The 144,179-nt window shown below is 37.5% G+C and overlaps 8 protein-coding genes across 9 annotated transcripts in view; 6 read left to right on the forward strand and 2 right to left on the reverse strand.

Annotated features, from left to right (window-relative positions):
- The first annotated feature begins 5,040 nt into the window (after positions 1-5,040).
- Positions 5,041-6,907, forward strand: LOC311305147 (alpha-1,6-mannosyl-glycoprotein 2-beta-N-acetylglucosaminyltransferase). Its single transcript, XM_084432687.1, has 2 exons — positions 5,041-5,109; positions 5,241-6,907. Exon 2 carries the CDS (start codon positions 5,350-5,352, stop codon positions 6,592-6,594), a length of 1,245 nt encoding a protein of 414 aa, XP_084288813.1. The 5' UTR covers positions 5,041-5,109; positions 5,241-5,349; the 3' UTR covers positions 6,595-6,907.
- A 4,538-nt stretch (positions 6,908-11,445) lies between these two features.
- Positions 11,446-34,099, forward strand: rnf8 (ring finger protein 8, E3 ubiquitin protein ligase). Of its 2 annotated transcripts, none has more exons than XM_084432679.1 (8): positions 11,446-11,730; positions 12,058-12,186; positions 13,602-14,297; positions 24,601-24,663; positions 24,755-24,844; positions 25,156-25,263; positions 26,933-27,137; positions 33,772-34,099. In XM_084432679.1, exons 1-8 carry the CDS (start codon positions 11,602-11,604, stop codon positions 33,954-33,956), a joined length of 1,605 nt encoding a protein of 534 aa, XP_084288805.1. In that variant the 5' UTR covers positions 11,446-11,601; the 3' UTR covers positions 33,957-34,099. The 2 variants fall into 2 exon arrangements, with proteins under 2 accessions (XP_084288805.1, XP_084288806.1); XM_084432680.1 differs by having other exon boundaries at positions 11,480-11,730; positions 26,933-27,144.
- A 12,945-nt stretch (positions 34,100-47,044) lies between these two features.
- Positions 47,045-55,328, forward strand: drc5 (dynein regulatory complex subunit 5; the record flags this gene model as incomplete). Its single annotated transcript, XM_084432686.1, has 4 exons — positions 47,045-47,141; positions 48,378-48,946; positions 51,257-51,706; positions 55,042-55,328. The coding sequence occupies 4 exons, from the start codon at positions 47,045-47,047 to the stop codon at positions 55,201-55,203; spliced, it is 1,278 nt and encodes a 425-aa protein (XP_084288812.1). The 3' UTR covers positions 55,204-55,328.
- Positions 55,329-60,795: 5,467 nt separating this feature from the next.
- Positions 60,796-70,017, reverse strand: tmem151ba (transmembrane protein 151Ba). Its single transcript, XM_084432683.1, has 2 exons — positions 69,809-70,017; positions 60,796-62,350 (listed from the first exon to the last, which is right to left on the reverse strand). The coding sequence occupies exons 1-2, from the start codon at positions 69,890-69,892 to the stop codon at positions 60,878-60,880; spliced, it is 1,557 nt and encodes a 518-aa protein (XP_084288809.1). The 5' UTR covers positions 69,893-70,017; the 3' UTR covers positions 60,796-60,877.
- Positions 70,018-73,012: 2,995 nt separating this feature from the next.
- On the forward strand, positions 73,013-84,853 carry nfkbie (nuclear factor of kappa light polypeptide gene enhancer in B-cells inhibitor, epsilon). Its single transcript, XM_084432693.1, has 6 exons — positions 73,013-73,590; positions 76,881-76,983; positions 80,033-80,243; positions 82,375-82,463; positions 82,557-82,805; positions 84,361-84,853. Exons 1-6 carry the CDS (start codon positions 73,292-73,294, stop codon positions 84,433-84,435), a joined length of 1,026 nt encoding a protein of 341 aa, XP_084288819.1. The 5' UTR covers positions 73,013-73,291; the 3' UTR covers positions 84,436-84,853.
- Positions 84,854-86,587: 1,734 nt separating this feature from the next.
- Positions 86,588-97,774, forward strand: slc35b2 (solute carrier family 35 member B2). Its single transcript, XM_084431764.1, has 5 exons — positions 86,588-86,842; positions 90,511-90,701; positions 91,472-91,632; positions 93,403-93,681; positions 96,989-97,774. Exons 1-5 carry the CDS (start codon positions 86,823-86,825, stop codon positions 97,643-97,645), a joined length of 1,308 nt encoding a protein of 435 aa, XP_084287890.1. The 5' UTR covers positions 86,588-86,822; the 3' UTR covers positions 97,646-97,774.
- An 18,956-nt stretch (positions 97,775-116,730) lies between these two features.
- Positions 116,731-124,317, reverse strand: hsp90ab1 (heat shock protein 90, alpha (cytosolic), class B member 1). Its single transcript, XM_084432429.1, has 12 exons — positions 124,063-124,317; positions 123,053-123,196; positions 122,547-122,753; positions 122,293-122,452; positions 121,574-121,707; positions 121,173-121,484; positions 120,921-121,086; positions 119,901-120,091; positions 119,513-119,660; positions 118,420-118,688; positions 117,510-117,843; positions 116,731-117,237 (listed from the first exon to the last, which is right to left on the reverse strand). The coding sequence occupies exons 2-12, from the start codon at positions 123,194-123,196 to the stop codon at positions 117,122-117,124; spliced, it is 2,181 nt and encodes a 726-aa protein (XP_084288555.1). The 5' UTR covers positions 124,063-124,317; the 3' UTR covers positions 116,731-117,121.
- Positions 124,318-125,780: 1,463 nt separating this feature from the next.
- rbm25b (RNA binding motif protein 25b) overlaps positions 125,781-144,179 on the forward strand; it is a 29,029-nt gene continuing 10,630 nt past the window's right edge. Inside the window, exons 1-9 of the mRNA XM_084431765.1 lie at positions 125,781-125,883; positions 127,085-127,208; positions 128,977-129,026; positions 130,255-130,425; positions 131,470-131,527; positions 136,577-136,743; positions 138,941-139,126; positions 139,860-139,943; positions 143,348-143,616. Of these exons, the coding sequence (XP_084287891.1) occupies positions 127,103-127,208; positions 128,977-129,026; positions 130,255-130,425; positions 131,470-131,527; positions 136,577-136,743; positions 138,941-139,126; positions 139,860-139,943; positions 143,348-143,616 (1,091 nt within the window). The 5' untranslated portion in view covers positions 125,781-125,883; positions 127,085-127,102. The remainder of the gene's footprint in view (positions 125,884-127,084; positions 127,209-128,976; positions 129,027-130,254; positions 130,426-131,469; positions 131,528-136,576; positions 136,744-138,940; positions 139,127-139,859; positions 139,944-143,347; positions 143,617-144,179) is intronic.

Below are 144,179 nucleotides of genomic sequence, written 5' to 3' on the forward strand. Positions count from 1 at the left end.
AAATATTGAGCTAATATGGACTAGATAGTCCAAAAGAGAGAAAAACTAAACAAAACAGGTGAACACTGAGGAGATAAGATAAGTCTGAGGAACACTGAGCTGGTTTGAGAAACACAGGAAAACACTCTTTGGATGTCAGGCCTTTAATCAAACCAGAATCAATCCAACTTTTGAAAGTTTATAGATGTTCAGTGTTGATTTCAACACTCATAATATCAGTGATCAAATAAATGTCAATGATCTAGTAAAATCCAAATACTGTGCTTTACTGCACAATGTTTTCATCACTTACCAACACATGAATAGGCGCTTCATAGGGGTTTCCCATCATATGCATTCAGTTTTAATTAGGCCTAATTAATTTTTATCAATCAAGTAGCTTGAAAACAAACAAAAATTTAAATAACATGAAAGTATTATGCAAACATTCTAGGTTTCTCCTTATAGAACCTTTTTGGCATGAAGTGTTCTTTAGAATTGAGTCAAGAACAATAGAATTCTATTTAAAACCCCATTTAACCTTTTTTTTTTTTCTAAGAGTGAGTTTTAGCAGCTGATGCATAACATTCACAAACCTTTTGACGTGGCTGTATTGCACAACCAGCTGATGAGTGTGCCGATGCTTTACAATTGATTAGTTCTGCATTGTGTTTCCTCAGAAAGAAAAAAAGCACAAGCTGTTTCATTGTGCAGAAACTCACAAAAATGTAGAAGTTTTAAAGGGTTTCGTGTCATTCTGACCTTTTGTAAACGTTTTAAAAGAAGGCACTGCTAAAGATCACATCTATGTGAAACTCTTTCCAAAACAAAGTTCCCTTTAAACTAATAAAATCTCATGGCTGAAAGAAGCTTTTGCTTCGACTGTTTGAAAGCATGTGCCTCTCTCTGACCGCTATCATCTGATGTGTGTTTGACCTGCGCTAAACCCTCGCAACTAAATTAAACTCAGGCCGGTTTACACCATAACAGTGTGACCTTTGATTTAAGACCATGAACATCCTGGAATCTCGGTTTTATTAAGTTCAATCTTCGAGTGTTTTTAAATACCGCAGTTCCACCCGATAATTAAAAAACCTCAGTTTATTGGTTTAATGTGCAAAACCACTTCATATCAATTATCCTGTTATATAGTTATACGCCTACATATCTTTTACTGGGTAATTGCGAATATTAATTTCCCTTTATCATCCTTATGCAATGTATTTCATTTGATTGTTTTTGTCTCTGTTACATATACACTGAAAGGTCAAGCAAATGCATGCAACAAACATCAATTAATATATTGATTCCTCTAATTAATAGTGGCACCAAACAGAATTGCACAAAGATGTTTGTTGAGAAAAACTCTTATTTATTTGAAATATGACGGTTCTTTGCTTGATGTTTTAGAGGACTTTGCCAATAGGGGGAGTCAGTCTGAGTTTTTTAACCCTTAATGGGATAGTTCGCCCAAAAATGATATTTAGGGTAGAGTGGGGGAAAACGCCCCCCTTAAGGAAAATGTGACATTACAGTGAAACAAAACATAAATGTGACTAGAATTGCCATCCCGGTTTTGAGTGACTATGGCAGGAGTTCTTCACCAAATATTAAAATTGCTCAGCCTTCATAATTAATTAGTATTTTCACTGAAAATATTTTTGTACAAAGGGGGCGTTTTGCCCCAGCGGTGGGGAAAAAGCCCCCTTTCTTACCAACCAGTTTGCTTCATTGATCAACAGCAAAATTAACAATAGTTTTTAATCTCTAAAAGTAAAAGGCAAGTAATGTATCAACATGTATATATATATTAATATTTATTTCAGCAATGTCCAAAATAGCCAAATTTAACTACCTTCCATCAGTGAGCTAACTTTGCTAGCAAGCTAGCTAGTTAATGCTCACTTGAGGTAATTTTTTCATGTTTTGTTCAAATATTTAGATTTTACCACCTAGTTATACTGCATTAAGTGTAAAACAAAGGATTTGATAGACAGAAATATTTTATTATAGTAATTATGATAGAGAAACTATGCCCCCAGGGGGGGCGTTTTACCCCTCAGCGTAGGGGGCGTTTTTTAAAAAATGTTTAATTTTTTAAATATAATTATATTCCTTATAAATAATATATGATCTCAAACTACAGACTTCACTATTCATCTATCATACATCACTGCGATATCCTGCAGAACAATATTCTCTTAAACACTTATTTACTAATATCTGAAAATTATAGCATTTACCATGTAATCCTCTTCTCTTCAAATATGTCGCTGGTGTCAGCTTCTCCATAGAGATTTGTATATCCCCGTTATCAACGTAGTGCATAGCAACAGTAAAAATGTATCTTGACTACTTTTACTGGTTATTTTGGGAAAAACAGGTGGGGGGGCGTTTTACCCCAGGGGGGCGTTTTCCCCCACTCTACCCTAATCCATGATTTACTCACCCTCAAGCCATTCGAGATGCATATGTCAATCTTTTTTCAGACGAACACATTTTCAGTTATTTTAGAAAATGTCTTAGATCTTTCAGTGGTTATAATGTGAAGCTATGGGGTCCAGCTGCTCCAAGACCGAAAATGTGCATGCATCCTTCACAAAAGTAATCCATCCGGCTCCAGGGGGATAAACGAAGGCCTTCTGAGGGTAATCCGTGCGGTTTTGTCGTAAAAATATACATATTTAAAACTTTATAAACGAAAATAACTGGCTTCCGGTGGCGGTCGGCGCGCGTTCATGGAGATGGAAGCGTCGTGACGTAGAACGAGCGTGACAGCGCAGCCAGAGAGCATGTGGACTTTTCCTTCATTTTTTAAAAGTGTTACCTTCATCTCAGGGGCATGAAACTCTGTGACTTTTCCTAAACATGCACAAAAAACTGGGCTTGATTTGGTTGTTCTAAAGGTGTGTAAATTTTTTTTTACCGTTTAAGGTGTTTGGGGTCAAAATGACCCCACATTGAAAATGAATGGGAAAATGAAAAAAATTACTTTTTTAAATTTTGTTTGTCAAAAAAAATAAAAGTAAATCCATAATAAATCTGAATTTTTTTACAAATAAACCAAGGTCTGGTCCTAGAGCATAAAAAAAAGTAGAACGAACTTTCTATCTCATACACACACACACACACACACAGACACACACACACAAACACACACATATGTGACTGCAACAGAGAGCATTTTTACAGAAATTGGCAAATAAAATAAACAAAACTGGCATAAATCTAAAAAATTGTACATTTAAATAAAGGTCTGGTCCTAGAGCATAAACCCAAAGTGGAACGAACTTTCTATCTCATACACACACACACACACACACACACACACACACACGTATGTCACTGCAACAGAGAGCATTTTTATAGGAATTGGCAAATAAAATCAACTAAACTGGCATAAATCTGAAAAATGTCACATATGCAACATGGAACAAGCTTAACACCTTAAACACCTTAAGTGTTATCCTTTTTTAACAGCGATTAAGGGTTAAAGGTATATGTAATGGATTTTAAACAGTTCAGTTTGTTAGTTGCAAGGAAATTACACACTTAATCTGTATGTAAAGTATATTATTCAAATGCATTTTCAACTGTTATTATAATTTATCACCATGAATGTTATTTTTCAAAACTCAACACCTGATTGGTGCTAAACTGACCTGTTGGCAATTCTTGCTCGGTGACAGCGTGAATCACTGGTACACGTAGTCATTATGTCTTAGCAAAGCTATTGAGTTACATGCGTTCTGTTTTTTTCTGAAAGATAAATGACGTAAGAAACGGGTTTAACACATAATATGATGCTCTTCTTTTGCCATCTAGAGGTGATTTGAATAACCAACAAAAGAGCTGCAAGCTGGTTCCACAAGTTTAACACAACTAGAAATCCTGGTTTCTGTATGTCTGGACATAAAAGGGGTTTTGTGTTTTTATTCTCTTATTCTCATGTAAAGGTTGAAGAACATCCCAAGGATTTTGTATATTTCATAATCACTTATAGCCTATATATGTGTCTAAAGTTATCACTTCAATGGTGTATTCAATATTGTGTGTATTGTTAGTTTATTAATGCTAATAAATCGGTGTAAAATATAAATATGAAATTGTATGTATATAAAAACATATACACTGCCGTTCAAAAGTTTGGGGTCAGTAAGATTTTTTATGTTTTTAAAAGAAGTCTCTTCTGCTCACCAAGGCTGCATTTATTTGATTAAAAATACAAACAAAAACAGTAATATTGTGAAATATTATTCCAATTTAAAACAGCTGTTTTCTATGTGAATATATAGTAAAGTGTAATTTATTCCTGTGATCAAAGCTGTATTTTCAGCATCATTACTCCAGTCTTCAGTGTCACATGATCCTTCAGAAATCACTCTAATATGAGGATTTGATGCTCAAGTAACATTTATGATTATTATCAATGTTGAAAACAGTTATTTACATTTTTATTTCATGATGCTATCATGAATAGAAAGTTCAAAAGAACAGCATTTATCTGAAATCTAAAGCTCTTGTAACATTAAACACTAAAGTTCAAAAGTTTGGGGTCAGTAAGAATTTTATTTTTATTTTGGGGGGAAATAAATAAAATAAATCAATACTTTTATTCATCAAGGATGAGTTAAACTGATCAAAAGTGACAGTAAAGACATTTATAATGTTAGAAAATATTCTATTTTAAATAAATATATAGCCTACATATATATAAATACATACACACTCACACACACACACAGATATAATACTCATGAACAATTGCATAATATATAAATGAAAGTTCATTAAACGTAAAACATTCAAAATAATAAGTCTGTTTTTATTTAGGCGATATATATTTTTTCTCAATTATAATATAACAATCATCAATTGGTTAGGAATATAAACGTTAAAGAATGCATACAATATAACCAGATATTATTTATGTATTTAAAATAATAATGTAGCCTAAATCATGTCTTAAGTTTGTCCTAAGCGGAGTTGCGGTGTGTGAGAGAGTGAGGAGGAGCGATCACGTGTTCCTGTTGACTGTAAGTACACGTCAGCGCTAAAGACCTCCTCACTCTTTCTCACATCACTTTCTCTTCCTGTTTGCAACTTTGTTGCACATGACACTTTATCTGGGTGAGTAGCTCGCGCTTCACAAACATCGACATTCGCGACACATTATCGTGACCGCGCACTTCGCTTTATGAATCGCGTGTTTGTCTCGCGCGTTCAGATGATAAAACTCATTGATGAACTTCTCTTGACAGAACCATGTTCGTGTTTCACCTGTGAAAATGCCCGGATCATGCCCACAACAGACGTGTAACAGCAGTACATGACCCAGAGTTTGCTTTCCATGCTGCTTTGACATTGAAAATGAGATTACGGTTGTTGAAGAAGAACTTTATTGTGTTCCTCGTCATTTTAATTGTCTTTATAATGCTGTTTTATTCCATTAAACGGACTAAAGAGGAAACAAACGTGGAGGTGACTGAAAAAGACGGCACTCCGGCTACTGTACTATTGGTGAAATTTGAGTATGGCAACATCCAGGATATGAGGAAGTCCATCTATGACAGCAACTACAGGCAGTTTATTCACAACGGAGACAAGTTTCCATCCGAGCCGGAGATGGTGGTCGTCGTTCAAGTCCACAATCGTCCGGCGTACCTCAAAATGCTCATACAATCCCTGGAAAAAGTCGATGGCATACAAAACACGCTTCTGATATTCAGCCACGACTATTTCTCAGAGGAAATCTCTGATGTGGTCCAGGGAATCACTTTCTGTAGGGTCCTCCAGATCTATTTCCCATACAGCACTCAGCTGTATCCGAACGAATTCCCAGGACAAGATCCGAGAGATTGTCCGAGAGACATTTCGAAGGAGGACGCCATTAAAAAGGGATGTTTGAACGCGGAGCACCCGGATTCGTACGGACACTACAGGGAAGCGTCCATCACTCAGACCAAACACCACTGGTGGTGGAAACTGCATTTCGTGTTCGAAAGAGTGCGGGTTCTCCTGGGATACAACGGATACGTCGTGTTCATCGAGGAAGACAACTACCTTCTCCCTGATTTCCACACGTACTTCAAATCCATGACCGAGCTTAGGAAAACCAGCTGCGGGGACTGCGACGTCCTCGCGTTGGGAAACCACAACGATTTATCCGGATTTCACGAGTTTTCCAGCAAAACCGAGACGACAGCATGGCTGTCCACCAAGCACAACATAGGAATGGGAATCTCCAGAGAGCTCTACTATAAACTGATGGGATGCAACAACGCGTTCTGCACCTATGATGATTATAACTGGGACTGGACCCTCCAGAACTTGTCTGGTACGTGCATCTCTAAACCCCTCAAGGTCCTGATGGCCCGTGGGAGCCGGGTTCTTCACACGGGCGACTGCGGCCTGCATCAGAAAGAGGATTGTCGGCCCGAAAGGGCTCAGGAGAGGGTGGATTCGGCACTTAAAGAGGCACATTCGGCACTTTTCCCTCCTGCACTCACGCTGACGGACCACGGGCCGGTGGAGCATCATCCTCACCAGAAGAACGGAGGCTGGGGGGACGTTCGCGATCACACGCTGTGCATCAACTACGCAGCTCGACTCTGAGCTGGACGCTTCACTGTGTGCCATTCAGAATATCAGGGTTACATGTTGCAGGTTAAAGAGTTTGCTTTCACCAAAAATGTGAGCTATCGTGGTATGTGTGTGTGTATGCAAAAGGAAAAATCTCTGAAAGAAACCGGTCGACTTTTCACCCCAAAATCAATTGCTTCTGAATGGTTTACTTTTTTTTTTTTTTTTTTTTTTTTCTTACTGGTTTTTATTTATTTTTGTTGTATAGGATTTACAATTTTCACCCAGAAATTGCTAGTAAATTTCTCAAATAATTACAAGGATACATTTAGTTAAGCATCAATGTCTTAAGAAAAAAGAATGAAATAGTATGTTTTTTCACAGTGTATCAACTTAAAAAAATATATTATAATTATTAATATATAAATATTTGCAAAAGAAAAAATGTGGATGCATCTCACGAAAAAAAAAAAAAACAGGTTGACTTTTCACACCAAAATCAATTGCTCCTGAATGTTTTACTCTTGTGGTTTTTGTTATTCCCATACTGACATCTTATTTTTATTTTTTTTGTATAGGATTTACAATTTTCACTCAGAAATTGCAGTAACACTTCACAATAAGGTTTCATTAGTTAACATCTACATTAATTAACATGAACTAAGAATACTTCTACAGCATTTATTAATCTTAGTTAATGTTAATTTCAACATTTACTAATGCATTATTCAAATCAAAGGTTGTATTTGTTAACATTAGTTAATGCGCTGTGAACAAACATTGTGTTTTGATTAACTAGGATTAACAAAGATTAAATAAATACTGTAACAAATATATTGCTCATTGTTAGTTCATGTTAACAAATGAGACCTTACTGTAAAGTTTTACTGAAATTGCTAGTAAATTTCACACATAATTACAAAGAAACACTGAATTAAACATGATATTTTTAAGTAAAAAGATGTATTTACAACTTTAAAAATGTAAATTAGCACACATTAAAGGAAGTACGACAAGAACTACCATGATGTATAAACACTTCACAATGTATCATTGGTGTTTTGCATTATAATAATAACGGGGAAATGTGCTTAACTGTGTTGAAGATAATGTCACAACACTACAATATATGGTACTGCAAAAACTGACTGCATGTTCGTGCATATTGGATAATAATATAAAACGTGTCTCTTATTGATTCATTTGACTTTGTGGTGAAAAGTGAGCTGGATGTGTTTCATGAGGCCACGACTTTAAATATTACAATATTACTGACGCTATTAAAAGTTGTCATGAGGTTTAAGTTGCAAAAACATGCATGCATATTGTACATTGCAATTGCATGCATTTTAATTATTATTTTTCCATCACAAATCATAAACCTTCCAGCGAACATCTGTTTTGTTGTTCGAATGTAACAATCCTTTTGTCTTCCGTTACTGGAGTTTCTCTTGGATTATATTTTTTAACATTGGGACATATTTTGGTGGTATTTTTAGTTTGTGATTCAGTGATGCATTGAAATGTGCCTTAAAAACATTCTTTAATTTGCATAATGTCGTTTGCATAATTTGCTTTTGTGGTTTCCTCCTGTATTCCCCCGTCCTTTCTAATCTGGGTTAGTTTTTCTTCACAGCTGTACTTTGTTGCCTTGCATTGTGTTTAATATCTTGTGTAAATGTACATAGATGGCAGAAATGCTGCTCAGTGTTTTTCAAAGTTTAAGGCCCGGTTTCACAGACGAGGCTTAGATGAAGCCAGGATTAGGCCTTAGTTTAAATAGCTTTTATGAAGAAGAAAAACGAGTGCAAGTCTCAGTGCAAGTTGCTTTCAGTGCAAGACTATCTCAAGCCTCGTCTGTGAAACCGGCCATAAATCTGCTATTTTCATCTAAAACTCAGTAATGCAGTTAAACAGGTTTGGCTCCTGCAAGAGTATTTATTTTTCTCAGCATTTAAAGGGACAGTTCACCCAAAAAGGTTTCTCAAGTTGTTCCAAACCTGTCTGAGTTTCTTTCTTCTGCTGAACACAGTAAGAAGATATTTTTAAGAATGTTTGTAACCAAACAGTTTTGGACCCCATTGACTTCCATAGTAAGGACAAACAAAATACTATGGAAGTCAATTGGTGCCCCACCAATGTTTGGTAACTTACAAACGTATATCATAAATGATGACAGAATCTTCATTTTTGGGTGAACTTTTGGGGTCAAAGCAGCACAAACTTTCCTGGGACGGTAAAGTTACAAAAGTTGTGAAATGTTGACATGTATCCAAAGATCTTCACCTTTGTACATCGCTTGGAGAGTTTCCAAGGTTCAAAGGTGTTTTGCTCTTCTCAGCTGACCTTCTCTGTGTGTTTCCTCTGTTTCCTTTCTGTGATTTCCGTTATACGTTTGGGAGAGGAAAAGCTGACATGCTCAAAAGAGTTGCCAAATGTTTGTCAGTGGAAGTGGATCTGAAATGCATTGTGATTGAGCGTGTACTGAAGTGTGTATCGCTTGCTCTGTTTTTCTTTTGTACGGGTAAGATAATGATGTTTGTAAGTCTTTTGTTTTCCTAAAACAAATCAAAATGCTATCTCTAAAAGCCATATTCATTTTTGATCTTTTTAGCTTTGAGCCAAAGATGCATCGATCATGAGCAGTCGGCCAGGAGTTTAAACACCCAATCACATCTGTGTAATTCTGTTTTCTCTGATGTAATAAATTTATGAATAAGGGTTTCTTCTTTTGATGACTTTCTGTTTCCCAAACAAAAATGTAAAACCTTAGTTTGTATATAATATATTTTGTGTATAATTTATATATATATACACACACACACATACACATACACACATACATACATACACTCTAAAGACTGCTGGGTTGTGTTAACCCAATTTTGGGTCAAATATGGTCTCACCCAATGTTGGGTTAAAAATTCAATTTAAAAACGGACAAACCCAGCCGTTGGTTTACATTTTTAATGTAACCAATGCAATTTGTCCATTTTTAAATTGCATTTTTTAACCCAACGTTGGGTGAGACCATATTTGACCCAAAATTGGGTTAACACAACCCAGCAGTTTTTAGAGTGTACATATATGTATGTATATATATATATATATGTGTGTATGTATGTGTATGTATGTATATGTGTGTGTGTATGTATATGTATATATATATATATATATATATATATATATATATATATATATGCAGTACAGGAAAATAATTCATATACACTCTAAAAAATGCTGGGTTGTTTTAACCCAATGTTGGGTCAAATATGGACTAACCCAACGTTGGGTTAAAAAATGCAGTTTAAAAATGGACAAATTGTATTTTGGACATATCAAAAATGGACAAATTGCATTGGTTACATTAAAAATGTAACCCAACGGCTGGGTTTGTCCATTTTTAAATTGCATTTTTAACCCAACGTTGGGTTAGTCCATATTTGACCCAACATTGGGTTAAAACAACCCAGCATTTTTTAGAGTGTATGAATTGTATCAATATTTTATCAGACTTTCAGGTGATGTTGTTTCTGAGGAAGGAGTTTGTTTGTGAGTCGTTTATATATTTCTTCAAAGTGAATCAAATGAGAACAATACTTTTTCCATTTGAAATGAAAGATTTATACTTCATCAGGATGTGTTTTCCCTGTTCGTCGAACATAAGCTCAGTGAACATCTGCACAAGCTGGATGTCAGATAAGATAACCTGCGTTTGTTTACTTTCAGAGACCTTTAGAGAGCCACACTCAGCTCGCAAAGAACCATTTTACTTCACATGCAAATAAGATCTTAACCTTAAGGGTATAGTATGATAATCAAAAGTAATATTTTAGTGAGTATTATCAGTCCTTGGTCAAGAAACATTAAGTTCAGAAATTAATCACTGAGATCAACGTGTGTATGCAAACCGGCCTGAATATTATATTGCAACGCAGTAGTTCTAGTACTAGAGTAGTTATTTCACTAGGCGTTGCTACTGTCGATATAGCCTACCAAATATAAATATAGATATATTCAAATATATAAAAATAAAAATATATTCAAATGTTATTTTACATAATACATTTCTGTAGGCCCCACCTGAAAACTACTGTCAGACCTACATAAAAAACCTGAAAAGCACTGTTAATTTCATTTGTGTCTTTGTTATATTGTATTTATTTGTGCTTTTTGCTTGTAACTTTATTATTTGTTCTTATTTTATTGCTGACTATGTACTTGTCTTTGATTATGTTTTAAATGTATATTAGTTAGGCTAGTAGTTTTAGCTGTGGAACTGAAAATGGAATAGAGAATTGTGAATTTTCACTGCTATCTAAAATGTTGTTTCTAAAACAGTTTCATGGCCGGTACACAATATTTATGCATATACTGTGTATACAAACGCTTGTATAATACAATATGAAGCAGTTATTAAATTATGTTCTTTCTAAATTGTCAGGTATGATAGAACTAAATAAGTAAGATATTTAAGCTTTTTATCGTATAATTTCACATATATAGCCATTTGATTTAATTGATTTTTGTGCTTCCCAGAAGTCTGCGTTTTCAAGACCGCTAGTCGTTGTCACGTGATATCTGACACTTTCCTCAGCGCTTATCTGAATGACCCAATCACAGGCGTTTGTGCTTACTCGATGAGGGGTTTTAATTATAATTATATCGAAATGACTGCCCTCGTTTCCATTTCTACGGCGAGTACTAATCTATAAAATGTATACCTTTAAAAGATTCTACTTTTAGTGTACAAATGTTTCTATTAAGACAAAAACGTCCTCTGAGCCGCCAACTGCCCCCTGTCGGAGAACTACTAACCGTCACTAGTCAAACACATTTGTAACTCAGCGAATTATCTTCAATCCCTAAACCCTGCAGCCAATCAGAGTGTCCGCTTGGCGTCACGTGACTCGCTCAGAAGCGTGGAGTGGAAGCGCTGTGGTCTTGTGAGAAACTCTTGCAGCTTCATGGCGGTATGTGGCGGGCAACAACAACACACAATAAAAACAACATAATTTCAATTTAATTAATGGCGCAGGAATGATGGAAAAGACTGAAGAACCTCCTTCCTTAAACACCGAGGAAGAGAGTTCTGAAAAAGACAAAATATGGTGTTTACAGCGCGTGGGGAGAGACTGTGACTGGCTGCATCTATCCGAGGACTCTGAGGTGCATGTTCACAGAACAAACAGCATTAATATATATGTATTTATTTATATTCAGATACTCAGTTTCACATGGCGATTTCTAAGGCTAAATTAAGCCTTACTAGCTGTGAGTTAGCCGGATACTATCCAAATAAAAACAACACTGAACAGTGAACACCATTGATGATGGAGTCAAAACAACATTTTACAAGTGTGAATTATGTCCAGTTTAACTCAAACTGTAGGCAATTTATGAAACAAAGCTGCTAGTCATAGGTTAATGGCTCTAATATGATTTCATGATGTACATGTATGCTTGCTTATTGCTCTCCTGTGTGTTTTTGCTCAGGTTACTGTTGGTCGTGGTCTGAATGTGACCCATCAGATTCTGTCAGCCAGCTGTCCACTGATGATATCCAGAAATCACTGTGTCTTCAAGCACAACGATGACGGACGGTGGACAGTGACGGACAATAAGGTGTAGTATGAGTCTGACTGTCCATTCTAGCATTTGATGGGCCTTATGGGCTCTGAAACAACACTGAAAGAAAAATACATTACCTACATTTATACTACGGGGCTGTTGAATGCTTGAGTCTGATTGGTTGACGAATGTTCTAAGGTGTGTAATTATTTTCAGGGAAACTCACAATTAAAGTAGTTCCAGGCAGATTTTTGACCACTTTACAGTTCCATATCACTTCGCCAAACGATTTCAGTGATGTCAAATGTCCTTACAGCCGACAACAGCAGAAGAACCAGAACCCACAACAACACTGACCAGGAAAATAAATATAGTAAACAATAGGATAAAAATGACACATTATTTCCAATAAAGTTTTATGTACAGAAAGCACATACTCTCTCTCTCTCTCTCCTGCTCAAACACACACACACTCAGTCAGTACGGACACACACTCACACAACTTAAAAGCTACATGGCATTTCTCACTAGTGAGGTAATAACGGCGCTGTTTTTGAAGCAGATCTCTCTCTCTCTCTCTCTAATAACTGCATTAGTCTACTATCAGTGGCTCAAGTCTCCGTTACTAGCTCTAAAATTATGTTTTGTAATTAGCAATGGAGGCGTGGGATTAAATGCATAAGAAATTAGTCCCACACACAAGAGCTTTTTAATGACAAAAACCTGATAAATGCCTTGAAAATTATTGAAAAATAATGCACACCTGAAGTGTAACATTACCACAGTCAATTATTCCATATATATATATATATATATATATATATAAAAAGTAAAAGGTAATTCAAAATATTAATAAATACTATAATGGTTTATAAATACTAAAATAACAGTAGTGCCATCTAAATGTAAATAACACTAATGAAAGTGACAAAAATACATGGCAAAATTAATAAAACTTAGACTAAAATGAAAACTGAAAGTATTAAAAAGCGAATTAAAAAATATTAATGCATAATATTATAGTGTATAGATAATACTTAAATAACACTGGTGTCATGTGTATATATGAATCAGAAATAAAATTAAAACAAAGCTAAATATAATTATCTAAATAAAATCTAATAAAAATGACAAACGCACATACCAAAATTACTAATACGGACTCGAATTAAAATAAAAACTGGAAAAGTAAAAGCTAATTCAATCTGTTATAGCATATAAATGATACTAAAATATTGTAAAAAATTATTAAGGCTAAATAGAAATGTAAAAAAAGTAATAAATATGAGAAAAGCACAAACTTTTTTACAATTTAAATGAAAACTGAAAAAATATTAATAAATAATAATAAATTATACTAAAAAACACTGGTGTTATCTATATAATAATAAAAAAGAACTGTAAGTGTGCTTATATGTTTTTTTTTTATTTAAATATGTCTGACTTCTTTTGTTTGTCTTTATACCCAGAGTCTGAACGGCGTGTGGGTGAACGGGAGCCGGATTCCTCCAGCCAATCCCTACTTGCTCCATCAGGGAGACTCTGTGCGACTCGGCGTCCCTCTCGACGGCAACCCTGTGGAGTTCGACTACACCCTCGTACAGAAGAGCTACAACGAGGTCAAATCGTTCTTGTCTGGGAATCTGGACAAAGAATCTGGCGCCGCTCCCTTAGGCCAAAAACTGAAAAACTCTAAGAGGAAGTTGGATGGAGGAGACGACGAGTCGGAGCCGTCTCCCACGAATCAGTCCAAATCCAAGCTGTACCGATGCTCCGGTTCGGATAAGTCACGTGCACAGCCCTGCCCGTCCGGGGAACGCCGGGACACTGCGAAGTTTTCCTCTAAACCTCTTGAGGAGGACCGATGCGGTGATGCGGCGGGAAGCAGCTCGAGCGCTAGCACTGAGAGCAGTCAGCAGCTAGCTAGCGTTCACCGCTACAGCAAGAGCCTGATGGTCCTGAAGAGTCGCGTCGGAGACACGCAGAAGCGCGCGGCGGAGCTGGAGCGGCTTCGGGATCAGACGCCGGAGAGAGAGCGGGAGATGCAGGACCTGCAGAGGCAGCTGGAGAGGTTGCGGGGTCAGCTGAGGTCGCAGAAGGAGCAGGCGCTCAAACGCATCGAGTGTCTGGAGAAATCCTTCTGTGAGGAGGAGCGGCGCCTGGAGGTGAGCCTCCAAACACCAACGTCAATCTCAGTGTCCATACTATCCATCCTAAATGCTATGTGAGATTAGAAAATGTGTTTTTTTTTATTTAGAGAAGGGACAGTGTATATTAATCAACATTCATGAATGTAAATGTACCCAAATTAGCCCGAAAGCTAGTTTTCATCGGAAGTCCCTTTGCCAGATAGCCTGATCAAGATGTTAGGTCTGGCAACTCACCATAGACACGGCTCAATCCGAGGGGCGGGATAAACGGCTGTCTTTCATATTCCCTCGGCACGCAATAGGACAGCGCTTCAACCAACCAGAGCGTTTCCCCACCAGCGGAGCCAACGTTAGTTGATAGATTCAACTTGTGCCATATCTGGCCGGCAAAACTACGAACACATCTTCCGTTTTTAAGAATGGCTTAAGTGCCGTTCTTTGTTCTTTTCTCAAAGAAAAGCTAAACTCCAAGTCCTCCAGAGTCGCGACTCGCGGCCAAAGCTGACTCGAAAGACCGCTGTTCGTCATCAGCCATTCTTTGTTTTCAAGTAATTCACACGGAACCGTCGCAACTCTGTCGTCGTTAGGTTAAGCCCGCCCACCGACTCTATACACGATGTGATTGGCCTGACCTGAGTTTGGTTTTTCCAGCTCAAAAAGTCAACGGAGAGTTGCTAGACGACCCCGGAAGCTGCCGCTAGGGTGCGTCTAGATTTCTAGGCTATTTGCCAGATGTTATTAGGCCTAAAACTAGACAAGAGGGTACAACAATAATAGAACTAGAACTTGTAAACAACTATATAAAATACAATTAAACACATTAAAAAAAGAAGTATATATATATATGTATGTGTATATGTATATATGAAGAGTTCAGATGCAAAAGCCTCTTAAGTGCCATCTGAAATTTTCTTCTAGAATGATCATTTCTATCAAGCTCATATATTGAAGTTCAGTAATTTCACTTAAATGACAACTAATAAGTAATTTTCATTGCCATTTAAGTGTAATTACTGAACTTCAATATATGAGCTTGCTAAAAAAGAACATTCTAGAAGAAAATTTCAGATGGCACGTAGAGGCTTTTGCATCTGAACTCTTCATATGTATTATGTACAGTACCAGTCAAAAGTTTGGAAACATTACTATTTTTAATGCTTTTGCAAGAAGTCTCTTATGCTCATCAAGCCTGCAGTCTTGAAGCCTCTTAAGTGCCATCTGAAATTAGAGGTATCCATGCTCTAACAGATACTCAACCTCATTCCTCATAATTTCTCGTTTCACATGACATACACGAGTCTTTCGTTTTCTATCAGGAGTCTCAATTACATAATCTGTGTTACTAAGTTTGTTAACCACCGTATAAGGTCCAGAGAATCGTGCTGATAATGCAGAACCTACCATAGGTAACAATACCAACACTGAATCACCCTTACCAAAGGAACGTGGTACAGACTTACGGTCGTAATGACTCTTCATTTTCTTCTGTGCCACTTCAAGTGACTCTCTTGCCACTGAACAGGCTTTATGTAAGCGTTCACGGAATCTACTCACATAGTCTAACACATTCACTTTAGGACTAGTATCACCAGATAACAAATTCTCTTTCAACATCTTCAAGGGTCCTCTAACAGTGTGTCCAAAAACTAATTCAGCAGGGCTGAAACCAAGGCTTTCTTGAACTGCTTCACGAACAGCAAACAAAAGTAACGGCACACCCTCATCCCATTCTTTACCCGTATCCATACAATATTTCCTGAGCATTGCCTTCAGAGTTTGGTGAAAACGCTCGAGCGCCCCCTGGCTTTCAGCGTGATAAGCACTCGACACTCTATGAGATATATTTAAGCTGGACAATACCTGAGTAAATATTTTTGAAAGAAAGTTAGTGCCTTGATCTGATTGCACCACTTTGGGTAAACCAAACGTAGAAAAGAATTTCAGAAGTGCTCTAGTTACAACAGGTGCGGTAATCTTCCTCAACGGAATCGCTTCCGGGAATCTTGTCGCAGTACACATTATCGTCAGCAAAAACTGATTACCAGACTTAGACTTCGGCAAAGGACCAACACAGTCGACAATGACATGCTCGAAAGGTTCTCCTATCACTGGAATAGGAACAAGTGGGACACGCGGAATAACTTGATTCGGCTTGCCAGTAATCTGACAGGTGCGGCAGGTGCGACAAAACTGTGTGACATCAGTCTTCAATCTAGGCCAAAAGAAATGCCTCAGAACACGATCATAAGTTTTCTTTATTCCTAGATGTCCTGACCAATCATGATCATGAGCTAAAGATAGAACTTGCTGTCGGTAACAAGAAGGAATCACAATCTGATACACACTACCACATTCAAAATCATCCGCAAAATTAAGGCACCACCTACGCATCAGTAAACCGTTCTCCACATAGTATGCAACTTTTCTCTCTTGAGCTTTCTTAAAAGAAACAGCAGCAACGAAACACTTTTGAAGGCTGCTATCCTCCTTTTGAGCAGAGATAAGGCTCTCGCGCGTCACGCTCAAATTTATGTTTAAAGAACTCGGAACGAGTGATTTCTCAACAGTTTTACTCTCATCAGATAAAACATCATTCATAAAAACAGGTGCCATAAAAGATGTAGTCAAATCTTCGGCATCTATCTTCTGACTCTGAGATCGCGTCACTACACAAACTGGAAAAGTGTCAGGATAACACCTCAACAGTTCATCAGGCTGATCTGACGCGACTGGACTATCAACAACTTCTAGCAAGGGCATGACTTTCCCACCGGCTAAATCATTACCAAGAATAAATTGTACTCCACTAACAGGTAACTTCTCACGAACAGCTACTTTCACGAAACCTGTGCACAATGCTGACTTCAAATGAATCTGGTGCAGTGGAACTCGGACAAGACCCATCTCAATCCCCTGTACTAGCACATCGCTGCCGCAATAAGTTTGCTCAGAAAACGTCAGTACATCTGCGCTAATAAAAGATTGCATCGCTCCGGTATCACGCAACATCTTCACACAAATCTGCTCCTCAGAATTTCCCGTAATGGAAATTAACCCTTCCAGTAGAAAAGGTGTGTAACTCGGATCAGGCTTGTCACTACGCTCAGTCTTAGTAGAACTAACTAGTTTAACAAAACCAGCACTTTTAGGAACTGAATTTAACTGCTTTCGTTTCAGCACAGCACAATCAGCAATTAAATGACCAACTTTGTGGCAATAGAAACATTCTCGATCCGTATTCATACTAACTAATTTCGGACGTGACGAACTACTCGAATTCGCTGGGAAAGACACAGCTTTCTCAACACGCACAGAACTAAACACATTTTTATGCGTCAATGTAAATTCATCAGCAAGGACAGAAGCTTGAGCTAAAGACATCACTTTTTGCTCATTTAAATAAACGACCACACGCTCAGATAAACAAGTCTTAAACTCCTCTAAGAGAATTAACTCTCTCATATCTTTGACATCATGTACCTTGCTCGATGTACACCATTTATCAAATAGAATACCTTTCTCTCTTGCAAATTCAACGTAGGTTTGACTGGAATTTCTTCTATGGCTTCTAAACCGTTGCCTGTAAGCTTCGGGTACTAGCTCATAAGCGCGTAAAATGGCAGCTTTTACTGCTTCGTAATCCACGCTATCCTCCAAAGATAATGTAGCACACACATCTTGAGCTTTGCCAGTTAGCTTGCACTGTAGCAGTAACGACCAGACTTCTCTAGGCCACTGAAGAGTAGACGCAATTCGCTCAAACACATTGAAGTATGAATCAATCTCTGTTTCTCGAAACTGCGGCACAAGTGAAATATGTCTGCTTACCTCAAAGGTGGTCCCCCCCACACCAACATCAGCGGGTTGTGAGGGTTGCGAAGCTGGATCAGGTGTCACTTTGCTTGCATTCAACTCAAGTTCACGCAGCTTTATCTGCGTCCCCGACTCAATTTCGAGTCTTCGAACTTCAAGTCGGAATTCCATTTCAGCCCGACGGTTTTCTGCCCGTTCGCGTGCCTCCATCTGGAGTCGCGCTATGCGGACCTTCAGTCGCACGTCACCTCCACCAGACTCAACCGAGCCCGGCGTAAAAGGTTCGAAGGGCGGTAGAACAGCCTTGGTCTCGGACCCCTCCACCTCAGCCATTCCACCTTCCTCCTCCTCACTAGGGCAACCGTTAGCACCAAGGAAACTTTCACCGACAACTGTATGCAACTCTAACACACCCAATTCCACCAACCTTTGGGATACAGCAGACCTAATTTCCTTTTTCAGCCGCTGCTTCGAGACAGCAATCTGGAAGTGAGCAGCGATACACAGCAAATCGTCTTTCCTACACTTATTAAGTTGCTCTACCGTAGGTGCACTAACAAAAGTATTCAAATCGAAATCAGCCATACTTACTCCTGTCAAGATCACTAACCAAATAATCAACCAGCCCATCCGCTAATCACTGCCTCACGAACGCTAAATCTCTACAAAGAAAATACCTGAACATGAGCATTTCACCCCTCACAACAGCAGCAATCAGTATCTCGGGAAAAATTATAAATACTACAATCCCAAACAGGATTAAAATATTATTATCGATCCCGGACGAGCCCCCATTTAATGTTACGAACTTTTAACGTCCAGGGAAGGTACCATAACATTTATATACTGACGTGCTACTAACTGTGAGGTGGGGTGAAATAACATGACAGACAATCGCAGTTAGAGAGAGAAATACTGGACATTTATTCAGACACAAAGCCGTAGCCAATAGTTCCAGTAAGATAATGGAGGTGCGCTATATACATGGTATTAGAGGTCGACCGATATGGTTTTTTTCAGGCCGATGCCGATGCCGATCTTTTGAAATCCGGGTCGGCCGATGGCCGATAAATGCTGCCGATTTATTTTGGCCGATATTTGGCCGATTATGTGCTTGTTTTTAACCTCTATTTGAAAGATAAAATGTAACACAAATAATTTCTTAAGATAGACAAGATTTCTCAACAAAAACATTTATTGAACACTTTACCAATCTGCACTTGTACAAAAGACAAAAAGACCTTGAGATATGTTTGGTAATTGTACCTGAATGAATTGAAAATTAATTTGCTACATTTCAGATTAATATATTTGTTTTCCTTAACATTTGAATTAACAGTAACTTAAACACTTTGCAGTTTGAATGATGTCCTGATAAACAAAATGACGGAGTATGTTTTTATGTTTCCACTGTTCGATCGCGCCCCACACACATGCACGCGCGCGTTTGCACACAAATATAAGTAAACACTTTGCGACTTTAAACTCACGCGACTTTTCGATCTCGATCGCACCCGCGCCTCTCTCTCTCTCTCTCTCTCTCTCACACACACACACACACAACGCATTGCAATCTTTACATCGCAGCCGGAGCTAAAGCGGAGCTACAGATTAGGTGTCCCTAAAGAACCCGCGTATCTAACAGTAGTTCCGCATTACTTTGCACGCGACTTTTATTTATTTTTATAGCGTGTATTCTCCGTGGAAATTTATACACCGAACCGTGACGCCTGTACCGTTTCGGTTCAATACGAATACATGTACCGTTCCACCCCTAGTCTACAGTGAAATACAGTCACACATTACACTACTGTTTGGCCAGCATTTTAACCGTGTTTAATCCAGCTAGCTAACGGAATGTTAAAGTTAACTGCTGACTAGTGTCAAGTGCAGCGAAGCGATGTTTCTGTTATTCTAACGTCCGTTTTCAGAGCATCCAAGAGAAGCACAGGCATAACAGTAGCACTGATATGAAGCACAGAAATGCGCGTTGATATTCGGTCCGGTAAATAACGGTCGTTAAGGCACCAGTGCCGTATTAGCACTGGGTCTGTCTGTAGCTACCCAACCCTAGCAAAGCAAAGCCAGTCCTTCACTAGCATATAGTTGGTCTCTTTTTTTTATTACTTACTTCTCTGCATTGAGTGACAACCCTCTCAAATATAAGACACACAAACAGAACAAATAAAAGTCTCAGATTCACTGTCTGTAAATTCTTGCTTACTTATTGTGACATGATCGCAACCCTTCTGCTGTGCTAATGCAACCTCAACTACGCTATCAATTTCAAAGTAGCCGAACGTCATGTCGCCTATTCATGTTTTTTCTCTAAGTTGGCAGTAACATATCAAAAGTTTTTAATTAAATATAAAGGAGTTTTCTCCAAGGAACTTAGCTCCTTCCTTAAGCACTGGATAAGGTCTGCTCACTCTGCTGGAGAATGACTCTAGGCGCAGCATGCGTCGAACGCGTGTTCCACAACAACAACACTAGGCTGCCCACAGATGCGCCTGCCTAATAATCGGCTTGATACACTTGGATATTGGCCGATGCCGATTATGTTAAAAATGCAAAAAATCGGCCGATCAATCGGCCGACCGATCAATCGGTCGACCTCTACATGGTATAAAGATATAAACAAATAAACAAACAAGCAATATAATGGGAACAGAACGAAAGTAAGCGCCAAAGAAAAGAACAGAAGATAACAAAACAACCCTAAAGCTAATCCTAACTAACCAAAGGAAAATGCGAAAAGGAAACCGAAATCTTCAGTGCGTCCGGCACCGTATCTACCTAACTAATAAAACAGAACATACATTAAGTGGCGCTACTTCTTACCTAGTGTGTCTAGACAATCAGTTGCTAAGTGGGATGTATATCGCGATATACTAACCTACATTCTCTTCCCGCTGTTCCAGCTGTAAGTTAAGGTCTCATAGCAAATGAAAAAGTAATAGACAACACATCACAAAATATCAGAGCACCTAGCACACCACTCAGAATACGGACAGGTACAGAAACTCATTCCGCTACAACGAGCTCAAACTAAAGCAATCTCATTCCGCTACAACGAGCTCAATTCGCAATCGAGACAGACAGACAGACAGCCAGCCAAAGACCGGCACAAAAACAGACTAAAGCATGAATGAACACGCCGTCCTTTTGAACCAGCTGATCAGCCGCTGATTAGATCTCAAACGCCGCCTCAATGATGATTGACGTCTGATTTGGCCAATCACAGCATCCTGTGAGCAAAGAGTGTGGGCTAGAACAAAGAGAAGACAATGAGCACAACCACCAACACGTGCGATGTGCACTAAAGGGCACAGTTTCATAAAAATAGAACACAAATACGCGTGGAGCGTAACAGTGTATATGTATATATGAAGAGTTCAGATGCAAAAGCCTCTTTAAGTGCCATCTGAAATTTTCTTCTAGAATGATCATTTCTATCAAGCTCATATATTGAAGTTCAGTAATTTCACTTAAATGACAACTAATAAGTAATTTTCATTGCCATTTAAGTGTAATTACTGAACTTCAATATATGAGCTTGCTAAAAAAGAACATTCTAGAAGAAAATTTCAGATGGCACGTAGAGGCTTTTGCATCTGAACTCTTCATATGTATTATGTACAGTACCAGTCAAAAGTTTGGAAACATTACTATTTTTAATGCTTTTGCAAGAAGTCTCTTATGCTCATCAAGCCTGCAGTTAAAAAAAAAAAAAACAGTAATATTATGAAATATTATTACAATTTAAAATAATGGTTCTCTTTTTTAATATACTTTAAAATGTAATTTATTTTTGTGATGCAAAGCTGAATTTTCATCAGCAAGTACTCCAGTCTTTGGTGTCTTATGATCCTTCAGAAATCATTCTAATATGATAATTTGATACTCAGTTATTATCAATGATGGAAACAGTTGTGCTGTTTAATATATTTTTTTGGAATACTTTTTTCAGGATTCATTGATGAGTAAAACATTAACAGCATTTATTCATAAAAACAGCATTTATTCAAAACAAAAGCATTTCTAACAATATAAATCGTTACCATCACCTTTTATCAATTTAACGCATTCTTGTTGAATTAAAGTACTAATTTCTTTAAAAAAAAAATAGTTATCGTTCCCAAACTTTTGAACGGTAGTGTATATTGTTACAAAAGATTTCTATTCTAAATAAATACAGTTCTTTTTAACTTTTTATTCATCAAATAATCCTGAAAAAAGTATCTCAGGTTATAAAAAAATATTAAGCAGCACAACTGTTTCCAACATTGATCATAAATCATCATATTAGAATGATTTCTGAAGGATCATAAGACACCAAAGACTGGAGTACTTGCTGATGAAAATTCAGCTTTGCATCACAAAAATAAATTACATTTTAAAGTATATTAAAAAAGAGAACCATTATTTTAAATTGTAATAATATTTCATAATATTACTGTTTTTTTTTTTTTTTTTTTTTTTTTTTTAACTGCAGGCTTGATGAGCATAAGAGACTTCTTTCAAAAGCATTAAAAATAGTAATGTTTCCAAACTTTTGACTGGTACTGTATGTGTATATATATTAGTTGCAAGGCAAGGCAAGTTTATTCATATAGCACATTTCATACACTATGGCAATTTAAAGTGCTTTACAGAAAGGAATTAAAATAATCACAAAATAAAAGCAAGGAGAGTTAAAACAGGTATAAAAGCAATTAAGAGATATATGATACAGTTATAAAATGAATTAAAAGAGTAAAAAGATGATACACAGATAAACTTCTCATCTGGCAAAACACCGGTGTATCATATTTTTCACAACTCCCAGTTTTACTCTGAGATTTTCCCATGGTGATTACACTGAGTCTGTGGTCTTTATGAGTTAAATAATACTAATTTTAATGACGTTATTAATACTAATAATAGAGGAAGCAGCATTACTGTTTATTTAGAGAAGGGAATTCATGAATGTAAATGTACCCAAATTAGCCCGAAGGCTAGTTTTCATCAGAAGTCCCTTTGCCAGATGTTATAAGGCCGAAAACTAGACAAGAGGGTACAACAATAACAACAATAATAGAACTAGAACTTGTAAAATACAGTTAAACACATTATATAAAAAGACGATATAGGCTATATGTAACAATAAGAAAAGACGTGTGTGTGTGTATATATATGTATATTTAAAAAATATATATTGTTATGAGTTAAATAATACTCATTTTAATGAAGTTATTAATAGTAATAATAGAGGAAGCTGCATTAATGTTCACATTGTTGATTATGAAGAAGCCATTTCTTAAAATGATGCTTAAATGAGTTGATGAGCGTTCTCTCTGATTGATTGTGGTACAGATTCCACGGATGTGATGCTCTGAATGAAAGAACAGCTTGACCAAAGGAAGTTTTCCTTATGTGGAATTATACAATCCAATCAAAGTTGCGGTGTTGACTGGTGTTGCTGTTGTTAAAGGGATAGTTCACCCAAAAATAAAAATGTGCTGTTAACGGGGTTCGTTCAATGCGCTTATAGTACTTGGATTTGACTTTTTGAAATTGAAGTCTTGGGAAAAACACTTGAAAACAGCCATATTTCTGAAAATATTCTTGAATTACTGGAAACCAATAGAAAATAGTTAATTGTATTGATAAAATAATATTTTCACACCCATCTGATATTGATATAGAGCCATTTCACATGGCTATGATATGAGCGTGATATTGCTCAGATCATATGATTACTCAAGTATATGATACAGCTTTCAGTGTATCATGTTTTTGATAAGTGAGATCTCTGATTGTTGTCCTTGAAAACCAAAAAAGTAGTGCTTGAAAAGTCCTTGAAAGTCCTTGAAAGTCCTGGAATTTCATCTTACAGTGTCTGTACGAACCCTGTGTTAATTTCAATTTAAAAATTTCAAATTGAGATTTATACATCATCTGAAAGCTGAATAAATAAGCTTTCCATTGATGTGTGGTTTGTTAGGATAGGACAATATTAGAAAATCTGGAATCTGAGGGTGCAAAAAATTGAAACATTGAGAAAATCGTCTTTAAAGTTGTGCATTTATGTTCACGATTGTGCTGCATTCACTCACAACAATAAATGTTTTATATATTTACGGTAGGAAATTTACAAAATATCTTCATGGAACATGATCTTGACTCAATATCCTAATGATTTTTGGCATAAAACAAAAATCGATAATTTTGACCCATACAATGTATTGTTGGCTATTGCCACAGATATACCCGTGCGACATGTGACTGGTTTTGTGATCCAGGGTCACATATCATTATTACCTGTAATTCACAGCCCGGACAAACGGTCCTGAGATAAACCACAGTCTGGAGCACGAGGAAAATGACACATCTCTTGTTTCTCGGATGATCCACCAATAAAAATAACATTGTTTACATCTAATTTATTACATAAGGATAGGCTCCAGCTCATAATATAAAGCCATCTGTGTGTTGACATCGTATATGTTGTTTACCCCCTTAGACTGAAAAAGCACAACAGAATGAGGTGGGCTTGAAAAAACAACTTGAGGACGCATTAAAAGAGGTAACTGCACTATTGCACTGCAATATTTAATGTTTAAACGCAATGTTTTATATATATATATATAGCCTAACGTCTTCCTTTACTTGAACAGCACCGGAAAGTTATTGAGGAACTCAAACACGCTCGGGAAGGATTCAAGGAAGCTCTTCAAGCCAAAGATAAGGAGCTGGAAGTTACAAAGGTAATCATGGGAAAGTTGAGCATGACCACGAGCACAGTGTGATTTTTTTAATGGCATGGACAATAAAATATATGTTATTTTTCTGTAAAACTCAAAGGTCAGTTTGTGATGAGTTTCCTAGCCGTTCTTTCCCTGTTAATGAAAGCCAGTTGAAACTTTTTAAAGATCATGTCATGCAAACAAACCTTTGCACAGGCTAAAATGAGTGACCGGTGACCAGATTTTGTGGAAGTGAAGCGATTGATTACATAATGCCTAAAAAGTAAGTAAAAATACCATTTTCTGTGCAATAATTTGACTTCCTCCCACAGGAAGAGAAAGAGAAGGCCAAAGCTCAGAAAGAAGAAGTGGTCACACAGATGACTGAAGTGCTAGAGAGTGAACTGCAATGCAGCATTTGTTCAGAGCTCTTCATTGAGGTAAAAACGCACACACACAAAAAACACCATGATGTAAAGAAGATCATGTGATCGGATGAAGGAATGACAGGGAAAGAACACTGACTTATTAAAAGATCAAAACTTTCTTTTCTATAAAAGTTCACTCGGGTCAAAAAGTGTGTAGGTGTAGAGTGTAGGTTGAGTGTTTTATAGAAAAACTCCAGTGGAAGAGTTCAAACTCTTGGACACTTTTGGACACTTAAAAATGTCTGTATTTCATTGCATTAAATACAAAATATCAAACCAAGTGGCAGAAGCAAACTAATGATGCTCAATGTTTTCTTTAGAGACACCCTTTCAGTGATTATTAAATGACTCAAGGTTATTTTTTTGTCAGTTATCCTCAAAATCAGAATGTAGTTCATAACATTAACAAGTGTAATGTAAATGTGAATAAAAGAGACTGCCAAATGCATAAATGTAAATAAATGCATACGCACACACACATATGCATACTGTCTGTATATATATATATATATATAGTGCTGAGTTTCTTTAAAATAAGTCCTGCTTGTTTTGATATTTTGTTTTTTAATGCAAATACATAATACTGTGGCTAAAGTGTCCAAATACCACCGTTCAAAAGTCGTTAAGATTTTTTTAAATGTTTGAAAGAAGTCTCTTCTGCTCACCAAGGCTGCATATATTTGATCAAAAATACAGTAAAAACAGTGAAATATTATTAAAGATTAAAATAAGTGATTTCTATTTCAATATCATTTAAAATGTTATTTATTCCTGTGATGAAAAGCTGAATTTCCATCATCATTTCTCCAGTGTTGGCCATCTCACATAGTCAGGCTTTAGATATCGGCATAATGCCTGCAATATTTCGAGACTTATTCTAAGTGAGATCACAGATTTTGTTTTTAAATGCCATTTTTAGGATTTGTCTAACGTTATGCCACAAGAATAGACTAGGTGTACAAATGTGACCCTGGACCACAAAGCCGGTCACATGGGTCACTTTTTTGAAATTGAGATTCATACATCATATGAAAGCTGAATAAATAAGCGTTCCATTGATGTGTGGTTTGTTAGGATAGGACAACATTTGGCCAAATATTAAAAAAAAATAATAATAAATACTAAAACTATTGAAAATCTGGAATCTGAGGGTGCAAAAAAATCGAAACATTGAGAAAATCACCTTTAAAGTTGTCCATTTATATTCACGATTGTGCTGCATTCACTCACAAAAATAAATGTTTTATATATTTACAGTAGGAAATTTACAAAATATCTTCATGGAACATGATCTTTACTTAATATCCTAATGATTTTTGGCATAAAAGAAAAATCGATAATTTTGACCCATATAATGTATTGTTGGCTATTGCCACAAATATACCCGTGTGACATGTGACTGGTTTTGTGATCCAGGGTCACATATGTACTTTTTGCAATTAATTTCCTGTATTTTGCACAATGTGCATCAGACGGTAAGTTTAGTCACCTTTATTTTTATAGCGCTTTTACAACACCGATTGTTTCAAAGCAGCTTTACAGAGATAACAGGAAAATAATGCAACAAAGTTTGTTTCCAGAATAAAATAGCGTCACCAGCTTAAGTTCAGTGATGTTGAAGTGACCGATGGACTGTGCAGGACACAATCCTCTTGAACTTTGACCTCTGTGACCCCCTCAGGCGGTGACGCTGAACTGCGCCCACAGCTTCTGTCAGCACTGTATCCGAGAGTGGCGCAAACGCAAGGATAAGTGTCCCATGTGCTGGCAGACCATCACGTCTCAGACGCGCTCTCTGGTCCTGGACAACTGCATCGACCGCATGGTGGAGAACCTGAGCGCCGACATGAGAGAGAGACGCCTGGGGCTCATCAATGAGCGGAAAGGTGAGAGGTGCGTGACATCACCACGTCTTCTGTCTGATGCGAGTCTTTGAGAAGTTAAGGCAAGAAACCGCAGGTGAATCGGTTAAAACATTTAAAGGTGCACTGTGTAATTTTAGCGGCATCTAGTGGTGAGGTTGCGAATTGCACTCAGCCAGAAGTTACGGTGGCCGGTCGTCTGAGACAGCAGAGAGTAGCCAGTTAAGCAATGAGGTTTCTTTACAAAGATAAATTAAGAAATTAGGTTTACTTAAAGGGGTGGTATAATGCCCTTTTCACAAGATGTAAAATAAGTATTTGATGTCCCCAGAGTGTGTGTGTGAAGTTTTAGCTCAAAATACCCCACAGATATTTTATACAGCATGTTAAAGTTGTCACTTTTTAGGGTGAGCAAAAACGCACCGTTTTTGTGTCTGTCCCTTTAAATACAAATGAGCTGCTGCTCCCGGCACAGGGGGCGGAGCTACAACAGCTGCACTCAAACAGACATGCACTGAAAATTTCTAAAACTTTTAGCTTTTTATGTTCAAACCGGATTCGGACAATGATGGAGAGACTCAAGAAGAAGTAACAACATGTAGAAGCAACAGGACATTTCTGAATGGTTAGTTGATGAATTTATGTAGCTTATGTGTAGTTATCTTCTAGTCATTGATTAGCATATTCTGTCTTGATAATCTATAAAATGATTTCCTGAGGGCGGGGTTTATGTAAATTCTAGGGTTGGTGATGTCACTAACCCGGGAGGAATGTGGTGTAGTCTCTACCAGCCGTTTGTTGTAGTCCTTAAAAAGCAATTTCTTTAAAACCAAATATCTCCCTTTGCTTTGAACTTTGAGCGTTGTAACTTTGCAGATGTTGTTTATGCTCAAACAGCAACATTACACACTAACTAAAGTTAGAAAAGTGAAATCATAATCAACCACCCCTTTAATTATTCACAGGGTACCCGCGGGGTCTTAAAAGCATTGAAAAAGTCTTAAATTTGATAATCTCAAATTAAGGCCTTAAAAGCCTTGAATTTGGTATACAAAGTCTTGAATTTCGTTACAAAGGTCTTAATTTTTGTTTGCCTTTTCTATGATTAAATTCATACCGTAACAAAATTAGCTGTTACTAATGTAGACTAATTAAAAATTAGTCGCGTAAGGTTGAGTGCACCTCGCGCTTCACGTCATAGAAGAACGCGCGAAAGCGCGCGCACCCGTTACGATGGTTACTAATCAGAGCTTTTCTGTTAAAAGAGCATGTTTTCTACCCGGTCTTTTCAGTAGTATCTGGCCACAACCATCCACGCGCGCTCTCTCTACATTGTTGAAGAAGCGCGGATGATCTGAAAACACAGACAAGCTGGAGTTCAGCGATCTTCATTTGAGAAGATCTGTCACGAGCCGCTTGCGCTGTTTGTGCGACTAAATCTGCGATCAAAATGCAGGCTGATATACAGCAGTGTTTTTAATGTTGATCATTATGCGAGCAAGAATGCAATGTTTCCCAACTATCCACACGATTTCAAATGTGACATTGATTTTATACAACAGTAAAAAAAGAAAAGAAAAGGGTAACATTAAGTGATGTACTAAATTTTAAACAGGCTTATTGCTCTATTTTGCAACAAAATCTGTGGCTTTGACAAAGACAATGAGTTACCGCCACCTACTGGCGATTTTAATATCATATTTTTATTAATATTAAACGTTTTTTAACATTGAATATTTATTGAACATTGTTTTATTTAAAGCATTATTTATTTTTAAAAGTATTATAAAGGTGAAAAATGAAATGGAAAAATCGATTAAATGGGGCAAATATTGTCCCTTAATGGAAAGATGTGACTGCAGTCGTGGAGGAGAGGGGGTACGGCACTCTAAAAAATTGGAGAACTAAGGAAAAGGGATATGAAGAATTGCACAAGTGCTACTGCTAAAGAGTGCAATGTCAATACAGCCTGTTAGCTTAATTTTAATTTCTCATAAGCTTAATCGAATTGGCCTAGAGAGAATAATTACGACATTTTCTGTCTAAAGACTACATATAAAATAGTTACCAAAATTAAAGTAAATGCAGTTTGACTAAAAGTAATGACTAAAAGTTGACAAAAAATGCAAACACATTTCGTCAACTAAAACTATGAAAGGCAGAATGACTCAAATGTGACTAAGACCAATAAGCATTTTCGTCTGAAGATGAAGAGTAAGACTAAATCAAAAATGGCTGCCAAAATTAACATTGGCCTACACACGTGCACGCTACAACGCTGCCGCGTATGTATTAAATATGACTGATAATTTTAATAAAATGTTTTATTTAATTCAAATAGTCTACTTGTACATAATTATTTTTTAGGGTTTAAAATGTATACAGATTTGACATTTTCCCCTCATACTTCTGTCGGAATTGGTACGAAGTTGGCATTGAATTTCATTTGAAATGGTATTAAAAAGGTCTTAAAAAGCCTTGAATTTAAGTTGGAGGATCCTGGGGGTACCCTGTATTCAGTAAAACTATATGTTATTGCGAATTTTATTGTTACTTGGTCATCATTGTGTCAGTGTTTTATTCGCTGACTTTAGCTCGCTTCTCTTTATCGGATGAAGGAATGACAGGGAAAGAACACTGACTTATCGAAAGATCAAAACTTTCTTTTCTATAAAAGTTCACTCGTGTCAAAAAGTGTGTAGGTGTAGAGCAGGGCTATTCAAATACATTTGCAGAGGGGCCAAACTAGGAAATTCCAAAATTTGTGAGGGCCGGACGGACAAATTGATATCAGCTAAAGGAAATGAAAATATACTATATACTAAGGTACATAATATATGAAATAAAATAAGGTACATTATTCTTTTGGTTTCCTTTATTATTTCAACACATTCAACTTGTATTGATTAGGCCTACAACAAAGTGCAAAACTGCAAATACTGAGACATATACATAGCTTTTATCCTTAAAACAGTAAACATAAGTAATAGCTTATATATATATATATATATATATATATATATATATATATATATATATATATATATATATATATATATATATATATATATATAAATCAAACAATCAAAATAAAGCTGTCATAAGTGCAAAACTGCAACTGCAGTTTCAAGTATCAAATCTTATTTGGGGAAATAACATTCAAATATCCCTGAAGTATATCTTTCAGACAGTGAGTACACATTTTAAAACTAGAAAAAGCATTTCAAGTCTACAGTAAGTACAAATCTGCTAACTATGTGCTGTAAACATACTCTTGATGAAAACTAAATAATAACAAGAATATTTTTTTCCTTATTTAGTTTACCTTATTTATCAGTGAGAGTATGTGACTCGGTGGGAGAAGTGACAACGATTTGCTTTTGCCATTTTAACATAATCTGGCTCATATGCTCCACGGAGCCCTCTTGGTATTGCGCAGAAAAAGACGAATGTTTTGTAGTAAAATGTCTCTTCACATTATATTCTTTGGCCACAGCCACTGATTCGTTGCACAGTAAACACACATGTCTATCGGTCCCTCGCTTGCTTGCCGTAGTTGGCACAGTAAATAAATACTTCTCCGTCCATTCACTCTGAAATTTACGATTTTCTCTGTCAACTTTGCGGTTTGTCTTGGACAACGCCATGTTAGATGCATGTGTCATAGGGCAACGTGAGAACATCGAATCAGCGAGAATGAGTGTTTGTCACCATGGAGACGACCTGCTCCGCTCTAGAATCTTTACTCTTTTTTTCGCGGGCCAGAATAAATTTCATTCGGGCCAAATTTGCCCCCGGGCCGCTATTTGAATAGCCCTGGTGTAGAGGGTAGGTTGAGTGTTTTATAGAAAAACTCCAATGGAAGAGTTCAAACACTTGGACACTTAATAATGTCTGTATTTCGTTGCTTTAGATACAAAATATCAAACCAAGTGGCAGAAGCAAACTAACGATGCTCAGTGTTTTCTTCAGAGACACATTTTCAATTATTATTAAATTACTCAAGGTTATTTTTTTGTCAGTTATCCTCAAAATCAGAATGTAGTTCATAACATTAACAAATGTAAATGTGAGTCGCTTTGAATAAAAGCGACTGCCAAATGCATAAATGTAAATAAATGCATACGCACACACACATATATATACATATATTTTGTACTGAGTTTCTTTAAAATCCTGTGAATTGCACCCAACAGAAGTTACGGTGGCCGACAGGAAGTGATGTCGTCGTCTGAGACAGCAGAGAATAGCCAGTTAAGCAATGAGGTTTCTTTACAAAGATAAATTAAGAAATTAGGTTTACTTAATTATTCAGTAAAACGATGTTATCGCGAATATTATTGTTACCTGTTCATCATTGTGTCAGTGTTTTATTCGCTGACTTTAGCTATAGCTTCTTTTTACGAAGAACAACATAGTGACGAAGCGCGTTTGTCCGTTCAGGGCCACCGTAGAAACGTGGATGTAAGGGCGGTGTGTGTAGATAGAAATGGCTCATTCTAAGGTAATAAAAACGTAACGGTTCATTAAGTAAGGTCTTCATACACCACTGAACACATAGTTATGTATATGATATTGCATTTCTGTCAACAGATCCTCCTAAATATTACACAATGCACCTTTAACTGGTAGAAATCACTGTACTTCCCCTGCTGATTGATCACATTAAGAATTTGCAACAAAAACAAAACAAATGTATTGCAAGGTTTCGGAGATGTCATGTTTAAATATGCAGATGAGGCATTATCTAAATAAATATGAAGGATTTTGCATAAATTTCCAGAACTGAACAGTGGATAAAGCCAGTTTCAAAATGTCAAAGTTTCGTTTTCTTGACACTCTAGAGTTAAAGGTTTTTACAGAGGGGATTTTGTACATCTCATTTTATCACTTCATAAATGAGAACATACTGTCAACAGATCCCCCCCCCCCCCCCCTCCAAAAATATTTTCATCCTGTTTTTTTTGTTTTTTTTAATGCTGCATAAAATCAGGTGAATGTTATATATGAACAAACCCCTCTGTAAAAAAACAAAAAAAAACAATGTAAAGCTGCTGGATTGGAGATTTCTGACTCAAACTCACCGCCTTTAACGAGATATGTATTATAATTAAAATCTACAGATGCAAATAGATAAAGTGGAATAAAATAAACACTTAAAGAACACCTATTATTGAATCTGGAAATAAAGCAAAATAACTGAGAAAAATGAGAAAAATTCCTCAGATGCCATGTCTGTAATTTAATAACAAAACATCTAGTGTTAATTCAATCTCAAACAGATTCATTAAAAGAAGTCATTACTCCAGTCTTGCGTGACATCATTAACCAACGTGGTTGAACGACCAGTCTGCGACAATACGGTTTCGGGAAACAGTCGACTTTATTCAACTCTTGATTTTCTTCTGTGTTTCTCTGAGTGAGTTCACGTAGTGTAACAGCGCAGCGCTTCTGGGTTGTACGTCAGAACGTAGACTCACTATTGGCCAGCATCACACGCATCACACACATGACCAGCGTCGGCCAATAGTGAGCCTTCATTCTGACGTACAACCCAGAAGCGCTGCGCTGTTACACTACATCAACAGCTTAGGAGAAGGACATGGAAGGGAAGAGATGGTTGAATAAAGTCATTATTTTTGTTTGTTTTTTGCGCACAAAAAGTATTCTCGTCGCTTGATAAACTTAAGGTTGAGCCACTGGAGTCACTTGGACTGTTTTAACGATGTATTTACTAGGGGTGGACCGGTACACAGAAGTCACGGTTCGGTTCATACCTCGGTTCAGACATCACGGTTCGGTACAATGGAGGGAAAAGCAAAACAGAAGTGCAGAAGGCTTGTGCGTGTCTCAGGCTGGACCACCAAAGGAAAATAAATGATTTTTTTGTTTTGTTTAGTGTTTTAGTTTTTATTTGTAGTGCACTGACAATAGTTTTATATAATTAGTTTAATTAAATTAATAAAAAGACAAAAAGACCTTGATATGTTTGATAATTGTACCTGAATGATTTGGAAATTAATTTGCTACATTTCAGATTTATATATTTGTTTTCCTTAAAATTTTAATTTAACAGTAACTTTTAAACACTTTGCAGTTTGAATGATGTCCTGTATAAACAAAATGACGGAGTGTGTTTTTATGTTTCCACTGTTCGATCGCGCCCGCGCCCCACACACACACACTCTCTCTCTCTCTCTCTCTCTCTCTCTCTCATTGCAATCTTTACATCGCAGCCTGTTCATTATAGCCACAGAGCTTCAGAGCTCAGGTGGGGCTACAGATAATAAGGTGTCCCTAAAGAACCCGCGTATCTAACAGTAGTTCTGCATTACACCGTGACGCCCGTACCGTTTCGGTTCAATAGGAACACATGTACCGTTCCACCCCTAGTATTTACTAACTTTTCTGGGCCGGCAAGTTTCAATTACAGAGAAGCCTATGGAGGAGTGAGACAGCTCTCAGATCTCATCAAAAATATCTTAATTTGTGTTGTGAAGATGAACGAAAGTCTTACGGGGTTTGAACAACATGAGGGAGAGTAATTACTGACAGAATTTTCATTTTTGGGTGAACTAACCCTTTAGGTTCTCTTACAAGTTACGAATGGTGCTATAAGGTCATACCTAAAAACTGAACATCTAAACTGTGTTCTCAGGGCAGAAAGCGAGCGTCCCTCCAACAGTCGTGGTAATAAACGACGACAGCGACAGCAGCAGCAGCAGCAGTGACGCGTTCTTTCAGGGAAACAGCTCCATGTTCTCCGACGACTCTCTGCTTCATCTGGTCCATTTTCCCAGCGATGACGATTCGTCCTGGACCGAGGACGACGACTATCTCTGAGAAACACTCGTGAAGAACAGACACGGCTCGTTTGTTTGGTTTCATGTTTCATTTAGCCATGCTATTTTTATGTTTGTAGCTCACTGTATGAATTGTTTTGGGCTTTCTGTGTTAAAATAAACTTTAAAATTATTTTGCACTCAGCCGTTTTGATGTTGTTTTGATCAATTCCGTGCAAAAAGTTCTGTGTTCTGTGCATAATATTATGAATATACTTTCTTCTACTAATAAAGGCCAGTGGGAACAGACACTTCACTTTCAGTATGAAGTTGCACATTTTATCTCATTTAAATCTATTTAGCTGTATCCCACAAAATTTCTCAGGCATTTTTTCAGTGTAAACATGCTTATATTAAATACACACTGAGCGCAAATGATGTGACAAAGCATGTCATTCCTATTATAATGGACGAGGCTGTCTGTGTGAGGTAATGATTGTTGATTTTAATGGGAACATGCTTTTTTGCTGCATGGCTTTCATTGGTTGTTTCTCACGCTCCAGTATCTGGCACAAGAGGGCAGCAGTGAGATACGAGTGCTTGTTAAATGTTGATCCGGATGGGCTTGTATATATCCCTGCTGAACGTACATTTGGCATGATCTGGACATTACCTTTATATTCGTGGTGTTTAAAGTACAATAGCATAAATATATAGCTGATTGCATTTGTTCTGCAGTTATTTCCAACTTGCTTGCATTGCCCATTTGCTATAATTTCTACATGCTTTAAAGCAAAACACTACAGGTTAGTAGACTCGCCTGTAAAATTTTAACTAATTGATATTGCTATACTTCCCCAGTTGATTAATCACAGTATATTATGGCAATAGTTTTGTTTTATAATGCAATTATATGCATTATATATTGCATATATATATATAATATGCACTCATTATCAGATATTTCCAGAACAGAAAGCCAGTTTCTTATTTCATTTTGTGGACATATTAAAGGTTTTTACTGAGGGGATTTTGTATGCCCTATTTTATCACTCCATAAAGCAGAATATACTGTGCTGTCAACAGCCAGAGTTTTTTTATGAATAATGTAAATTAGGCACATTATTTATAAACAAACCCCTCTGTAAAAACCTTCAGAATAACACTATAAAGTTTGGTGTATGTAAAGCTGCTGAAGTGGAAATTTCTGACTCGTAGGAGAAAAAAACATGCGAAAAGGTATGAAATCTAAAGTGTATTAAACACATAAATGTGTGTTTTGGATGTTTTTTTCCGTTAGTCTGAAAGAAGACATGTTATGGAAGAAAAATAGCCTCAAAATTGAGTAGTGCATTAAAAAACAATGGGTTTGCCAAGGAGACGGTCATTGAATTAGAAGTTCACTAATAGTCAAGCATCATTAGTGTTGGGGAAACTTACTTTTAAAAGTAATCCATTACAATATTGCATTCCTCCCTAAAAAAAGTAACTAATTGCGTTACTTAGTTACTTTTCATGAAAAGTAATGTTACTTTTTCTCACCTGGCTTACTTTTGTGTGTGTGTGTGTGTGTGTGTGTGTGTGTGTGTGTTTTAAAAATAAATAAGATAAAGTTCTATTTTTGGCAAATGTAAAGGTGAATAAGCCTAAAGCTGAAGCAAATGCAGATTCAGTCCTGTACAGTAGAGTGAAATAAAACCTTAAACCTAAAAACAAATAAACCTTTCTCACAGAAGAATATGACGCAGGAGAAGAAAGTTCAACACTCATACTTCAGCAATTAAAACAACAAAATGAAACACAAATGTGATGTTTATTTAAAGTCATTTTTGCCTATTAGTATGGTTAAACTGGATCATCGAAGGTCAGCAGTAAAGACATTAGTTAATAAAGTGAGATGAATTGCATAAAGTATATTTGTGTTATAATTTACAGTTGATTCGAGACCTTTATGCCAAATGGTGTTATAGTTTAATGAATTTAAAGTATTACATACATTTAAATATTTAAGAGGGAACATTAGAGTCGTCATTTTCTCCCATCATCCGAGCCATTGAGGACCGCAGTGGGTTAGTTTTATTTTTGCACGGAATGCGCAACAAAATATAGCTAATAGCCTAATATATCTAAATTCGTTTATGTCGCTAATCGTTTCACTCCAGACTGCTTTGTGAACTCGATTCTGGCGCGCTGTCTGTGTGCTCGTGATCATATAATGTAAGGCAAGCCCAAGGATGACAGTAAAAACGGATGATGCATTAAATATTTGTAATTATTATTTTATTTTTTTCAGTATGATTTTTCTGGCACTTCAGTTCATCTTCTGTACTCACTTAAAAAAAAGTTGGGTTAAAAACGACCCAACAGCTAACCCAATGGTGGGTTGATATAGCACCGCACCGACCTAATGTTGGGTTATTTTAACCCAATAAATTAGGTAACTACCCAGCAAACACATTTACGTTGTGGCAACGTCTCTGGCACGTTGCATTTCTGCTATGGCGACGTCGCTGTCTACGTGCTCGCAACATTGTAACAACGTAGAATTGTAAGACGTGACAGGGCTGTAGCAACGTTGTTGCGCGACATTCAGCAACTGAGAGACGACGTTTTGACAATATGGTGCATTTTGTTAGATAATTATATACTTTTATCGTTTATTGTTTATCTATAATTTTATTTAATAGGGCTATCAACTCCTGCAAGTGTAGCCTACACTTTGAAGAGTAAAAATGACAGAAAGTTTAGTTAATTCAACTTTATTAAAACTGCATTTAATCAAATTGCACTTCCAAAAGTCATACATTTGTAAAAATAAATAAAAATAAAATAAAATAAAAAATAAACAAATACAAATTTATTTTAAGTAGCTATAATAAATAAAACATAAAAAGCAAAGGCAGATCAGAACATTTCATGAACAAAACCGGGTCTGTATGGCAGACAGTAGCCGAAAGCAGGTGGAAACATCCACAAATCCAGAGGAGCAAAGAAACGAATGAGACTAAATAGCGGACAAATCAAATGACAAACTAAACAGTGCGAGCGAGGCTACAATCACATTAGAAATTAAAGTTCTAGGTTGTGTTTGATAACTGAGGTAAGCTAAACGCAATACTCACGTATCCTTGCTCGATGATGAATGAGAACACAATGAGCCCAACAACAGGTGGTTGGAATTAAAAAGTCTGATTTTCCCGCTTCAGGGCAGTGACGAGTACATTATGTAGTCCAGTGGTTGTCCTGACAACCTAGGCACAACCTTAAGCAATGGCCCTGAACGGTGGTTTAATGTCAACATTGTGACAACGCTGTAACAACCTTCACTACACAACGTAGTTATAGCAACCTTTTGGCCATGTTGCTAAACCGTTGTTAGAAGGTTGGCTACGTTGCGCCAACGTTCTGTGTTTGCTGGGTAGTTTTACCCAATAAATTGGGTAACAAAAAACTCATTTATATAGTAAAGGACTTCTTGCAGTGAAACACACACCGCCGTGTATTTTCTGCTGTAATATTACTAATGAATCTTCTCCTTTGAGTGAATCTTCAGGTGTTTCTTCAGGACTGATGCCCAATGAAACTGTTTACCGCAGTTAAATGTGATTTCAGAGCGAAAGCCTGAGCCGCTTCTTCCCAGTGTGAACTCTCGTCAGAATCTTCAGGCTTTACATGTGAAGTAAACACATTTGGCTTTACACATTTGGCTTCTGTTTTTTCTTTCTCGTTCACGTCCATTAGGTCTAAAAGAAACATTTAATCAAGTGAGATTTCAAATGAGAGACAAACGTGAAATGAAAAGTGAAGGCCAAAGTCAAGATCACTGATGAGTTCAATGGTGATTTTAATCCCATCAAATCTGGTCGACAACTGCTGTGCACGCCACGATTATGATCTATTTTAATGTCATGAAGATGATTTGTGTTATAAATCACTAGTTTGGTCATTAAAACTCTAGATGACGCAGCGGAAATAGTGCGAATTTTCCATTCGCAGCGGAAGAAGCGGTCAAAATCGGTGACATGGAAAGAGCTAAGTGTGCCAAAAAAAAAGATTGTAACAGCTCGAGAGACGTCTAGTCTATAGGAAATACCCCCCTCTTTGGATATACACTGCAGATATGACACGTGAAAAGATATGCTAAGATGAAATAATCTTATGATTTCGTCTGTATGGTATCATAGGGTTATGATCTATACTGCATCCAGCCACCAGAGGGCGATCAAACTTTGGCCTCACTTTTTCAGGACATGTGCGCACAACAAGTTTACACCAAATAAATCAATAATTTGACACAAAATATTGATTTAAAAAGGAGTTTATTGATTTAAAAACGATTGTATTGCTTCCGCTAAAGAAAATAGTCCGTTCCGTCTCAATGGTTAAAATCCTGCGTCCATAGCAACGCTCTGTTTTTCATGGCAACGGTGTGTTATCAGAATTATACCATGGTCTGGGTGAATACTCTATTCTGATTGGCTGCAGGGTGTCCATTAAAAAGTGATAGAGGACACCTAGTAAATAAACCGTCAGGCGTAACCAGGGAAACCAAGTTATTGTTTGTAAAAACTTTAGATTTCGATTGTAAAACTAAATAAAATATAAACTAATGTTTTAAAAATGTGTTATTTGTGTAAGTGACCATGGTATAAGCGGGTTAATGCCCTTCGAAGTGTCCATTGTCAGGTATTAATGGACTTCGGCGGAGGCTGCGCGTCGGACGGTTCACGCCTCGCCGTCGTCCATTAATACCTGACAATGGACACCTCATCGGGCATTAACCCTTACATAACACACCGCATTCTACATTACAATTCAACCAAGCCATGTAATAACATAAGTTAATAGATAACCAATCGACCAACAAAATCTCCTGTCGCTCAACGTGGCTGTTAGCAAACTAAATTAGAAGAGATTTTGTTGCTCAGCACATACAGATGAACTACTTACTGTGCTTTCAGACTGTGGTGATGTGGTTTCTCCACTGCATGGGTCTTCATGTGTAACGTCAGGTGAGTTTTATAACAGAAACTGGTTCCACACTGATCACACGCGTGTGGTTTCTCTCTGCTGTGGATCATCTCATGGGTTTTCAGATGTTCTGACTGACTGAATCTCTTGTCACAGTGCGAACACTTGTAAGGTTTCTCTCCAGTGTGAATCCTCTCATGTGATTTTAGATTAGCTGACAGACTGAATCTCTTGTCGCAGTGTGAACACTTGTAAGGTTTCTCTCCGGTGTGAATTCTCTGGTGCTGTTTTAAACGTTTATCTGAAATAAAAGTCTTCTCGCACTCGAAGCACATGTACTCTCTCACACCAGTGTGAATTTTCTGATGTGCTACTAAGTTACACCGCAGTGAAAAACACTTTCCACATTCAGAGCATAAATGTGGCTTCTCCTTCGTATGAACTCTCAGGTGTGTCTTCAGGTGTGAAGACTTAGAAAATGTTTTGTCACACTGATCACATGTGAACGGCCTCTCTCCGGTGTGGACCCTCGTGTGAACGTCAAGATGTTGTTTGTTTGAGAATCTCTTTTCACATTGACCACACATGAACGGTTTCTCTCCGGTGTGGATTCTCATGTGAACTTTAAGATGTACTGACTGCGTGAAACTCTTCCCACACTGATCACATGTGAACGGCTTCTCTCCGGTGTGGATCCTCATGTGAACGTTAAGGTCACGTTTGGATGTGAAACAGTTTCCACACTGATCGCATTCATGTGGTCTCTCTCCAGTGTGGATTCTCATGTGGCCAGTGAGACTTGTCTTTTGTGTGAAGCTCTTCCCGCACTGATCGCATGAGAACGGCCTCTCTCCGGTGTGAACTCTCGTGTGACACTCAAGACTTTGTGTGTTTCTGAAACTCTTTCTACACTGAGTGCAGGTGAAAGATTTCTTGGCTCTTCTATTTTTAGTCTTTGAGCGACTCAAAGGTTTTTCTCCAGGTTTGACATGATGTTCCTCCTCCACTTCACTCAGTTCTTCACTCTGCTCGCTCTCTTCCATCAGGTCTGACATGAAAGAAAAAAAAGGTGTAATTTCATTTAAAAAAACATGAATGTTCTTCAGCATCATGAATGAATGAAGAATAAACACTAACCTCTTTGTTCTTCAGGATCTTCAGTGTGTTTCATTCTGCAGGGTTCTGGATCACTCATGTTCTCCTGTCCGCTCTTCCTGATGCTTTGATGCTCTTCACTTGTAGCTGATGGGAATATTCCAGCATTTATTGGGGAATTGCTGTGGGAGGAGCTTCACTGACCATGTGACTGCTGTGGGAGGAGCTTCACTGATGATGAATTGCTATGGGAGGAGCTGATCTGCCAAAATCAAAAACATATCAGTTAGTGAGTTTGTTTTTTACTAAATGACACTTCTAAACATGTCTATCTGTCTGTCTATTATAAAGTAACTGATGCTCATTCAACTCATAACCCTAAAATTATTCTCCTTCTTCATTCAAATATTGTTGTGGAGTCTGTCACTTTTTAAAAAATAAATCCCTCTTGGGGTTTTGATGCCAGAAAATAAACTTTATTATCCAAGTAACAAAGCCTAGCGCTTCTGCAAAAGCAAATCCAGAGTCCAGTCTCGAACATATAACTTCAAATGTAATCAATTCATATAGGCTACGTGTGTTTTAAGCATGTGAACATGAGACTAAGGGCTTAGTAGTAATGTGAGATGAGTAGCAGTGATGTGTAAACTGAATTTGGTGTGGTACAGTAAAGTTATTGAATATTTTTCATATTATAAAATATGCAAAAGCACATTTGACCAAACTAAGTGTTGTAGTATGACCAGTAGGAGACCATTGATGTGTAAACTGAATTCGGTGACACTACAGTGTTTAACATTGAAGTTAATGACTATTTTTGTAGTGGGTTATATTGCACTTTGCAGACTTTCCCTCAGGACGTGTCTCTCCGCTGCTCATAGAGATCATTTGGAAATAGCTGGCATTTGTGTTTGAACAAAGAGTGTCTTTGTTTAGCTCAAGAGTTATTGATTCGGGAAGTTCAGAGGTTCAGATCTGTGAATATACTGCCAACTTTACTGAACTCCATGAACAGTGCAACACTGAAACACTGGACGTGTTTGTCCGAGCTCACAACAGGTTTTGTGAGAGAACGCAAATATCTTTGCGAAGGAACGTAAAAGTTTTGAGAGGGAATAATGCATGCAAAAGACTTTACTTTTCCCCCACCCATCCCGAATATTTTCCACCATCTCCCTTTAGAAATGAGCTTTAAGTGGCCATTCACAGGATATTTGAAGACGTTAGCATAATAAATGCGGTGAAAACAGAGACTGTTGACATGAAATAAAGAGTGTTTTCAGCAGATCTGTTCATATTGATGAGCCTCAGACTTATCAACACTCATTCAACAAGATCATCTCACTTTATTCTGAGTGTTTGCTGTTAGAAACACATTATTTGAGTCAGGATATTATAACTGCCCTATTGAAAGACAATACTGCTATTGCTCACAATATGACATGGATAAAACATAAATAATACAAAAACATGCATGACACTCAGGTAAATAACTACACCATTATATGTCCATATGAATCTAAATATTGTCTGATTTCTCATAGCTGCATTAATTGCAATAAAATTATTATAGATCATCATTAGATCAGTTCTCATTAAAGGGTTAATATGAAGTATTTAGAGGCTCAATACATTTCCATTTAAACAACGTAATCTGCCATAGATAAATGTCAACAGAGATAAAGGTAAAAATAAAAATGGCAACACATCAATTCCCCTCACAGATCGCAAACTTTGACTTTTGACTTGACATTCAGTAACAGTTCTCACCAAACATCGAAACCATCACACAAACGAACACAAAAGCACACAAAATCGCTCCGGTTTGAATGAACTCACAGCCTGATCTCATGAAAATGCGTTTCTATTGCACGCATTGTGTTTATCGTGCAATTTACGCGAAAATTAGTTTTTACGTGCATATGATACGCGGTTTTCGCGTGCATTTGATTCGCACTTTATTGCGTGTAGGCTAATACACACGCACCCCACACGACTAATCCTACCCATGCGTATCATATGCACGTACCCTACACCACTACTAAACCTACCCATGCGTATCATATGCACGTACCCTACACCACTACTAAACCTACCCATGCGTATCATATGCACGTAAAAACTCATTTTTGGCGTATAAATTGCACGATAAACACAATGCTATAGAGGGAACTCAACATATTCTCCTCACATCACGCTTGCATATAAGTTTGCGTATTACTGTTTTTATTCAGGGTGAGTAATTACTGACAGAATTTTCATTTTTGGGTGAACTAACCCTTTAACTTCACCACTGTTTACTTCTCCTGAAAGCACAGAATCTGAGTAAACGGCACGAGCATCTGTGGAACGCCAGCGCTGTGATTCACCAACTGGGCGCATGAAGAGCGCGCTTTACCGCCAACATCTCGAGCTCTTCGTCGTGTCATTCCAGTCTATTAGTACTCAGTACTTGGGAAGCGTGTGTGTTGTCATGTCGGATTACACTGGGACGACAGTGACGGGCCGCTGCGGGGCTTGGCTCGTGCGTTCTTGTCATTGATGTGTCGTAAAGAGAAGCGCGCCAGCAACGCTCTCGCAATCACTTCTCTCTCTCTCTCTCTCTCTCTCTCTCTCTCTTGCTTGTCATGTTGCATTGGTAGTTAATGCAGGAGTGCCGCAATATGAGTGACTCGATCTCTTTCTAGGAAGATTCCAATGAAATGATCACACACCGCGAGAAGCGCGTAAGTGTGGTTGAGGTTGTAATGTTCAGGCCTTTACTTTCATTGTTTTTTTCTGAATCAGCTCACTCTTAAAAAGAAAGTTTGCGAAAGGGGGTTTTCACAGCGATTCCAGGGAAGGAACATTTCTGGTTCCTCAAAGAACCTGTCAGTGCACAATTCTTAAAAAGTATATTTCCTTCTTCTTAAAAGCACATTTTAATAATCAAAAGAACCCTTTGCCACTATAAAGAACCTTTTGTAAAATGGAAGCATTCCATTGATGTTAAAGGTTCTTCATGAAACCATCAAAAGAACCTTTATTTTTAAGAGTGTAACCTAGATTTTGTTGCATTTTAGATTTTTTGTACAGCTTTTTTAGTGTATTTGAGATACTATATAGGCTATATATGTAAGTCGGGGTAAGACACCCAACTTTCTTTTTTTCTCCAGACCATAGATGACACAAAAACTCATCTCAGCACTTTTGAAGAATGGCTACGCTATTTAAAATTTTGTAATTTCATCTGAATATCAACATTTGTGAGATTTTAGTCAGCCGAAACAGTTGAGGTTAATTTTGTATGTCTGGAAAATAGTGGTCTATGACATTGTATGTTTAATATTAAAGTATTTTGTGTCTATTTGTCAATGGATGAATTTGTCGACACATCAGTGTTATTAGATTTATGGAGTAAAAGTTATAGTTTGAAGTAAAATGATAAAATTAGACCCGTGGGGTAAGATGCGCCACCCAGAACTGGCCTAGAATGGCATGTTGTTGCTTGTATTATTAATTTAAAATTGTAATTAATGACAATTAGACATTTCGCTTTGGTTAAATCTTTGCTTTTGTGAGTGAAATCGTTACATTTGCATTCATAGTGTTGCTATTTTGACACATCTTCATTTAAAATATGAGCAGTTAAATATGTAAATATTCATATGCCTGAAGTCACAGAATAATTGTACCTTTCAGATGAATTTCTTTTACTGGGATTCTGTTTTGTCTGACATCGGTTATTCAATCATTTGGCTAAATTGTCAAAATTCTATAGAATAGTTGATTTTGTATTTTACATTGACACTTTATATATACATATATTCATACAAATTATTTCAAAAGTCATTTATGCATTCTGTAAAATTTTATTGCATATTTGTAATTTATGCATATTTTTTAATGCATATTAATCCTTCTGTAAAAATATGGTCTCTTTGAATAATTTGACATTTTGTTCTATAACAACTAAATTGGCTAAATGTTTTGGTAAATGCATTGTTCTTAAGCAAGGGCATCTTCCCTCATGTTATCCTATAATGGTTTTAGTTAACCATAACTGCTTCATGCTAGTTTACACTAAAGGTTATACAATCTCTAACCTTAAGTATGGACCCTCTTTGGCTTTGTTTGTTTGCTATAAAAAGGCTGATGTGTTTTTAGGGCTGCTGCTGCTGTTAAAACAAGGATCCTGATGAAGCGTGACATTAGCTTTTAGGGCAATATGGACGAGTATTTGTGAGGACTGAAACCTCAGCAGTTTCAGGGTGTCAGTCGAGCGTCACATCTCAGATCTGCTGCTGAGTTGATCTGGAGTTGTTCATGCTGAGGTTGACGGAAGCGTAATGAGGGTCTGGAGGTTAATGCTGATTATGCAGTTGTTTGTCAAGACGGGCTTCCTTAAAACAAGATGCACAATGTGATCTGATGCATATAGTGCATTGCTCTGTCTCTAGTTCTGTCTCAACACCATGTGAGCCATGTGACTCCTCCTGTTCCTGGTTGAGTTTTCAAAAATGCGTTGATCATATTTCATCCCAAAATCAAAAGGAAAAAATATTGCATTTTGGATACAGGAAATAAAGCCTGTTTTTAGGGCCATGCGTTCTTTTGCATTTTGACATTTTTGTATGACAGCCAAGCACTTTCCTTCACTACACGACACCATTTTCAACTAGAAACTGAAAACTTTTGATGCGTTTTGGCCGTGCATTTACAAGACAATGGTGTTTCGGCAGCCGGAAAATGCACACTTTAATAATAATAAAAAGAGGGTTTCAAAGTGCAAGGTTACACTTTATTTTAAGGGGTCTTTGTTACACTGTAAATATACATTTAAGTACTGAGTAATATGAAGTAACTATGTACTTCCTTAGGGGTTTAGTTGCATGTTATTATGCATCATTTATAGTTATTACTATAGTAACTACATGTAACATGTGTAACAATGCCATTGTAAAATTAAGCGTTACCCAAGTTTTTCAAAACTATACCGTTATCGTCTCTGTGTAAAGTTTCCCTTTTTAGTTGAAAACGGTGTGTCGTGTAAATGGCCCCTCAGGAAGCGGGTTTTAAAGTCCCCCGGTAGTCAATCATTTTATCCCTTAAAACTCATCTTTGATCACTAAAATGACATATTTAAACGTTTTTTCCTTGAAAACAAATGTCTTCATGCCTTAAAATAGCTTGAATGTAACTCGACACCCTTGCCTCATTTAGAATACGGGGGTCTATGAATATGCAAATGAGCCCCGCCTCCACTCACTCACTCAGCTCAGAGATCCACTGGTTGACGATCACACGTTGATCTGATTGGTTACAAGGTAGTTTGTGACGTCAGAAACACCAGCGATTTCAAAGCGTGTTTTTGAGACTGTCTTTGGGTCACTGCAGTTTTAAGGAGGAAATACTCAGCAATGGTGTCGACTTATGAATTTACACACGGTTTGTCTTAAAACATGTTAAAAACACCACATAGACATATAAACAACATTAAAAGCTTGATTTTCACCACAGGGGGACTTTAAAGTGCAAGTTTTTGAAAACGACACCGCTCTTGTCTCTTCCCAGATCCCACTGAACGAGGATCGTTTTGACAATGCTGACGTCTGTACGCGAAAAATGTAAATGAAAAACGTTTCCATTTTTAGTACATCGTTGTCGTGCAAACGTACCCCAATTCTATTCAGCTATAAATCAGCTCTAAAGAAAACATTAGTGTCATTATTCAGCTCAATTAATTCTGTAATGTATAATGGTTCATATATATTATACATATTTAATGGTTCACTTCATTTTGATTCACTATACTATTTACTACATTGGGCAGATTTGTTATGCAAAGATTGTTATGAAATGAAATTGTTTTAATCATAAATTATTCATGACATAATCCATAATCCTGAGATGATCTTTCCCCACGTTGTGCAGGTGCTAGGTTCAGATGGTGCGTTGAAGTTTGACCTCATTTTCAGATGTGTCAATCATCTTTCAAATGTGATGTTTCCATACACATTTTCAATTAGCGGAGTTTAGAAATGATCGTTCATTCATAATGCATGCATTGTTATAAAGGCAGTTATCTTTCTTTGATAATATAATTGTTTACACTCATATTATTTTGGTGATTTTATGATTTGTAAATATAGGCTTTATGTATTTATGCATGTATATATCTTGTTGATGTCATGTTTACTCATTATCTCCCTTGAGCATGGGAAAGGTGCTTTATATTATTATGATTATGATTTGCATGGTCTGCCCCACATTTGCATGAGGTGATGCCCTCATTCACAGTGATTTGCATGTCTTTGAAGTGAATTCATGGGCTTGTTTGAATTGCAAAACCAATTTGAAATGTTATTTCTTGTGTGATGCAGAAATAAATGAACTTATGCGAATCATCACATTACAATCTGTGCAGTGTCATCTGTCATGTGCATGACATTTTAACATTTATTTGTTTTTGTGGTTTATGTCAAAATGTGAAAATTAACTTTTTATATTATTTTAGAGAAAATAGGCGTACATTTCCCAGACCTTGAACTTTTTGTGCCTTCATCTTCTATATGCGTTTCAACTTTTAGACTGACATCCCTCGTTCTTCGTTCTTTAACGTTTCTTCTGTCTTCTGGCTTACATAGTGTAATGATGGTGTGGATAATGGTTTATTTTAATCATGTGTGAGGCTGTTTGTTTCACACATCACATAGGCGCGTGATCAGCGGCAAGTGACGGAAGGCCAGGGCGCGAGCACGTCTCTGCTACCATGGTAACATCAAACGTTACACAGGAACTGAAAGTAAGTCGTCAACATTTCGAAGTGTTTAACTATTTAATGAATTAATATAATGTATATTCTATTCAAATGCGTTATTTTATTCATTGTTATCGACTATTTTAACGGGAAAGCTCGCTTAGTAAATACACAATTGCGTCCATCAAGAAAAGTTGTTGACCTCTCCAGCAATATTATATTATGATATGAGTCATATTTAATGTCTCTGATTGTTAAAGGAGTTGTTTTCTGTCCGTTTTAGCGGTATGTCTCAGAGTCAGTCTTCACGGAGACCCAGGGACGGAGTCGCTGACGGGCGGCACATGCGCAGCCTCATCGCGGAGGATCCCGACTGGTCGCTGGCACTGGTTCCTTCACTAACAACACTCTGCCTACAGCATATTATAAAACACTTTGAAGGTAAACAATACAAATGTAGCCTATCATTTGTGACCCTGGACCACAAAACCAGTCACATGGGTCAATTTTTTTTAAAATTGAGATGTATACATCATCTGAAAGCTGAATAAATAAGCTTTCCATTGATGAATGGTTTGTTAGGATAGGATAATATTTGAAAATCTGGAATCTGAGGGTGCAAAAAAATGGAAACATTGAGAAAATCACCTTTAAAGTTGTTCATTTATGTTCATGATTGTGCTGCATTCACTCACAAAAATAAATGTTTTATATATTTACGATAGGAAATTTCCTAAATATCTTCATGGAACATGATCTTTACTTAATATCCTAATGATTTTTGGCATAAAAGAAAAATCAATAATTTTGAGCCGTACAATGTATTGTTGGCTATTGCCACACATATACCCGTGCGACATGTGACTGGTTTTGTGATCCAGGGTCACATTTAGTTTATTCATTCATATAACCACCACCATAAGTATAAGCTTCATATTCACAATATATATTCATATATCGGACACTAAGAATTAGCTTCTTATACACTCTCAGAAAAAAAGTTGTCACTTTGACAGTATCCTTTCAGAAGCTACTAATATGTACCATTTAGGTACTAATAAATAAGGCACATATAGTCAAACCAAAAATGATTCAAACACCAGATATAATTTGTGATATTTTTTTTTTACTAGTGGGTGCAGGACACTATAGTTTATGTAAGTGAGGATAGCAAAAAAAAAAGTAAACTGTGACATATTATACCCACAAATTCTACCAGTAAAATGTATACATTTTTGGGACCAAAAATGATTCAGACACTTTGACCTGATCATGTTCTGCTGAAGTGTGTTTTCTTTAATTGCTAATGCTCTTTTTACACACAGACTGAACAAAATGAAGCATTGCTTGGTGATTGGTTGAGCTAAATATGTATTATCTAATTGTGTAGTTAAATTTAACAGCTGACAGATATTCAACATAATTCATGTGTGAGACGGTCTAACAGAAGGATGGACAAAACCAGTGAAATATCAACTGAGTTCGTCAAATTTTATTACCATTTTCTAAACTATAGCGAATAAACTGTGATAATGTGAGAAATGTTGAAGGGCACTGCCCCAGTGACAGCTTTTGTAGCATGTTTTGAGAGTGTATTGTAATTGTTTGCAGATCTCATTAATGAAAGGAAGTTCTCAATTTGCACATGAGCCTGTACTGTGCATTAATATTTTGCAGAGAACCCCATTCTGGATGAACTCAAGCCCAACTATAAAGCGTATGTCCTCCAGCGACTGCCAGCGTCTCTTCCCTTGACCGTCAGCGCAAACCTCATCAGTGACGAGAGCTACTGGAAGCGCTGCTGTGAAGGTCGCTGGCGTCTCTGTGACGTCTCCACATACGGCAACAGCTGGAAACGCATGTTCTTCGAGCGTCACCTAGAGAACCTCATTGAACTCTTCATCCCAGATGCAACCGACACCAAGACCGTCCTGGATCTGGTGCCACTGTGTGGAAACTACGTGAAGCGCCTTAATGTCTCTCAGCTGCTGCCGCCCATCAAAGAGCCGCCCAGCTTTGACGAGGACGATCGTTCGGATTGTGCCAGTGATATGGGCAGCGAAGGACCCTCCATTGATCACTTTGATTTCCGGATTCTGCTCGACAAACTCCCGAACCTGGAAGAGCTCAGCGTGGCGTATGGAGTGAAAGGATGCGGCATGAACTTTGAGTGGAATTTGTTTGAGTTCACCTTCAGAGACTGTGAATCCCTGGCAAAAGCCCTCAATTCCTGCAAGACTTTACAGGTTCAGTTCATTGTTATTATTAGTGTTTTCTTCAGTTTTCAGGAACATTTTATAGGCTATGCAAAATATAGGATCACATTAAAGGGGTTAGTTCACCCGAAAAAGAAAATTCTCTCAGTAATTACTCGCCCTCATGTCGTTCCAAACCCGGCCGTAAGACTTTCGTTCATCTTCAGAACACAAATTAAGATATTTTTGATGAAATCTGAGAGCTTTCTGTCCCTCCATTGACAGCTACGCAACTACCACTTTCAAGCCCCAGAAAGGTAGTAAAGACATCATTAAATGAATCCATGTGGCTCCAGTGGGTTAACCTTTGCGCAAAAAAACATAATTTACCACTTTATTTTATATCTATCTATAAATTACAGAAACGTCTGTCTGTCTGTATGTCCGTCTGTCTGTCTGTCTGTGTGTGTGTGTGTGTGTGTGTGTGTGTGTGTTATTCGCATATCTCTCGAACCGTTAGTTTCAAACTTGACAGGTGTCTCGCTACGGGCACGAGTAAGTGCAGTGCCAAGTTTGACATTGTTTGGATGAGAAATGCAAAAGATATCGTTAAAAATAACAGTAAAAGAAGCACTTAGAAGGTTGTGGTTTAAAAATAAACATTCTGACATAAACACTCAGTCAGCTACACTGTTTACTTCTGAATATTATATTGGTTCCAAAACGTGATAAATCCATTTTGATTCATTTGAGTAAAAATGTGTTTTCTTTACCAAGAAAGTGACAAGATGAAAACCACTATTTTCTGTTTCAAACTTTCACATAGCATCTTTAGGTTATAATAACATAGAAAAAAAAAATCAAATCCAGATTTTGATTTTCAAAGATTTATTATAAAAACGGATTATTTCCCCCAAAAATGCAATAAATTCATGACACTTTTTTTTTTTTTCAAAATGCAATTAATCCATTGAATCAATATAAAAGTAATTTTTTATCGTATTGAAACTGTTGAAATCAGCCATCGCTAAGAAATATCTCCTGAACTTTTTTGATGGCGATCACAGCTCACAAAAACTGACTTTGCACGGGCATCAGCCTATTCACCAACTGTTTGCTCAAGCATAGCGTTTTCTCGGAGTTCACTTTGTGCTTTCTACCATGCACATATAAAAATGTCTGAACTTTCGCTGTGTAATATTAACAATGAGCACTCAAACACATCAAACCAACAATTAGGCTACTAAAAACACACTCAAAAACTGATTTTGCACGGGCATTTTGCACTAGTAATATTAATTTCCAAAGAGCATTCACTCAACAATGTCTGCTCTCATGTCAACAACCCACTGGAGCCACATGGATTAATTTAATGATGTCTTTACTACCTTTCTGGGGCTTGAAAGTGGTAGTTGCGTAGCTGTCAATGGAGGGACAGAAAGCTCTCAGATTTCATTAAAAATATCTTAATTTGTGTTCTGAAGATGAACGAAAGTCTTACGGGTTTGGAACGACTTGAGCAATCGGTGAGTAATTACTGACAGAATAAAATTTTGGGGTGAACTATCCCTTTATAAGTCCCCCTGTGGTGAAAATCAAGCTTTTAATGTTGTCTATATGTCTATGTGGTGTTTTTAATACGCTTTAAGACAAACCATGTGTAAGTTCATAAGTCGACACCATTGCTGAGTATTTCCTCCTTAAAACTGCAGTGAACCAAAGACAGCCTCAAAAACACGCTTTGAAATCGCTGGTGTTTCTGACTTCACAAACTACCTTGTAACCAATCAGATCAACGTGTGATCGTCAACCAGTGGATCTCTGAGCTGAGTGAGTGAGTGAGTAGAGGCAGGGCTCATTTGCATATTCATAGACCCGCGTATTCTAAATAAGGCAAGGGTGTCGAGTTACATTCAAGATATTTTAAGGCATGATCCATTTTTTTTCAAGGATTTTTTTAAATATTTTTTTTTTATATGACATTTTGGTGATCAAAGATGAGCTCTAAGGGATACAATTATTTACTACAGGGGGATTTTAAGTCTTCAGTTAAATTTTCTGTGGAACACAAATGGAGATGTTCAGCAGAATGTTCACACTGTTTTCTTCATACAAATAAAGCATATAGTGATCAAGAACTGTCAAGCTCCAAGACGGACACGAAATCATCATAAAATTAGTCTATACATCTTACATTTATGCCTGGTCTTCATACAAAATCATGATATGACTCCAGAAGGCTTGACATATAGCTCAAGGACTCATTTTATGGTGCTTTTTTTGTCCTGCTTGAGAGCCCCTGGCATTCGTCAGAGCATCTGTGTTGACATTTGGTTGTTAAATTCCACCTTTTCTCACCAGGTCTTCAGGATCCATCGCAGCAAGGTGGACGATGAGAAGTGTTGCATGCTTGTGAGTCAACTGCTGGATCATCCGTCCCTGCAGGAGCTGGACTTTTCACATAATCACATCAGCGACCGCGGAGCCCGGGCCATCGGGAAGCTTCTGAACCGCAGTCAGCTGAAGAGGCTGGTCGTCTGCAACAACCAGATAAGAGCTTCAGGAGCTCAGGCACTGGCTCATGCTCTGGCCAGAAACGCCACGCTGATGTCCCTCAACCTGAGGCTCAACCGCATCGGGGATGAAGGGGGTCAAGCTCTGGCTCAGGCTCTGATCGTGAACAAGACCTTAGAGAACCTTCACCTGGGGGGAAATAACATGTCAGAGCCCACGGCCGCGGCGCTGTCTCAGGCTTTGGGGGAGAACTGGACCCTGAAGAGCCTAAACCTGTCCAACAACAGACTGGGAGTCGTGAGTAAACCTGAGAATAGGAAATTTAACACATTCTCATCTAAAAAAGGGACAAATCACAACTTTTCCACCAATATAGAACACTGCAAAAAGTGAGTTTGTCTTGTTTTCCACGAAAAAATCCCAAACATTCTTAAAGTAAGATGAATTTGAATAAACTGTCAAAACATGATTTTATTACTCTTACTCATAATTTTAAAGAAAGAAATTAAAAGAAAGAATTTAAAAGAAAACAAGACGCTCAATTAAACAAGAACAAGAAAAAAAAAAAAAAATTAAACAGAAAAAATACCTGCCAATATGGTAAGAAAAAAATGATTAAAGGTTTATTTTTTCTTACCCCATTAGCAGATGTTTTTCTCATTTTTAGCACCACTTAATTTTGATAATTCTTTCAGAAAACAAAACTTAATATTTAGTTATTTTGCATCTGTATTTTTGTTATATTTTATATTCTGTATTATCTTTGTTTTACAGTAAAATATCTAAACATTCTTCAAATACGATAAAAAAAAACATGTTTTTTCTTATACTCAGTATTTTTGTCTTGTTTTTCAGTACAAGAACACAAATGCGTCAAAATTAAACTAGAATTTTTTTTATAAAACAAGAAGAAAAGAAAAAATCTGCCAATGGGGTTAGAAAATTAACCTAACATTTTATTTTTTATTTTCGTAGATATTTTCTCAAATTTTTGGCATAAAGTTCACAAAATTTTAATCAAATATTCAGAAAACAATACTCAATATTTTGTTATTTTGCATCTCAAGTAGGCTAAATGTATCTTGATTTAAGAATGTTTAGATATTTGTACTGGAAACCAAGACAAAAATCACATTTTGCATTAAATTATTGCAGTTTATTAAGACCTTTCCTGGATGTTAAAATGGGTGGAAATAAATCTTATATAGTGACAAGTGGAAAACAAATTACGGTTACAAGTAGGAATATTCTGGAATCCACCACTAAAACCCCAGCATCATATTACAACATTTGCTGTCTCTAATATTCCGTTTTTCTTTCAATGAAAAACAAAGGCTGTTTTCAAGCATTTAATTGTCTGTAAAGAGGTGAATATGAAACGATACAGCCCTGTCGTTCACGTTCAATTATTCATGGCAGCAGGATAGATGTGCGCTAACACACAGACATGTGGGATGGGGATTACCTCTCTCCTGGGACGGATCGTCCAAACAGTTCCTGCTTTTATCCGCTCCTCCCATCTCTGTTTCAAGGCAAATCATATTTCAAACAATTGCCTCTCATTCCGGAAAGAGCTCTGGCGCTACACACCCAAAGCATTAGTCTGCACAGTCAAGAGGTCTTAATGTGAAATGTAGAGTTTGCAGCTGTGCTGTAAAATGTGATACGCTTCGTCATCGGAGTACTTCAACCTTCGGATAGTGCGATGCCATTTACAGGAGAGATATTCAGCATTAACCATCAAATCTGATGCAAAGTCATGCTGAATTATGAAAAAAAAAATTACATGAATTCATCAAAAGCATTACATAAAATCTAAATTTGCTTTCTTAAAGGGGTGGTTGATTATGATTTCACCTTTCTAACTTTAGTTAGTGTGTAATGTTGCTGTTTGAGCGTAAACAACATCTGCAAAGTTACAACGCTCAAAGTTCAAAGCAAAGGGAGATATTTGCTTTTAAAGAAATTGCTTTTTAAGGACTACAACAAACGGCTGGTAGAGACTACACGACATTCCTCCGGGTTAGTGACATCACAAACCCTAGAATTTACATAAACCCCGCCCCCTGAACACGATTAATAGATTATCAAGACAGAATATGCTAATCAATGACTAGAAGATAACTACACATAAGCTACATAAATTCACCAACTAACCATTCAGAAATGTCCTGTTGCTTCTACATGTTGTCACTTCTTCTTGAGTCTCTCCATCGAGCTGTTGAAGCTCCGCCCCCTGTGCCGGGAGCAGCAGCTCATTTGCATTTAAAGGGACAGACACAAAACGGTGCGTTTTTGCTCACCCTCAAAAAGTGACAATTTTAACATGCTGTATAAAAATATCTGTGGGGTATTTTGAGCTAAAACTACACATACACACTCTGGGGACATCAGAGACTTATTTTACATCTTGTGAAAAGGGCATTATACCACCCCTTTAATACACGCTTTGGGTCTTAATGTGAATTTACGATCAGTTCATGTTATGCATGATTTTCTTTGTAATCTTTCATCAAAATGCTTCTGATATGACTTTTTCAGTTGATGTCGCGAAGGCCATGTGGGCTAGTGGTTAATGTTAAAATATTGAATCTAGTCGTAATGCAGCCTTTCTCGTTTATTAAATCATTTTATGCAGCAAAGCTTAACAACAATAATACCAAAAACTTAGTAATTTACGCCTAGTGTGTTGCTATGGCTTGGGTATTTCCTTCCGTGTTCAGTGTCAGTGCCCATTTTAACATCCACAAGGTGAGAATTATGCAATACTGTTCAAAAGTCTGGGGTAAGTACGATTTAAAAAAAAGAAATTAATACTTTTGTTGAGCAAGGATGCAGTAAATTGATCAAAAGTCATTTATAATGTTACTAAAATATTTCTATAAATGTTCAAATAAGTGCTGTTCTTTTGAACTTGCTATTCATCATGAAAAATAGTAATAATAATTTCTTGAGCATCAAATCATCATTTTAGAAAATGTAAATTAATAATTGAGCACCAATAATAATTAATGATTAAGCAGCAAATCATCATATTAGAATGATTTCTGAAGGATCATGTGACACTGAAGACTGGAGTAATGATGCTGAAAATACAGCACAGGAATAAATTACATTTGACTGTATATTCACATAGAAAACACCTATTTTAAATGATAATAATATTTCATAATAGTACTGTTTGTACTGTATTTTTGATCACATAAATTGTGAGCATAAGAGACTTCCTTCAAAAGCCTTTAAACGTTTGAACGGTGGTGTAGGTCTTAATAAATCGCCAATTCTCCACTGTTTAATATTTGGTTGTGGTGAAATGTTGTCTTTTGTAACTTTTACTCTCATGTAACTGAGCTCTTTTTACCCTCACGTTCGCTTATGATAGATCAAATCAAGTGTCGCCTATTATTTTTCTCATTTAAAATGTTTTATTAGAAGCAAATGCCATTTCTTGTTCACTTTGGTTTAAAGTATAAAGTCTTGAATGAAATTAATCAACCCTAGGACTTATTTAATGATCCTCTCTCACAGTTATGTCTCTGATTTGTGTGTAATCCAAATAAAACGTCACATCTCCTGTGTGTGTGTGTGTGTGTGTGTGTGTGTGTGTGTGTGTGTGTGTGTGTCTGCTACAGGACGGCGGAAAGCTTCTGGAGGAAGGGATATCCCACAACAGCAGTGTGTTGGAGTGTGACATCCGGCTGACCGATGTGGGTCAGGACAGTGAGTACTGCATCGCTCAGGCTCTCCGCGCCAATCAGGTCCAGGCTGCCCGCATAAATCAATCACTACTGTGATCCCAGTGCCAAAGTAGAGTCAGCCAGGGAACTGGCCACTGGAAAACACTGAAAACTAATTAAAAAATGACCAAAATTACTCTTACTAGATCTATTATTCTTAAACAATGAAATTAAAATGTATTTAATAAAAATGTATTCAGACACCTTTCTCACATTATCACACTTTATTCGCTATAGTTTAGAAAATGGTAATGAAATATGACGAACTCAGTTGATATTTGACTGGTTTTGTCCATCCTTCTGTTAGACCGTCTCACACATGAATTATGTTGAATATCTGTCAGCTGTTAAATTTAACTACACAATTAGATAATACATATTTAGCTCAACCAATCACCAAGCAATGCTTCATTGTGTTCAGTCTGTGTGTAAAAAGAGCATTAGCAATTAAAGACAAAACACTTCAGCAAAACATGGTCCAGTCAAAGTGTCGGAATAAAAAAAATATCAAAAATTATATCTGGTGTCTGAATCATTTTTGGTTTGACTGTATTTACATTACATTTAAATGGAAATACACAAACTAGAACAAGGATGATAACTATAACGATAATGATAAAGATATAGTTCTAAATGTAAAAGAATAGCAGAGTTCACACCACAACTGTAACGCCCAGTAAACAATTACCGTCTTTCAACGTTGAAATATGGTTGAAAATACCTCGGACTGGTTTATGATGTGATCTCAACTGATCATCTAAGACAGGATGAGTCTGTTATACATGCTAAAATAACGGAGAAAAACACAAACTACCAAACCATGTTCATTATTATCTCAAATAAATATAAAGAGTTTTACATATTCCATCAAGACGTTGAAGATCGACCAGTTTTCAGTGTTCAAAAGTCGTAATTAGACGTTGAAGATTTACGTCTATTCAACGTCTAATAGACGACTTTTTGCTAGCTGGGCGGTAACGGCACAGAGGAACGTAGAAATCACTTTCCGAGGGATTTTTTTTCCAGCTGATGAACGATAAAAACACCGACAGCCAATCAGAATCCATCCTGCTTTAAAGAGCTCGAGCATTTAAAGCGACAGACGTCAAAACTGCAGCGGCTCTCAGAATAAACAGGGTTTTGTTTCCCAAAAGCATCGTTATCCAACTAAGTTCAGTTGAATTGTAGTGGTAATGACAGAACTTGCAACCGGCTTCGGGAAGCGCATCCCAGAACGATGTTGTGCGCTGGTGTGGACGCTAATATAGTTATCGGTATAGTTGTGGTCATCGCCTGTAAGAGCAGTGTGTTTGGCTCATGATTAGCTGTGCGTGACAGACTGTCAGTGATATGACTCCCGCAGGAGAATTAGCTCATGATTAGCCGTTTGTTGAGTGGCAAAGGTCACTGACATGTGAACATTAAACGCATTTTTCTTATTCAACAAGAAATAAAAATGGGGTCCCAAAATGATCCATTGGGATTTGATCCGATGATTAAAAATGGGTGTTATGGACACTATTGAGTTTTATAAATCTTTTATTCAGCAATGATGCATTAAATTGATCAAAAGTCCTGAACTTTCCTATTAATCAAAGAACACTTTTTTTTTTATCTCGGTTTCCACAAAAATATGAAGCAGCACAACTGTTTTAACATTGATAATTATCATAAATGTTTCTTGATCCTCATATTAGAGTGATTTCTGAAGGATCATGTGACACTGAAGACTGGAGTAATGATGCTGAAAATTCAGCTTTGATCACAGGAATAAATTATTTTTTTAATATATTCACCGTTATCTTAAATTGTAATAATATTTCACAATATTACTGTTTTTACTGTATTTTTGATTTATAAATGCAGCCTTGTTGAGCTTTCAAAAAACAACACAAAAATCGTACAGACCCCAAACTTTGATCAGTACCCGGAGCCAGACCTGAACGAATGCCTAATAGCTTATTAGTTCTCACGTTTGACTAGTCCACACAGACCAGGCGACATTAGTCGAAAAGGAAATTGCTTTCATTGCATTTTTGATGAAAGATAATGCGCACAGATGCAAATTCACCAAAAGACCAGGAGTTTTATTCAATTTGTACACACATGTTTGGCATCTAACCTGAGATATGCCACATATTTTATAGGCAACATAGTGTTTACAGACTGATATATGACACTGGTTATTGTGTAAGCTCTATTTCCACTGGACATCGTCCATGGCTTCAGAACGGCAGGGAATTACAATAATCATCCATGATTATAAAGTATCATTTGGTCAGTGGGATATTTAATGAATAGACTTTCCACCCAATGTCATAAAACATTCAGGAGAAATAATCACTTTCTGTCATTTAGAATTTGTTTCAGCATTGTGATACTGATTATTGACACACACACACACACACACACACACACACACACACACACACACACACACACACACACGCACAATATCTCGTTATTCAATACATCCAAAGTCACATTGACGTTTACTGTGTGCACATGTAATGGTCAAATAAACAATTGCCTTCAAAATTGTGACATTTTCTGTGCACATAAAAGTTTCTTTTTGTTATACAAAATGTTTCCTATTATAATATATCAAGACATAGAACATATTTTCTTTCCAAAGTTACAAAATGTGGTCACCTGGAAACTCTTGGTCCTCTAATTTACATACTAGGATGAATATCTTGAATTTTTTTTTAATTTTTGAACTTTTTTTTTATGTTATTGAAAAAGAAGTCTCTTCTGCTCAAGGCTGCATTTATTTGATTTAAAATACAATAAAAACAGTAATATTGTGAAATATTATCACAACTTGAAAGAACTGTGAATATATAGTGAAATGTAATTTATCCCTGTGAAAGACATTTGTTATGTCTTTAATTTAAGAAGAATTGAATTTTCTGTTCATCAAAAAGTCCTGAAAAATGTATCATGATTTCCACAAAAATATGAAACAGCAAAAACTGTTTTCAACATTATGTAAGTCGCTTTGGATAAAAGTGTCTGCTAAATGATTAAATGTAAATTAATAATTGAGCACCAATAATAATTGATAATGAATAATCAGCAAAGCATCAAATCAAGGATCATGTGACACTGAAGACTGGAGTAATGATGCTGAAAATACAGCTTTGATCACAGGAATAAATTACATTTTAACATGTATTCACATAGAAAACAGTTATTTTAAATTGTAATAATATTTCACAATATTACTGTTTTTACTGTATTTTTAATCAAATAAATGCAGCTTTGGTGAGCATGAGAAACTTCTTTCAGAAACATTAAAAAATCTTAATTATTCCAAACTTTTGCAAAGCAATTTTCTTAATTATTCCAAAGTATTGTCTGGATAATTGTTTGCCCTAAAATTAAAAGAATAAAATAAGAAATTATTTTTTATTTATTTTGCATAAAGAAGATGTATCCTAGCATTCAGATTTTTGTGTTGTTGTTGTTTTGGAGAAAATTATTATTATTATTATTTCACAAATATAGTAATCACCATTTGAAAGGGAAATGTGCCTAATTGTCTTGAAAAAGTGGTTTAATTATGCAAAATATAATTTCCTTTTAATTTTGGGTAAAATATGACCCAGACATAATTGAATATCATAATTCTGAAATTATAGAAAAATGATGATAAATTTGTGAATTTTAAACCGGCCTCAAGGAAGCTTGTAGCAGTGATTCTTATTCTGGACTAGTTTTAAACTTCAGGACAAAGTGATTTCAAAACAGAAAGATTGTGAGCTTCACTATATGGCAGAGGTCATGCAGAGGTTAACTCTATACTGTCATACATTATGCAGTTAGGTTGGGCTTTTATAGATTATTTTGCCAATGCTTTATACAAATGAGTTCTGATTCTCTGAAAACAAAGGATCATTTCTGGTGCTGATGTACAGTAAGTGAACAAAGACATATCTATTTCTGCAGCAAATATTTGCCCTCGACTTTGCAGTTTCAAGATTTGACAGAACATGAACATCTATATTTATATTTCTAATTTTAAGACTCATTTTGAACATTATTTGTGTGTGGGGCTTATTTTTAGATTTGCTTTTTTCCGAGGGACCGATCTTACGGCTCAAAATGATTACGACATATTTTACTTTTCACAGTAACTTTTACATTTATATAAATGCAATGTCAACAAGCTTTTAAATAATTCAACATAAACACTAAAATAATACAGTCTGAGGCACTTACATTCCATATAAAAAGAGGTAGTTGCAGAAAATGTGAAAAATAATAATAATAATAATAATGCTTTAGTTGATCCGACCATATATGTTAAATATTATCTTACACGTATAAGATAATGTTTATTAATGATCTAGCAGGACATTTCAAAGATGATGTGTTTTGTTTGAGGTTCTCATGTCCTTCAGGCTGCATGTATTAAATTATTCAAAGCACCAACACTGTTGCCATAAATAGATCAGAAAAGAAACAGGTTTATGAATACTTTGTACGAATTTTTTACTGAATCATCTGGTCTGTATCATCCTTAATAAAAGTGATTTTATGTTCATAATGATTTTTTTTTTTTTTTAGGAAACACTGTTGAATATATTATACATTGCAAAAATGTAAAAATGTTTTGTTGCATTCTGACTGAATGATATATTTTTTTAATTCAATATAGACAATTTTCATTTACATTAACTTTCTTAATGTGTTTTTGATGTCAACGATTTGTCAATGCATGTTATTGCAAATATTTTTTTTTTTTGGAATGATGTTGAAATTTCATCTTCATCTTTTCATCAACTTTAAAAAAATTTCATTTTTCATTTTTTTTTCTTTAAATATTTTGTTGTACTTAAAAAGATGTTCTAATATGGAAGTAAAATGGGTTGTGAATGCCATTTCATGTTGACTTCAAATGCAATGCGAGAAGTAGTTTGGCAGATGTTTAAGAAGCTGAATAAGTGTGTTACAGGGATAGTTCACCCAAAAATCTAAATTATCCCATGATTTACTCACGCATGCTGTATATGACTTTCTTCTTTTAACACAATCAGAGTTATATTAAAAAATATGTAATGGCATTGAATAGAGCCCGAGTGTTTGAAGGCCAAAAAAGCTCATCCATGCATCATAAAAGTAATCTTTACGACTCCAAAGGGTTAATAAAGGCCTTCTGAAGCGAAACAATGCGTTTTTCTATGAAAAATATTCATATTTATAACTTTATAAACTATAATCTCTTGCTTCCAGTAACGGCCGTATGACCAGACATCAATTATGGGATATTAATATAAATTTTTCGGTGAACTATTCCTTTAACATCCTCATAAAAATCAGACTGCATTTGTTATGAAGAAATGTAATTAGGCCTATGTCCCATTCAGTGTTTGTTCAAGTTATGTCTGTGCTATCATAAGGAGGGAAACTAAAGATTTTTAGCATAACCACTGAAACTGACATTTCTGAATCACCAAAGCAAAAAAAAAAACGAAAAAAAAGTTTCATTCCATTTGCTATTTTCATTTAAAGTCAACATGAACTCAAATGAAACCCAATGTACTTTATTAATGTGATTTTAATGTGAACAATTTTTCATTTGTCAATGTTAATGTTATTGTACATTTGTGCTATTGTACAATTAAGCATTCTCTCATTTGGGTATAGCAGTTCCAGGACCAGTCTGTTCCACAAATCAAGAATCATCAGTTTGCAAATATTTTATTATAGTGTCCTTTTGCAAACGCTATAACGAAGTCTCCACACAGGATCCGTTACGGTGCAGTGAATGGCGGTCATGACCGAGGCAGCCCTCGTTACGGTGGATGATCAGCACGGGGAAATACAGCGCGTCCTGATAGGCCGGTGGAGAGGGTGGGCTCTCCTCATTGGCTGACTGACCGGCCAGACATTGCGTGCTTTCCGTCGGGCAGCCGGGGTCGTTTAAGCTACTACTGTGACTTCTCCAAAGGCAGCTCCGACGTGAGCCGTACAGACGTCCCAGCGAGAACCGGCTGCCACTGAAGGGTAACCGCGGACTGCTAGTGTTGCAGATGCTCAACGCGCTACGCGAGAATATCGACGAGCTGCTGATGGACCGATGACAGCGCTCACAGTTCTGCCGATATCCACCGAAGCCTCTTCCACCGGCCGCGCCAATCCCGCGAGACGAGAACGTGTTACAGCTGGACTGCTGTGCCAGATCCATTAGCACGGCTTCGGAGTAACTGGGAACGAGTTGCTGGTTGGAGCGAATGTGCCACTCGAGCTCTGTGCTGTCGATGGTGTTTACCCGCGGGATGTGGCGGCAAAACGGCCTCTCGTCCAGCGGCGTAACGGCGACATAGTCAAACCCAAAAAGCTTCTCCACGTGATAATGAAGGTACGCCGTGCGATACTCCGCTAGGACGCGCAACGGCCAGGATAAAGTCAGCGCCGCCGCCAACCAGAAGCTAAACCGCGACGCGTACCAAGGCAAGCGATCCGGATCTGCACATGCAAGCACGTATTCCTTAAACTCGACGTTTTTGAGGTGCATTCCTTCTCGAGCTTCCATGTAATCGTCAAGTCCTTCGTTCTCGGTGAAGAAGCGCGCTCTTTGCGTCAGATAGGAGTTCTCGGACTCGACGTTAGCGAAACTAAAGCACTTGGTGAAGCGTAGCCTGGTCACTGGAAAGCTGTCTAGGCCTGTTAAGTGCTTGGAAATGTCTTTAACCCCGCAGTTCCCGTAATCAAACTCGGCTTCGGCGACGTGCGTGTTCACGCGCTCGTGGTAAACCTGCGTGGTCGTGTAGGCGTCCCCGTTGCGGTAGCGAGTTACTTGTCTCGTCCGGCGTACGTAGTGATAGCTAATAGCCTTCCACCAGATGCAAGGCGTGGCTTGTTGCATGCGATGCACGCGCTCGGTGATGCTCTCCAGGTCTACTTTAAACTGAAGTTCGCTGCGTGAGTTACAATGCCAACACTCCACTAGGTAAACCACGTAGAGCATGAGGAGGAAAGCCACTGGGATGTAGATGTAGCCGTTTGAGCAGGGACTGTCGTGGTACATCATGGACTTGCCCTTGAAGGCGCTGTCGAAGGAGAGACGAGTGACCTTCGTGACCTGGCACCAGGTCATCGCGATCACACAACTGTACATTAGCAGCGACAGAAGAAGGCATTTCCAGTGCGAGTCGCGACACAGGGACTTGCTCAGGGACTGCTTCAAGGGTCGTTGCTGTAAAGATATAAATGATAGAAAAGGAGAAGTGAAAAAATGCCCTGGAGAAGTGAGAAATAGATCTGTGGCACTTTTTCACCCAGAGGGAAATTTCAAGAAAGCATGTCTTATACTGTAAAAAATGAGATGTACATACACTCCAAGGCCTTGCTTACACCTGATATTAAGATGTGTTTTGGTCGATCGGATCACAAGTTGACGAGGGGGAGACATTCCCGTTTACACCTGGTGTTTTAATCCGTCTCTTTTGTCCACTTTCATCCTGATTTCTTCGAGGGGAGGATCTACGAGTGGGTGAATGAATGGGATTTTTCAGATCTTTCGATCTAATGGACGAAATAAGCTCGCATAAATTTACATATGAACGCGACCGGAGATGACAGAAAAACATAAGGAGATTATCAGCTTTCGTTTCTGCACTGACAGCCTCAAGATCACGCCGAACGCTGTGTGTGTGTGTGTGTGTGTGTGTGTGTTAGACATCAGGAATGGAGAGAGAACATTGTGTTTGGTACGTTTTTCATCTTCAAACCAAACTTGGGTGTAAATACAGGTGTAAACGGGGTCTAAAACGGTTTGTGTGGTTGAAAACTTGAAAACGCATTAGACCGGATTGCTTTCGTAGTGTAAACGCTCATGTGGTCGAACAGCCACAAAAGTCGACAACTCTCCTCTTACTGAACTAATGCGTGAACATTACGGGAAGAGCGCTAGCCAGATGGGATTTAAACTCTGTCGGCTGGAGACCCAAGTTTGGTTTGAAGATGAAAAACGTACCAAACACAATGTTCTCCCTCCATTCCTGATGTCTAACACACACTTTCTTGAGGCTGTCAGAGCAGAAGCTGAAGCTGAGGCTCTCCGTATGTTTTTCTGTCGTCTCTTTTTTCGCGTTCATATCACTGATCTATATAATGACTGGATAGCTCATGACGTTCTAAACTGCCACTAGGCAGTGAAGCCACCGGAAGTGTTCGAGCGGCCATCTTACGATTCCCTACCAGCAGAGGGATCCAACGCCCGTTATACAGAGATTGGTAGCTCCGACGGCACTTTTAAGATGACCCGATGTGCAGCATACAAGTGTAAGACGACGTTCACAAAGGGATGTAGAACAACTGCCCACAGGTTGTAATTCAAGCCCTATAAGTAGTAATTTATATGCAAAATTGTCGCTATGCCTGTGTTGTTTTCTCCGAGGCAAGAGCTGCTGCTTCTTCAAAAATCAACGATAAAACAGTCAACAGTAGCCTATAAGAAACCTCAGAGCAGCAATAATCACAATTAAGTGTCCAATAGCGACACCATTTGACAGCTTCAAAAGAGCTTCGTGCAGAGTCCGTTTACCGTTACATTAACCCATACAATTTGTATTAAGCATTTCCTGAACATGTAACTTGCTAATCAAACACTTTATATGAACAAACTACTAATCTATAAAACACAAATCGGTCTTCCGACCTTTTAATATTGTGTCAGTTGATGTTGATATGCGCGAGGGAGAGAGAGCAATACAGCGCTCGGGTTGTTTGAAGGCGCTGAGAGTGCGCGCGCGCGGCCGGGGCTCTCTCTGCACTGATCTAAATAATTCGTTGTTACGACGACTTGTTCCCTCGTTTTAATAAATCGTGGACACGTTTAACTAATTCCCTCCCTCATTTTGATTTAACGAATTACAACGTGGCCACAATATAATAAAACGAGGGAACAAATTAGTATTGTGCTGAGGTATTATTAATTCGTACGTGGCTACGAAACAATATTCACATGAATATTCACCAATTCAAAAAAATATAGGTCTTTAGCATTCACTATTTAATTAATAGTATCAAACTGTTTTTCTTACCTGTGAAGATAGCTTTTCAGTGAAGGCCGACTAGTGTTCTCGTACAGCTTTTAATTCCTTTTGCAAAGAAATTGCCGTTTTTTAATAAGCAGGAAAAATTTCCGACTTTAAACAAATACCCATTTAAATGCTAAGAGTGTTTGCGTTATAAAAATGTGCAGGGAGACTTTATATTTTAAAACGGTGTCTCGTTAGGCAATGTTTTTTCAGTCAAATCATAAAATTTCCTATTGATTCAATAGAACGCATGAGCTCACTAGGGAATACCAATATGGCGGCGCGGTGGCTTCACTGTTCATGACGTCATGAGCTATCCAGTCATTCTATATAGATCAGTGGTTCATATGTAAATTGCGTGAGCTTATTTTGTCCATTAGATTGAAAGATCTGAAAAAGCCCATACATTCACCCACTCATAGATCCTCCCCTCGAAGAAATCAGGATGAAAGTGGACAAAAGACACGGATTAAAACACCAGGTGTAAACGGGAATGTCTCCCCCTCGTCAACTTGTGATCCGATCGACTAAAACGCATCTTAAAGGGGAACTCTCGCCAAAATGCAACCTAGGGTCTTTTTGTTAATCTACTCGAGGCAAACTTTCGTTTAAATGCATAATTAGGATGGAAACGCCACTTTTAAGTTTGACCGTATTTTCGTTTTCGGTCAAATTGCCTTGTGAATGGGAGTGAATGGGGCACTTCTATAATGGCATCAAAAATCGCTATTTTTAAAACACTAAGAAGACTTCGACACAACATGAAACTTTGCTCTCAGTATCACCAGGGGCTCTACACATGAACTCCAGCATTGAGAACATTGAACACAGTTTCCGTCCGCCGCCATTTTTTCAGTCAAAAATAGTCGATCTCCGAATGCAACGTAACAGGGAGGAGAGTAAAGATGGAAAGCTCCTAAAGCTTAGTTCCATATAAATTCACAGATAATTTGTTGTTTTGTCGTTAGTGAAAATCAATATTGACCTTGTATTTGAAAAAGGATCCTCATATAAGAAACAATACTAAAATTCACAGTCAGTTCATTCGCATTCGGAGATCGACTATTTTTGACTGTCAAAATGGCGGCGGACACAGAGACGGTGAGTTGTTCAAAATCTTTCTCTTTAGTAAACTCTGTGAACACACACAATGATCTCAATGCTGGAGTTCATGTGTAGAGCCCCTGGTGATACTGAGAGCAAAGTTTCATGTTGTGTCGAGTCGTCTTAGTGTTTTAAAAATAGTGATTTTTGATGCTATCATAGTCGTGCCCCATTCACTCCCATTCACAAGGCAATTAGACCGAAAACGAAAATACGGTCAATCTTAAAAGTGGCGTTTCCATCCTAATTATGCTTTTAAACGAAAGTTTGCCTCGGGTAGATGCACAAAAATACCCTAGGTTGCAATTTGGTGAGAGTTACCCTTTAAGTAAGTTCAGTGATGTTTCAGTTCTTGTATAATAGTGTCAATGCAGGCAGATCAATAATATTGTTGAATATTTAATAAAATGTTAAATTGAATGTCCCCAACTAAGCAAGTCAAGCCAATGGCAACAAACGTGGAAAAGGCGACAGTGGGAAGTTCTCCATCATGTTCTTTGAGATAATCTTTTGCAGATTTATTGACTGTTCAAAATTTCAAGTAATTTTTTCCCCAGTTCTTGGGCGTTTAGTTGCAGCGCCGGAATTATGGAATTCTTTACCGTTGCAGATTTTCCAGCTGGATTCTATTTCCCAGTTTAAAACTCAGATTAAAACCTTTTTGGGCTACACTTTATTTTAAGGTGTCATTGTTATAGTGTATTTATAGATTTAAGTACTGAGAAATAAATAATAATTAACTACATGTATTACTATAGGGTTAGGTTTTGGTTGAGGGTTAGTTGCATGTAATTATGCATAATTTACTGTTATTACTATGGCAAGTACATGTAACATATGTAACAAGGACACTGTAAAATAAAGTGTTACCCTTTTTTGTTTGTCTTTTTGTATTTCTATGTGTTTTATTGATTTGCTTTAATGCTTTAAGGTGTCCTTGAATTTATTACTAGGAATTTTGTTGACTTTGATGACAAATTGCTTGTAATTTTCCTCATTTGTAATTCACTTTGGAAAAAAGCATCCGCTAAATGAAGTGATATCAATTTAAGCATCCCCGTTTGTAGAAAATCCAGTCCAGGATTTAATGTCGTAGCTGGAAGGCATTTGTTCGAGCTGTGATTGGGTTAATCTCATTCAAACATTCAAGTGTTAAAGTCACCATTAAATCAAAATTGACTTCTTATTTTTTGTGGGATGTTGCAGTATTTATTATAAAATGATTTATGCGTGCACATCATTATTTTTGTTAAATTCATGTGCCTCGTAATCTTTAATCAAAATATCTTACCTCTTCTCTGATGATGTGGGCGGGGCAATAACCTGTCACTCACATGAGATCAGCCAATAGCAAACCACAACCATCCAATCAATTCCTCACAGACAAAATCAAGCCCCGCCCACATTTGTTCTCGTTCCAGAAACTGTTTCACTTTGTTATAGGTCAAAATAGGGGTAAACAAAGACTATCGCAACTTCTGTTTCATCACATTGCCTGATTTAGTTGCATTTCAGGAGCTTTTGTGGAAGTAGCAGGCCAGCAGTTGGCATTGTTTTTTTTTTGTGTGTGCTTGTTGCATGTATTTAAGGCTTCATATTTCTTACGTTTTTCTTGAGTATGAGATTGCATGCCATGTCTTATGCCCTTAACATGGCAGTAGGCATTAAATAATTGATAAGGTTCTTCCATAATTATCCGCTCTACCTTTTAGCACGGCCCCTGGAGGCCCGCACCGCTGGAGCTCTCAGCGGGAGCCAGAGCACTTATGACAAGTAGCCCTTATGAAGTATTTCTCAGACATTAATATACAATGCAATTTGTTTTTTTAGTATTTGAGTTTCCTCACATCCTTTCAAGTATGTCAGAAATGTGATCGCTAACATGAAGTCACCGAGGGACCAATGAATTTGAGGTTGAATGAGGACATTCTGCAGAAAAAAAAGATTGGTTTATGAAACATGATGTTGTTAACCAAACCTAAAGGGCGTGGGTTTGATTTTGACATTAGTGGGCACACAACGGATATGAGGGTTTTACATTTAGAATAGACTTTTGACTGCGATCGCATGTCATCTAAAGCCTTTATTTATAGATATTGTAGCAAACAGACTCATTTTAGGAGTATGAGAAAATAATGACACAATTTTGATTGTGTATTTAGCTTTCTGTACTTCATGATGGAATATCTAAACAATCATACATTGGTGCATTTCTTATAAGGATCATTTTTATAATTACCATATTCAATGTTTCTGTGTTATCTTTATGTCAAATACAATCAATTAATTCAAATAATCAGAAAAATTGTACAGACTGTTTAATGCTGCTATTTACCAGGGTTCCTTTAAAAGTCTTAATTTGCCCTCAAGGCCTTAAAACAGACTTAAATCAGAGCAGAAAGTCTTAAATTCATACATGTGAAATAATTTGCATATGTGAATGGTGTTAATGGTGAAGTAAGATTACTTAAAGTGCAAGTTTAACTCGATTTAGTGTGGGCCTAAATAAACACTGACTGTGGATTTAACACTTTCTGTTTTGCTGTGAAAGTCATGGCGTTAAATGTTGCATACATTGCGAAAAAAGTATATCTTCCTCAGTATTTTTGTCCTGTTTTCCAGTACAAATATCTAAACAAGTTTAAAATAATCAAGATAACATTCACTTGAAATAATTATGAATTTAAATGATTTTGCATGTTGGAATAAACCAAAATGCACCCTTACCAGGGTTATTATCATGAACTAAAACTAAAGTAAAAAAAATGCATTACTTAAAATATAATAACATTAATTTCAACATTTCTCATTTTCATTTAGTTTAATTACTTAAATTAAAAATTGGATATATGAAAAAAACAGAAACAACAAAATTACTAAAACTCGAAATGACAATGAAAACAGAAAATATAACATGACCTATAATTACAAATATTAACAAACACTATAATAGTATATCAGTGATATTAAAATAACACCACTGGGTTACTCTGACACTAACTGATGTGGTTAATGCCGAAACATGTGGTTCAACTAGTTCAGAAACCTCACTGACCTTCATAGGTTGAGCTAATCGGGTCTTTGAATGTGAATTACATGCCGTTTAATTTTGTAAACAGGTTATAGTTCAAATCCCTTTTCTTTGAGTGCAAGTGTTCATGCACATCATTTGTAGGCACTTTGAAACGTAATTACTGAATAAAGAGCTTCCATCGACCCAAAGGGGACGCGCTTCTGAGGAAATACTGATCACACGAGTTAATCACCATCTTTAATCAGCAGCCAAATCATGTGTTCAGCGTGAGATTCCTAACCTTCTGTGTTCCCAAGCATCCAATCAGATCATGCACTGGGGACGAATCACTTCAGCAGTGAAACAAAGCCTCTGTAATGTGCTCAAGCCCAAACCCTGAGGCTCTTTCAGTCAAGATCTACTGAGGATTCTCTGCTGGGATCGTCCTGTATATTTTGGGAAGTGTGAGCGGGGTGTCCCACTTTCATTCAGACTATTATAGTGCTCTTGAGTTGGTCATTTTAGTAACATGACATAACAGACAATGACTTTCTGGGGTTTAGTTGCGGTCAGGACGGCCCTTAACATGCTTCTCAACTTCATTGTATTAATAAAGAGTATAATCTTTTTATTCTGTTTGAAAATACACAGTAAGACATTATCGGCACTATACTGTGAAATACATTCAGGTCCCACTTTTTGCAGGCAAGTCATTATGAAAATATATGATCAATCATTACAAACAACTTAAATGTTACTTAACAGTAATTGGGTGAATCTCATAAAAAACATGCAGGTCATACTCACTCCAAAATGTAGGGAAAAAAAAAACTTTTTAATTTAAATAAATGCATAAATGCAAAATCATATTTAATTTATATAAATCTATAAAATAATATTTTTTTATAAAATTATTTTGAAATAAATATTTTAAGAATTTTATTTACGTTATTTACATAATACTATATATTTTTGCCACACCTACCAATGGCATGTGATTTTTGTTGTTGTTGTAGTTGTTGTTGCAAAAAAAAAAAAAAAACAGTCAGTAATTGCACAAAAATATTAGATTCGAGTGAAAATTCCCAATTAAAACATTATTCAATACAAGCAAACAGTCATAAAATAAGAACAAATAATCAAACATCAAATGAACAGTGCTTGTCAGGTGCATATAAATGCTATTTATTTTATTAATTTGACTATGTGGTGAAATATGACCATGATATATGAGTTGTTGTTTTTTTACTGTCTGCCACTGCATTTGAACGTGTCTTTGTGTATCTATTCTCTCACTCACGTGCACACACACACACACACACACACACACACACACACACACACACACATCATGTGTGTGTCAATTAAACATTAATCGTATTGCATGTATTAGCTTCTCTATCTTGCATGTTGTGAAACATACAGAATAAAGAGACTATGAATTCTCTTCTGTCGTGGTTTGTAACAAAGGTTTCCCTCATCGGATGAAACTCACCAGTTCCCGCGGCGCGTCCGTGTGCTCGTGCTCGTGCAGGACATCAGAAGCACTGCTGTCAGTGACCGGAGCTGCTGGAGACATGATGAAGAAGAAGAAGAAGATGAAGATACTGGAACATGAACATCACAGCCATGGGTCATCCATCATAGTGCAATCCTCAGCGAGGAATCATCCTGTCACAGCACGCGCACTCGTGTGTCCTCGGAGTCTGAGAAGAACCAAACACTTGCGGGATCGCTGGCTGTCCAGATCATTTGCTTTAAGACTGGTGCGTTGCAAATAAAAGAAGCCAATCCACAGCGAGATGCAGAAATCGTATGGAAAATGAAGCAGCGGCGAAGCGCATGAACGCGGAGTGAATGACAATGAGGCGCGAGATGAATCCACGCGGATGCGCAGCACAGATCCAGGTAACGGGGGCGAGAGAGAGAGAGAGAGAGAGGGTGAGAGAGAGAGAGTGTTGTTTATCTATCCCAGTCGTCTCTGCTGAGGATCGTACGTGACCTTGACTCTATGCATGTGGTTTCCCCATTTCCTATATAAACTGACTAATGGAAAAAATCACTTAGTTTCTGTTTAAAATCAAACATTTTATTTGTACCTTCTCAGTAGAATATTAACCAATTTGCATGTTTGCATATTGATATGTGTATATATAAAATTGATAAATAATGGACAAATCAAACAAAAGTAGTTGAAATAGCTCAGCACAACAAATGTTTCAAGTGGTTTCCCCAAATTCAACTGAAAATGCAACGTTTAATGACTTCTGCAGTCTCAAAATGATTCACCCCCTTCATGGCAAGCATTTTTAGTACTTAGTGGAAAACCCTTTTGCTGTTCTGACGTAAAACCAGACACCAGCTTCTGGCAGCGTTTCTGAGGAATCTCATGAGCAATGGCCTCCAGTTCAGGAATATTCTTGGGTTTGTGTGCTGGAACCGCTTTCTTTAAATCCCACCGGAGATTTTCTATGGGGTTCGAGTCAGGTGACTGTGATGCCTCTTCCAGGACTTATTCTGCAACCAAGCCTTGGTGGAATTTGAGGTAAGCTTGGGATCATTGTCCTGTGTGAAGGCCCGAGCTTCAGCTTCCTCACTTCTCCCAGGACTTCCTGATACTTCAGTGGATCCATCTTGCCTTCCACACACTGCAGGTTTCCAGAGCCAGAGGATATAAATCAGCCGCAGAGCATCACGAGCCTCTTTTCAGAGAGTTCTTTTCAGCATATGCTTCATTCTTCTTCCTCCAGACGTACCGATGATCCAGAGGGCCGAAAAGATCCAGTTCATTGCACCACAAAACAGAATCCCCAAACTTCTGTGGTTTATTTATATGATTTTGAGCTCTTTTCTTGTGCTTTTTAGTACGGGCCTTACTGTGCAAACTGAACCTAGACCAAGACCAAGTCTTGCTGCAGGTCTTTTGTAATCACTCAAGGGTTTTTCTTAACCTGCCTTCTCAGAAATCTGGTTTCAGTCGTTGATATCTTCCCTTTTCTGCCCCGTCCAGGTAGTGTAACCACTGTTCCTTTCACTTTCAACTTGCGAACTACGTTTCTATCAGTGTCTCTTGGAACATTTAGTGCCTTCGCTATCTTTTTGTATCCTGTTCCTCGTTTGTGAAGGGCGATGAGATCTTCTCTTAACTTTTTGGACCATTCTTTTGACATATCCATCTTTCTAACATGCAGTCAAACGTGACACTCAACAAACCTAGTCTGTTCAGATATTTCATGTGTTCTAGCTCAAGCACACCTGGTGCAACTAATGAAGCCCTTGATTAGTGAGACAACACCTGTTTTGCAGAGTTGCGCTGATGTGAGGGATTCTATTCAGGGGGTTGAATAATTTTGAGACTGCAGAAGACATTAAAAGTTGCATTTTCAGTTTGGGGAAACTTGAAACATTTATTGTGTTGTGCTATTTCAATTACTTTTGTTTGAATTTGTCCATTGCAAACAGCTGCAAGTCTGTAAATTTTGCCAATAAACCTGATTTTCAATTGGGGTTGAATAAGATGCAATTAATTAGAAGTAAAAAAAAATAAAAAAAATTACAATTATTCTTTGTCCTGCAATTTCTGTTCAACAATGTTATTCACATTTACCTCCCCTTTATTAATGTTTATTTTTTATTTTTTATCTTTCTGACATCATGTTTAAGGTTCTGACATCATAACAGAAAGGTGGTCACTACAAAAGTGTCAGTATTTGCATATTAAAAACTATTGTTGGCAGCTGGCGCAAAGCACAAGAATATTAACTGTAAATAATGTGCAATGCAATCATCTTTGCATCTGCGCTGATCATCAATCTCAAAACATTGGGAATTCAACAGTGTTTGGCACAAAGGATGTTTTAGGAATATTGTGCTTTTCCTCATGCAGCCAATATCAATGACAAAAATGATCAAACTAGAATTCTGTGGATATGCAATCATTAGATATGCTGTTATACTCATTAACTCAAGTCAAAATCCTCATTGTTGCCACCATAGGTCATATGACCTGTTCATTTGACAATGAAAAGACCTGTGACAAACGTTCTGGAGTTATTTGACTTTTCAAATGTAAAAATGAGCCATTCAATCATAAATCACGCCTGTGGAGAATTTAAAGTCAGACCACAGCGCCACCTGCTGGTCATTGATGATACTGTCCATTATGTTTAATGAAACATCATGATAGAATTGAATATAGGTGATTTTTTAAAATACAAAATCTGTGCATTCATGTGCACGTGGGATGAATAGTTGTACTTAATTCACACATCCAGAACAAGATGTTAGTAGTATGCAAAGAATGATGCTAACACCAACACAAAAGACTATAGTTCTATTGTTTTAATATGACATATTTCTGGTCCACCAAAACTTACAACAGACAGACAAGTAAAAAACAACAATGCATGTAACATTATTGTTCTCCTCTAAAATTATTAGATGCAATCTTGGAAACCCATACATATCCAGATTAAAGATGTGTCGCAATTCAGGGACTTTAATAACGCCTGTCAGATCAAGTCACAGGTTGTTCAAAGAAGTTGTTGGCAGCCCAAAATACAGAACAGGTTTGTAGTTGAGGGCTTTCAGGAGATTCCATGTGTGTTTGGATTGGATCGATAATGATAAGGGTTTTTGCCACTCCCTGTGGGGAATTCCCACTGTAGACAGATTGAAAGCCGCATTGACTCCGCCTACAACACCGCTTCCCCATACAATACAATACTGCCAGCTTTCTCACAGCAGTTTCAGTAACTTACAGAGTTTTGTCTGGTGTTTAGCTCAACCTGAAACTTTACAAACACACTTCACGTTAAAGAGCCATTGGAAAGTCTGGGAGTATCTGGGGAGGATAGCGGAGTTACCAGTGGTGGGATGAGAAACAAAAGCGAGTGTCTCTGGTGTCATAATGTCACGGTGATTTTACTTTGTTTCATCATTTCATTGCTACATTGAAGATACGCATCGAAGCTTCGAAATGTCGCGAAGCGGCGGTGAGAAAGAACGCAAATTTGAATTGGACAATCGGATTGACTCCGGAATCGATTCGATATCTCTCTCCAGAGATTACGGGAGTTTGGACAGTTCTGATGAGAAGGATAAACTCGGCACAGAAGAGCGACTGGACTCTGCGTACGCTTCTTCGTCGTTAACAGTGGACAGTTTGGGGGCTTTAATCGAGGAATGCAGCATTTCTAAATGTGAACGCACGAATGACTGTGAATACACTGAAGAGGAAGTGAATTTCCTAACCACTGTTACAGACGATGGAGACACGTACGTTTACATTTCATTGATATGTTTCTGAAAGTTGAAATGCGTGTAATTCAAATGTGTTTTGATGTGTAAATGTGGGGTGTTTGTGATTTTAATTAACGTGGTTTAAGGCAATAAGAGCCCGATTAAAAGGGTGTCGTTAACAAGCACGCGCGCCGCGGAGTAATACCTATACGTCCGATGTGACTTATTGTTTTTACAAAACGGATTCTCATTCTACATAATAATTTTAGGGACGCATTTTTTTTCCCCCATCAACTTTAATGTGCAGATTTTTTAGTGGCATCCTTCCCTGTCATGCAGTAGATACTACGGTAAATAGGGTTCGCCATGCTTACCATGAAGGGGTTGAATCATTTTGAGACTGCAGAAGTCATTAAAAGTTGAATTTGGGGAAACCACTTGAAACGTGTGGTTCGAACAACTAGTTCTGATCTGATTCCAGGCGTGCTTAAAATCTATCTAATCTAATCTATAAAATCTAATCACTGCAGCCCCCATTAGATAAACGTTTTTTGTTGCATTGCATCGTTATTTTATAGCTGTGACTATTTTATCTAGCGGAAGGATAGCAGAATTTAAATCCTGCAGTATTTACTAATCAGTATCCAAGACTGGAACTCATTTATTATGTTAATCTTCATATTGCTATTTTTGCAGCTTAAAGTGCAAGGCTGGTGGATAGATGGATGGATGGATGGCATGGAGGTGAATTGATTTCAGAAAGTGTGCAGGATGTTTCTTTAAACCTTTACAAGCATTTAATTGCCTGGATTTAATTTAAGGCATTCACTATGATCATTATGATCGTACAGAGAGAGAATAGGAAGTCATTATTAATCTGGCACACAGTGTAAAAAGTTTAATTGTGAATGAGAGAAAGTTTGAAGTCTGTAGTACGTGTTTACATGGTGAGCTCTCATTAATAAAGCCCATATAACGGTAAATCAAGATTATGTCTGAATAACGTTGCCTTTCATCCCTTTTGCAGTACAGGAGCAATCAAATAGATTTTAATTGGAAAAGGCTTGTTTTTTACGGTCATAAAATGTAAAAAATGTTGCTGAACATGAAACTAACAAACATTTTTTTTCAAGTTGATTCATTTTAAAGCCTGTTTTAGTTTGCTGAGTGACACATTCTCATGTGACAGATGAAGTTTTGATTACAGTAGCAGGCTTTTCTGTTTTAACACTACAGCCGGTTAACAGACGTCTAGAAACTGGATCTGCTGTTATGGCGCATGAGAAGAAGAAAGCAGAAGTATGCAGTGGAATTCCCCTCGTCGGCTAGAAAACACGCTATGATGGCAGCTCTTTAGAAAGTGCAAAGCATTTGTTTTAAACCCATATTCATGTGCTTTTAATGCACTGTATATTTAAGAGCACATGTCACGTAAACATGTTTATGCAAGCAGTGACCTTTACACCAGATCGCGGTTCAACTGTAAGGTATATGTGCAAAAAACATACGCAAACACTCACCGCACAAGTGGGCAAGTACACAACATCGTTAATGTCACCCTGCTTTCATTTCTTTATTGGGTTTGAGTTTTGACAGTGACAAACCAGGATGTCAATAAGACTTGCTATTTCAAGAACATCTTGCATTGTGATGCATGTTGAATCATAGTGGGCCGCCATGGTTTACCTTTGGCCTGCTTTTGTTGCTGTTGCAAGGAAAAAAACTTTCCCCCGAGTGTCATCAAGAGTAGAGAACATGCTTCTAAAGACCTAAAAGTAGTGCCACGGGCCATATGAAGTCCTCAGTCCGGATAAGCAAAGTCCCACTTTAGGGATTCACTTCCATGCTGTCAGTTTTATATTACAGACACAAGGCAAGGCAAGTTTTTCACACACTATGGCAATTCAAAGTGCTTTACATAGAAAGGAATAAAAATAATCACAAAAATAAAAGCAGGGAAATTTATTCAAAATGCTTTAGAAAGGAATTAAAAATCACACTATGGCGATTCAATTTTATCAGTATTACACAAAGCTCAGGAACCTTTTAAATGTGTTGTTCACCCAAAAAATGAATAATTTACAGTAAGTGTTTTTTATTTATCATACAATACACTCATAAATATTATACATTTTAAGGGTACCTTTTTTTTTTACCCCTAAAAGCATATTAATATCTTAGAGTAGCATTATGTACCTTAAGGTACTACTATGAAACTTTTAGGGGTAAAAAAGGCCTTTTAAAGGTATTTTAAGATGCATTTTTGTGCATATTTTCTTCCATTTAAAGAATTATTCACTATAAACAGCTACAGCGGTGGGGAAGATTTCAGCGATTACATTTTGGTCATGAAATATGGACTTTTTATGATACTTTATAGTGCCTTTTTGGAGCTCTATTCACATTTAAATGGGTAAAAAAGCATTATAATAACTCTCCTCAGGTGAGGTCTTGAGGTGAAATAAATGATGACAAAAACGTGCACTAAACCTGTTCGTTTCACATGCGGCGAAACGATTTGAATCATGATCGTTTTACCACAGTCGGATCGATGACACCGAAGTTGTTCTCACGTTATTTACATGCTGAAACCACTTGCTTCTACCTGTTTCCTTCTGGTTTACTGTAAAAGTAAAGGCTAGATTATCGCATGTGGGGAAAGTGGCTGAGAAATCACACACCTGCGAGGAAACACGCCGGCTCGAGGATGGGAAAAAGACAATGAGTGCGTATTAATTTATGAGTGTGCAGGGGTCATGCATCATTTACTGGCTCCTCGTGACTCAGATACATGTGAATTAAATAAATGATTGGAACTGTTCCATGCAAACATGCTTGGGTCATATTTAAGTCATTTTGCATAAAGAAAATTTGGATGCAAAATGAAATCTTCCTTTTGTTGGAGGTTAAATGTGAGCAGAGTGTGTGTGTGTGTTCACATTTGTCATCTGTGTTTTAAATCGGCTGCGCTGTCTTTCTTGTAACTGCAAGATCCGAAAGGTTTTATCATTCGATAGAAAAAGGCGATCTCTGATATATGAATGCTTTTACCAATGCCTAAAAGTTCCAGTGTTGCGCAACGGACGAATGCCTCTGCGAACCGCCGTCAACGAGACACTTTTGTGACATATTTCTCAGTATCTTTCAACCTATTTTTTTCCATCACATGTTGTGAAATGTGCTGCTTTTAGACTGCGGTTTGCTTGATAGTTCCTTCCCTTTACCGTTGGCTCTGCTTCATCTTTCAACCAGCGTTTTTTTTATTTTTATTTTTTCAACTGGCATTTAACCAGCAACTTGCGTGTCTGCTTGTTTTTTTTTTCCAGGATCCTCCATTTGGCCATAATCCACGAAGAGCAATGCTTCGCACATCAGCTGATAGATCTGTTTCCTCCGGAGCTGATGGATATTCAGAACAACTTGTATCAGGTATCATCTTAAGATTCTCCACACAATTGCGTAACACGTTTCTCATGCAAAGTTCACGCATTCGAAGGATTCAGGAGAGATTTCCACAGAAATCCGTTATGCTGGTGTTTCATGAATTGCCCCTGAAGGAACAGAAAAACTGTTGAGGGTATGAATGTTGTAATAAGTTTGCTTATTTCTATTTCCCCTTTAAGGGGAAACTCCCTGAGTGTGTGTATAAAAGAATGATGGGTGTTTGTTACACTCGTTTGACAGCCTCGGTTTCAATTGTTATTTTGAAATGTGGGGTTTATCCAGTGACAACAGACGAGGGGCTTTCTGGAGAAACCCCCTGCTAATGATTGTTATAATCCAAAATGAACTATGTATTGACTTTTAGTTGGCATTTTGCTTGAAGGAAGCTGTAATGTGGCCAAGTCAACAAATCAATTAATATTCACAGTCATGGAAACTTGGAAATATCAATGAATTACCCTCTGATGCATTAGAAGCCGTTGTAATCATTCAGGGTGTGATGTTACATGTAAAATTACCTCAGGTTATTACTCACAAACTCGACATGGAAAGCTGTGGACAGATGCATAACTCATACGTTACAATACATTTTGTGGAAAGAACATGATTATATTCTTGCTTTGAAGTAAAAAGAAACATTAAGGGGTTTTCTTTCCTCCATTAGCGTAAAAGGGCCTGGAAATACCATGAAAATTATTAAAATCCCATTGGCATAACCAATGTTTCCAGTTTTGCCTTGCTGCTCTAAAATATTTCATCAGAAATCCTTATTAGAAAGTCAGCGGCTATTTATAGCGATAGATTCTATTTACGCTTATGTAAAAATAGCAGTATTTTCTTTGCAATAAGTGTAAATAGTAGATGGATTGTTGTTGTACGTTAAGCGGTATGCAATAATAACATGTAAATGATTATATTATTTATTCAAATTATTAAATGGATGCCGCCTTGTTGGGACAGTAAAGCCCTCCCTACTCCTGACCGATAAACACTTTATTATTAAACACACTTTATTTCCACTCTTCGAATATTTTCTTCATTTTTATTGAAAATTAACGCCTTTTCTGATATGATATGTGACGGGAAAAGGGAGTAGAGCGAGTTCGGCAAAAGGCAGATTCGAAATCGGGGTCGATTTGTCAACTTTCTGTGAATAGCCTCTGCCAACAAGGCGGACTGTTTGCACTTAGTGTAAATAGACACTGTATTACAAATGCATTGGTCAAAAGGTGTGGGAACACTGGACATTGTGGATCTTACTGAAAAATGTGACACTTATGATCAAAATCCTCTAGTTGGTATTAGTAGTCACTGACTCATTTGGCTAGTTTTACATTACGATATGAAATAAATAATCAGAGCTGCTTATCATCAATGATTCACCAGCGCATGCTATTCAGAAAAAGGAAAGTTGCGTAATCTTTCATCAAACTCTGCCTAAAAAAAGGAAAAACTCTTCATCCATTCGATTCCCTATGGATAAAAATCACACCCTGCAATCACACCCCAATACAAAAGCCCATAGTTTCATATTGACAAAAGACAACGCATGTTACATCAGGCTTCATAAATGTTCTCCTCTTAAAATGATTAGATGCAATCTTGGAATAATGGAATTTGGTCCGAAATGTGTCACATTATTAAATTAAAATGAGTGACAAAACCCTATTTTATGTTGACTTTGATGCTTTATTAAATGAGAGGATGTCAGATTTGGGTCAGAAGGATGTTTAATCACATCAGGGTGTGATGTCTAAAGGAAACTGTGCACAAATCTGACAGTCAGCACTTTAAGCTGTGAGTAATACTAGTGCTGCTGCGCTTTTACCAAAAGCCACGTCATCAGCAAACGCCAGCTAAATTCACATGTTTCCTTTTGACACAGTCAGTGTGTAACTCCCAGATTGAGTAAACCTTTGCATGGTCCCTCATCTTTGGAATAAATTAACCTTAATGTCATTAAATCAAAAGGGTTAATGCTAGTCTGCGATGCCTTTGCTAACCCACACAGGCTAACTATCAAATCAAGTACGATCGTCTGAAACACTGCGGTTCTGATCTATTCATTTGAGAGACACGGGGACGGTCCCCATGCAGACAACCCGACATATTCAGTTGCATAAAAAACGAAACCATAATTACTAAGTCCCCATGAAATAAAAATGTAGTTTTTTTTTGTCTTTATAGTATGAATATGTTAGTCTTACTGTTATCTATAAGCTAGTGTGCTCTAAAACAATGACACAATTTGTATTTAGAAGATATAAGTATTCAAAACTTAGTTTCTCACTTCCACAAATATGGATCAATGATTTTGATGCACTTCAGCTTCTCATCAGATTTTCTGTCCAATCAAATCCTCTCTAGAATCTGAAGCTCCGCCCCCTACATTATAAATAGACGCTGAAGTGGCGGCTGAAATGTTCACTTGTTCACTCATTTACTGTTTTCTGCATGATGAATGGCACATAGTGCACTATATAGGGGATAGGGAACGTTTCAGACAGTGTAAATATGCTTTCCATGAAGTCTGGTTTCACGTTAGTGTCGCTCGAACCGCCACAGCTTCGGTCCAGAGACACGATACACAGAGCGGATCATGTGATCGAGTCCCGCAGACCAGAAAACGTATCGGACACGTTTGAATTCTGCACAGATTGCTGTATTTTAAAGGAGGAGACTGAGGAGAAGGAGGAAACTGCGGCTTTATTGAGTTCAACAGCTCTGGATGAGCTGTGATATAAACGAAACGCTATTGGCTATTTTTTAAAAAGGGGAGGAGCTACTTGATATGTCCCGCCCTGTCTTCCTGTTTCAGTGGAAATGACGTTAACACACTGAATAAAACTGCGTGTTTCAAGGCACTTCAGTGGGCCTTTAAGGACTTTTGGGCGTTAATGGAAGACTATCGTCCAGTATCAAAACTATCTGTTGTATTTTCACATCAAACAGGCTTTGTTTTTGCTGTCAAAAGTAGGATTAGCCATGACAGTCCTCATGTTGTCGGATGCTGACTTTATTCTGACGTCCATAGACGCCGTTGCACCTGGCCACATACCTGAACCAGCCCAAGATAGTGAAGGATCTGCTGGAAAAGAGGGTCTCACTGGAGCTCCAGGACCAGGAAGGAAACACCGCTCTCCATGTGGCGTGTGAGCACGGATTCCTGGATTGTGCCAACGAGCTGGTCCACCACGCCTCACCCAGCAAACTCACCAACGTGCTGGAAACACAGAACTGGAGAGGTAAGAGACCGTTTGGTGGGAGGAGTGGGAATCTTCAGGCACGACACGATCCGATTCCAAAACCATTCTTGATCCACTTTTTTTCTTAGTTTATAAAAATATATTTATTGTAAGATTTTCTTGTAATACAAGTACTTAAATAATAAGTAATAATGGACAAAGTACCTTTAAGACAAGTCATTTCACTCGGCGGCCATCTTTGAAGCGCCTCTCGGCCATGCAAGTGCAGATCCTATCCTTTTGAATGGGGAAACATCAAATTCTCCCGAAACTGTTCGCCAAGGTTACGCTTAAATTCCATATCTGAAATCACCAATGAAATCTGAAACCAACTGTCTCATAAATGTTGTTTCTAAACGTTCTAATCATGACAGAAAGCAAAACAATTCTGGGTGGATCAAGCTAATGCGCGTGCATTGGGAAAAAGTGCAACCCTGCAAACACTTTCCACTTTCAAAACAAAACGAGAGACGCGTCTTGTGTTATTCTATAGTCTTTGGCTTAGATTAAGCCAGGATTAGGCCTGAGTTCAATTAGGGCATTTAAGTAGTTTTTCTATAAACATGCCTTAGAAAAAAAAAAACATTACTGGTGTGCATCTTGAGACAAAACAGTGGCACTGACATATTTTTAGATGGTTGCGTTCAGTTGAAACGGCTCAAACATGCATTTTAGTCTGAGACTGAGTCTGAGAAACTTGGGAAATAAGTGCTAAAAATAATTACAAATTTAAAAATTATATGTTAAGAATTTAAAATATATACACCAATATAGCTTCAAAACATAAAAGCAAGTCATAAATCATAAAGAGGAACTATATTACTAGAAATAAACAGAGTGCTTTCAGCATTATCTTTCACAGTTTTACTGTTGTATGATTATTACTGACGATCTAATAAGCTGCATTCACACTAATGCACAGACATCTTTTGGAATATAATATGTTTTTGCCCCTTCTGTTGAAGACATAACTGACTGTGTTTACATTCATTTCGTGACATAAAAGCATTTTGAGTTCATTTAACCACTTATTATATATACAGTGTGTAAAACGAAAGCTCAGAATCGATTCTGAAATTCTCCGAATCAATCCAGAATTGTTGGAAAGAGAATGGCGATGCATTGATTTACCCGAACCCTGTTTGGTAGTCATAATGCTTATTCGTGATTTTAACAAACCTATGCCACTATGCAGCATGCTCAAATCATCCAGAAACCCCTAGCATCATAACAGGACACTTTAGTGTGGCCACTCACATGTACTCAGGAAATGCTGTTTTATGTCACACTGCTGGTCGGTCCTGAGTTCATCATGAGGGCTTTTAGTGAACAGAAACAGTCGTGCCAGAACAAGGAAGTTGGCATCAAAAAGTGCCCTGGAGTTTTTCCGTGTTTTAATGGACTTCCAGTATCAGGGTTTCATAACATTGTCATCATTCAGTTTTCTCTTTATGTCAGTTACAGTCATGACAGAGAAGCAGTTTCTACATTAGTTTCCCTGAAAAGGCTTCAGTTCTTGCAGAAAGTGTTTCCTGAGTGCAGAGTAGTTTCTGGCATCAGACTTGATACTTGATAGTGACAATATGTATTGTGTATAATTCACCCAAAATGAAAAAAATTACTGGTGTGAGGAAAAAATTCAAGTTTTCAGAGTTTTAGTGTCAGTACTACATCATATTTTATATATATATATATATACTATACATGTATAATAATGCAATGGGGGAATATGTGTGTCCTGATAATGCCAAATGTCTGTTACCAGTAAAAGTGGTACATTATTTTAAATATATCTAGTCAGTGAAAGAGTGCAAGAATATTCGTCTAAAATAATTCAGTATTTTCAGCTTCAGAATCATGAATATTGTTATTCTGGTGTCTCTATTGTCCTGTGCTTTGGGTTTCCAGCACTAAGTCCAAGACTATTCACTTAAACACACAATGTAAAACCAAATTTAGCATTTTAATCAACAGTACATTTTTTGTTTAGAGGTAACCTTTAACCATATGTCAATAATATCATATCATGAGTTCAATATCGTTACACCCCTAATGACCTAATTAAATATATCCATTGAATGCAATGCAAGTTGTGCATAATCAAGGCATTAAATATTGTGGTTTATTGCAGGTCTGGCGTGTCTCCATGTGGCCACCCTGCACAAGCATCATCGTCTCATGCGGCTGTTGATGAAGAACGGTGTGGATCTGAACATACAGGTGAGCAGCTCAAGGCCGATCTGTCGCTCTTGCTGAACACCTTCGGTCTCGAGACCAAACATCCACGTGTTTCCTCGTTCTTGTGTGGTTCAGGAGGGAACGAGCGGGAAGACGGCGTTACATGTGGCGGTGGAGCTCCACGATGTGCAAGCGGTGACTCTGCTTCTGAACAGAGGAGCGAATGTGGACGCCGTCATGTTCAACGGCTGCACCGCTCTGCATCTGGCCGTGGGTCGACAGGACGCCACCATCGCAAACCTTCTGTGCCAGGCCGGAGCCGACAAGATGATCCGAAACATGGAGGACGAGACGGCGCTGGATCTAGCAGACGGCAACGATGATGTAAGGAGATCCATGTTACCGTAGTATCTAGCAGAACAATGCTAAAGCTTAACACAATCTTCAGACTTTTTCAGACCTGTTATTATTACCTACAACTGAAACTATTAAGAATCTTTTTTGTGAACTGAAATAAAGCCGAAATAAAATAAATATTAGATGAAACACATAAACGTAAAAAAAAAGGCAAATTTAAATAAAATAAGTTAAAGGGATACTTCACCGATTAGCATTCAGCTTTGTATCAGTAGAAACCGAATGACCGTGCTTCCCTCCCTCATGTTCCCCTGAGACGAGAGATTTCTGTATTGTGTGTCTGGAAAAAAACCTCAGATGACACAAAAATCGTCATTTATCGTTATCTGAGGCGAGAGACTCCAGCCAGTAGGAGGAGCTCGTCCCGCATGTGTTCAACCCGCCCATAGGGGGATCTCACGATAAAACGCCGTCTTTTCAGTTTCGAGTCGACTAGTAGCCTAGCTGTATCATTTCTCCCGACACTGCCCTCTGTAACCGGTAGGCGTGGCTTGGGCCTCTTAGGGCAGCGAAGCAAGTGCATTCTGGGAGTTGTTGTCTTTCATCCACATGAGCCAAAAATACATTTTCTGGCTTTTCTCAGTCTAGAAGGCTCCAACTTCTAAAATAATTTCACATTTCTACTACATAAATGACCCAATTTAAATACACATTCATCTTTCCAGCGGTGAAATATGTAAGTGAATAAATTAAAGATAAATACAAACATTTATAAAAAACTAAATTAAAATGACAAATGTACATGGCTAAATTTTAGACAAAAATTGTAATGAAAACTGACACTACTACATAGCAACATGCTTAAAACAACTCAAAAATAAAATGTTTAAGTGCTAAAATGACTGAAACAAAATTAAAGCAAAAAATAATTAAAATGACAAAAGCACATAAAATTTCTATTTAAAAGATTTAAACAACTGAAAACAGAACAAAAATACTATCATGTCATTATATTAAATCCATGCATTCATTAATGTTAAAGACAAAATCACTCTCTGCTCTTGACTGAATAACTCCAGTAGTTTTAATAAGGTATAATGTATATTTAATTCATACACTGAAGACTATGCAGTGTTTTAACGTTTAACTCTGGGTTTAATGACTATTTTGACAACTGATTGTTTTAAATTACGCAAATGGTTGAAGTCCAGTCTGGATATTCTCAGTAGTACATCTCAAAATTGGGAAGATCGTGATTCAGATTGTGATTGTTTGTTATAAAAATTGTGATATGAATTTTGGGAAGATCGCCCACCCCCATTTACATGAGATAAAGCTCAATATGCATGCATGTAAACACACTCATTGATGTGCGGCGTGAGAATACCACGGCTGGTACCGAAAACGCGTCGGACAATTCAAAGTCAACACGTTCTTAACACACATTCATTGTATTATTGGGCATTATTTCTCATCAGTGCACTTTGTGAAATCCATTTCATGTTGACTTGTAGCCTTTTCTCTGCAAGCTTTACTCAGAAATAGGATGATGTGGTAACAGTTTCTCCTTTTTGTTTTGCAGATATTGGCCTTGTTCCCCTTCGACGACATTCAGATCATGGGCAGGACTGTAACGAACTTGAGGACATGTACCTAAACATGTGAACATGAGGGATGGCATGTTCTTTATATAAAAAAAAAAAACACACAAAAAAAACACCTCTGATCTGAAGTTGCAGGACTTGTCTGTGTGCCAGTAACCGCAACTATTTATGTCCAGCGGCGATCGTACTGGTTGATTTATACAGCGGTAACGACTTCAGCAGAAATTATTTGCTGCTTCATCCCATGGAGGTCAGTCGGGACGTGCGCACATAACTCGTATTATATGTAGTCTGTTGAACATCCTTCATGTTCAGCAACACAAATGCATTCTGATCTCTGATTAGCAATATTAATGTTTTTGTAGCAAGACTTGTGCTGTTGTAAACGAGATGAGCGAATGAAACACTGCTTTGCAAACTTGTTTTCCAAGAAACAGGTCATAGTGCCAATAAAAGTAGTTTTAATATTTATGTGCAGCGTTTTCTTTCTATTAAACACAATACCTTTTTTTTTTTTTTTTATGATTCGGGTACTAGGGGTCACACACTCATGGTTCGGATCATATTGTAGTTTTTTGAGGTACAGAAATGTATTAATTAATTGTAAAAAACCACTGCATTGTTTTCACTGTATAAATTAAATATAATTTTTCATTAGCATTTCATGACTGACAGCAGAAGGTGTTTATTGGCTGCTGTCACTTTAAGACCTGACGCACGGATCCAATAAACTGATACACATCTGATTTCTTTCTGTTTACGTTCACTTTACATGTTTAAAAGAATACTTGACTATATGGTTATTTGTGAATGTGTCTGTACAAGTGCAAGGAGTCACGAAAGAGGAACCGATAATGGCGTGCGAGTACACAATTGAGTTTTCTTTCGCATCTTCTGGTGCTTGAATGGTTTAAAATAGCTTGGATATTTAAATTGGCAAGACTTAGAAACACATGCAAATGATAAACTTTTTATGTTCCATCTTGTTTACTTCACAAGAACGTTATTTTGGTTTTTAGTGTCAAACACTACGTCTAATGCAAACCAAACAGACACTGGTGGAGACCGATTCATGCTTTGGATTAAGAGGGAAAATGTGCTGCTGTTGTCAAGCGTGTCGATGAGGGAAATATCAATGACCAGAACACACAAAAACAAGTTCCTGTAAATGTGTGTTTTTCCATCATGTGCCACATCACTCTTCCTCATACTCGCTGCACATATATCTCATTCATGTAAACCACACCATAGAAGACAGGTTAAAACTCGTTTCTACTTCTAGTAAAACAAGTACATTTCCTTGTTTATGAATATGAATTTTTTTTTTTTTTTTTACTGTACAATTGCAATTGTATAAATATTTAAATATATAATTTTTGAATATAACCAATTGGTAACATTTTACCACAAGGTCCTATTATTTCACAAATTAACTAACAATGAGCAATACATTTCTTTATTCAGTATTCGTAAATTTTTTCGTTAATGTTTTGGGTTAAGTGTTATGGACCAGGGTTAATTATTTAAAATTAAATTATTAATTGTTAGTTCATGTTAACTAATGTACTTAACTGATGTTAACAAATGAAACCTGATTGGAAATAGTTTTGTACAGAATTACTAATTATCTGATACTTAAAGATATAATTTTTTTCTAATATGAAATTATGAGTATTGAGGAAAAATCGCTTAGAAATAACAAACTAATAAAAAATAATTTAGAAAATGTGGAAGCAGCTAAAACTAAATGAGTATCTAGTCATTTTTCAATCTTCTAATACATTATTTTTTATATTTGGTGACTACATATTTAACTTCCATTAACAAGTGATGTTACAACGTGCAATAAAAGTTGCGCTATTGTAACATTTTTATAAATATATATATATTTAACTGTATTTTGGATATTTTGGAATTGTTTCCTCAATATTCTAATACAATGTAATAAAATATTAACAGAGAAGCAGCTATGATTATAATATATGTTCAAGATCCCTGTATAAGTTTGAAGTGACGCGTGACTTCAAAATAAAGGTCCTTCCTAAAGAATAATGAATGTGCCCACGAAACACAAGGACATTCACTCTCTCAGCCGTCAGCACGTCTGTTAAACAATAAAACATTCAAATATTTACCGAAGCCTCATGACACAACATCTAAGTGAAAATTACACGGATATGAGAAGGTGTGTCTCCTTTCGCAACCGGAAGCGGTGCAGTGTGTGTTAGTGTTAACACGTCAGTACGGATGAACTCATGAGTGAAGCAGGCCGAGAAGTTTCAGGTCAGAAACACACGGGATTTGTCCGGATCCTGGATGTTGATTGTTTAATCACAGGTACAAGACGTTATCGATACATGACCCGCGCAGGAGCTCGTTTGGAGACTCTCAGCGGCTGTTTTAGGGAGTTTTGAACAGGCGGAGCGGCGGCTGCTGGAAAATGCCTCTGTTTCCATGGAGGTACTGAAACATCACAATAACATTTAAATGTTCTATATCTGACGTCACAGTCACTTCTAGTGCAACACTCTAACATTTGCGTGTAACACGTCATATTTAGAATCTTCCGAATTGAAAGAATCCACATGTCTTGTCTGCTTTGATCAATGTTTACTTGTGTTTCTGGCTGCTTTCTATTAAATGCTGTTCTTTTGAGCTCTCTATTCATCAGTCAATCATGAAAACACTGTATCATCACTGTTTCCAAAGTAATGTGAAGCAGCAAAAACTGTTCAACACTGATAAGAAACAATATTAATAATTGAGTATCAAATCAGCTTATTAGAGTGATTTCTTAAGGATCATGTGACACTGAAGACTGGAGTAATGATGCTGGAAATTCAGCTTTGATCACAGGAATAAATTACATTTGAAGACAACTGTTATTTTAAATCTTAAGAATATTTCACAATATTACTGGTTTTACTATTGTGGCTCAAATAAATGCAGCCTTGATGAGCGTTAATCCAGTAGCATATATATATATATATAAATATATATATATATACACACACATACATACATACATACATAAGTTCCGGTCAAAAGTTTTGAAACATTATTATTATTTTTAATATTTTTGAAAGAAGTCTCTTATACTCATCAAGCCTGCATTTATTTAATCAAAAATACAGAAAAAAACAGTAATATTATTACAATTTAAAAAATGTTTATTCTATTTTAATATTCTTTCAAATATAATTTATTTTTGTGATGCAAAGCTGAATTTCCAGCATCATTACATCATTACAGCGTCTTCAGTCTCACATGATCCTTCAGAAATATTTCTAATATGTTGATTTATTAGCAATAATGGTTGAAAGCTCAAAAAGTTGAGCTGCTTAATATTTTTTTGTGTAATTTTTTTAACCAAACTTTTGACTGGTACTGTATGTTATTTAAGCTGCTAGAAATAGAAATTCACAGGTCAGAAGGTGTGGAAACTTTATTGACTGTATTCTTTCCGAGACTCTTAGCATAAACGCCTTCATGAAGCCTCTTAATTACAATGCTCTGATTTTACACTGGGACGCATTCCATCTGTAATGAAGCGTTCCTCCAGTTCTTCTAATCGTGCAGTAATCTGTGGTGTCAGGTAACGCTGCAGGGTTTGAATAGAGGTTAGTGTGTGTCGATCCTGCAGTCCAGCTCGGTGCACAAAGACCTTCTGTTGGACTGGGATCAGACTCCTGGGACGAGACCTGCTGAATTCCAGAAATGGCCAAAAGACACACACACAAAATTATGGAGAAAAGTTACACTTGATTTCTTTTCCAAAAGATTCCTGTGTTGCATTTTGACCAGGTTTGTTTGCACATATGTGACGTTTCGATGTTCTTGCAGACTAGTTCTTTAAAGGCATAGTTCACCCAAAAATGAAAATTAGCCCCCATGATTTACTCACTCTGAAGCCATCCGAGGTGTATGTGACATTCTTCTTTCAGACGAATACAATCAGAGTTATATAAAAAAATGTCCTGGCTCTTCCAAGCTTTACAATGGCAGTGAATTGCTGTTTCTGTTATGAAGTCCATCAAAGCATCATATCCATGATAAAAGTGCATCTATCCAGGATAAAAGTGCATCTATTCATGATAAAAGTGCGTCTATCCAGGATAAAAGTGCATCTAAAAGTGCATCTATCCAGGATAAAAGTGCATCTATTCATGATAAAAGTGCATCTATCCATGATAAAAGTGCGTCTATCCATGATAAAAGTGCGTCTATCCATGATAAAAGTGCGTCTATCCATGATAAAAGTGCGTCTATCCATGATAAAAGTGCGTCTATCCATGATAAAAGTGCATCTATCCATGATAAAAGTGCGTCTATCCATGATAAAAGTGCGTCTATCCATGATAAAAGTGCGTCTATCCATGATAAGTGCGTCTATCCATGATAAGTGTGTCTATCCATAAGTGTGTCTATCCATGATAAAAGTGCGTCTATCCATGATAAAAGTGCTAAAAGTGCGTCTATCCATGATAAAAGTGCATCTATCCATCATAAAAGTGCGTCTATCCATGATAAAAGTGCGTCTATCCATGATAAAAGTGCGTCTATCCATGATAAAAGTGTCTATCCATGATAAGTGCGTCTATCCATGATAAAAGTGCGTCTATCCATGATAAAAGTGCGTCTATCCATGATAAAAGTGCGTCTATCCATGATAAAAGTGCATCTATCCATGATAAAAGTGCATCTATCCATGATAAAAGTGCGTCTACCCATGATAAAAGTGCATCTATCCATCATAAAAGTGCGTCTATCCATGATAAAAGTGCATCTATCCATGATAAGTGTGTCTATCCATGATAAAAGTGCATCTATCCATGATAAAAGTGCATCTATCCATGATAAAAGTGCGTCTATCCATGATAAAAGTGCGTCTATCCATGATAAAAGTGCGTCTATCCATGATAAAAGTGCGTCTATCCATGATAAAAGTGCATCTATCCATGATAAAAGTGCGTCTATCCATGATAAAAGTGCGTCTATCCATGATAAGTGTGTCTATCCATAAGTGTGTCTATCCATAAGTGTGTCTATCCATAAGTGTGTCTATCCATGATAAAAGTGCGTCTATCCATGATAAAAGTGCTAAAAGTGCGTCTATCCATAAGTGTGTCTATCCATGATAAAAGTGCGTCTACCCATGATAAAAGTGCATCTACCCATCATAAAAGTGCGTCTATCCATGATAAAAGTGCGTCTATCCATGATAAAAGTGCGTCTATCCATGATAAAAGTGTCTATCCATGATAAAAGTGTCTATCCATGATAAGTGCGTCTATCCATGATAAGTGCGTCTATCCATGATAAGTGCGTCTATCCATGATAAAAGTGCGTCTATCCATGATAAAAGTGCATCTATCCATGATAAAAGTGCATCTATCCATGATAAAAGTGCGTCTATCCATGATAAAAGTGCGTCTATCCATGATAAAAGTGCATCTATCCATGATAAAAGTGCGTCTATCCATGATAAAAGTGCGTCTATCCATGATAAAAGTGCGTCTACCCATGATAAAAGTGCATCTATCCATCATAAAAGTGCGTCTATCCATGATAAAAGTGCTAAAAGTGCGTCTATCCATGATAAAAGTGTCTATCCATGATAAGTGCGTCTATCCATAAGTGCGTCTATCCATGATAAAAGTGCATCTATCCATGATAAAAGTGCATCTATCCATGATAAAAGTGCATCTATCCATGATAAAAGTGCTCCACAGGCTCCGGGGGGGTAATAAAGGCCTTCTGAAGCGGAGCGATGGGTTTGTGTAAGAAAAATATTCGTATTTAACATGTTACAAAATAAAATTCTAGCTTCCGGCCAAACGGCCATACGGATTCTACTTACTTGTGCAACTTACACAACTTGACGTCATGGCGTAGTGGAAATATCAGCAGTAGGTCGCATTACTCGCGTAAATTGCACTTAGACTTAAGCCGAATCCGTATGTTTGTTTGGCCGGAAGCTAGTTATTTGACTTTATAAAGTTTTAAATATGGATATTTTTCTTACACAAACGCATCGCTTCGCTTCAGACTCCTGTCTTCAAGGGGAAATGCATAAAAATAAATGGCATAATTTTTTTTCTAATCTTCTCCACCTCTCTTCCCTTCAGTTTGTGTGTGTGTGCGGCGCTGTGTGTTCTGCCGACCGTGCGAGCGGATGCCGAAGATGTTTCTCTGCTGGGCGGCTGGCAGGACGTGTGGCTCTTCCGCTTGTTCCTCAATGTTCTGGGATACGCCACCATCATCATCCCTGGATATTTCCTAATCTGCTACTTCAAACGAGTCAATTATCTAGAAACCGGTTCGTTGGAATTTCTCAACTGTTTCGTTCTTGTGTAATCATGTACTGCATTTTTGTAAAAACCATTTGGTATCACTTTAGAATAAGGTTCCATTTGAAAACACAATATTCCTCATTTAAATAATTCATATGCAGAATAAAAGGGCGGGGCCTGGTTGAGTTAAAGGAGTAGTTCACTTTCAAATAAAAATGTCTTGAACTATGATAAGAAATTATGATAAGGGGCGGGACATTTCCCAAACACGCTTGAAGCGCTTGGCCAATCACAACACACTGCTCCAGCCAACCAATCAGAGCACAGTGTGATTTTCAGAAGGAGGGGCTTCATAGAGACAGGAACTAAACAGAGCGTTACTGACAGACTGGGAAGAGAGGAGCTGCAACAATGCTATGGGGGCTAATATGGGGAAAATGTGAACATTCAAGCATGAAAACCTGCTCTAGTAGAGCCCAAAAACAACATAAAGACTTTGAAAAAGGTCCCTTTAATTTTAGTTAATGCTTAAACAAATAGGACCTTATTGTAAAGTGTTACCAAATTGTTTTTTTTTTTTTTCACACTTTATACAAAGTTGCTTGCACCAGAATGGTCATATTTAGTTTTCCATTACCATGTTCCATCCTATGTAAATTTGTATTTCAACATAGCTTTCAGTAGACAATTTAATGTACGCATGAATGTTGCAACAACTCCTGTTGACTTGGAAAAATGACTGTTTGCAGAATGTACTTGATAAACCTGATTCTACACACTGCTCATGTTTCTGTAGGCCGTGGGCTTTGTTTTCCTCTCATAAAGACGTGTGTGTTTGGGAATGAGTCTAAAACTGGACTGCTGGATGACGTTTCACCGGCGGCCAGAAACGAGTCTGAATCCAGTTCATCAGCTCGACAGGCCGTCAGATTGATCTTCTGTGCCGCTGGACTCCAGGTAATGTCCCTGTGTTACATGGCAATTTGACGCCACACTGAATAACTTAACTGTGTGCAATTGTGCATAATAGGGGTTGAATGACTTCAGATTCTTAAGTCAACATTTATATGATGAAAGTCGAGTCGACGTCAACTACTCGCTGATGACGTCATTAATGAACAAATAAGCCTGAACCTCGAGCTGAGGCTCGAACGCAGGTTGCCTTGTGCACAGCTATGGCATATGACATAACAGCTTATTTTTATCATTCATTTCTCACAGATTTCTGCTTGTTCTAAATTAGATCCAGATAAAGTAGCACAGTAAAGATTACATTTATATGAATGTATTAGTATGAGAGAGAGCGATTGTGTGTTAATTAACACTACCCGTCTATCTACTAATAGTAAAGGTGTGGGTTTTAGTTACTAAGACGTATATGCTAGAACTTTTCAGTTTCTAAGCTATTTTATTGCTAAATCACAGAACAGTGTTGACAATACATTTCTGCACTACTGAATGATCTGCGTGTGATGCACTATCTGTATGTGTGTGTGTGTTACAATGCAGCAGCGCATTAGTTTAGAACAGCGATTAACTTACCTGTACATTAAGCTGTTTAAAGCGTGCATTCACCTTTAATCAATTTTGAGCATCCTGATGGTATAATCAAACATATCTTGTGGAGCGCTTTCGGAGTATGCATGTATTTATCATTTTAACTGTTGGAAATGGAGCGTAAAAGTGGACTTCACAGATTTGTTATCCTGTTGCGCCCTCTATAGGCCATGATCAGCAACTAGTCGGCATCAAGCTTAAAGGCCCGCTGAAGTGCCTTGGAACAGCAGCTTTGTATGTTGCGCTGACGTAATTTCCACTGAAACAGGAAGCTAAGGCAGGACATATTGAATGGCTCCTCCCCCTTTTCAAATAGCCAATAGCGTTTAGTTTCCCTCACAGACTGCAATTCGTGCTTGACAGCACCATGGAAGCGAATCCAAGCGCTGATGATATGTTTGATTCAATAGTAGAGGTGTGAATAAATTCTAGCCATTTCATTCTTAACCAACGTACAGTTGGAAAACGTAATAAAACTGTAACCGAACACACATCTCCAACACGTATTGCTCCGTGACGTGTCAACAGTCGCTTTGGCCAGGTGGTATTTAGGTGGTAGCTTTTAGATTCTAGAGAGCATTTGATTGGACAGAAAATCTGATGAGAAACTGAAGTCCGCGTGATGTCATAAAAATCCGTGATCCAAGTTTAAGGTGCAGTGTGTGGTTTTTAGCGGCATCTAGTGGTGAGGTTGCGAATTGCAATCAACAGAAGTTACGGTGGCCGACAGATGTCGTCGTCTGAGCAATGAGGTTTCTTTACAAAGATAAATTAAGAAATTGTTTACTTAATTATTCAGTAAAACGATATGTTATTGTGAATATTATTGTTACCGGTTCATCATTGTGTCAGTGTTTTATTCGCTGACTTTAGCTAGCTTCTTTTTACGAAGAACAACATCGTGACGAAACGCGTTTGTCTGTTTAGGGCCAGCGTAGAAACATGTCAGCACATTTCAATGTAAGGGGACTCGCGGTGTGTGTAGATAGAAATGGCTCATTCTAAGGTAATAAAAACGTAACGGTTCATTAAGTAAGGTCTTTATACACCACTGAACACATAGTTATGTTTATGATATATCATTTCTGTCAACAGATCCTCCTAAATATTACACAATGCACCTTAATAGTCTTCATCTGTTCACAATTATATTTTTTGTGCATCTTCCAGGCGTCATACCTGACGTGGGGCGTTCTTCAGGAGCGAGTGATGACACGTTCATATGGCGCCACAGAGGCTGAAGGCAGCGGCGAGCGCTTCAAAGATTCCCAGTTTCTGGTGTTCATGAACCGAATCCTGGCCTTGACGGTGTCCGGCCTGTGGTGTGTCCTGTTCAAACAGCCCCGCCACGGGGCGCCCATGTACAAGTACTCCTTTGCTTCGCTGTCCAACATCCTCAGCAGCTGGTGCCAGTACGAGGCGCTCAAATACATCAGCTTTCCCACACAGGTACAGCACTGCATTCTGGGGAAATGAGCTGTATATGAACATGTGGTCAGTCTAAAATCAAAAGGAAAAGAAAAAATGTTCCATTAGAGGTGTATTGTTTCTCACTGGCATTATTTTTTTACACTTATCCTAAATTCTCATTTACATAATGCATTTATTCATTTTACTATTGGGTCATTCTGCCTCATATCAACCAAATTTTTAAAACTTCCTCAGCTGAAACTTTTTGATTTTGTTAATATTTTTTTCTGAAGAAAGACTAACACTAACTCTTTCCCCGCCATTTACGGAAATTTCCGGCTATTACACATCAAAACACAGTTGAAGAAGAAGCAGAAACAAGCAATATCATATGTAAAATAACGCGATCATCAACATGAAACGGCATATAAATCAAAACTGCCTAATGTTACTGAATGAAATGTCGACCCAGGACGACCTGTGAGGCTTTGAGGGTGTTGATGGACTCGATCTACTCCATCTGTGTTTTGATCATCGTTCTGAATCTGATCCAGACGTGGTCTTTGACAAAAACGCGTTTTCTCAGATTTTTGCCCAATTTAGTTTTTTTTATGAAACTCATTCAAGTGTTGATAAAGAATGCATGAAGCTAGAATAAAACTGGCTTTTTTTGTTTATTCTTTCTTTTGATATATTGCTGTTCAGATATTCATGCAACCAAATATTCTGGGTGCCATGAAACTTTTTGTAAAAATGATCAAAAATGCTGGTGCTGGCTGGCAACTTTTTTTCAAAAACGCTGGTGGGGAAAGAGTTAAATATGACCTGGACACGTTAATGACAGCTTTTTTTGTGAGATGCACCCTAATAATGCAGATATTTAACATATGAAGAGTTCAGATGCAAAAGTCTCTAAGTGCCATCTGAAATTTTCTTCTAGAATGATAATTTTTATCAAGTTTGTATATTTAAGGTCAGTAATTTCACTTAAATGACAATTCATAGGTAATTTTCATTGCCATTTAAGTGAAATTACTGAACTTAAATATACAAACTTGATAAAAATGATCATTCTAGAAGAAAATTTCAGATGGCACTTAGAGGCTTTTGCATCTGAACTCTTCATATTTTGTCCTGTGTATGATAAATCTATGCTATCACAGGGATGCACAATATGTCCGTGATCATAGACAATATTTGATCATATCAGAGACTTTTTTTTCATAATAAAATTGTATTTTGAATCCTTGCTTTAATATTTTATTTCACTCATACCAAGAATTTTAAATTATGCGTTGAATAGTGTGCATTTAGTGTGTATTTATTTAAACACATTTTTTAAATGTAATTGATTAAAACCATCATAATGAGGGGCTTTCGCACCGGAGGAACCTTTTCATAGTTCCTAGACCTATTGGCGGAAGTTCCTGGTTTTTGGCGTGTTCGCACCACAGGAACTAAGAAAGATTTTAGTTCTAGATTTTAGTTCTAGGAACTCCTTTTGGAGGAACTAATTCTTCTCCTACTTCAGAGTCGGTCTAAACCATAGACTGTAAAAAAAGATGGACGACGCCCCTTCGCTCTCTTCCATTGGTGAGAAGTGAAGCTGCCAGTGTCCCGATATGGCGCTGACATCTTGGGGCTTGAGTCTGCGCAGTAGCGATCTCGGGACCAGACCTGCGCAGTAGCGAGCAGGAAGTAAAGCCGCGAAATCAAGGCCCCGCCCTCACTCTCGTGTGAAATAATTAATTATAGAAATTTAGATATTAAATTTAAAGCTCCAATCTCCTCAGTCCTCAGAAGATCCCGAAAAAAAGTCTGTTGGTGCTTCAGTGACTACTTCGCTCAGAGAACCTGTCAATCACAGCTGTCAATCATGACGTCACACCACCGTTTTTATAGCATCAAATAACTAACTAAAAACAAACTTATTTAAAAAACAAACACTTGAACTTACACCAGCGTGATAAAAACTACAGCAAATGACAGAAACCACCTTCGGAAAAAAGATATTTGAAGTGTAATTAAATTGTTTAGTTGGTCTCAAGTCCCGTCGAATAACACAGGGAGGCGGGGCTTATGACCTATACTAGGACCAGTCACCAGGGGGCGATCGAGACGCTTTGGCTTCACTTTTCAGGTCTTGTGCGGCACGCTTGGTCTAAACTTGCACTATAGGAACTATCCGTGATGTCAGTTGGCCGAAACGCACGCGAAACACCAGCATCCGCCATTTAAAATAAAAATAAGCTTTGTAAAAACACAGATTATGGCCTTTATATTTACTCCAGAAACTAACTCTACGAATATGGAAAACAGTGATTGACTGATCTATCCTCTTAACCTTTACGCTGAGGAGAAAATCCAACAACAACTTTGAGGGGACCAAGCGAAACATGATTATGTATTAGTATTTACCACACGGCAAACGATAATACCTTTTAATTTCTGTCTACTTTATATGTATAACAGTTCTATCTATTAGACAGATCGGAAACTAATGAACACGGAGAATGCGAGCACTGTGTGTTCAGGCTGGCGTTCTCAGCGCCGTCAAAATAAAAGTCTCAAAAACAAGCGCGGCTTACATCAATTCCTTACACCAGAGTTCCTACTGGTGCTGCGAATGCAACCAGGAAAGCGTTCCTAAGGGAACCATTAGTTCTCAGGGGTCCACCCTGGTGGCTCCCGTGCGAAAGCCCCTATGGTTATTATGATATTATGTTCCTAAGGGAACCATTAGTTCTCAGGGATCCACCCTGGTGGCTCGTTCCTAGAACTACCCCGCACGAAAGCCCCTATGGTTATTAGCCGTGTGCTCCTACATATCAGTTAGGGATGCATGATATATATCGGTATCGGTATAGACACTATAATGGATTATTTCCTCCAGCTGAGACACTTCAGATGTGCTCTGTTCAACATGATGGTTTTGAATTGCTTGAAATATGATTGAAATCACTTAAAAAAAAGGAAAATACAGTTCAGTGCAACATGCGCAGCACAAATCTGTAATATCGGCTACATAAAATGATAAGAACATCATTATAATTGTGTTCTTGGGACATGACTTTTAATGGTGTGACTTTTGTTTTTGTAATCAGGCTCTCAGAAATTTGATAAAAATTTGTGTTTACATTTATCGGCCAGTATATATCGGTTATCGGCTTTCAAATATAAAGAGTTATCGGCTTCGGCCTAAATGTTCATATATCGGTGCATCCCTAATAAGTTTCTGGTGACTTTTTTCAACTTTGCAATGGAGGTACTCAGGAGTGTGACTGATAGCTCAGCTTGCTGTCAAATGTGCTTCTGTTCGTCATCCGTCATGTTGTTTTCATCACAGGTGTTGGCCAAGGCCTCTAAGGTGATTCCCGTGATGCTGATGGGCAAGATCGTCTCGCACAAGAGCTACGAGTACTGGGAATACTTCACGGCGGTGCTGATCTCAGTGGGCGTCAGCATGTTCCTGCTCTCCAGCTCCACCGGCAAACACCCGTCCACCGTCACCACCTTCTCCGGCGTCATCATCCTCGGAGGATACATCGTGTTCGACAGCTTCACCTCCAACTGGCAGGACAACCTCTTCAAGCACAAGATGTCGTCGGTGCAGATGATGTTCGGTGTGAATCTGTTCTCCTGCCTCTTGACGGTCGGCTCTCTGCTGGAACAGGGCGCCTTCTTCGACTCGCTCGCGTTCATGTCGCGTCACTCCGAGTTCGCTTTCCACGCCGTCCTGCTATCCGTGTGCTCCGCGTGTGGCCAGCTTTTTATTTTCTACACCATTGCGCAATTCGGCGCCGCCATCTTCACCATCATCATGACTCTACGACAGGCTTTCGCAATCCTCCTGTCTTGCTTTCTCTACGGTCACGCTGTCACCATAGTGGGCGGCTTCGGCATGGCCGTCGTCTTCCTCGCGCTTTTCCTTCGCGTTTACGCTCGCAGTCGCATGAAGAAGAGCATCAAACGGGCGACGCCAACGCCGGTTCAGAAGGTCTAGCCGATCGGATGTGTGTACAGATGCCACATTTTTCGTGGTTTAACTCGTCTTTATTGTTTGCTGCAAAACTGTGGGTTTGTATTTTGTAAGGTCAAAAGGTACAGAAAGGGATTGTGAAAATCAAAGGGAGTTTTGGCTCGCGTGTGTTTTTGTGTGACTTCACGAGCCGTCGAGTGAACGCGGACTGTTCAGTGAGTGCTGAGCCTTTGATATCTTTGTAATTTGGTACTGAAATGCGTTCAGTTTTTCTATTTAAAGTTTGCCGTAAGAAGTTGTTGGGGTTGGTGGGGGGGGAATACGAGATGTTGTTGCGGTAGAGATGCTTTAGGGAGTGTCTGTGCCACTTGTTACTCTATTCTCATTATATCTGGGTCATATTTCACTACAAAAACAAATAGAAAACAAAAAGGATTTAATAATAAAATGTAATAAACACAGGACAGCATTGAGTTTTTTTAAGAATTGTTACTTGTTTTTACCTTCACATTTTCTGTCCAAATCCTTTTGAATTATCGTTATTGTTAGTAATATTATTTATAGTGCTGGGAACTCGATTAATCGCATCTGACAAAAGTTTTTCTAACCAACTTTTGTTAGATGCGATTAATCGATCCCATCGAAAACCCAATTATTTTTTATTATATTTTATTATTAATACAATACAATATTTTTCACTGTATTAATATAATACTATGATGCAATATTAAGATTTTGTGTGAAATACGACCGAGGAATCATAAAACTGAACATCTTCAATGACTACGTGTTTGTTTACATGCACACACATAATGCGATTTTGGCAATATTGCGATTAAACTTTACCTTGTGTGAACGCAATACTTTGATCAAACTAATGAGATTAAGCTCCTAATCGTAGTAACCATAATCGCATCGTACTATGTGGCGTACGTCGATTTTAATCGCAATAAACCGGCATGTAAACACCTTAATCACATTATAACCGCACCTAAAAGTGTGCATGTCTTCAGACGTGTAGATGACGTCTTTTAAACACAACTTCAAAGTAAACTTTAAGTCTGTTACGGTATGTTCATCACGGCCGCAGAACAACATCCAATATGTCCACAGAAATGGTTTGCATTTGACGTAAGTGGATTAAACCAGTGGCCAGGAACACACACCTACTGAATGTGAGTTCATCATTTGTGCAATGCATTGGGTTATGAATGGCGGTACAAATAACCACACCTCTGAGCATATACCAGAATAATAGGCTACAATTGAATGTAAACGGGAGTGCAGAGGTTTGCTCGTGTCTTGTAAACATCTTACTGCGATAAAGTCCTTGTTCTGATAATATTGTAAAATACAACAACAACAACAACAAAAAACGCATTATTGGTGCTAGAGCTGCACGATTAATAGTTAAAAGATCACGATCTCGATTCAAACACTCATCACGTGATCTTATTCCTAAATGACAAATGAAGAAGTCATTGATCATTCACTCAAACCGAAAACGAAAAAAAAAACGAATTTAAATACTTTTTTTTTTTTTACTTTTTTTTTTTATAGGCTAGAATGCAGCCATTAACATTTTGTCAGAACCTTTAGTAAATGACATGCGATTTTGTTTAGTTGTCTGTTCAGAATCGTTTTTTTAAACTAAAAAATAGTGATTCTCAGTTCATCCAAAATCGTGCAGCTTTAATTGGTGCCAATAACTAATTTGTCAGTTTAATATCTCATATCTCAGCTTGTTTTCTCCCTAGTGTTGTTATTGGTGTATCTGTCATATCAAACCACCACAGCCATCCGTGAACCAGCAGTGCCTGTGTTTGACAAATCTGAGGAATAGGCTTTGTGTAGAAGCATTTAAAAGCATTGATGGTGTTTGTTCAATGACAAAACAACAACAACAACAGTGATTACACTGTTAAAATAGTGAAATATGGCTAGTTTGGGTTTTTGAAATTGACACCTCAGTCCTTGTGAATCTCTTGAAGAAATACATACACAAACACACACACACACAAATATAATAACTCATTGAATTTATTACAATGCAACAAATACTATCATGATGCATACATGCAATCATACTGTACAATTTAATCATTTACTATTTATTTTGTACACTGCAAAAAAAAATAGGCGTTTGAATTTTTTTTTTTTTTTGATTTTGCGGTTCATTATGAGCTGAACCGGTTCTCGGCTGGTTTTGCGAGATTCACTCTGAAACGGGACTTTTTTTTTTTTTTAAGGAAGTAATTTTTCAGGTGTGACTACATGAAGACGGACGGTGTCACGTGTGTTTTTCATGCAGTTTTATATAACACATACCCTTATTATGACATTATAATCATAGGCAATGTTCATCTATGCACTAAAATTGTCATTTACTTTCCCTCATGTCACACCAAACCCGTATTTCTTTTTCATAACCCGTATTTTCTTTTACACCTGGTCATTACATGCTTTCATTGTATTGACTATTCTGCCTTTGTCTCGTGTTGTTCCACGCACACAAGAAATAAAGTCATGCGAGTTTCGAATGACATGAGGGTGAATGGTGAGGTTTTATTTTGCTGAACTCTGTGTGTGGAACAGGATTGTGTGGCGGTTTTTCGGGTCAGATGAGGAAGACACTGAAAAATGTCACACGTGATGTAAGAGTCGGTGAGGGAAGTTCCACACTATGAGTCTGTTTATATTTCTATTAATTATCTACCATTCAAAATATGCGCAGCAGTGATAAGACGCTGAAGAACAGGTTTGGTCGAAGGAGATTTGAACAGATTTGCTCTCATGCTTCACAATACTAATGACATCCGTTTCATTTATATTGTTGTAACAAATATAACCTTTTTTAGGTTATATATATATATTACCTTATAATCATACTTTTCTTTTTGGTCTTTTTAGTGGGTTAAACTTTATTTTTTGTCATTGTTTTGTTTTATTTGCATGTGCAATAATAATCTGCCTTCTATTATGCTTTTGAGCATAGATTTGATTCCTGGATCAGATTTTATGTGGCGCTAAAAGCAACAGCACAAGTTGATTTGGTCATGATTTTGTCATGATTTGGCCATGATTTTGTCATGATTTGGTCATGATTGGTCATGATTTGGTCATGATTTGGTCATGATTTGGCCATGATTTGGCCATGATTTGGCCATGATTAGGCCATGATTGGTCATGATTTGGTCATGATTTGGTCATGATTTGGTCATGATTTGGCCATGATTTGGTCATGATTTGGTCATGATTTGGCCATGATTTGGTCATGATTTGGTCATGATTTGGCCATGATTAGGCCATGATTTTGTCATGATTTGGTCATGATTTTGTCATTCGTACGTCAGACAGAACGTCTGAATATTCCGAGTTTTACGGTTTTACCTCTTTGAGCTAAATATGCTCGTTTATGTTTACCAAAATATTGACGGTTATCCAGCACGTCCATTTGCATGTTACAGACTTATTTTTAAACACTAACCAGGAATAAAACTAACCTTCAACAGAGGCTGCAACTAAACAACAAGTTAACTAGTTACCAAGACATTACCAAACATTAACTAACAATGAGCAATACATTCGTTACAGTATTTATTCCTCTTTCTTAATGTTTATTAATACAAATACAACTGTTTATTGTTAATTCATGTCAAATTAGGTACATTAAATTATAACAGATACAACTTTTGATTATAATAATGTATTGGTAAATGCTGAAATTAACATTAACTAAGATTAATAAATGCTTTAAAAAGTATTTGTCATTGTTAGTTCATTTTAACTTATGAATAAACTGTTACATAATGAAACTTTACTGTAAAGTATTTCCTTTATTTTATAAGCAACACAAATCATCCCTCCTCTTGATAATTAAAGCATTATTTGTCATATTAGTATACTTCTATATGATTAGTAAGGCATTACCAGATGAACCTCATGAAAACAGGTCCCATTTCATGGACCATCAAGAGGTTTTTTGCATCATGACATTTACCATAATGTGTTTTTTATTTTATTTTATTTTTTTATGGGAGCTTGTTTCTGCCATGTCATAATAAAGGTCATTTTTATCTTACAATTCTGAGCAATAAAGCATGGAAAAACTCACAATTGCAAGTTATAAAGTCTGAATTGCAAGATCACAATTACCTTTTATTCTTTCTTTGTTTTTTAGCTTCCATGATACATGTATGAGCACATTTGAACTAAATCAACACAAAATAAATGTAAAATGTATTATTTATTTAAAAAAATATTAATAATAATAATATATATTAATATAATATTAATACTATTAATTGTATTATTATTATTATTATTAATAAAAAATATTAAAACATTAGTATATGAACAGTTAATGTACTAAATTACAACATTTTTCACATTAATGGGAGAATTCTGCTTAATTGTCATGAAAAACGTAATGCTCCTAAATTTCCTTTAGGGAAAATATAATGTCTTGTTTTTGATTTTGGGGTGAAATATGACCTGAACATGTTCTGTGAGATTCACCTTAGCAGACTGCCTGAGGGTTTGTTTTCTGTCATCTGTAAAATGAATTTCTTGTAAAGCCCCATGAATGTTTTGGAGGTATTAATGAATCATTTGTCTGTCAGTCTGATCGCTCACATAAACGTGTGTCATTTCCTGCCTTTTAATGTGAAGGAATGTGAAGGACTAATAGTCTTATTAACTTTGTTTATATATACATTAGATTAAATTAATTTGATCACATGACCAAACTGTCTCAGATTTGTGTTACGTCCTCGCTTTCCTCATTTCTGTTCTGCTCTGGTTCTTGTACTGATGATGATGATGATGATCTGTGTGTTAAAGTCATCAGCACTGATAAATACAGTTGCATGTTATTTTACACGTCATGAAGAGTTTCTTGAGTTTGTTCAGTGTGTTAATGACGTCTCTGATCATATTGAGCTGCAAGCTGATATACAAACACATTTTTATCACAAATTCAATCTCTAGCTTGTGTTAAAAGTGCAATATCACAGTTAATAGAAAGATTCAAATCTAGTCGAAACTGCGATTAACTGGAAAGGTATTCAAAAATGATTTGATCAAAGCCTCTCTGCTTTTTTCTTACATAATTTATCAGATGGATGAGCTCTCTCGAAACCACAGCCAGCGTCGATGACGTTTATGCATGTCTGGTCTCCTACGCCAAAAGAAAAAGTGGTGTAGAAAACAATTTCCACTCAGAAATTGCTAATAAATTTCACAAACGGCAAGTAACACATTGACCTGCATGCAAAACTGGGAAGTAGAAAGACTGAAATAGTATTTTCTTGTCCATTACCATAACTGAATTTCAGCTCTATTGTAACGAACACAACACACTGTAAAGACAATAACGATCACGTTATGTTTAGCCTACCGTATTTATTCCAGCGCGAATCCGATGATGAAATATTTGGAAGAACTAAGTTATTCAACGAAGAACGACTTGAGCAGGACGTTTCTCAGTGGTAAGTTTTTACTCAGTTTGTCAATGTTGTAACTCTCAGCATTAACAAGCGCATGTCCATCAACAAACCGATGTGTGTATTCCTAATTGCGGTGCACATGCGAGAACTGCATCAATAACAGCTCATGATAGCCGAGCACTAACACGAATGACTGATGTAACATTAAAGTTTCCAAAACAAATCTTGCTCCATCCTTTATTTTTACTCAAAGTAGTAAGAACGACAGACAAGCTGCATTAATAGACTCAGTTTGAGGTAATAGTGGTCTTAGTATTTCACCAAAATCTCCAGCATACCCTTAAGAACATGGTGAAAGATGAAGCTAGATTTTGCCAGTAATGTTATTATTTTTAATATATTTATATAATAGTAGAAAATAATATACTTTTAATAATGGTAATAGTAAGACAGTGATAGAGTTAGCCGGTTAGCAGGAGACCTACACAATATAAACAAAAAACGACGTATTACGAACACCCGGTAGAAAATATATATACGGGTCAGTGACAAATAAGGTTTGTCAAGATGAGACATTTTTAAATCTTGTAAAAACTTGTTTTAAAAGCATGCATCAGGTCCTATGTTAAAATGTACATAGTGTATTTATGTTCATTTTATGTCATTAAAAATAACATTTGCACCATTTTTTACTAAAGTTAAGACTGAATGCACCTGAATGTGTCAAATGGTGTAACTGCCAAAGAATGAGAAATATTAAGTATTTTATCCACCTAGATGGCATGTAAGTCTACATGTAGAAATAAATATATCACACGAAAATAGATTTTATTAGAGTTATCTCTAAATGTAATTTTTAATGTGTTTTTGCAATATTTGGCAGGACATATGCTGAAAACACCTCTGTTTCCTAAATAATCTTTGAAATATTATGTTTTAAAAAAAAAAAAACATGTTATTACACTAAGCTAGATTATTACATTTTATTCTACATTAATTTCCCTGTATATAATTATATTTTTATGAAAAAAAATACTGGTTACGCCAATTGACAAAAAACAGTTACACCACCTGACCAGGTTGCTTCTAGAGTCAAAGGCCATTGTTTGACCAGTAACTACTCATACTTACAGGTTGTGATTCAGAGGAGCAAGTTGGTCCAAATAAACTGGGTACTGACCCATATTTAATGGAGAAACGTTTTGGGAATTTCGTGTTTACCTCTCAGTGAAATGTCAGTAAAATGTTGGGAACACAAAAGTTTGTCCTGCTGTTGTATGTCTGTGGTCATTTTAAGCACTGAATCTTCACATCCTTATCATTTGGAAGTCAATTTGCCTTTGAAGGATGCAGAGTAGAAAACAATCCTCTCGACATGTACACAACACGATTTGGTAGAGATAGTTCACTTCTAATTATGCAAATTTGTTACATTGTTACGTATGAATGTTATGGAAGTAAGACTGGAATTACTGATGTCTGGTTTAGACGGTTCAGCATCGGTTCTCTCTTTTGGGAGACTAACTTTATTTGTCGTGCACGTTGATCTTTAAAACTTTGCAGACCTTTTACATTCACAAACAGCTTTATTACACACTGCATAAAAGGTATTATCTGAAAAAGCATAATGGGGGACTTTAATTATGCCTTGTGATGCATTGAATGATCTCATGAATAATTGTAACCACTGTAATAATACACTTATGAAAAGACATAATGCATTATAACGTACATTATGAATACCTTTGTATTGCATTATACATAAAGGCTTTAAGTAAAGTGTTACTAAAATGTCTTTTCCCGTGTAGCTTAAGACAAAACTCTGCTGAAACACATAATAATAATAATAATAATAAAACAACCTTAAAAACCTTATTAAATTCCTTAGTATACCACAAAAACCTTAACAACATGACATTTACACTTTGTATGACATCAATCAATCAGTCAAACTGTATGTTGCGCCTCTCAAGGCAACAAATCGAATGCAATTCGAGATTTAAAGTGGTTGATACAAAATGCAAAAGTAAATATAAAATAAATAGATTATAGTAAAACAGTATATAACCGCTAAAATGTTGCTTTGCAGTAGCTAAAGTGGTTTTAGCATGTTGATATGTGGTTGCTAGGGTGTTTAGGTGGTTGCTAGGTGGTTTCCCACTGATTTTCTGGTCTGTGGGATTTTTATACACATTTTGCAAGGGCTTGATCAACTTTGATATCATTCTTTGTGCACAAATAAACCACTGAGACGAATGCAGATGTGTTTGGGTGACAGTAGATAAATCATCCGCCAACTTCTTCCTTCCAGTGAACAGTGTGTGTTGATAAAGAGCCACAACTGTTCTCAGATACTGTAAATATCAGCCCCTCTTTACGCCACGCGTCTCCACCTTCATGCCAACGCAGAAAGTTGACAGTGACACACATGCACATACGACCTGACCTCGATTTCACACACGTCACGGAAAACACACAGGTTTGTGGACACGTCGAGAGGAAGCGGTGTGTGTGTGTGATAGTGTTGTACAGTGATTTGGAGGACGTGGGCAGATCTCTGTAATCGAGATCAAGCTTCCAGAGCGTCTGATGCTGTCAGTGTGTGTCTGCTGTTTCCCACAACTACAACACAACTGTTCAGTGTGTGTCTGCTGTTTCCCAACTACAACACAACTGTTCAGTGTGTGTCTGCCGTTTACTACAACACAACTGTTCAGTGTGTGTCTGCTGTTTCCTAACTACAACACAACTGTTCAGTGTGTGTCTGCTGTTTACTACAACACAACTGTTCAGTGTGTCTGCTGTTTCCCACAACTACAACACAACTGTTCAGTGTGTGTCTGCTGTTTCCCACAACTACAACACAACTGTTCAGTGTGTGTCTGCTGTTTCCTAACTACAACACAACTGTTCAGTGTGTCTGCTGTTTACTACAACACAACTGTTCAGTGTGTGTCTGCTGTTTTCCAACTACAACACAACTGTTAATTGTGTGTCTGCTGTTTCCCACAACTACAACACAACTGTTCAGTGTGTGTCTGCTGTTTCCCACAACTACAACACAACTGTTCAGTGTGTGTCTGCTGTTTCCCACAACTACAACACAACTGTTCAGTGTGTGTCTGCTGTTTCCCACAACTACAACACAACTGTTTAGTGTGTGTCTGCTGTTTCCCACAACTACAACACAACTGTTCAGTGTGTGTCTGCTGTTTCCCAACTACAACACAACTGTTCAGTGTGTGTCTGCTGTTTACTACAACACAACTGTTCAGTGTGTGTCTGCTGTTTCCTAACTACAACACAACTGTTCAGTGTGTGTCTGCTGTTTACTACAACACAACTGTTCAGTGTGTCTGCTGTTTCCCACAACTACAACACAACTGTTTAGTGTGTGTCTGCTGTTTCCCAACTACAACACAACTGTTCAGTGTGTGTCTGCTGTTTCCCACAACTACAACACAACTGTTCAGTGTGTCTGCTGTTTCCCAACTACAACACAACTGTTCAGTGTGTGTCTGCTGTTTCCCAACTACAACACAACTGTTCAGTGTGTCTGCTGTTTCCCAACTACAACACAACTGTTCAGTGTGTGTCTGCTGTTTCCCACAACTACAACACAACTGTTCAGTGTGTGTCTACTGTTTCCCACAACTACAACACAACTGTTCAGTGTGTGTCTGCTGTTTCCCACAACTACAACACAACTGTTCAGTGTGTGTCTGCTGTTTCCCAACTACAACACAACTGTTCAGTGTGTGTCTGCTGTTTCCCAACTACAACACAACTGTTCAGTGTGTGTCTACTGTTTCCCACAACTACAACACAACTGTTCAGTGTGTGTCTACTGTTTCCCACAACTACAACACAACTGTTCAGTGTGTGTCTGCTGTTTCCCACAACTACAACACAACTGTTCAGTGTGTGTCTGCTGTTTCCCAACTACAACACAACTGTTCAGTGTGTGTCTGCTGTTTCCCACAACTACAACACAACTGTTCAGTGTGTGTCTGCTGTTTCCCACAACTACAACACAACTGTTCAGTGTGTGTCTGCTGTTTCCCAACTACAACACAACTGTTCAGTGTGTCTGCTGTTTCCCAACTACAACACAACTGTTCAGTGTGTGTCTGCTGTTTCCCACAACTACAACACAACTGTTCAGTGTGTGTCTGCTGTTTCCCAACTACAACACAACTGTTCAGTGTGTGTCTGCTGTTTCCCACAACTACAACACAACTGTTCAGTGTGTGTCTACTGTTTCCCACAACTACAACACAACTGTTCAGTGTGTGTCTGCTGTTTCCCAACTACAACACAACTGTTCAGTGTGTGTCTGCTGTTTCCCAACTACAACACAACTGTTCAGTGTGTGTCTGCTGTTTCCCAACTACAACACAACTGTTCAGTGTGTGTCTACTGTTTCCCACAACTACAACACAACTGTTCAGTGTGTGTCTACTGTTTCCCACAACTACAACACAACTGTTCAGTGTGTGTCTGCTGTTTCCCACAACTACAACACAACTGTTCAGTGTGTGTCTGCTGTTTCCCAACTACAACACAACTGTTCAGTGTGTGTCTGCTGTTTCCCACAACTACAACACAACTGTTCAGTGTGTGTCTGCTGTTTCCCACAACTACAACACAACTGTTCAGTGTGTGTCTGCTGTTTCCCAACTACAACACAACTGTTCAGTGTGTCTGCTGTTTCCCAACTACAACACAACTGTTTAGTGTGTGTCTGCTGTTTCCCACAACTACAACACAACTGTTCATTGTGTGTCTGCTGTTTCCCAACTACAACACAACTGTTCAGTGTGTGTCTGCTGTTTCCCACAACTACAACACAACTGTTCAGTGTGTGTCTGCTGTTTCCCACAACTACAACACAACTGTTCAGTGTGTGTCTGCTGTTTCCCAACTACAACACAACTGTTCAGTGTGTGTCTGCTGTTTCCCACAACTACAACACAACTGTTCAGTGTGTGTCTGCTGTTTTCCAACTACAACACAACTGTTCAGTGTGTCTGCTGTTTCCCAACTACAACACAACTGTTCAGTGTGTGTCTGCTGTTTCCCAACTACAACACAACTGTTCAGTGTGTGTCTGCTGTTTCCCACAACTACAACACAACTGTTCAGTGTGTGTCTGCTGTTTCCCAACTACAACACAACTGTTCAGTGTGTCTGCTGTTTCCCAACTACAACACAACTGTTCAGTGTGTGTCTGCTGTTTTCCAACTACAACACAACTGTTCAGTGTGTCTGCTGTTTCCCAACTACAACACAACTGTTCAGTGTGTGTCTGCTGTTTCCCAACTACAACACAACTGTTCAGTGTGTGTCTGCTGTTTCCCACAACTACAACACAACTGTTCAGTGTGTGTCTGCTGTTTCCCAACTACAACACAACTGTTCAGTGTGTGTCTGCTGTTTCCCAACTACAACACAACTGTTCAGTGTGTGTCTGCTGTTTTCCAACTACAACACAACTGTTCAGTGTGTGTCTGCTGTTTCCCAACTACAACACAACTGTTCAGTGTGTGTCTGCTGTTTCCCAACTACAACACAACTGTTCAGTGTGTGTCTGCTGTTTCCCACAACTACAACACAACTGTTCAGTGTGTGTCTACTGTTTCCCACAACTACAACACAACTGTTCAGTGTGTGTCTACTGTTTCCCACAACTACAACACAACTGTTCAGTGTGTGTCTGCTGTTTCCCACAACTACAACACAACTGTTCAGTGTGTGTCTGCTGTTTTCCAACTACAACACAACTGTTCAGTGTGTCTGCTGTTTCCCAACTACAACACAACTGTTCAGTGTGTGTCTGCTGTTTCCCAACTACAACACAACTGTTCAGTGTGTGTCTGCTGTTTCCCACAACTACAACACAACTGTTCAGTGTGTGTCTGCTGTTTCCCAACTACAACACAACTGTTCAGTGTGTCTGCTGTTTCCCAACTACAACACAACTGTTCAGTGTGTGTCTGCTGTTTCCCAACTACAACACAACTGTTCAGTGTGTGTCTGCTGTTTTCCAACTACAACACAACTGTTCAGTGTGTGTCTGCTGTTTCCCACAACTACAACACAACTGTTTAGTGTGTGTCTGCTGTTTCCCACAACTACAACACAACTGTTTAGTGTGTGTCTGCTGTTTTCCAACTACAACACAACTGTTCAGTGTGTGTCTGCTGTTTCCCACAACTACAACACAACTGTTTAGTGTGTGTCTGCTGTTTCCCAACTACAACACAACTGTTTAGTGTGTGTCTGCTGTTTCCCACAACTACAACACAACTGTTTAGTGTGTGTCTGCTGTTTTCCAACTACAACACAACTGTTCAGTGTGTGTCTGCTGTTTCCCACAACTACAACACAACTGTTTAGTGTGTGTCTGCTGTTTCCCAACTACAACACAACTGTTCAGTGTGTGTCTGCTGTTTTCCAACTACAACACAACTGTTTAGTGTGTGTCTGCTGTTTCCCACAACTACAACACAACTGTTCAGTGTATTTCTGCTGTTTCCCCCAACTACAACACAACAACACAATCTATCTATCTATCTATCTATCTATCTATCTATCTATCTATCTATCCTCAAATATCTATCTATCTATCTATCTATCTATCTATCTATCTATCCATCCTCAAATATCTTTCTATCTATCCATCCATCCATCCATCCTCAAATATCTATCTATCTATCTATCTATCTATCTATCTATCTATCTATCTATCTATCTATCTATCTATCTATCTATCTATCTATCCATCCTCAAATATCTATCTATCTATCTATCTATCTATCTATCTATCTATCTATCTATCTATCTATCTATCTATCCTCAAATATCTATCTATCCATCCATCCATCTATCCATCCTCAAATATCTATCTATCTATCTATCTATCTATCTATCTATCTATCTATCTATCTATCTATCTATCTATCTATCATCCATCCATCTATCCATCCTCAAATATCTATCTATCTATCTATCTATCTATCTATCTATCTATCTATCTATCTATCTATCTATCTATCTATCTATCTATCTATCTACCCATCCATCTATCCATCCTCAAATATCTATCTATCTATCTATCTATCTATCTATCTATCTATCTATCTATCTATCTATCTATCTATCTATCTATCTATCCTCAAATATCTATCTATCCATCCATCCATCTATCCATCCTCAAATATCTATCTATCTATCTATCTATCTATCTATCTATCTATCTATCTATCTATCTATCTATCTATCTATCTATCTATCTATCTATCTATCTATCCATCCATCCATCTATCCATCCTCAAATATCTATCTATCTATCTATCTATCTATCTATCTATCTATCTATCTATCATCCATCCATCCTCAAATATCTATCTATCTATCTATCTATCTATCTATCTATCTATCTATCTATCTATCTATCTATCATCCATCCATCTATCCATCCTCAAATATCTATCTATCTATCTATCTATCTATCTATCTATCTATCTATCTATCTATCTATCTATCTATCTATCTATCTATCTATCTGTCTATCTATCCATCCATCCATCTATCCATCCTCAAATATCTATCTATCTATCTATCTATCTATCTATCTATCTATCTATCTATCTATCTATCTATCTATCTATCTATCTATCTATCTATCTATCATCTATCTATCTATCTATCCTCAAATATCTATCTATCCATCCATCCATCCATCTATCCATCCTCAAATATCTATCTATCTATCTATCTATCTATCTATCTATCTATCTATCTATCTATCTATCTATCTATCTATCTATCTATCTATCTATCTATCTATCTATCTATCCTCAAATAAACATTAAAACAAGAACTATATAGTGACTCACTATGAACAAAGAACCAAAAAGATCTCCAAAGGCACTTTGTAGGACAGATAATATGGTAACACCACAAGTTACCGTGTAAAAACCACGGCACATGTACATCAGTATCAGTAGCGTGTTCATTTTCTGTATTTGTATTTTCTGAACGCAGGCCGTTCCTGCAGATCGACATGCATGCTGTGCACGAAGACGGTGCAGTTGCATCTGAGTTTCCAGGTTGATCAGTATCTCTGCGGTCACTCCACACACTCAGCCTCTCTGACTCGAAACATGACTCGAAGTGAACCGTCGTAGTAAGACACCCACGCGGACAGAAGCCTTTATCAGAGTCACCTGTGCTGAAATGAATAAACCCCTCCTCAGAGAGGCTTCTTTACTGCAACTCATGTGACTTAGAAGAAATCGAGATGCCGTGACTGAGTGTTTGGACTCTTCAGTGCAGAACTGAAAAGGTTAAACGTTTCCTTAATGCCTTGTGAGCTAAAAGAGGCACAGATGGTCTTGAAGACACTCATCTCTGACTGTTTTCATCATTAATAAAGCAGGTCAGACCAATTCCAATAAATGCACTTTAAAAACCACCGATAACCTTTTCTACTGGTTGAAGTAAAAACCTTTACTGACAGTATTTACCGAAAGGTCCACTTCTCTTTTTATGCACACATACATGAGTGATTCTCACAGAAACTTAAGAAATATCCTGGGTCAAATTTAACCCACAAATCAAAAGCAAACCTGGAATATATATTTTTAGTAACATTATTATTATTGGATTTGCATTGACATTATATTCATGAAGTTACATATATATATATTCAAAGAGTTATGTTTTTTTTAAATCGTGAAGTACATTTTCAAAGTACAACTGTACACATCATATAGCAGTATACATCATAGTAGCCTAGTATCATTTGGTTTTATGACTAACGCAGATTTTAATACAATTGGGACAAAATCATTTGTGTATTAGACTGCAGTCATGAGAACTTAGCAAATGCGTTTAATTCATGGAAATAATATCATAATGAAAATAAATCATATGTATGCCTTAAAACCCACTTCCTTTTCTTTATGCAAGGTATTTCCTACTGTTTGACTTTGTGGTTGAACACTGAACACAAAAACAGATTTAACCCCAGCGCTGCTTTCTGGAGAGTCTAAGATGGTCAAACAGAGACACCTGGCGGCGAAGAGCGGAACTGCTGTTCGTATTACACTACAACAACTATAAAGTTAATCTAAAACTCTCATATATTCATCTTCGTAACCTGTATGATTTTTTATTTTATTTTGCTGAATATCAAAAACAGACAAGCGCTCCATATAAACATGTTGAATAATTTTGTCCATATGCAAATATGTTCATCCCGCCCCGAGACTTGCCTAATTGGTCAATCTTTATAATACTAACATTGTTCCGGTGCTTGTTGGTTTGAAGCTAGACATATATTTGAAGTTTTATGTATATATATATATATATATATTTTTTTTTTTTACTTGGCACAGATTAAAACAGCGTTCATGTCGCGAGGCTCTTATTATATATAAAAAAAAACACTTAAAGGGATACTCCACTTTTCTTGGAAATAGGCTCATTTTACAACTCCCCCAGAGTTAAACAGTTGAGTTTTACCGTTTTTGAATCCATTCAGCCGATCTCCGGGGATCAATAGTCCCCAGCTCAGTAACTTCCAACGTGACCGGGACTAAGTTTGACTAACCGATTAGACCTATTTTCAAGCGCTGCGTCATATCATTACGCCTGCTGGACTCATGGTACGGCAGCAAAGTTTCTTGATTATTACGCAGGAATGAGAGTTCGCAACTTTTCATTTTCCGTCGGTCTTAGTACACGATGTAACTACAGAAGAGTCAAGTTCTAAATAGGAAAAATATTGAAACTCTTTGGTCATTTTTTAAGAGAGATGCTAATGGTCCTGTCCGATTCAATGATCTATGCTAAGCTATGCTAAAAGTGGTACCGCCAGACCCGGAGATCGGCTGAATGGATTCGAAAACGGTAAAACTCAACTGTTTAACTCTGGGGGAGTTGGAAAATGAGCCTATTTCCAAGAAAAGTGGAGTATCCCTTTAAGTGAAGAAAATAATGTGCATGGATAACGAGATATCCATGGAACATCCAGGCACAGGAACAGTTTCTTTCCACAGGCCATTTCCCTTCTGAACACTTAACATGCCCCCCCAAAGCATATGCCTGTAAGTGCAATACTCCCACTGTCTAGTGCAATAAACTCAGGTGATATTTATATCTATATTATTCATACTACTCAAAATACTGTAAATATGTTTATAATCTGTAACATGCGCTAGACTCCCACTGTCTAGTGTAATATTCTCTAATTCAGGTGATATTTATATTATTCATACTACTCAAAATACTGTAAATATGTTCATAATCTGTAAATGTTTATTCAGACTAAACCCAACTGTGACCCTACTTTTTTACTTTTATACTATTTTTATTTATTTTTTATATATTTTCATTCTTAGAATTTGTATTACTATGTTCTTGTTGTATTTGTATTTGTATTTGTATATGTGCACTGGAAGCTTCAGTACCAAGAAAAATTCCTTGTGGGTGCAAGCACACTTGGCAATAAAGCTCTTTCTGATTCTGATTCTGATTCTGATTCTGATATACATTTCCTAATTAAAAGCGACTGTACGACTTCTGAAGACTTTGTATAGACATCATGATCATAGTACTTTTTAAAAGTAACTTGTAAGTAACGCATTACTAAACAATACTAACAAAATATCTGAGTACTTTTTAAAATAAACTTTGTTTTCTCATTTATTGACTTACAGCTCTCCTGCCCCCATGTTGAGAGAGTAAGGTGCAGACCATACTAATAAGCAAAAATGATTAGTTAAACCACATTTAATTGGTATTTTTTATTGCTGAAGTGAGAGTGTAGAAATCTCTTCTCCTGCATCATATTCTTCTGTAACCTAGAATGGCTGCACAGCTGAGATATTTGTTTGAGCAGCGCCCTCTACTGTACATATGCGTGAATAATTAAGTAACACATTAAGTAAGCACATCTTGACTTTCAGCTCTGAGAGATGCAGCTTTCAGACTGATGTTAAAGGGGTGGTTGATTATGATTTCACCTTTCTAACTTTAGTTGGTGTGTAATGTTGCTGTTTGAGCATAAACAACATCTGCAAAGTTACAACGCTCAAAGTTCAAAGCAAAGGGAGATATTTGCTTTTAAAGAAATCGCTTCATAGGGATTACAACAAACGGCTGGTAGAGACTACACGACATTCCTCCGGGTTAGTGACATCACAAACCCTAGAATTTACATAAACCCCGCCCCCCGAACACGATTAATAGATTATCAAGACAGAATATGCTAATCAATGACTAGAAGATTACTACACATAAGATACATCAATTCATCAACTAACCATTCAGAAATGTCCTGTTGCTTCTACATGTTGTCACTTCTTCTTGAGTCTCTCCATCATTGTCTGACTCCGGTTTGAACATAAAAGGCTAAACGTTTTTGAAATTTTCAGTGCATGTCTGTGTGAGTGCAGCTGTTGTAGCTCCGCCCCCTGTGCCGGGAGCAGCAGCTCATTTGCATTTAAAGGGACACACACAAAAACGGTGCGTTTTTGCTCACCCTCAAAAATTGACAATTTTAACATGCGATATAAAAATATCTGTGGGGTATTTTGAGCTAAAACTTCACACACACACTCTGGGGACATCAGACTTAATTTACATCTTGTGAAAAGGGCATTATACCACCCCTTTAAACCATAGAATACTATAGAAGGCCTAAAGGTTCAAAAACGTGCATTTTAACACGTTAACAACACGTAAAATAAAAAAGTCAAAATCATCTGGCTTTTAGTAATGCTTATTTAGAATAATAATTTTGTATGAACTTCACAACTTTTACTGGCACTGATATACAGTAGCGAGACTTTGTCCTCTTTCATAGACGGCTATTTTCTTCTTGCTGTGTAAATTTGTTTAAATTCTTAATATTTTAATACTTTTATTTAATAAGTGAATTGCGCTTCTTCTCTCGCGAGAAATTAATTTCAGTGAGTTTTGAATGAGTTTCACTCTTTCTCAGCATGTGATTGGCTGTTCACTACCGAGAAATGTTCTCGTAATAATGACATCTCAAAATAATGAGAAAATTTCTCATAATGAGAAACTTTCTCGTAATAAAAATGACTTATCATAGAAAAGTCATAATTACGAGAGTTTCTCATTATTACGAGATTTTAAGTCATAATTACGAGAAAGTTTCTCATTATTACGAGATTTTAAGTCATAATTACGAGAACGTTTCTCATTATTACGAGATTTTAAGTCATAATTATGAGAAAGTTTCTCATTATTATGAGATTTTAAGTCATAATTACGAGAAAGTTTCTCATTATTACGAGATTTTAAGTCATAATTACGAGAAACTTTCTCATTACTAGAAACTTTCTCAATATAATGAGATACGAAGTCATAATTATGAAAACGTTTCTCATAATTTTGACTTAAAGAATTATATTTTTTACTCAACTATGGCGGAAACGGGCTTCCATGTTACAGCTAGTTACTTCTAAGGGAGTAACCAGTGCTGGGTAGATTACTAACGTTACTAACGTAATCCATATCACTACACATTTAAGGTAATATAATCTGAGACTTTCGACCAGCTTGTAGGATAGGATACTCATGTACCATATTGATATAAAAATAGAGAAAGAAAATATATTCCATTCCTTATGAACAATATGAAGTGCATTAAATATTAATTTATGGGTTTCCCAAACTGGGGTTCATGATGGAACCCAGTTCAAACTTCTTGAGGTTAACGAAAAGCTATTAATTAAATTATAAAATGTGATTACGTAATCTAGTTCACATGTAATCAGTTACTACCAAGCATTAGGAATAATGCAATATTGTAATGCACTAGTTTTAAAAGTAATGTTCCCAACACTGGCTATAAGAATATACTGGTCATTCTTAGTAAATTTTTGCTAATGTATTAATCCTGTAAAGCCTGACATGAAATGAGTCAGAAAAATATGTTTTTAAGTGGAACTGTTTGCATATGCATTTTGCTTGGTTTCATATTTGACATGCTTTTATGGCTCATACTGTATGCTTAGTTCCACAGACGAGGCTTAAGCTTAAAAATGTCAGTGTTATTGTCGTCATGATGCACACCAGTAGTTTTTCTAAGGCACATTTATAAAAGCTACTTTAACGTCCTATTTTAACTAAAGCCTAAGCTTGGCTTAATCTAAGCCCCATTGGTGAAACCAGGCCATAGTGAGAATATTAAGCTCATGCTTTTAGAAAAAAAAGAAATAAAAAAACCTCAGTTTTATTCAGAGGCTCAAATGGAGCCAAAAACAAAAAAATTCTTAATGAGATTTTTGTAACAGTATAATGGACTACTTGCATAAAATGCATATACACATCAGTCATCACTCTTCAGCTGCCAATGTCTCGGTAAGATATTTAAATGCTTACTTATATAAAAGATCAAAGCTCCGTAGGTTTAAAAGCATGGAGAGATGAACAAATAAACCTCTCAAAAGCCTGATGGATCCAATTTGATACATTAACAATTTTTATTTAACAGAATAGCCATTTGTGAACTGAACTTAGATACAGTTAAAGACTTCCATTTCTTTTTTTAAAGGATTCTAATTTGGTTGAAAGCTTAAACCAAATGAAATGAAAACAAAAAAAAACAATAAGACGCCAAAATTCAGGTTTCACCTTGTGTTTTAATTTCTGAAAACCAAGACAATACATGCCTGTACTCAGGCAAAAGGTCTTTCCCCTTCCATGCAGAATGAAATCATGCTTGATTCAATCCAGCACAGCCAGCGGACTCAGTATCAGTGAAACACAGTGCTTATTGTGCTCAGACAATACTGCAGCAACCCATTGATCCATGAACATATGTAAAAAAACAAAAGTACATGACGGCTCAAAACTGAGCAAAAGTGGACAGTATGCTTTAGTTACACATTTTGATACTTTAAGGAATCATTACGGAGAATCAGATTAACCTTCTACAGGCCAAAGGGAACGATAAGATGTTACGGAATGACTACGGAAAAAAGTGACGGGGGAAATTACAGACGAATGGATTTTAATCGACTTCCTCCATGCGAGAGGCGTCATCGTCTCCTTCCAGAGGTGGGATTTCTTCAGGAGCGGGAGCAGAGGTTGGCTCTTCCACGGGAACGTCTTCGTCTTCATCAATACCTAAACAAGACAAGGTTCGTTACAAAACTTCATTATACAGTAGTCAACATTTGAAGTGAATCAAAAGTTAAAGTTATCCATGGATTTTGAACATTACCCGTTCTTGTTTTAGGACAACTTTGGGTAAATGCAGTTGTCAACATTTGAAGAGAATTTCTCAATTCATGTGAAAAGACTTGAATTTTGAAAAATATTTTTATCCACTTCAAATGTTGGCTAATGCATTTACCCAAACACAGCAAGACGAACACAGAAATGCGAGTTGAACGTACCTAATCCCAGCTTGATCATTCTGTAGATGCGGTTTGAGTGTGTCTGAGGATCGTCCAATGAGAATCCAGAGGACAGCAGCGCGGTCTCGAACAGGAGGATGACCAGGTCCTTCACGGCTTTGTCGTTTTTATCCGCATCAGCCTTCTGCCTCAGGGTCTCCATGATGGGATGATCGGGGTTGATCTCCAGGTGTTTCTTGGCCATCATGTAGCCCATGGTGGAGTTGTCCCTCAGGGCCTGGGCCTTCATGATCCTCTCCATGTTGGCCGTCCAACCGTAAGTGCTGGTCACGATACAGCAGGGGGAAGAAACCAGCCTGTTTGATACGGTGACCTGGAGAAACATCAGACATCAGCATGAGGGACAGGAGTTTAACTATAGTAAGTCAACATTTGAAGTGGATCAAAAAAAAAAGTTCAAAGTTGATCTAAGACAAAACCGTGTATTATTCAAAATTAATGACTTTAACTTTTTTTGATCCACTTCAAATGTTGACTGCTGTACTAAGGCACGTTCTGGTTGAATACTCAGGGTTGCATAGTCAGTGTTAGTCACTCAACACAAATGCATCTGTCAATTTATTAGTTTTTTTTTGTTTTAAATCTGCACACAAAAACCGGAAATTCACACATTTGAGTCTGCAGGCAAAATGCGAGCACATCAAGCGGCGCAAGAGTCCATTATGTAAACTCACCATCTGTGCAACTCTGACTAGGAATCCTGTTTATAACACAATTTTGAAAGAATTAAAGTGGACGTAGACTTGAGCTGAATAATGACACCCTTGTTTTTAGAGCTGCTTTACGGCAGAATCTGAATTTGGTCTCATTTGATAAAGTCTGCATGTTTGGTTCTGCTACTTTCCTGTTTTAAACGATGAGATCAGATCTTGCGTTTTTGCAAACATACCTTCTCTACTTTCTTGTCCAGGATCTCCTTCATGAGCTTGCAGAGGTTCTCGAACTTGGCCTTGTCTTCCTCCATCTTTTTCTTCTCGTCTTCATCCTCCGGCAGCTCCAGTCCCTCTTTGGTGACGGACACCAGAGACTTGCCGTCGAAGTCCTTCAGCTGCTGGACGCAGTACTCGTCGATGGGCTCGGTCATGTACAGAACCTCGAAACCTCTCTTGCACACGCGCTCCACAAAAGCGGAGTGGGCGACCTGGTCTTTGCTCTCGCCTGGAGGAGAATGACAACATCGTTAACATGAACCGCAAGTTCAACGGACCAAAAACGGACATTTCACCCTCTCCGATTCAAAAATAACATCGTGCACACCTGTCAGTTTTCAGAAAAGTGTTTGTTTACACAAACCAGTGTATATAATGCCATCAAGAGCATGCCAAACCTGTAGGTGGCAGTGTAACGAGAAGCTCAAGCCCACGTTAGCCAATCAGAATCCCAAAAATAGCAGCAAATCACTTCCTCTATCTGGTTGCACTTTTGACGCAGGTGCAAGTTCTGTCGCATACTGTGATGTCGCCTGCCTAAAACTCAGTTTTTCTCAGTTTGCGTGCAAACGAAGTTTTCCAAAATCTCCACTCTGGCCGTAGTTTAGAAAGAATAGTTTTCCGAGGCGAATTCTCCGTTTGTGTGTAAACGAAGGGAAATGTCTCAGTTTTTCAAAATAACCACGTACGTGTAAACGGGGCCTCAAATTGCAATTGCTGTAGAGATTAGAAGGGTTATATTAACATAACTCCAGTAGACAACATTTGAAGTGGATCAAAACCTTTCATCAAAGTTATACATGAATTTTGAACATCTTAGGACAACTTTGATGAACTTTTGATCCACTTCAAATGTGGACTAATATACATTAGCTGTATTAAGCTGCTTTGAAATGTGACAAACACTGAGCTGCTGGCGTGTCACACTTTACTCTGAAATACGCAGCAAATATATTTAAATCAAATCACAGCCTTTGTGATTTCATAATTGCACTGTTATTTTTGTTTTTTTTCAATCGTAGAGTCCTACTTTAAAGGCGGATGAAATCTTACCGGTGATGTAGTAGATGGATTTCTGGTTTTCCTTCATACGGCTGACGTATTCTGTGAGGGAGGTCATCTCATCGCCAGACTGCGAGCTCTGATAACGCAACAGCTCTGACAACTTCTTGCGGTTCTGAGAGTCCTCGTGGATGCCCAGCTGGAGGTCACAACAAACATTAATACCGCTTTCAAATCAAAACTTTACTGGAAGTAACAGTCCTCAAGACTAAAATGCATGTTTGAGTCGTTTAACCGAACAACTTGCACTTAAAATAGTTAATTGTTTTGTCTCATGATGCACACCAGTAATGTTTCTTTTCTTTTTCTAAAGGCATGCTTATAAAAGCTACTTAAGTTGTCTGTGAAACGAGGCCCAAGACTCGAACATGCAACTTACTTTAAGATTCTTGGAGAAAGCGTCGTAGAACTTCTTGTAGTTTTCCTTGTCCTCGGCCAGCTCAGCAAACAGCTCCAGGCACTTCTTGACGATGTTCTTGCGGATGACCTTGAGAATCTTGCTCTGTTGCAGCATCTCTCTGGAGATGTTGAGGGGCAGATCTTCAGAGTCCACAACACCACGGATGAAGTCTGGAGGGGACAATGATTGGAGAAAGAAAAGCTTTTAGTGACATTGCACTTTTGATAGCGGCAAAACATTCAACTTTTGTAATCGTACAAAAAGATCACCAGCAGGACTTTTAAAATCCATCAGGATTGGACGAGGAAAAGGCTTTTTGACAACTTTTCTCAGACTTTGTCACGTCAGCAGAAACCGAAAAGGGCAATTTCATGCTGATTTTAAAAAGGCATTGTTATAATATAAAATTGGCATTTACTCACCCTCATGTCATTCAAAACGCTTGACACTTTGTTTAATCATCGAAACCCAAATGAAGATGTTTTTAAACTAATTGTGAGATGTTTCCATTCAACAATTGAAAGTGCAGGAAGCAAATTTGGATCCAAAACGGTCATTAAGGCATTGCAAAGTGAATCCATATTTAAATCAAGCAGTTTTATCCAAGTCTTGTGAAGAGATATGATTGCTTCATATGATTAACAGATTCAATTTAGGCTTTTATTCACATCTAAACAATGATCACCATTACATATGGTATACATGGCAACTCAAATGCTCAAGCTTCCTTGTTTACCATATGTAATGCACTATGTATGCGTTTGTGAATAAAATCCTACATTAAATCTATTCTTAAGAACCGCTTGATTCATATTACGATGACTATGGATTTTGGTTACCTAGACTTTCAAATGGACGGACAGGTTTAATTAAATATCTTCAGGTTTCAAACATTAACCCTAAGATTAAAGCTTTAAGGGTCTGAAGTGGCATGAAGGCGATTTAAATGATAGTGTTCATTTGTGGGTGAACGATCTCTATAAGGGCAAAGCTACTTACTCAGATACTCTGGGATGAGCTCCTCACAGCTGTCCATGATGAAGACCCTTCTGACGTACAGCTTGATGTTATTCTTCTTTTTCTTGTTCTCGAAGAGGTCGAAGGGGGCACGGCGAGGGATGAAGAGAAGAGCGCGAAACTCAAGCTGACCCTCCACGGAGAAATGCTGCAGGACAATGTGTTAAAGATCATCATTTCATCAATTCTCAAACATTTAATTTGAATATTATTCAGTAGAAGCCATCGAGTTACCTTGACAGCCAGGTGGTCTTCCCAATCATTAGTCAGGCTCTTGTAAAACTCTCCGTACTCCTCGTTGGAGATGTCGTCAGGGTTACGGGTCCAGATGGGTTTGGTTTTGTTCAGCTCCTCCTGGTCAATGTACTTCTCCTTGATCTTCTTTTTCTTCTTCTTGTCCTTGTCTTTGGAGTCCTCTTCATCATCTGAGCCGACATCTTCAATCTTGGGTTTGTCTTCGCCTTCGACTTCCTCCTTTTCTTCCTTCTCAGCCTTCTCCTCCTCTGCCTCGTCGTCGCTGATTTCCTTGTCGCGTTCCTTTTCCACCTGCATGGAAATGTGATGTTTTACCATTAAGCTTTGCAACAAACACTCAATGACCAGAAAAGTAGGTCTGCATGAATAATCCCACTTACGAAGAGAGTGATTGGGTATCCGATGAACTGGGAGTGTTTCTTGACCACTTCCTTCACCCTCTTCTCCTCGACGTACTCTGTCTGGTCTTCTTTCAGGTGAAGAATGACTCTGGTTCCACGGCCAATAGGCTCACCTGGAGACCGACAGGTGAGTGTGAAAATCAATGTCACCCTTAATATGGCATGTACAGTCAAACCAAAAATTCTTCAGACACTTTAATAGTGGGTGCAGGACACTATAGTTCATTTATGTAAGTGAGGAGAGCAAAATAAAGTAAACCATGACATATTATACCCAAAAATTCTTCATACAGTGGATTACCAGTAATTTTTTTTAAATTGGGACCAAAAATTCAGACTCTTTGACCTTGATCATGTTTTGCTGAAGTGTTTTACTGTAATTGCAAATGTGACCTTTTACACCACAGACTGAACAAAATGAAGCATTGCTTGGTAATTTGTTGAGCTAAATATGTATTATCTAATTGTGTAGTTAAATTTAACAGCTGACAGATATTCAACCCAATTCATTTGTGAGACGGTCTAACAGAAGGATGGACAAAACCAGTGAAATATCAACTTATTTGATAACTCTTGAGTTCTTGTCATTTTATTACCATTATCTAAACTATAGCGAATAAACTGATAATGTGAGAAATGTTGAAGTTGTGTGAATACATTTGTTTGACTATGTCTTCAAGGACAAGCTGTTAACGTACCATTGTCCACCTTGACTGTGAAAGAGCCGCCAGCGGACGACTCCCAGGCGTACTGCTCGTCATCATTGTTTTTAGTGATGACTGTGACCTTTTCAGCCACCAGGTAGGCAGAGTAGAAGCCTACACCAAACTGCCCAATCATGGAGATATCGGCACCAGCCTGGAAACATAAAAAAAAAAAAAAAAAAACACATTATAGACTAAATTTAATGTAGACGTATTGATAAACAAGCTTACATTGGCAGATGCATCACCTGCAGAGCCTCCATGAAGGCCTTTGTCCCGGACTTTGCGATGGTACCCAGGTTATTGATGAGATCGGCTTTGGTCATTCCAATACCGGTGTCAATAATGGTAAGAGTGCGATCGTGAACATTGGGGATGATGTCGATCTTCAGGTCCTTGCCACTGTCCAGTTTGGTGGGATCTGTCAAACTTTCATACCTGATTTTGTCAAGAGCCTGTTGAGTGGAGAAAACAAAACCGATTGATAGCAGGAACAACATAGCCTTAAAAGATCACTCTAAATGCAAAAACACCAAACTAAACACTAATGAAACACAGAAATGATATCTTTGGAATCACTTGATTGACCTCTGATCACATATACACATACATATATAACTGTGTTTAGCTGAAAGAAGAAAGTCATATACCTAGGATGGCTTGAGAAGTAAGTTATGGGATCATTTACATTTTTGGGTGAACGAACCCTTTAAGTCAGCCAAATGTTAGTAAAACAGTCTATCATGGGTCTTACATCAGAGGCGTTGGAGATGAGCTCCCTGAGGAAGATCTCTTTGTTGGAGTAGAAGGTGTTGATAATGAGAGACATCAGCTGGGCGATCTCTGCCTGGAAGGCAAAGGTCTCGGCCTCCTCATCTTGGCGCATTTCTTCAGGCATCTGAGAAACAACAGAGTCGGTACATCCTTATTATATCCATCCAAAAGGTTAAACTAATTTACAAAACACTTCAAAATAAGTGCATATTATTAGGGATTTCTGTTCATATGTCTAAGTGGGACAAGTAACAGTTAGGTTTGTTAAAAAGAAAATGAAAGTGTGTGACTCACTCCATCAGTTATAGTACAGTTACACAAGAAAAACAGGCCCATGAAAGGCCCGGATGCGGAAGAACATGGCGCAGAAGGACAATGCGCGCAACACGTGTTTTACTGCTGCAATCCTTGAAATTTAACCGATTTAGATGGATCTCGCTTATTAAAAATGAACGGAATAAACAATTTTTCGTGATACTTCTTTAATAACTTTAAGCGCATATAGACTAGCTTTTATGAAAAGGTTACGATGACTTTTAATTTACCAATCAGCCAGTCGGGTCATCGGTGTTCGCAGCGTGACGGCGGATAAATAACGTTATAACGTTAGATATGAATTACGACCAAAGAAATTAGCAAGAAGCTAATAGATGACCAGTAACAACACGAGCATCAGTTTTGTAACACTAAACCACTGCACCTGCTCGTCAACTCATTAAACAGCCATAAAAAAAAACAAGTTAACATTATATTCGATATTAACATACGTTTCTTTTTTAAACGACAAAGAAAGAAGTCTTATGACGAATGGCGGTGTCTGAATGACGGAGAAAAGACCATTTTAACCGTCATCCGCATCATTACAATACCGGCCAAATAACGAATAGAATAACGTTAAGTGATGAGTAACGCGATTAAACATAATTCTGTTGGTTTCAATTAATGCCTGAAATCATATGGAATCGTTTTAGATCGAGATCGAGGGTTTACCTTGGTTAGTTTCGTTGAATTTTGATGGTTTAATCGCCACAGAAACAGCTGATCTCCCCTATACTGAGACTCAGGGAAGCAGAGGAGAGAACCTCGCGTGCGCGGCTCTTTTCTTTATACTCCGCCTATGACTGTGCGACTGTATCCCTCCGCGCGGTCTCACACTGCGCATGCGCGAGACACTTGCACACTTTTAACAAAGACAAGCTAGACTCTTTTATCTGTGTAAATTGCATTTATTCCTTTCCAAAAAACAGTTTCTTTACTAGCTACATCAGATATAAATAATTTCTAAATTATTGGAATAATATTTTAAATAAGAAATGATTAGCAAAACAATTAAACAATTGAAAACGTTTTTGTAAGGAGATAGTTATTAGAGATTCATAGCGAAAGTCTCAAGGCCTTGGAACGAGTCTATTTTTATTAAACAAACATAGCAGGTTTATATTACATAATATTATTATATTATATTTCCTTGCGCATTATTATTATTAATACAATCTAAACATGCGTGTATGACTCTTTGTAAGACAGAAATGAATACATTTTAGATAGTTAGACAACGACCATTTGAACGGTTATAAAATCAGTTTGGGGAGATGCGCGCAAAATGTTTACTTCACTGATAGGAAGGTCTTTATACAATCCTCACGTTCTCAAAATAGTGTTTGTCATAATAAACATGAAATAGTCAAATTGTCAGAAAATGTAGCAAAAGAAATGCACATAATAAAGCGTAATCGACTGCACTACGTTTCGGATCGGAAGAACATCAGGCGTTATGACTAGCGGTACTTTGTCTCTTTCCAGCACTTTCCATGAAAATCCCGCCTCCGTTGACGTCACCTGTCACTCAAATGCAGTTTATGGGCGAATCTGAACAAGAAATGTCTTGGTTATATTTCAACCCTTACATCAAAAGAAAAAAACAACAAGAAATTAAATCTTAGTGTCCCTAAAAATACGTTTAATTTTCCTGATTCTGAGGTAAATTTGACCTTGAAATATACTGACCGTGTTGTGAGATTCGACCAGAGATTAAATTGGTACATTTTATTTGTGCTGTTAAAATGTATGTTAATGCATGTTAATGTGCAGTTAATTCAATACAAATGTAAAACCTTAGAAGTTAATAAATAATTCTGCTAAGTTGGACATGTCAAAGTCATGGTTTGTTAAATCAGTAGAGAATATGGTTAGTTTAGTTATAATATGAAAAAACAGTAGTACAACAGTACAGCAATAATAGAACAGCAATTTATAGGGACATAATGTGGGCTAACTTGCTAATAACAGCAGGGAATAAAACAAAATGTTTACATTTAACTAATAATGTATACATACATTATGTATATACATATTATTGCAATGGTGAATATTAAACATGAACAATTTAGCCAAATTATTTCAATTAAAGAATGGTAACTATTATCATGCTATATTGTTGTTTTTCTTTTAATTAATTATTTTAATGCTTAAAAACGTTCAAATGAAAGAAAAATGTCTCAATATATAAATCATTATTATTACTTTTATGAAGTACATCCTGAATCAAATTCTATGTAAAAGATGAAATATGCTGAAAATCAATGAGCAAGATCAAGATTTGTTGTTGTGCTGATTTTCCATTTGCTTTTAATTTGTTTATTTATTTAAAAAATTTTTTTTTTTTTTTTTAAATCAGAGGTCTTTTAACTTGCCTGTTATTTTCCCAGAATTCCATTTCACCGGAAACTGCAGTTTCGATCACTCGTTGCTTTTACCACGGATCCGGTGAACTTTCCGTGCGTGAAGCGAGTGGATATCGATTTGGTTTGAGTGAGTAATATTTATTAAACTACTAGTTATCTTTGCGAGGTCATATTTTCGTTGTCTCGCACAGGAGTTTGATAAAACGAAATAATTCGTTGAGAGAGGTCAAAATAAAGGCTTTTTGTGAACGTTAGCTCGCGGCTAGCTGTAACCCGGTCTGACTGAACTGATTCCCGCTGATAATTTCTGACAAACCGGTCTGATTTATTGGCTTGAAATTATTATATACCACTAAAGCAATATAATTTACGCGCTTAAGAGCGTTAGCTACCATACACCTGTTTGTTTGCTTAGCTAACGTCAATGATTAGTCACATTGGAAGACGTTATAGCAATGTGAAATCGGCCTTTGAATTGATGTAAGACCACTCCGCTGATTTCAGCTCTTTCCGTTAACCTCAGCTCGATTTCAGTGATTCAAACTCATTTTATGTTGATTTTCAGTCAGTACACGTGATTTCAAGTTGATTGCAGCACTTTCAGGTTGTTCGCAGGTTTATTGTCGCCTGTTTAGAGGTCTTTTTTATTTATAATAGGGTGATTTCAGCTCATTTAGATGATTTCAGGTTGATTTCAGACCTTTCAGCTGATTTCTGTCTGATTTAGAGCTGTCAGTGATCCTGAAATCAGCTTGTCTGATTTGGTGTTTGACTATCTGCTATAACTGTTAAATGTGCAATTTAATAGCTTTATACTTGGAATAGTTGAATAGAGGAATAGTTGACACAAAAATGAAAATTATCCCTTAATTTACTCATCCTCAAGCCATCCGAGATGTATATGAGTTACTTCTTTCAGACTAACAAAAATCAGAGTTACATTAAAAAAAATATTCTGGCTCTTCCAAGCTTTATAATGGGAGTAAAAGGTACCTGAGATTTTAAAGCCCAAAAAAGTGCATCCATCCATCCATCCATCATAAAAGTAATCCATACGACTCCAGTGGGTTAATAAGATGGCTTGAGGCTGAGTAAATTATGGGATAATTTTGATTTTTGGGTGAACTATCCCTTTATGTACATTCAATGCATCTGTGTTAAGTAATAGTAAAATAGTTGCATACTAAAAATATGAGGGGAATTAAGATCTTTAATGTCCAAGTGGAACAGTGAGTGTGTATCGTAGCAGCCTAAACATTTCTGGCATATCATTGACAAGCCCCTGTTATTTGCAGTTGTTAATGAAGTGTGTTTCTCTTCTGTTTAAGGTGGGTGTTTTGCCCAAGATGTCTTTCCCTCCTCATCTCAACCGGCCACAAATAGGCATCCCAGCGATGCCACCAGGAATCCCTCCACCACAGTTTGCTGGATTTCCACCATCGATGCCTCCCGGTAATCAAGATAAACCAGATAAATCAGACCTTCTGTAGACTCAGTGTGTTAGCAATGGCGAAGTCATGGGCTCAATTTCCAGGGAACACGAAATGTACGCCTTGAAGTGCTTTGGATAATTAATTATTTAATTAATTATAATGGAAGCATTTAGAGACAACTTTGCGGATTATTACAGCATTGTGTTGCTTGCTTTGTGTATTCAAAGTCACACCAAGGACGATAACTATAACGATACTGATATAGTTCTGAATATAAAAGAATAGCAGAGTCCACACCCAGGGTTTCCGCGGGGTCTTAAAACGTAAAAAATTCTGAACTTTAAATTTAAGGCCTTAAAAAGTCTTAAAAACGGCCAGATTTTCATCCTAGGTCTTAAATTTTATTTAGTCAGGTCTAAAAAAGTCTTCACCCTCGTTCATTTCCAGAAACGCTGGCCGCAGAAAGTTATTACAAAGTAGCAAAAAAAGTATCGAGTTGTAGTCTACACAGCGGAGCCCTAGAGCAGGGGTCTCCAACACGTCGCTCACGTGCTCCAGTCGCTCGTGGCTTGATATGAGCTAGCTTGCCAGAGGCCGTTCACATATCGCGTCTTTTGCGCGCTCAAGTTTGTTCAAATGTAGGCGTGCGGCATGCGCGCTCATAATTGAAGCAACGCGCTAGTTTTTTTACCAGGCGCAACGAGATGAAAAAAATCTAAACTTTTCAGAATGCCGCAAACGCACTGCAGGTCATGTGACAGGAACCAACCAATCACCCCTTTCCATAACAACACTGAAAGCTCAGTCAACATGAAAGATGGGGGTGCACCCAAACACTACTAATAAATATAAGCTAATGTGTAAATGTCAGTCATTTATCTTTTTTAACTCATTCTTTTTATAAAAAAATATTTAAAGGCTGAAATATGAGGTTTATCTTTGTATAAAACCTTTTTTGTCAACTTTATTTGAACTTGTACATGTTAGTAGATAACATGTTGCAAGACATTCTTTTAAAATCTGCCCATCATTTTTAATGGTATTTTAATGTTTACGTAAACAAAAAGTGCATATTGATGCTAATCAATTTGTTATTTGCTGTTTTTCGACATAAAACTTGTTGAATTGACTTCATTCTGTAGCATTAGTACTTTTTGAACAGGATTCTGTGATAACCGTGATAATTTTGGTCACTTTAATCATCTCATCATTTCCTCTCTAGTTATGATCAACAATAATTGTGTTTTTACAGTAAAATATGCAAAAGTACAATTTTCTATTAAAAAAAATCTACCTCTCTCTCACACACACTCACACACACACATCAGATAATCCTAGATAGATAGAAGGATAGATACTCTAATGATCCAGAGGTAACTATCTATCTAACTTGGATAATGCGTCGTGTAGGTCTTAAATTTCGATCTTTATGGTCTTAAAATGTCTTAAAAAGGTCTTAAATTTGACTTACTGAAACCTGCAGAAACCCTGACACCACAACTGTAATGATAACGGCACAGAGAAATGAAATCATCATAAGAGGACCATTATAAAGTTAAAGTTGATCAATTCATAATCAGTCAAGAGGTCTTTTGAGTTGGTTATGGATTGATCAAATGTTTTTGAGAAATGTAACATCCTTAACTCTATTATGAATTGCTGGATGAACTGCTTATGTTAAATTGTCTTAAATATAAAGTTTGCATTGCTATAATAGGTGACTTACATGACAGTTTCAAGTTAGGGTGAATATTTTCTGATGTTGTTGTTGTTTCTTCTCCCCCTAGGAACCCCCATGATTCCTGTCCACATGGGGATAATGACTCAAGCCCCTACGGTAATATTCGTTTATTATAGGGAAAAAAAGATTGATTTGTGTGAGATGTTTAGTCATTTCCAGTCTAAATGTATGTAAGCAATTTCCCCTATTTTTCTGAAGCATCCATCTCTGTTTATTGATGTATTTTGCTCAGAAATGCGCTTAAAAGGATGTTTTAAATATGTTTGATACTGAAGAACTAACTATCTAGTTAAAACGAGGCAGGGTTTTCAATAAAATAACACAAGGAAGGATGATATTTAATAAATTATTTAAATGCACAGTAATAAACTGCAATATTTACTTGCGTATCGTCGCTGTCGGGCAGAAACTTATATATATATATAAATCATTACTATTGGTCATCCTTTATGTCTGTCTGTGGGTTTTGCAAATATTTAACACATGAAAAGTGTTAAAAAGAGCTTGTGACTAAACCTTGTATCTCCATTGGATCCTCAAACTGTCACTCAAACTCCACCCGCTTCTTGAATCTTGAATGAAGTGGCGGACGCAGTTTGGACCGTCTCTGCTTGTTTGCAATTCAACGGTAAATAAAGAGCTGGTTGTTTGAATATGTACAGTGTTTTCTTTACTCAAGAAACACAATATATACATACATAGGCTAATGTGTTATGTATTTGAAGAGTGTCTTAGTCTAGCATTTGTAGTCGAGTCATAGCCAATACTGTCTGAAATAGTCTGTTCAAAGCACTCGATCTTTTATAACGTGAGATTTTGGCCATGTGACAGAGCGCCCACATGGCTACGATTAACTTTATAACCCGTAAGTTGATGAACATGTAATTCCTCAGATGTGGCTGTTCAGATGACAGACAAAACTAGTATGTCCGAAATTCTCAGAAATTCTGCTGGTCAAAACCCTCGTTACTCTATTATTTAAGCTTGATTTTGGTTTTTATGTTATTAATTAATGACACGTGCAGGTGTCTGACCAGATACACACGGTGTTTAATTAATTATTTGACAAGTCCAGGTTTTGATTACAAAAAAATCAAAGCGGTTTTGCACATACAAGGTTTCCGACGCACAGCGACGATATGTTTGTACAGAAACATTTTAATGCACAAAATATGCCATTGAAATGCTTCCATGCATTTCTTGAGTAATGAACTTTTGAATCAGTATTTCAGAGAGAAAAACACATGCCATTTTTATACAAGTCACAAGCACTTTTTTTTTTTGGTCACATGGCTACAGTATTAATTGTGATGTGATGTATCAGGTTCTTTTGCCCACGGCGATGTCTGTGGTTAGTAAAGTTGCTGCTCCCAGGAAGGAAAGCATGGCTGCTCGGGCAAAAGACGACGATGACAACAACGGTCCCACAACCACCGTGTTTGTAGGGAACATCTCGGAGAAAGCCTCTGACATGCTCATCAGACAACTGCTGGCCGTAAGTATGACCACATCCAGAATAACAGTACAGTCTAATGCAGGGCTCTCCAACCTTTTTTCATTCGAGAGCTACTCATCTAATACAATACTTAAATCTCTTAAATAATGTCTCATAACTCTCATATTAACAACTATCCAAACTGCTTTAGACCTAAAAGAGTTTTTGTAGGCCTATGTATTAGTCACCCTTAAATGTCAGAGAAAAGAACAGAATCAGAGATAAAAAATGTATAGAAAATTGTACTTTGCATATTATACTGTAAAAACACATAATTATAGTTGATTTTTGTTGATCATGACTAGAGATGAAATGGCATGAAAATTCCATTTCATGATTATAGTGACCAAAATGATCACGATTATGAATCCTGTTCAAAAAGTACTAATAACTACACAATGAAATCAATTCACCAAGTTCTATGTCGAAAACCAGAAAATAACAAATAAAATTAGCATCAATATGTATTTTTTTTTTGTTTACATAAACGTTAAAATAATAACATTAAAAATGATGGCCAGATTTTAAAGGAGTGACTTGCAACATGCTATCAAGTTCAAATAAAGTTTTGACAAAAAAGGTTTTATAAAAAGATTAACCTCACATATTTCAGCCTTTAAATCATTTTTATAAAAAGAATTGAGTCAAAAAAGATAAATTACTGACATTTACAATGTACATTAGCTTATCTTTTATTATTAATAGTAAAATTTGGTCCGATTCTCCCGTGGCGTCTGTTGTTGCTATCAACCATGCACTGCGCTCTCCACAGCGACAAAGAAGTTTTAGTGGCTAATGGATTTCCACCACCGAGAAACGCTTGCTGTGGCTCTGCTACAAGATTTATTTACGGAGAGCAAAAGACGCGCAAAAGACGCGATATGTGAACGGCCCCTTGGCGAGCTACCTCCAATCAGGCCTCGAGCTACGTGTTGGAGACCCCTGGTCTAATGCATTCAGCAATGTAGAGGACTTTGCACCAGAGATCATGAAATAGTTCCACTATAAGAGTTTGATATTGACGATAAACCAATTGTGTTTCAGAAATGTGGTTTGGTGTTGAGCTGGAAACGAGTTCAAGGTGCCTCAGGGAAACTCCAAGGTAAAACATGTTTTTAAACGCACAACATCTCAGTTCATTTAACTGTACGTACACACCGCCGCCGACTTGAGCTGCAAAGGAGCTCTGGCCGCCCTGTCAAGGACGCTTGTCAAAAAGTACGGGGAAGCTTGTTGACGCTTTGGCCGCTGTGACGTAGCAGCATGTGTTCGATCATGGGAGAAAGAGAAGTGTCACACCATGAAATGTAAACAGAAAAAAACAAGCAATACATTGACACTAGAAACCTTTTATAATGACAGCATTTTTATAACCGTTTTGGTCACATTTGGTTGGGAAAAAAGAATAATTAGCTATTATTATTATTAATAGTGAGTGCGCGCGCTCGGCCGGGGCTCTCTCTCTCTCTGCTCGTTCTTATATATGCCCTGTCAAGCGCGCCCTGTTAAACTGACAGGACTTAAAAACACATGCAAATGATAAACTTTCACTCTATGATGGTTAAACTGTGCAGTTAATCCGATAATGATAGGAAACCCAGCAACGGCGATGATCAGCTTCTCCTCCATTTTCTCGGAACTAATGTTTTGGTAGGAACGAAAGTTTACATCGTATGTTTCTCCGGAATCAGCCAGCGCGAAGGACGTCTATATTCCGATTGGTTGCTGGCGTTTTGCCGCTGAACCGTGTCATAGCTCATTACCATAAAGTTGAGCTACTTTCAACTTTCTGATAGGCTACGTGCACAAGCGCCGTGACGAACTTCCGCTATTGTCAGAAGTCGGCATATCAGTTTCCGGTTTACGACTGTCTTCATCGGCATCCGCTATAAACAAACAAGATGAGTGCTGCTGTTGTACGAAACAAAGAGTTATAATGTGCGTGACACATCTAAGTTTATAATAACTGTAGGTGGATCTAACGCCCGTTTCACACATACTCCGTGTGCAGTGTGTGTGTGTGGTGCAGGCGCTATAGCAGGGTTTTTCCTACATTGAAAATTTTTTGGCGGCCGCCAAAACGATTTTTTGTCCCGCCAAAGCCTTATTTGATCAGTAATTGGGTTTTGCGAGTGAAGCAGGCTACTGACGGAGTGACGGAGAGAACGATCACAGCGCCCCACCCCCGCGCGGGCACTCTCCGTCTTCAGTTCTGTCTTTGCTCTCTCCCTCGCATCAAAATCAACTGATCATAAAGGTCGGAAGACCGAATCCATGTTTCACGTGGTGCATTCGGAGAATATTTTTGCTGAATTAGCGTTGGGTGTGAATTGCAGTAAAAAAAAAGTTGCCTTATCTTCTCTTACAGCTTGTGACAAGCATTCCGCACATGCAGCTGACATAACTTTAAATAAACGCAAAAAAAAAAAAAAATCCAGTTTGAAGTGGTTTTTAGGGGTGTGCCGTGCGATATGACGATTTTTGATCGTGGACGATTAAAATGTCTCCACGATCTGCTTTCGAAGAAATATCGTAGAATCGTGCATTATATCTGTTCTGGCGCCTCCCAACATACTAAACAACGCGACGTATGCTCACATGTTAACGCAGCGGAACGGGACACTGCAGTTCATAATTTGCATGTGCTTTAATGCCTTGTCGGTTAAACATTTAATTCGCGTGCTGATGCGCTGTTCTGACGTGTGCTGTGAAGCTCACATGCACTAAAAGCCTGTCTACCAGCGACTGGTACTAAGTTATCTTTCGAGTCTTATTGTGCTTATACTGTTAAATACACACAAGGTTTATATAAACAAAGTCGGTTATGTCTAAAGTGAAAGCAAACTTGAGAAAATTGAGAGAAAATCTGCTTGTCAAATGCGTGTATATTAGACGCGTCGTGCGCAGCTCTTAAAGAGACAGTAGTTATAGTAAACACGCTGCCGCTTGTCCTTAAAGGGATAGTTCACCCAAAAATAAAAATTATCTCATCATTAATGCACTCTAATGTTGTTCCAATCCTCTATTAATTTCCTTCTAATATTTTCTAATATTAATATTTTGAAGAATGTGGCTATCCAAACAGTAGCTGATCCCCATTGACTTTCATAGGAGAATATACTATGGAAGTCACTGGGGTACATCAACTGTTTGGTTACCCACAGTCTTCCAAATAACTTTTATTTTCAACAGAAGAAAGAAACTTATTCGAGTTTAAAACAACTTGAGAGAGTAAATTATGATAATTTGAATTTTTAGGAGAACTATCCCTAATAAGACAACAAAATGCAAAGAGAAAATCACTCACTGCTCTTCACTGATAACTTTAATAAGTATCAATGTATAATTTATACAGTGAAGTCTATGTTTTGTTTTATTTTCATATTTGTTCATTTAATTACTTTCTTTTCTTTAAGGAAAAAATCACAAACTGTTTCTTTGTATTTATTTTAAATGTAACATTTATTGTCGATATTGGGCTTGCGGATCATGTGGGTACTAGAGTACTCTTTGCTGTGTGTGGATGACTATGTCGGTCAGCCACCACCGAAGACCAATTTTGACCCAGGAAAAACCCTGTATAGTGCTTCACATATGATGCGTTTGCAGTGAATAACTGATTCACGGCTGTACCACAAACACTTACTATTTTTATTTCAAATCCAGAAGTTATGCTGCAACTTTTATTTTAAAAAAAAGTTTTGTCGGCATTGCGATTCTCTTTGTACACATATACACTCTTTAATGGACGCATGCACGTTTAAACACAATTTAAACAACGTAGGCCTATTATTCCATGCATTACTTATATTAAATTGCTCAAGCAAGTGGTCAAATATTTAACTGTAAATTGACAAAAACAGCCGACTCTCATGCCTTTTCTTTTGCATTTAAATTTTAATAAAATAAATCTTGCATGTCACAAAGAACTTGTTTTTCCACCTCCACGAATGAGACGAGTGTTGTTCATTATGTCGCCTTGTTGAAGTAAATTGTAGTTTAGAGATCAGAGATCGTTTCCGCACCGAGTCTATTTTTGCTGTGCTGCAAACGCTGAATTAAAGTGACAGCGCATGTTTCGTGTGGTCAAAATGAACAAAGATTGACCTGAAAATGTATTAATTTCACCATAAATGCGTTTAATTAAATAAAATGTAGTAATCTCACCATAAATGCATTTAATTATATACTACTATTTTTCACTGTCATCTTTTTACTTTTAGAAGACCGGGGTAAAGCAAGGAAAACTACAATTTACTTCAGCAAGGCGACATTATGAACAACTCGTCTCATTCGTTTAAATTTAAATGCAAAAGAAAAGGCATGAGAGTCGGCTGTTTTTGTCAATTTACAGTTAAATATTTGACCACTTGCTTGAGCAATTTAATATAAGTAATGCATGGAATAATAGGCCTACGTTGTTTAAATCGTGTTTAAACGTGCATGCGTCCATTAAAGGGATAGTTCACTTTGAAATTAATTTTTGATATGTTTTAGCTTACCTCAAGGGCATCCAAGATGTAGGTGTCTTTGTTTCCGCAGTAGTTTCAATTTTGATATTTTTAGGTCAAACCGTTCTTGTCTGTCAGTCATATAATGCAGGTCTATGGTCACTGTCTCAAAACACAAGCACAGAGTCCAAATTAAAACAATTCTCCATCGTCCAAATGAAACAATTCCCCATCATAAGTACACATTGATGGCCTAAAGGCCTATTTATACTTCTGCGTCGAACTGCCGCCGTAGCTACGTCGTAGGCTGTGTGTAGCGCGCGTACCCTACGGCGTACCCTGACGTGCACCTCTCCAAAAATGTAACAACGCGTCAATTCTACGCGGACACAAGCGCTGTGATTGGTCTGCCAGAACCCCTCCCTCGGGGTTTCACATGCTCCCTAGGTGCGCGTCAACGCGGACAACGACACAGAAGTATAAATTAAAACCAACACGTTGCCTACGGCGTATAGGCTCCGGCGTAGGTCCGACGCAGAAGTATAATGAGGCCTTAAGACACGAAACGAGCGGTTTGTGTGAGAAAACGAACAGTATTTATATCGTTGTTATCTCTTGAACACAGCACACGTCCAAATGATCTGACGGCGCGGGCGGGTATAGATATATAAATAGATGTCGCCTTGGCTACGGTTTCGTTCCAATGAACTGCAGTAGCGAAGGCGACATCTAGTGTATACATCTAAACCAACCCGCGGGCGGGTATAGATGTATACACTAGATGTCGCTTGGCTACGGTTTCGTTCCAATGAACTGCAGTAGCCAAGGCGACATCCATTTATATATCTATACCCGCCCGCGCCGTCAGATCATTTGGACGTGTGCTGTGTTCAAGAGATAACAACGATATAAATACTGTTCGTTTTCTCACACAAACCGCTCGTTTCGTGTCTTAGGCCATCAATGTGTACTTACGATGGGGAATTGTTTAATTTGGACGATGGGGAATTGTTTTAATTTGGACGAAAATAAAATTTTATTTTAAAGTGAACTATCCCTTTAAAGAGTGTATATGTGTACAAAGAGAATCGCAATGCCGACAAAACTTTTTTTAAAATAAAAGTTGCAGCATAACTTCTGGATTTGAAATAAAAATAGTAAGGAAGTGTTTGTGGTACAGCCGTGAATCAGTTATTCACTGCAAACGCATCATATGTGAAGCACTATAGCGCCTGCACCACACACACACACTGCACACGGAGTATGTGTGAAACGGGCGTTAGATCCACCTACAGTTCTTATAAACTTAGATGTGTCACGCACATTATAACTCTTTGTTTCGTAGCCTACAACAGCAGCACTCATCTTGTTCGTTTATAGCGGATGCCGATATAGACAGTCGTAAACCGGAAACTGATAAGCCGACTTCTGACAATAGCGGAAGTTCGTCACGGCGCTTGTGCACGTAGCCTATTGACGCTCTGGTCGCCTAAAATGCGACACCGATGGATTTGACGCTCCTTGCAGCTGAGAGAAGCCAGCTTCCTTTGAAAATGAATGACTTCCGGTAACTTTGGAAGCTCAAGTCGGCGGCGGTGTGTACGTACAGTAAGGCTCAGTTTGTTGCACCGCCTGACTGTGAATGTTGTGACTATGTCAGACTGGCGGCTCACAGATATGTTTTGTTCATTTGCGTTCAGCGTTTGGTTTCTGTGAGTACAAAGAGCCCGAGTCTACTCTACGAGCTCTACGGCTGCTACATGAGTTGCAGGTTGGAGAAAAGAAACTTCTGGTCAAAGTCGATGCCAAAACCAAAGCACAACTGGACGAGTGGAAAGCAAAGAAGAAGAGCACCAGTGAAAATGGAGTAAGTATGAGACCAGTTTGATATCCAGCCGATACTAAACAAAAAAAAAAAGTGCTATTACTTAAACAATGTTTGTTTACTTGTATGAGAAGAGTATTTGTGTCTTCAAATGCATATTAGATTTTGCAACTGGTATCCACAAATGTGAAAATGCAGTTGTTGTATTTTTGCAACATCATGTATTTTATTTATTTTACCTATTTTTATGCACAATTCTGGATATCGCATAAAAAACGTTGGATGGAAATCCCAAGATGTGGATAAATTCAAAAACGTATGCGCTCGTTTAAGTTGGATAAATGTTTTCTCCGATAAGAAAACATGTGCATGAACTACGAAGGAAACCGAATAAATTTACAGAATTAATTCCTCAATGTGCATCAAAAAAGTCGCATGACTTTGCGATGGGACGGCATAACTTGCACAGCATCTGAAATGCTGGTTTGGTGGTTCTGAAATGCCTGAACTTAGGGTGTATTCACACCAGGAAAGTCCGATAGTTCACTTGCTTTGGTCCGGACCAAATACAATGTTGATTTTTGTTTTGTTTGGTACGGTTCGCTTTCACACTGCTCTTTTTGCAAGTGAACCAAAATTTGTAAACAAAACCACACGTGTGCTAAGGTCGTCTATTCATTGGACAGGAATTCTCAAGCAGGGAAAAGCAGGAAGTGCAAAAACAGGCTCAGTATGGAGATATTTCGTAATGCAATATTTGTTCTTTTACTGATTTGAAAAAACTAATGAGCATCATATGATACAATGTCATCTATAGGATGTTGTAATTAGGATTTTGCGAAGACGAAGATGTGCTGCAAGACGGTTCTGGCGGAGAGAGCACGCTCTTAACTGCTAAAGTTCAAACATTATTAAAAACAAGTGAACAGTCAGTAATAAAATAAGAACAAATACACAAATTACAAGCAGAGAAAAATACTAAATAACAAAGTTACAAAGTCTAACAGTAGTATTCAGGTAGGCTACAGAAATGATTAAGCCTAAATGTAAAATAACACTATTTGTTCACTGAAGAAATTAAATATAGTTTTATCTTTCTTAAAGTTGTATTTTGTTATTTTATTAATATTAAAAATGGCACAGACAACAGTAGGAATATTGGGTGTCTGCTGTCACTTTAAGACCGAATGCATGGACCGATTTTTTTTTTTTACAAACATCAACTATGACATATTACAAGAGAAAATACTTGCCGAGACGGTTAGACAAATTTTTAACATAATTTTGTGTGCTTGCGTGTCCATTCAAGGGCAAGGAAACGCAAAAGAGGAATCAATTCGATGTTCGAGCGCTGTCTGAAACACGCCTCTCTCTCTCTCTCTCTCTCTCTCTCTCTCTCTCTCTCTCTCTCTCTCTCTGCGTGCGTGATTTTCTCCTCTTTTGCGTTTAAAATAGTTTGAACACGTCCAAATGATTAACTTTCACTCTATGATGGTTAAATGTAGTAGTTAATCCACGAATCACATGCGTGCCGAACCGTGTGGCAGCTGGTCCGGACGGATCACAGATTAATGTAGCCTATAGGCATTTCATCACCCCAAATTACATTGTAAAAATCTGACCCTGTCAAAAAAGGCGGAGTGCTTTTTGCAATTGGGTCGGTTCATGTTCACACCTTAAACGAACCGTACCAGAGTTCGTTTGGAACCGTACCGAGACCACCTCTTCAGCTGGGTCTCGGTTCGGTTGTTTGGTCCGCACCTGAGTGCGATTGCTGTATTCACACCTGCCCAAAAGATCCGCACCAAGGGGGGAAACGAACTTGAGTTCGATTCAATCGAACCAAACAAGTCAGGTGGTTCAGTATAATTCTCTCCCAGAGCTGTCTTAGACGACTGCGTTCCCAAACATCAGGCATCCGCCTCCGAAATGTTTATTGCGTTTCGTCTGCGCGATCTGAGATGCAAGTAATTTATTATATTCCAAAATTATTATATACAGTAGCTCCTCCTACTTTTCTTGGTGATATTTAGCACTTGTTTATCAGGAAGTGGCGATTTTGTTCTCTTCGACTAACCGTATGGAAAACGCTGTTTTATTCGAAAACGTTTTATGCGATAATATTCCCATTTTGCGCATAAGTTAAAATTCGCAACTTTAGATGGAATCATAGCTAATGTTAGATGCGTTCTGCCACAAAAAAGATTCTGAGTTATGATCTTGTGTGTGTGTCTGGCAGAATGGCAAGGCAGAGGATGCTGGCGACGAGGAAGAGGAGGTTCTGGATGAAGAAACTAAGAAGCGGGACCAAATTGTCAAAGGTGCCATTGACGGCCTGATCCGGGAGTATTCAAACGAGCTCAACGCTCCATCACAGGACGACGAGTCGAGTCGCCGCAAAAAGAAGAGAGACAAGAAGGGCGAGGTTGGCTTTAGTTCATCTTGGCTGGTCCTCTGTAATGGTTTTTAAAAGACATTTTTATATATTAAATGTATTATATAAATGAATATATTTGTGATCAAAGCTGAATTTTCAGGATCATTACTCCAGTCTTCAGTGTCACATGATCCTTCAGAAATCATTCTAATATGCTGAGTTGGTGCTCAAGAAACAATTGTTGAAAACAGATTTTGGGTAAGAGAAAGAAATTAATACTTTTATTCAGCATGGATACATTAAACTGATCAAAAGTGATTGCAAAGAAGACATCTAATGTTACAAAAAATGTATTTCAAATTTTAACTTGGAAGTTCAACTTTCTTTTAACCAAAGAATCCTGAAAAAATGGTTTCCACAAAAATATTAAGCATCAAAAGCATCTGTTTTCAACATTGATGATATTAATATCTTGGCACCAATAATAATTTAGCAGAAAATCAGCATATTAGAATGATTTCTGAAGGATCATGTGACACTGAAGACTGGAGTAATGATGCTGAAAATACAGCTTTTACATGTTAAAGTATATTAAAATAGAAAACCGTCAGTTAAAATTGTAATATTTCCCTTTTGATCAAATAAATGTCAGAGACACTTCTTTAAAAAAAACATCTCTTTGCCGTGATCACCACTCATTTACTTTCCATGATGTCAGTATTATGTAGATATAGGGTCACAGGTTAACCGTGTTCTCCGTTTTCTGTCTCTGGCTGTTTAGGATGACATCAATGCCATGGAAATGGAAGATGACAAAAGAGATTTGATTTCCAGGGAGATCAACAAATTCCGCGACACCCATAAGGTAAAATACATGCTAATTTACTCCATATCACAGGTAGAGCACAACAGCCTCTTACACCTAGTTTAGTTTGACAACATACCAGCATGAGTAGATATTTAGCCTGTAAACAGCAAAACCTTTATTATATTTAAGATTTAACTTGATATAGTGCAGAAGTTAGGCATCATTAGAGTCCAGAGCATTTTTTTTTATCACTGGCTTGTGTAAACTGTAGCGTGGCCTCCATGTTAAGGGTGGGAAATGTAGTCAACACATACAATGCATGGACGTTCTGTGCACTTCCCTAAAAGCTAATCTATTCATTAAACCCCACCATTATGATAGAGATCATATGGTGACTAAACCAAGATGAATCTCACAGCTTTGGAAAAAGTTGCAAGGATAGGATGTAAGTATGAGCTTTCCATTTTTCTCTACTTGTACTGGGCGCCCCCTTCAGGAGGACTTGCACAGGGGCAACTGCACCGACTCGATCTGATACTCTCGTTCTGGGTTTTTAATGTCGAATTAATATCAAGGGGTGTCAAAAGTGTGTGTGAGATCAACTCTACTGTGTTTATAAAAAGCGATAAGCTGGTGAACTGCATATTTACTGGTTCTCCAAGATATGGGCGGCCAGTGAACCTGTGTGGGTCTGCTAGTAAAAGTGATGTTGGTGCTATAATAAATACTGCTGACTTGAATAACAGTGATTTGGCCCATTCGGCTCTTGTAAAAGTAGGGGGCGCCCCTCCACAGCACACGGACTTTCTGAAGATTTCGCAGGTATGAATTCGCTTTGTGATTTGAGTCTGCCAACATCTCTCTACATTCCTGCTTGCTTGCACTCTTTTCTTTTCCTGTTAAGTGTTTGTGTGTTCACTGAGTGTTTACTTTGTGTTCTTTCGTCTTAACGTTTTGTACAGCTAAAGTCACACAGATTAATATAAAAACCCCTTTTCCGAGTACAGAAAATAACAGCTAACATCTAATTCGTTAAGGAACACTAAGTATTAAACGATGAGACATCATTCGTCTTGCGCCGGGTTGTGCTTAACACATGAATGATTCCTCAAGTTTCTTATTGAGTTTCTAATTGATGAGAATTACAATTTTTGCAAAAAGTCCCATAGACTTGTATTGAAGGAGGGACACGAGCAATGTCTAGAGACCAGAATTGACCCGTCGTGGGATATTTTGACTTGGGCCAGTTATGCCTGGTTCAGATTACATGATTTTAGTCTGATTTTGGCACGATCCGTTTGACGTAGGGTGTCGTGGGGATTCGTGAACGACATCGGGCGTCGGAACGCAAGATTCGATCGTTTCATCTCGTATAGTGTGTCATAGTGGGCGACAACCGACGTTGCATCTGCGTCACGATAAAAAGACTAGCATGTTTAATTTTTTTCGAGTGAGTGAGAGACGGCACACGATGACTGGTCGGAAAGCAACGTGTAGTCTGACATGTTTCTTGTCCACGACAAGATTTTAGGAGTCAAAATCGCATAATCTGACACAGTGAGTATCGTAACAGACAAAAACATTGTGTAATCTGGACCAGGCATTAGTAACCGCTCCCATCACCCTTGCAAGTGCTCATGTTTTTAAAAGAAGCCTCACCAAGGCTGCATTTATTTAATCAAAAATTCAGTAAAAACAGTATTAATGTGATCTGTTATTACAAATTAAAAGAACAGGTTTCTGTTTTCTATATGAATATATATATATATATATATAGTAAAATGTAATTTATTCCTGTGATCAAAGCTGAATTTTCAGCATCATTACTCCAGTCTTCAGTGTCACATGATCATTCAGAATTGATGATTTGATGTTCAAGAAACATTTCTGATTATAATCAATGTTGAAAGACTTTTTGCAAAATGATTCATCTTTTATTTAAAATAAGTACAACTGTTTTCATCATTGATAATAATCAGAAATGTCTCTGGTGGAGCAAATCACCATATTGATCTATTTATCTATATTTTATTTCCGCTTTATTTAAATTTATTGGAGTCGGTAGTAACCACTGACATCAATCTAGCAAGTGAGTAGCAACATGCTACAAACCACTCAGAACACACAGCAATACATTGTTATTAATGTAATACTAGTTAATGAAGACTTTGATATAAACCGATCTAAAGATTCACATATCTGCTAATCTATCCTGTCTTGCTTCCCTGTTAAATACAACCCAAATTAACCGGTAGAAACGTCATTTAAGAGCAGCGTCCTTTTAATACGTTTATGTAATTGTTTTCGTGTCTAAATTCCTGTCTTGTCTTTACCTCCTGTCTACATGTTCATTTGCTGCTGCTGCTGCTCAGACTTGCATAACACCCATGGTTCAGCGCCTATAAAATAGTTCGGCATATTTCGTAGTAAAATTAGCCTCTTTAAAATTGTATTTATAATGAATCCATGAGACTTTAGCTTTCTGGGAAGTAGAAGCTGTTGCTAGACGCCTCTCCGGACGGATGTTTTAATAATAGAGCTGTTGAAATGAGACTTAAGCCATGGGTGTCATGCTGGGCTTCAGTGCATTTCATAATTGCTCGGTCAGATCCTCTTGAGGCCCGTGTCGTCTGCAGTGGGGTAAGCAGTCTCTACACCTTCGTTTGTTGCCTTTTCTATCCAAACCACAAAGAAACTGCAAAGAAAAAGAAACAAATCTTAACAAATACAGTATGCAATGCTCCTGTCACTATGTTTTCAAAATGTCTGGAAGTTGTTTGTCAGATTTGTTGCAAGCAAAGAGAATAGTTTTATTTTTTATTTTGTCCTTGTGAATCCTTTGACCTGCTTTTCCTCCCAGGCCTAACAATAAAGGCTTGTAGGGCCACGGAAGCGCTGTGAGTCGCTAGTCAACACCTGTAAGTGCACAAACAACTAGTTTCACAAGGATTGAAGCCTCTTTCTGTTGATCATGTGATGAGACGGATATTACAGCGCCCTCAACTGTTTCTCATCTAATTCAGTTGCAGCAATGTCACATTTATATTTCTAAAGTGGTTTCCAGGTTTCCTTTTATTAATTGCTGAACAGTTGCTTGATTTTTATCTGTCATCATACAGGGCGATTCAAAAGTCCAAGACTTCACATTAAAAATCATATTCGTTTTTAATTAATTAATTATTTTATGTTCTATCTAAGATTTTTTTGTGTTACTAATCAAATAAATATTTGATGATGTGAGTTTGTAGATTCGTCTAAGATTTTATGTTAATAATATAATAATAAAAAAAATTAAATGCTATTTTCTCTAGTGGTCTTAGACTTTTGGTTCCTGAATATGATCGAATATGTGAATGGCAGGGACTGTAAACCACTTCCTCATAAATTGATATTGTGTCATGTACTCATGTTGTGCATGAGCAGTTGCTAATCTGAAAACTTCCCTCCCCGTTTTCCCACAGAAATTGGAAGAAGAGAAGGGAAAGCGAGAGAAGGAGAGGCAAGAGCTGGACCGCGAACGCAAGGAGAGAGACAAGGAGCGCGAGAGGGAACGCGAACGGCGAGACCGCGAGCGGGAGAAGGACCGAGAGAGGGAGCGCGAGAGAGAGAGGGAGCGCGAGAGGGAGAGAGAGAGAGATCGAGACCGCGAGCGCACGAAAGAGCGTGAGAGAGAGAGGGACTGGGAGAGAGACAGAAGTCGTGACATCAGCGAAGACCGCAGCCGATCCAGGTACAAGAAACGTCGTGTTAAGTTAGTCGACTATTAGGGGACGGCCCTGATACAGTCAAACCTAAATGTATTCGGACACCTTCAACATTTCTCACATTATCACAGTTTATTCGCTATAGTTTAGAAAATGGTAATAAAATATGACGAACTCAGTTGATATTTGACCGGTTTTGTCCATCCTTCTGTTAGACTGTCTCACACATGAATTATGTTGAATATCTGTCAGCTGTTAAATTTAACTACACAATTAGATAATACATATTTAGCTCAACCAGTGACCAAGCAATGCTTCATTGTGTTCAGTCTGTGTGTAAAAAGGTCACATTCGCAATTAAAGAAAAAACACTTCAGCAGAACATGATCAGCTCAAAGTGTCTGAATCATTTTTGGTCCCAAATTTTGATAAATGTTACTGGTAGTCACTTTATAAAGAATATTTTGGTATAATATGTCAGTTTAGTTTATTTTGCTCTCCTCACTTACTTAAATGAACTATAGTGTCCTGCACACACTAGTAAAAAAAAATATCTAATAATTTTTGGTTTGACTGTACACACATTTCT

This window comes from Rutilus rutilus (genome assembly GCF_951802725.1).
Source record: "Rutilus rutilus genome assembly, chromosome: 15".
NCBI lineage: Eukaryota > Metazoa > Chordata > Actinopteri > Cypriniformes > Leuciscidae > Rutilus > Rutilus rutilus.

Coding starts and splice junctions, on each gene's coding strand:
- hsp90ab1 (XM_084432429.1), bottom strand. CDS start 123,196: ATGCCTGAAGAAATGCGCCAAGATGAGGAGGCCGAGACCTTTGCCTTC. Junction 121,708..122,292: donor CACAGTCAAGGTGGACAATG/GTACGTTAACAG, acceptor GTCGGTCTCCAG/GTGAGCCTATTGGCCGTGGA. Junction 118,689..119,512: donor ATCCATCTACTACATCACCG/GTAAGATTTCAT, acceptor ATTCTCCTCCAG/GCGAGAGCAAAGACCAGGTC.
- tmem151ba (XM_084432683.1), bottom strand. CDS start 69,892: ATGTCTCCAGCAGCTCCGGTCACTGACAGCAGTGCTTCTGATGTCCTG. Junction 62,351..69,808: donor CGGACGCGCCGCGGGAACTG/GTGAGTTTCATC, acceptor ATATCTTTACAG/CAACGACCCTTGAAGCAGTC.
- slc35b2 (XM_084431764.1), top strand. CDS start 86,823: ATGCCTCTGTTTCCATGGAG. Junction 86,843..90,510: donor ATGCCTCTGTTTCCATGGAG/GTACTGAAACAT, acceptor TCTTCCCTTCAG/TTTGTGTGTGTGTGCGGCGC. Junction 91,633..93,402: donor TCTGTGCCGCTGGACTCCAG/GTAATGTCCCTG, acceptor TGCATCTTCCAG/GCGTCATACCTGACGTGGGG.
- nfkbie (XM_084432693.1), top strand. CDS start 73,292: ATGTCGCGAAGCGGCGGTGAGAAAGAACGCAAATTTGAATTGGACAAT. Junction 73,591..76,880: donor GTTACAGACGATGGAGACAC/GTACGTTTACAT, acceptor TTTTTTTTCCAG/GATCCTCCATTTGGCCATAA. Junction 80,244..82,374: donor GGAAACACAGAACTGGAGAG/GTAAGAGACCGT, acceptor GGTTTATTGCAG/GTCTGGCGTGTCTCCATGTG.
- LOC311305147 (XM_084432687.1), top strand. CDS start 5,350: ATGAGATTACGGTTGTTGAAGAAGAACTTTATTGTGTTCCTCGTCATT.
- rnf8 (XM_084432679.1), top strand. CDS start 11,602: ATGATGGAAAAGACTGAAGAACCTCCTTCCTTAAACACCGAGGAAGAG. Junction 24,845..25,155: donor AGGAGCTGGAAGTTACAAAG/GTAATCATGGGA, acceptor TTCCTCCCACAG/GAAGAGAAAGAGAAGGCCAA. Junction 27,138..33,771: donor GCTCATCAATGAGCGGAAAG/GTGAGAGGTGCG, acceptor CTGTGTTCTCAG/GGCAGAAAGCGAGCGTCCCT.